This window comes from Eubalaena glacialis, chromosome 3 (genome assembly GCF_028564815.1).
Source record: "Eubalaena glacialis isolate mEubGla1 chromosome 3, mEubGla1.1.hap2.+ XY, whole genome shotgun sequence".
Taxonomy (NCBI): domain Eukaryota; kingdom Metazoa; phylum Chordata; class Mammalia; order Artiodactyla; family Balaenidae; genus Eubalaena; species Eubalaena glacialis.
The window spans coordinates 84,076,067-84,220,245 of NC_083718.1; the positions used below are offsets into that span (position 1 = coordinate 84,076,067).

Genomic DNA, 144,179 nt, shown 5'->3' on the forward strand with positions numbered 1-144,179 from the left:
AGTAAGAGGGCAGTGAGAGAAAAATAGCACAGGAGAAACCCCAAGCTGGAGAATCAATGGGTGGTATGACTTTAAAAATTATTGACAGTGGATATGTGTGTGTGATGGATGTATGATTTTTACATAGACTGTCTCCTACTAACACATTTAGTTAGCTTGAAGAATATCTCGTCCTTACTTTTACCAATGGGAGAGTTTTTCAGGCCCGGTCCTCAATTCATTTTGACCCACACGCCCTTGGAGTATTCTCTGAATTTCCATTTATTTGCCTCTACTCTACTCTTTAGCTCCTGGCTGGGTTTCCCTTACTCTTTCTGTGCCTCCGTTATCGAGATGGGCATCATCTCCCCTGTGTCCAAAGGCTGTTCTCATTTTCCAGGGATGTGGGGATGTGTCTCCATGCGGCTGAAGTGCCCATCTCTCCTCCTCACCCTGGCAGGACCATGGAAAATGTCCTTCAGCTCAGAGGTGCATCTCCCCATGCCTTCTCCTCTACCTGCACCCACGTGCCCAGCCTTCCTAGGGCTCTTGTTTAGGCAGCAGGTTACAAAATCTGCAGGAATTAACAACTGTAAGATGGCAAAATAATCAAACCGACAAATTCATACCAGTGGAATTGTGTTTAATTGTTTGAAAAACTGGACAGAGACGAAGTTTGCTAGGAAAGGGTGGTCGGGCACGCTGCTTAAGTTTCCAAGCAGCCAACAGGGCAAAGTATACAAGTCAGCAAAGAAGATGAGACGGTTTAGAACCAGATCCTTTTCTAAGTGGAAATTGCAGCTGCTAATTAATAAGAAATGTTGATCCAGGAAGCTCCCATCCTGCTGCTGCCTTTTCCACAAGTGTGGCTGCTTCCAGAAGCCGGGAGTGAGTGGTGCTGACAGCTGGCTGGCTGAGAGAGGGGAGTGGGCTTCATGTTCTCTGTTCTGCAGGGAGCTTGGCCTCTGGCCCATGCCTGGGGTTTACTTCTGCTTGGACTTCTGGCACTGCTGCGGGGATGGGCACTTTGGGACAGAGGGCTCCTTGCCCTTGGGTGGAGGCTGGCAAGGCTGCTTGGTGTGCTGAGGTGGAGTTTAGAACTGCTTTGGTGAGGGGCAGCAGTACCTTGCTGGGGGGCAGCATTGCTGCAGAGGGGGACAGTACTGCTGAGGTGGGGGGCAGCAATACTTTGGTAGTGGGCAGCATAGCTGGGGTGCGGGGCAGCAATACTTTGGTGGGGGGCAGCAATACTTTGGTGGGGGGCAGCATTGCTGGGATGGAGGGCAGCAATACTTTGGTAGCGGGCAGCACAGCTTCTGCTTTTGTTGATACATTCTGGTCTGGATGTGCACTGCAATGGGAAAGACATATAAGTGAGGAGGTCTGAAGCCTTAGAGACACTCGACCCAGGAGAACCTCCTGCCTCGTTCAAAACTGTCCCATTTCAACCTTGGCCTGTTGGCTTCACTGATTAAAGGTGTGTGTGTGGGCAATGAGGTACGTCAGTATAAATTGTAGCTACAGTTTGTAAGCCATTGCAAGGTTTTAATTGAGACAAATAAAGAAATATGGTAGGAAGGAAAGAATGAAGAGAGGAAAAAAGGGAGAAAGGAGAAGAGAAATGGAGAGGGGTAGAAAAAAACAAAGATGTAAAAAGGGAGAGAGAGACAGAGAGACAGAGGGAGAGGAGAGAGAAGGAAAGAGTAAGAAGGAAGGACAGGAGTAATGAGAACAAAAAGTAATATCCTGCCACAGCAGATACTGTGGAATTTAGAACATGATTTTCTTGGATCTGAGTCCTGTCTCAAAAATTAACCAGCTGTGTGACTTTGAGCAAGTTACTTAACTTCTCTGTACTCTTCTTAAAGTTGTTGTAAGGATCAAATGAGCATATAAAACTCCACACAAACACATGTAAATACACAGGTAAGTATGAGTGTAAAGATATATGTATGTGTGTGCTCACGTGGTCACACACACACACACACATGAGAACCAAAACATGTTGAGTACTCCTGTAAAGATTTCGACTTTTTAAATAAATTTCTAACAATTTTAACAGATCATCTTAACCACTCTCTAAGAGAATTCATGGAAAAGAGGCATCTAGAGACAAAAGGACCATTTAGATCGATTCTAAATTCTAGGTGAGAAAGCAAATCTTAGAGAGGGAAGTCATGGTTCCCCAGGCACTGAGCACACGGGGGTGGAACAATGGTCCCCGACTCCCAGAGCAGGACCTGGCCACTGTACCACCTCCTCTTGTCCTTGCTGCTCTCAGCTCCCCGGACCTCTGCCCCCTGCTCCGTGAGGAGCTCTCCTGCCTCCCTGCATGGGCCTTGCCCTTCAGGGCAGCCCTGCCCCAGAGTTGCTGCCACCCTCTCCTAACCAGCCCCGCTCAGCTCCTGGCCACGCACAACAGCGCCACCACACACGCCAGCAGGAGCCTCACCACCGGACTCTGGGCACACCCTGGACCCCCATCTCAGCCCCCGCCCCACACACTTCAGTTGTTGACTTCCAGCCCAAGAGAAGTGGTTCCCAAATGGTACGGAGGAGAGAGATGCCCACACGAAGCCTTTCTTTGAGACCAGCCACCCAGTGCTCCAGCCCCAGCTGCCCGCACAGTTTGGGTCCAGGTAGAGCCAGGCTTCCAGGAGAGGCGTTCCTTTGCCCAACATACCTTAGTTCACCAGGGGCTGGAACGTGGAGATGCTGAGGCTTTGGGGTTGCTCTGAGACTGCACACCTTTTATACATCTCAAATCCCCTTGGAAGCCATGAGGTGGCCTACGATTGGGGCGTGCTAGGCCCTAGTCACAATAGGATGCATCTGCCCTTCCTCAAACTTCAGGTTTTACTCATCTCCTGGGCTGGCAAACTCCTTCTCGGTTTGATGGTGCTTGGGGATGACAGTGCCTTCACTCGGGTCCTGGCCCCATTTCCCCATCACTTTACGAGCCCTGGCTTCCTCGGGTTTCCAAACCCACTCGTGACGTTTGCCCTAGAACCTTGACATCTGGGATGGTGCTAAGCAAGCATTCAGGACACTGCTGGGTGTGGGGCGGGGGATGAGGGCAGTGTTCCATGATATTCCCATTGGTGGGGGAAGTGGTGGGCTGCCCCGGGTACCCAGAGAGCCTTGTTTTAAGGAAAACGACTACTGAGGGATGAGTGGCTCTCTGGGAGACCCATTAAACTCAGTAAAGTGCTGACCTTGACTTAACATTGACTCAGAGCCACATTCAGCCTGAACTGGATAGAAAACAGGTCAAGCCACTATGATGTTTCACCTGTTGTAGTATAAGCAAAAAATGGGTGCTGCAGCCCTCTCTCCTGCCTCTTAGTGAGCAAACCATTAGGCTTCATTCAACGAAACTGGGTGTTTACAGTAGACAGTACATATCTCTCTACATGTGTATAAGTCACCCAGACTCCAGGTTTCCCAGCGAAATGATTATCATAAGGTGGAGAGGCTGGGGAGCTAAGAGACTTTGACCTGGCATGAGCTGCTGGACGAGTCACCTGGGCTGGCTCCTGGATTCTGAGATCCCAGGGCTTGAGACCTGATTTTCCTTCCTCTTCTGGTTCAAGATTCCAGAAAGAAGAGGGATGACACAGGGTATGTACTTGGATGAAAATGATGAAACAGCATCCGAGAAAGGATGAAGCATATCTTTAAAATATCCCCAAGTAATATTCAGACTGGGGCTCTGACCTTTACCAGTTGGGTGACCTTGGTCACTATCATCTTTGAGTCCCACTTTCCTCATCTGCTAAAGAGGATAACACCGTTCTTTTTTTTTATGGGAATTCCTTTCATTTTAAATATAGCAGTGTATACATGTCAATCCCAAACTCCCAATTTATCCCTCCCCCCTACCCTTCCCATCTGATAACCATAAGTTCACTCTCTAAGTTTGTGAGTCTGTTTATGTTTTGTAACTAAGTTCATTTGTATCTTACTTTTTAGATTCCACATGTAAGCAATATCATATGACATTTGTCTTTCTCTGTCTGACTTACTTCACTTAACATGATATTATCCAGGTCCATCCTTTTTACTGCAAATTGCATTATTTCTTTCTTTTTTATGGCTGAGTAATATTCCATTGTATATATGTACCACATCTTCTTTATCAATTCATCTGTTCTTGGACTTTTAGGTTGCTTCCCTGTCTTGGCTATTGTAAATAGTGCTGCAGTGAACATTGGGGTGCATGTTTCCTTTCGAACCATGGTTTTCTCTGGATATATGCCCAAGTATTGGATTGCTGGATCGTATGGTAGCTCTATTTTTACTTTTTTAGGAACCTCCATACAGTTCTCAGTAGTGGCTGTGCTTATTTACATTGCCCCTAGCAGTGTAAGAGGGTTCCCTTTTCTCCACAGCCTCTCCAGCATTTATTATTTGCAGATTTTTGATGATGGCCATTCTGGCTGGTGTGAGGTGATACCTCATTGCAGTTTTGATTTGCATTTCTCTAATAGTTAGTGATTTTAAGCATCTTTTTGTGTGCCCCTTTGGCCATTTGTATGCCTTCTTTGGAGAAATGTCTCTTTGGGTTTTCTGCCCATTTTTTGATTGAGTTGTTGGTTTCCTTTTTTTGATATTGAGCTGCATGAGTTGTTTGCACAATATATTTTGGAGACTAATCTCCTGTTGGTTGCCTCATTTGCAAATATTTTCTCCCATTCTGTAGGTTGTCCTTTCATTTGTTTATGGTTTCCTTTGCTGTGCAAACCTTTTGAGTTTAATTAGGTCCAGTTTGTTTATTTTTGTTTTTATTTCCATTACTCTAGGAGGTGGATCAAAAAAGATCTTGCTGCAATTTATATCAGAGTGTGTTCAGCCTATATTTTCCTCTAAGAATTTTATAGTATCCAGTCTTACATTTAGGTCTTTAATCCAGCTTGATTACATTTTATTTTTGTGTATGGTGTTAAAGAATGTTCTAATTTCATTTTTTTACATGTAGCTATCCAGTTTTCCCATTACTATTTATTTAAGAGACTGTTTTTCCTCCATTTTATAGTCTTTCCTCCTTTGTCATAGATTAATTGACATAGGTGTGTGGCTTTACTTCTGGGGTTTCTATCCTGCTCCATTGATCTATATTTCTGTTTTGTGCCAGTACCATACTGTTTTTATGACTGTAGCTTTGTAGTATAGTCTGAAGTCAGGGAATCTGCACATCTGTAGTAAAGATTGTAATGGGCAACATACATAAAGTATGTGCCTAGTGTTTGGTGCAAAATAAGTGCTCAACAAATTTTGGGTGCTCCATGGAGTCAGGCTCTGAAGACTAGGGCAAAGCACTCTCAGAAGTAGGGAGTAGGTCATTTCTATATTTGAAGACAAGTAGTGGCACTTGTTATCAGTGTCCTCAGACCTTGACTGACAGAAATGGAAATAGGCAAGGTAGTCCTGAGGATGGACAGGATGACATTTTTCTCTCAGACCTGGAATTTAGCCATAGCTCTGCTGAAAGCCTTACAATATCTGTAGATCTTGTGAATTCACACTGCAGCATGAGAAGACAGGCTTGGAAATCAATGGTCTCTCCCCTGGGACTCACCAGATGGGCAGGCTGTGCATGGGCTCAACACTGAGGGAGACCCAGAGGAACCCAGGCCTTCCTGGGAGAAGAATCCCTTTCACGTGGTGTCACTCTGACAGAAACAACCCTGATAGCCTTGGAGAGGGATTTCAGCTCAGGTCCCTAGTAGCAGAGAAGAAAGGCCATGTGGGGTAGCTGTCCTGGGACATTAATTCATCAAGAAGTAGTGAGCTCACACAATGTGCCGGACACTGGGGACGGTGGTCAGCAAGAAGGACCAGACCTTAGTTGTTGCCTAAACTGCTTGACATCCTCTTCTCCACCTACTCCTTCCAAAGCTGTAGATACTTTTCAATGGTCTGGCTTGGATTAGCAGTAGAACTCAAACCCAGCTGTTGCATTAGCAATACCTGCATAACTAGAGAAAATATGAGCATCAGCAGATCCATGAGTTTTGGGTGTTACATCCTGTCAATCTTCTGGCCTAAGCCCTCACTACCCAGAACAGATTTTTTGGGGGTGGAATCTGCTATCTCAAGCATGCATTACGTAGTATTGCTTCTACCACCAGAGGACAGAAGAAACAGGTACTCTAGAAGCCACAGGCACAACTAAACCCTTATCCTGGGCATTGGGAATGGTATTGTTCCCTGACTTTCATTAGCATCGCTCTTTCTCTTTCTCCAAGCCTCTGTCTCTCATGTACACACACACACACACACACACACACACACACACACACACACACTCTCACATACACACACATGAGTCTCTCCCATACTGTAGCAGTAAGTGTTTGTGGGACCATAATGCCAATTCTCGGTAAAGGTGATTGGATGGGAGGTGGCATTTTCTACCAATTTCCAAAACACATGTACATACTCCCTACCTACCATTGATCCATGTCTAGCAGGCATATGACCCTGCTTCCTTTGTATGGCTCCCATACCCTACAACTCCATATGGTTCTTGAGAACATTTTTCCCTTTCAGGTTTCCCTTGGTGTTCGTATCATCTTCATTTTAGTTGCATGAACATGAACATTTTGGTGAGGTATTGGGGATGAGAGGAAGGAGGTGGATGCTGGACCTTACTCCCCCAGATGTCTCTGTCTTGCAAATAGACAACTGCTAGCTTGATTTATAGTTCTAGGCACTTGGTAGCACATTCTACCTGAGAAAGACCAGGACCTAGCTGGGTAGAAGGTGAAGGGGCTGAGCTTTGTAGGGATCTAGTCAGTCATCAAATGCACAGGAAGCAGACACCATGCCTAGTATTCTGGAGTCTGGGGAACTGAGTGACACACAGGCCCAGCCTTCAAGGAGCAGATGATCTTCCTGAGGAGATAAAGCCAGCCCAATGTGACACAGGCACTGGATCTGGGTGGCAAACACCATGAATCAGGACCTAAGGGATGATATGGACCAAGGGAGGCACAGGACTCAGAGGAGTGGTCACCCCTCTGGGCTGGGTCAGTGTTGACAGCGAAGCATCAGGGCAGACAGGAAAAGCTCCTTGACAGGGGGCTCCTTCAGGGCAGAAACACTGACTTCATCTCTGTATCCTGGTACCTAACAAAGGTTCTGGCTCAGATTCAGAGCTAAATACATTTCTGTGAAACGAATGAGGACATTCCAGGAAAGGGAATATAGACTGAGAAAACATGTGAAGGTGGGGAGATGCTATGTGTGTTGGGGGGAAAAAAAGAGACCAACCTGGCTGGAATGGATGGTCAGTTCTAGTGAGCAGTGGGCAGTGGAGGTGGGACCAGACCCCAAGGAAAGCAGAGCAGCCAGGAGAGCTAAAGAGCTGAAGCCAGGAGAGCTGAAATTGCAGGGCAGAAGGCACAATCAGGAGGCCTAGGCTTTGATTCTAAATACTGCAGAGGTGCCCCTTTATCACACTCCATACATTAAAAAAAATTCTATTGGTTAGCTTAAAGAGGCAGATAGGCATTGGCTTATAGTCCGAAGGCCTGAGTATATTTCTGGCTCTCACAATAATTAACTGTGTGCTTTTGGACAACTGGCTTTCCCTCTCTGGGGCTTAAATTTTCTACTCTGTAGAACATGATAATTCCTAAGGCCCTTTCCAGGTGTAAGCACAGTGTGATTTTCCCATAGCGAATGGGAGCCAAAGGAGAGACATGACTAAAAATGTGTTTTTGGAGGCCAGTGTGGCCGTAGTGCACACAGTGAGGTGGAAGTAGGGGTGAAGTGGGAGAGATGGAGGTGGGGGACCCGACCTAATGTGGCAGTGATAGGAGTGGAAAGGGGGAGACAGGTTTAAGAATGTTTTTGAATTAAGAACACACAGGACTGGAGGACTAAGAGGATGGAGGGAGAGGAAGGGAGGAGTCAGGGGAACCCTTCTGATTCTATGTGACAAAAATGGGGAGTGCAGAGATTAGCGCTGGGAGGAGGGAAAAGGAAGACAAGATGCCTGTTCATACACGCTGTGTCTGGTACAGCAGGACCACCAGGGAGTTGCGATTACCATACACTGTATACATACTGCTGCATATCATATGCGTGCTGTATATAAACAGTGTGTATACAGTATTATATATTGTATATACATTGTATAAAGTGTGCATATGTTGCTGCGTATTGTATATACACTGTATATAAACTGTGTATACACTGTTGTATATTGTATATACTCTGTATATAAACAGTGTGTATATATTGCTGTATATTGTATGTACACTGTGTATAAATGGTATGCATACACTGCTGTGTATGGTATACTGTATCTAAACATCGAGTACACACTGCTGTGAATTGTATGTGCACTGTATAGAAACAGCATGTATACACTGTTGTATATGTACTGTATATAAACACAAAGTACACACTGCTGGGCAGCAGTAGAGAGGGAGTGGTGAGGGAATGGAAGGAGAGAGATTTCACCTATTGAGTGCCAGGTTTGTGCTGAGCACTTAGAAAGAAACACGAAAAGCAAAACAAGGAAGTTCTAGGTCCCAGAAGTCCCATCCTCCTTCCTGGTAGCAGGGCTTGGTCAGGAAACAGGAAAGCATTCTAGACTAGCAGGTTCCAGGGCTGGAAGGAGCCCAAGAATCAGACAAAACGCTCCCAATTTGTGGTTCAAGGACTGCATCAACACTTGATGACACTCTCAACAAGCCACTGAGAAATGAGAAATGTTACTATATTTTGTAGAGGTTAGTATACGGTTGTTGACTTTTATTTCTTTGGAAGGTCTTCTTTTTTGTTTGCTTTTTGAGACTATATTCTTTCCAGAGTTGTTGGTTTTAATATTACCTTTATATATTGAAGTGAAGGCAATCATAAAAGGCCTTTGCCCTTACTTGGAAAATAAAATGTTGACCCTCTTTACTGAATGCATTTTTAAAAAAATATAATTTTAGTTTTAAGTGAAATCCAAAAGCTTTGGTATCATTAATGTGGGTCCATCCAGTCTTTTTTTTGTTGGCTTGTTTTTTTTTCTTTCTTCTTTTTCATTTTATTGAAGTGTAGTTGATTTACAATGTCATGTTAGTTTCAGGTATACAGCACAGTGATTCAGAAATATATATATATACTTTTTCAGATTCTTTACCCTTATAGGTTCTTACAAAATATTGAGTACAGTTCCTTGTGTTATACAGTAGTTCTTTGATTGTTATCTAGTTTATATATAGTAGTGTGCATGCGTTAATCCCAAACTCCTAAGTAATCGCTCCTCCCCCCTTTCCCCTTTGGTAACCGCAAGTTTGGTTTTCTATGTCTGTGGGTCTATTTCTGTTTTGTATCTTTTTTTTTAAGATTCCACATATAAGGGATATCATATGATATTTGTCTTTTTCTGGTTTACTTCACTAATCTCTAGGTCCATCCATGTTGCTGTAAATGGCATTTTTCATTCTTTTTTATGGAGGAGTAATATTCCATTGTATAAATATACCACATCTTCTTTATCCATTCATCTGTTGATGGACATTTAGGTTACTTCATGTCTTGGCTATTATAAATAGTGCTGCAATGAAACTTGGGGTGCATGTATCTTTTCAACTTATGATTTTCTCCAGATATATGCCCAGGAGTGGGACTGCAAGATCATATGGTAACTCTATTTTTAGTTTTTTAAGGAACGTCCAGACTGTTCTCCATAGTGGCTGTACCAATTTACATTCCTACCAACAGTGCAAGAGGATTCCTTTTTCTCCACACTCTCTTCAGCATTTATTATTTATAAATTTTTTGATGATGGCCATTTGGACCTGTGTGAGGTGATACCTCATTGTAATTTTGATTTTCATTTCTCTAATAATTAGTGATGTTGAGCATCTTTTCATGTGCCTGTTGGCCACCTGTATGTCTTCTTTGGCGAAATGTCTATTTAAGTCTTCTGCCCATTTTTTGATTGGGTTGTTTGTTTTTTTGATATTGAGCTGTATGAGCTGTTTATATATTTTGGAAATTAATCCCTTGTTGGTTGCTTCTTTTGCAAATATTTTCTCCAATTCTGTAGGTTGCCTTTTCCTTTTCTTTATGGTTCCCTTTGCTGTTCAAAAGCTTTTGAGTTTAATTAGGTCCGATTTGTTTATTTCTGTTTTTATTTCCATTACTCTAGGAAATGGATCAAAAAAGATATTCCTGCAGTTTATGTCAGAGAGTGTTCTACTTATGTTTTACTCTAGGAGTTTTATAGTACAGTTTTATAGTTACACCATCCAGTCTTATCATGAACAAATATGGAAAAAGTGAAGTAGACAAGGGAAGTGACTTATGTGGTATCACAGCTTATAAAACGACAGAAACAGGACTTGAACTCTGGGTACCTGACCAAAACCCAGCCAAACTGAATGAAAAACAACCAACCAAACAAAGAAAACAGGACTTTGGCTGATGTCAGAATCTTAGGAAATTCTCCTCCTGTCCTGTCTGCCCCGCCCTCCCCCACCCTGCATCATCTTAAAGCCAGGCCTTTGCAGTGATTGCAGGACCAGGCTTGTGCAGCACCCACACCCCACGCTTCTCCCAGACTCTCCCGGTCATGGTGCGAGGCTCTGGCTTGCCCTTCTTGGCCTGCCCCTCTCCTTGGGAGACACGCTGTGGCCTGCACTGTGACCTCATTAGAATGGAACCTCTTCTCTCTTGCCTTTCACCAGCCTTTCATGTCAAAGGGATTAACCCCTTCAAGTCACCTCTCCCCTTCCTGACTCTTAGGAAGCCCCCAATTGTGAGAAGTGAGTAATTCACCTCCAAGCCCCCCACAGCTGGCTCCTCAGCCACCTGGCTTCTCCATGCCCAGAACCAGTGGCTTCACTGTCAATGATAGGGACGTCCTGGGATACTTTGCTGCCCCAGGGAACTAAAGCTTAACTTTGTTCTGCAGTGGCCCCAAGATATGGAATGAAGTCCCTAAAAAGTTGAGTTTCCACAAGGATCTGCCTCCAGACTCCTCATCTCCTTTGGTGATCTCACTCACTCCTGTACTTCTAATCATCACCTTTCTACTAATGACTTGCAAATCTGTATTTCCAACCCAGTCCTCTACCTCGTGCTTCAGATCCATGGCACATCATTGCTTCTTCAGTATCTCCATCTGGATGTCTCAAAGGCACACTGGTCCCAACAGGCCCAGAACAGAACTTGTCATCCCTCCACTGGTCACTCCCCATTTCAGTGCACAACACACCACCTACTATCTACCCAGCAGATGTGGCCACAAATATGGCACCACCTCTAACCACACCCCACCATTGACCAGTCCCATTGATTTACCACCTGGATATGTAATGATCTAGATCTATCACCACACACAATGTATGTGATTTTAAGAAGCCCCTACCCTGGTCTGGCCTTCATCAGTTCTTGCCTTGACTGCCAAAGAGATTTCTTAACCCATTTCCCTATCTGTGTCTCTCTAGAGGCAAACCATTTTCTACACAGAAGCCAAAATAATAATTTTGAAAGGTAAGTGTATGAGAATTTCTTGTTTTTAGGAAATATAAACTGTAGTATTTAGGGGCAAAGCGACATCACATCTGCAATTTACTCTCAAAATGTTCAGGAAAATGAAAACAAAACATAGATAAATAGATACAAATATACAGATATATATGTATATACATGTATATATCTATATGTATATAGATATGCCACAGCTTTATATCTATTTATAGATATACATATATACATATCTATATATATATATGAATCTCTCTGTATGTATATATATATATATATGCCTTGTTTTATTTTTCCTGCCAAAAATATATATCTGTATCTATATATGTAAGTAAAAAGAGAGAGAGAGAGAGAAACATTTGAAATCCGGGTGAATCTGCATAAGCATATCCAGGAATTCTATGTACTGTTCTTGACACTTTTCTATAAGTCTGAAACTATGTTAAAATAAACAATTTTACAAAGCTACAGTAATCAAGACAGTTTGGTACTGGCACAAAAACAGAAATATAGATCAATGGAACAAGATAGAAAGCCCAGAGATAAACCCACGCACATATGGTCACCTTATCTTTGATAAAGGAGGCAAGCATATACAGTGGAGAAAAGACAGCCTCTTCAATAAGTGGTGCTGGGAAAATTGGACAGGCACATGTAAAAGTATGAAATTAGAACACTCCCTGACACCATACATAAAAATAAACTCAAAATGGATTAAAGACCTAAGTGTAAGGCCAGACACTATCAAACTCTTAGAGGAAAACATAGGCAGAACACTCTATGACATAAATCACAGCAAGATCCTTTTTGACCCAGCTCCTAGAGAAATGGAAATAAAAACACAAATAAACAAATGGGACCTAATGAAACTTAAAAGCTTTTGCACAGCAAAGGAAACCATAAACAAGACCAAAAGACAACCCTCAGAATGGGAGAAAATATTTGCAAATGAAGCAACTGACAAAGGATTAATCTCCAAGATTTACAAGCAGCTTATGCAGCTCAATAACAAAAAAACAAACAACCCAATCCAAAAATGGGCAGAAGACCTAAATAAAATAAACACATTTTAAATGTAAGTGAGCCAATGTCATTCTCCTACAAAGAATCCCTCAAGTGGCCCTCATTCCCTTACCTACAGGCTAAAGCCTAAGGTCTACCTCTCCAGCTCTATCTCACCCCTCCCCGGTTCAGGCTTCTGCCCCATCAATAAGGATCTGCTTGTAGTTCCTGGCAGACAACCTGTTATTTCTCATTGCAAACTCTTTGCTCACGTAGTCTTTCTGACGGGAATCCCTGACAGTCACCTGGCACTAAGTAAGTGGATAAGTCAGAGGAACTATTCACACTCAGATCATGGTGGATGGAGCTAAGTGAGCTTCCTGTCTCCCCATAACCTTTTCCCTCCAGATGGTTATGGTTGTTTCCTCTCTCCCTGCAGTACAGACACAGGGTTTCTGAGGAGCACCCTATGGTTCTAAGTGTGTTCGAGACAGGTAAAGAGAACTTGAGAAGTGTCTTTGGTGAGACCACAGTCTCCCAGTGGGGCTCCTGGATCTTTGGTTTTATGTTTTGTCCATCGGGGAGAGGACAGTTGTCATTTAGTCTGGCCCTGCTCAATCCCTGATTCCCCTAAAAGAGACAACCAAACCTCCAGGGAGTCCCCTCTAAAGTGCATCAAGTAAGTTTAAGCTGGAGGCCAGGGGCATTTGGGTGTTCACACCTGTTGTGTGTACATGGGTGGGGGAGAGGGGTAAGAGGCAGACAAGGTCACATTTCCTCTTCCTGGAAGTATCCCACCCTTCACCCTAGCTTCAGGGCTGCCAACCAGTTAGTACATCTCATCTTAAAAAGCATTAATGAGACATCCTTTCCCCATGCTAAGCTCCCATGACTGGGGAGGAAAGACATCAGCTAGCCTGAAAAGTCCAGATCTATAGGATACTGCATTTGCTTGTAACTTCTCTGACCTGGGAGGGATGAATTGAGCCAGAGATCTCTGTTCCCTCCGTAGCATTTGTAGAACCAACTATCTTCTTGCTAGATTTAGATTTGATGAAGATTAAAAGGAAGCTATGATAAGTGGCTTCAAACCATCTTGTTCCTCCAAATGGAGGGCTCTTACTTGTCTTTCTATATTGTTCAGAATCAGGGAAATGGGCAATTGAGAAAAACGAAAACTAAGCTGAAAGAAACAGAAAGGGTAAATTGATCTCCGTATTAAAGAACTGAGCCTTAAAAGAGAGGGAAGGAGAAATGAGAGTGAATACACAACATTGAGTGCCTGGCGTCGGTATAGTTTCTATGAAATTTTAGAAAGGAAGGAGGGAGATTTTTTTGGAAGAGGGTGATCTCTGTTGATGATATCTACATCTACTTAGCTAGCTGTCTATATCTAGATAGGGTAGTAAGATATATAATTTTAAGAAATTTTGCTCTGAGTGTTAATGGAAACTTTCCTTGGCATTCTTCTAGCGACCTAATTAAAACATTTAATTTTTTTTGAGTACTTCTTTGGATGTGATAGCTCTCTTAAACCAGGCCACAAAACTGTCCAATTATATGCAGGTTTCCAAAAATTACATTTCAAATGCACTGTGGAGTGTCCTAAAGTTGGCCTAACATATTTAACTATGGATACATGGAAATCTATAAACACATTACTATTTATCTATGTAAAATGCATTCTTACAATATTAAAATGTAGGCTGGCTCCTTGGTTCTTAATAGACCTAAAGAGAAATGCATTAAATAATCAGTTTAAAATATAGCTCCATTTTAGGCAATAAAGAATCAGGCAAAAGGGCTGGGGACTGGTCTCTCAACACTTATGGGCCTGAGACAAGGGAGTTCCAAAAAGCATGGAAGAGAAGATCCTGAGTGGGGTCCCAGGAGCCTCAGGTCCCAACACCCCAGCTTCTGTTCTCTGGCTTACTTCCTTCTGCTTTCAGCAGTGAGGCTGGGTCTGCACAGACAAAGGCAGTGAAAGGCCCTCTCCCTGCATCCTTCTCCTTTTCCATGCATACCCTTCAGCTGGAATGACACTGACAAGTGGGTGTGTGGAACCTAGACAAGCAGTTCTCATGTTGGATCTAGGTAGAGATATCAGACTTTGTGTCTGAAATTCTGAGTCATACCAAGGTTCTGTGAGGTTGGGTCTCTCTATAACCTGTGTTACACACACACACACGCACACACACACAAACACACACACACACACACCCTCAGCTGGTCCATTACTATGCAGGGTACTCTCTCTGTGTGCAATGTACTTTGTTAGGCACTGAAGGAAGTACATACAAATAAGATGCATCCCCAGGTGTTTGCTGAGCATTTATCCTTTAGCTAAGCACAGGGTTGGGTACCAAAAAGAATGGAAGCAGTGTAAAATTTAGGTCTTCAAGATGTTTAGGTCTTCAAGATGTTTAGAGTCTAGCTGGAGAAAATAAAATTGAACAAAAGGGGAGCTCAATTTTTATATAAATATAGAATCCTATGTTTCCACTGAAAATCAGGCTATGGACAGAAAGATAAGATTCTCAGAGGAGATGAGAGAAGAGTAGAATGGTGCTGAGTTGGGGAGAATGGAGTCGGGTAGAGGGCTGCACCTGTGCATTCCCCATCATCACTGTGGGTCCAGAAGGAAAAGCAGCAGGATTACAGTGTAAGGCTGACCTAGGGCTGAGGAACTCATGGGGGCCAAAAAGAAGGCGTTACTAGCAATGGAAACCTTGTGGGTGGGGTAGTTCAGACTGTGGTCCAAGGCTGGGGAAGGACAAAAGTGGTGGAAATTTAGAGGTTACAACAGGGATGTGATTGATGATTCTCAGAGACAGTGGAGCCCAGAGCTGTAGTAGCAAAGAGAGAATGGAAGTACTGTCTGGTATGGAGGTCAAAGCTAACTTGAGAAGCAATTTAGTGCTCTTGGAAATGAAGCTTAGACAAACCCAGAGGGAGTGGAGAAGATGTAGTGAGAAGTCAACTATCTCCATGTTAAATGAGTAGCTTCTGATATTTTGAGTTTCCCATATAGAGTACAAAAAATACACTTGAAGTATAAAATTGAAATGGTATCTTCTTCATGAAGCCTTTTTCATCCCCAAGAAATATGACCTCTCTGTCTAGAGAAACAACTCTCTCACTTTCATAGCCTTTCCTACATCTACTAGGAAGTGTAGAATGTTCTTCTTGGTTCTTGAGTATTTGGGTATTAACCCCAGTGTCAAACCTGTAAGACAAAGCCAGAGATGTCCTCCCCAAAGACCAACACAGAGCGAGGCACAAGATCCCAGTAAATATTCCAGGAATTGAAGTCATGCTGTGTCATGGAGGAGACCCGTGGTAGAGGTAGTTTTTGCTTTGGGGAATATTAAATAGCAGCCTTAAGGAATAAAGTCATCCAAGATCGCCTACTAGCAAGCCCAAATGAATGTGGAGCTAAACAATAAATATTTGTTGAATGACTGGTCCAAACAGAAAGTTATGGGAGGCTGAGCTGAGGGATACAGTCATGCAGACGACAGCTTCTTCACCCTCTATCCCGAAAGAGATGCCTGAGCACACATGTGCCTGCGCACGTGTACCCCAACCCCCCACAAGCATACTTGCAGACTTAGGTGTGTGGAGATCTTTCATGTTTACAAATATGTCTTTTTCTTTTCGAGGAAGGGTATAAGTAGAATGGTATCTTCGTGATGCAAGTCCCAGATTTGCCTCTAGGCTCCTCCTTTTGTTGTGAGGCTGTTTGGGAACTTGTCCTCACAGCCCATGGGTCTATGCTGGGGTGTGGTCTTGGATGGGCAACAATGAGTGGCTGCTTGCATGGAAAGTCCACCTCAAGAGTGGTACAGAAATAGAGAACTCATTCCGGCACACCCCAAAATATATTCACCCCACAGTTAGTGAGCACCTACAGTGTTCTAAGCACTGAGGATTCAGAGGTAAATGAGACATAGTTTCTGCTCTATAAGTCCTCAGAACCTAGAGCAGGTAGTAGGCTATATAAATGACTTCAGTAGTATATGGTGAGTGCTTTGGTGGAGTTATTTGGAGGTTGTTGTAGCAGGTAGAAGAGGACATAAACCAGCTGGGAGGCACAGCTGAAGGCTTCCTAGGAGGCAGACCATGCTCTGTGTTGTCTCCTCAATGCTCTCATGGCAAGCTGAGGTCAAGGACTTCCTCCCTTTTCTCCTAGAGCTTTCCTGGTTTGGGAGATAACTTTACCCATCCTTCTGGCTCAGAGAAATCTTCCTTCTTCACCTATTCCCCTCTACTCCTACCCAACTGTCTGCCAAACCATTCCACCATACCATTATTATTCTAAGGATAGTCCAAAAGAGCCTGAGGATTGGGCATCTGGAGGGTGAGTCCAGGAGCTGGCTCAAGGCACTGACCAATTTCTAGGTTCATGGGCTGTGGGATAGGGTCTTGTTCTTATTACACCTCAGGGTCTTTGTGAGGCCTGATCCAGTGGAGAAGGGTGGGAATCACTAACAACACCCCACATGTGGAAAACTTGGTCTACAGAGAGCCACTGTGCCCATAGCAACACATGATCATTGAGTGCCTACCATGCCCTGGCCACCTTCTAGGCAGAGAGAACACAGAGCACAGTGAGGCCCACACAAGCTCTTCTTCCTAGGAGCTTACATCCTCATAGGGAACGAGAGGTGATAAGTACATATACAACCAAGGAACAAGTATTGGGGTTGGCCAAAAAGTTCGTTCGGGCTTTTCCGTGACATCTTATGAAAAAACCTGAACAAACTTTTTGGCCAACCCAATAAAGAGTGTGATTTCAGGTAAGTCATGGGGGCTATGGAGAAACTACAACATGGTCATGTTTAAGTAGGGTGGGTAGGAAAGGCTTCTCTGAGGCAGAGACATTGGAGCTGGGTCTGGAGGATGGCAAGATGGTCATACAAAGGTCTGTGGATAGAGGCTGAGCAAGAGCAAGTGCAAAGGCCCTGAGATGGGGATGGTCTTGATGTGTCCAGTGAGCATCATATGACTAGAGCCTGGGGGACCAGGAGCGGGTGAGTTCCGGGAGTCAAGCAGGGACTGATTTCCATGGGGTGTGGGGTTATGGAAGGGTCTGGGCTGGTAGTGACTTGATCTAAGGTTTGCTTGAGAAACCTCACCCTGACTGCTCTTAGAAGGTGGGCTGAGCCAAGGCACGAGTCGAGGCTCCTGTCTTCTCCCTTATCTTGGATCCTAATCAGAACCCAGAGAGCATACTTCTATTCTAAATTTTTATTTTAAATTTTGTCAGGAGGAAACCAACCTTTAGTAAGGTAACGATGATACAATTACTAATGCCAAGTGTAGTCCCTTTGCATTGTATTGTATGTCATGGTTTTTCTGGAAAAGTGTCCTGTTTTAAAAGTGTGTTCTTTGTCCACCCGACTACTTTGACCTTGGTAGACCGCACACTGTCATTTGAGGTCCAGAGGAGAGTGTCACTGTACCAAGTGGCCTCTTGCAGAAGGAATCCTCTCCTACTCTCCTTCTCCCAGGCGGAACTGCCATCTCAGACTAACCCTACTGGACTTGTTAACTTGGCCTTTACCTGGTCCTCCCACTTCTGCCCCTCAGAGTGCCTGGCTGCTCTGGGGCATCCCTGCTGATCAGTAAGAGTGACACACGGCTGGTGGGTTCTGTCTTTCCACATGGGTTGGAAACAACACCTCTTATTTCAATTTCAGCTGCCTTGTGCCTATTGCAGCGGACTTAAGAACACAGTGGGAAGAACACAGAACATAGTAACAAAGGCAGCCAGCATTTCCATTTTTTTCCCTCTGCTTCCTACCCTGCAGCCAACCTGAACCACTCATTCCATTCACACACAGTGTTTTCTCAGGCTATGCCTTCATTCAGGTCGTTTCCTCTGGACCCTGTTCCATCCCCTTTTGGGATCCCTTCCTTGGTGTTCATTCTTCAAAGCCCAGATCGTATGTCATCTCCTTCAGGAAGTCCATCTCCTTTAGACAGTCCACTAACCCTCACGAGATTTCCCATCGCTTATTCTCCAAAGCATTACCTGCTCTCTGGGTTCAGACATACACGAGTTTGAGTTTCAGTGACTAGCTGAGTGACCTTGGGTGCATGACTTCTCCTCTCTGAACCTCAGTCTCCTTGACTCTGAGGTAAGGAGGCTAATCACACCTACATCATGGTGTTGTTGTGTCAGGAAGATGAGATCATGCATGTAAAGCTTTTGATGCTGTGACTGATGTACGGCCAGTGCTAAATAAATGGTGGAGGTTATTGTTAGTAGAGTCATCAGTGCATTTGTCTTATGCACCTGCTCACTCTGAATCCTTCAGAGCACAAACAGTCCTGTTCATCACCATTTCTTTGGAGGTGTCCTACATGGGCACCCAAGCTTTGCTTTTTGGACCTTCCTTGGGTGCAGCCCTTCTCTTCTAGTCTTGTACTTCTGCATCATGACACTAGAGGGTGGTGAGAGACCACAGACACTTTGGAAGACAGTCCAGCTTGGATGTCCTTCCTCTTAGCTAGCCTGTACCATGATGGGCCACCCACGGTAGTTTCTTCTTGCTTGGACTGTACTCTCATTCCTTTGTGCTAGGAAAATTCTAAAATCACGTAAGCCAAGAGCCAATCATTGTAGTCCTTTTGGGAAGGCTTCCTCACTCCCCAAGTTTGCTTAAGCAGATTGGTTAATCAAAATCAGCCAGGAATTCCTGGTACTTATGTCTCCTTTACTATGTTTCATGTTTTAAGGATTAAATGGCTTCAAGAATGCAAAATGCTTTGAACATTGCCTGGCACATAAGAAAGAAATCAAGCTTATTTTAATGGGCCAGTTAGGGAAGTGAATAAAAGGCAACAAGGAAAACAGAAGAAGCTTCTGAAATCCCAAATGCACAGTGTTTCATTTGCTGAGCTCTGGCTGTGTGCTAGATGACTAGTGCCAAATACTTTCCAAATATTCTTTCATAACCAAACCAATGCTGAAAAGTCAGTGCATTTTAACCATTGGCATAGACTGAATGTTTGTTTCCCCCCCAAACTCAGGCCCTGGCCCCTAATGTGATGGAATTAGGAGGTGGGGAGGGGGGATCTGACTCTAGCATGTATTTTTTGAACCTCCACAATGGTGCCTCATCTGGTCAGGTTGTTTATTTGTTACTTTAATAATAATAGTTATTATTATTATTATTATTATTATTATTATTATTATTATTATTACCTAGTAGATTGGTCCAAATGTTTATCTCTGAGGGGTAAGAGCCAAGGTTGGCTTTCCTGTATGAGACATTGTGGCATTACAATAACATCTACTACTGGACATGACATTCAGGAGGAAATTAGAAAATGCTTAACACTAAACAGTAACATATACAATGCATACAAAAACTCATGGGAGGAGATTGGTTCAAGATGGCAGAGTAGAAGAACATGCTCTAACTCCCTCTTGCGAGAGCACTGGAATCACAACTAACTGCTGAACAATCATCGACAGGAACACACTGAAACTCACCAAAAAAGATACCCCACATCCAAAGACAAAGGAGAAGCCACAATGAGATGGTAGGAGGGGCACAATCACAATAAAATCTAATCCCATAACTGCTGGGTGGGTGACTCACAAACTGGAGAACACTTATACCACAGAAGTCCACCCACTGGAGTGAAGGTTCTGAGCCTCACGTCAGGCTTCCAACCTAGGGGTCCGGCAATGGGAGGAGGAATTCCTAGAGAATCAGACTTTGAAGGCTAGCGGGCTTTGATTGCAGGTGTTCGACAGGAATGGGGGAAACAGAGACTCAACTCTTGGAGGGCACACACAAAGTAGTGTGCGCATCGGAACTCAGGGGAAGGAGCAGTGACCCCATAGGAGACTGAACCAGACGTACCTGCTAGTGTTGGAGGGTCTCCTGCAGAGGTGGGGGGGTGGCTGTGTCTCACCGTGAAGACAAGGACACTGGCAACAGAAGTTCTGGGAAGTACTCCTTGGAGTGAGCCCTCCCAGAGTCCGCCATTAGCCCCACCAAAGAGCCCGGGTAGGCTGCAGTGTTGGGTCGCCTCAGGCCAAACACCCAACAGGGAGGGAACGCAGCCCCACCCATCAGCAGACAAGAGGATTAAAGTTTTACTGAGCTCTGCCCACCAGAGCAACAGCCAGCTCTACCCACCACCAGTCCCTCCTATCAGGAAACTTGCACAAAGCTCTTAGATAGCCTCATCCACCAGAGGGCAGACAGGAGAAGCAAGAAGAACTACAATCCTGCAACCTGTGGGGAAAAAAACACATTCACAGAAAGATAGACAAGATGAAAAGGCAGAGGGCTATGTACCAGATGAAGGAACAAGATAAAACCCCAGAAAAACAACTAAATGAAGTGGAGATAGGCAACCTTCCAGAAAAAGAATTCAGAATAATGATAGTGAAGATGATCCAGGACCTCGGAAAAAGAATGGAGGCAAAGATCGAGAAGATGCAAGAAATGTTTAACAAAGACCAAGAAGAATTATAGAACAAACAGAGATGAACAACACAATAACTGAAATGAAAACTGTACTAGAAGGAATCAATAGCAAAATGACTGAGGCAGAAGAACGGATAAGTGACCTGGAAAACAGAATGGTGGAATTCACTGCTGTGGAACAGAATAAAGAAAATAAAATGAAAAGAAATGAAGACAGCCTAAGAGACCTCTGGGACAACATTAAATGCAACAAACATTGGTATTATAGGGGTCCCAAAAGGAGAAGAGAGAGAAAGGACCCAAGAAAATATTTGAAGAGATTATAGTCAAAAACTTCCCTAACATGGGAAAGGAAATAGCCACCCAAATCCAGGAAGTGCAGAGAGTCCCATATAGTATAAAACCAGGGAGAAACACACCAAAACACATAGTAATCAAATTGGCAAAAGTTAAAGACAAAGAAAAATTATTGAAAGCAACAAGGGAAAAACAACAAATAACATACAAGGGAACTCCCATAAGGTAAACAGCTGATTTCTCAGCAGAAATTCTACAAGCCTGAAGGGAGTGGCATGACATATTTAAACTGATGAAAGGGAAGAATCTACAGCCAAGATTACTCTACCAAGCAAGGACCTCATTCAGATTCGATGGAGAAATCAAAAGCTTTACAGACAAACAAACACTAAGAGAATTCAGCACCACCAAACTAGCTCTACAACAAATGCTAAAGGAACTTCTCTAACTGGGAAACACAACAGAAGAAAAAGACCTACAAAAACAAAGAAAACACTTAAGAAAATGGTAATAGGAGCATACATATCAATAATTACCTTAAACGTGAATGGATTAAATGCTCCAACCAAAAGATGCAGGCTCGCTGAATGGATACAAAAACAAGACCCATATATATACTGTCTAAAAGAGACCAACTTCAGACCTAGGGACACACACAGACTGAAAGTGAGAGGATGGAAAAAGATATTCCATGCAAATGGAAATCAAAGAAAGCTTGCGTAGCAATTCTCATATCAGATAACATACACTTTAAAATAAAGAATGTTACAAGAGACAAAGAAGGACACTATATAATGATCAAGGGATCAATCCAAGAAGAAGATATAACAATTATAAATATATATGCACCCAACATAGGAGCACCTCCATACATAAGGTAACTGCCAACAGCCTTAAAAGAGGAAATCGACAGTAACACAATAATAGTGGGGGACTTTAACACCTCACTTACACCAATGGATGGATCATCCACACAGAAAATTAATAAGTAAACACAAGCTTTAAATGACACAGTAGACCAGGTAGATTTAATTGATATTTATAGGACATTCCATCCAAAAACAGCAGATTACACTTTCTTCTCAAGTGCACATGGAACATTCTCCAGGATAGATCACATCTTGGGTCACAAATCAAGCCTCAGTAAATTTAAGAAACTTGAAATCATATCAAGCATCTTTTCTGACCACAACGCTATGAGATTAGAAGTGAATTACAAGGAAAAAACCGTAAATAACACAAAGACATGGAGGCTAAACAATACTTTACTAAATAACCAAGAGATCACTGAAGAAATCAAAGGGGAAATCAAAAAATACCTAGAGAAAAATGACAATGAAAACATGACAATCCAAAACCTATGGGATGCAGCAAAAGCAGTTCTAAGAGGGAAGTTTATAGCAATACAAGCCAACCTCAAGAAACCAGAAGAATCTCAAATAAACAATCTAACCTTCCACCTAAATGAACTAGAGAAAGAAGAACAAACAAAACCCAAAGTTAGCAGAAGGAAAAAAATCATAAAGATCAGAGCAGAAATAAAAGAAATCAAAACAAAGAAAACAATAGCAAAGGTCAATAAAACTAAAAGCTGGTTCTTTGAGAAGATAAACAGAGTTGATAAACTTTTAGCCAGACTAATCAAGAAAAAGAGGGAGAGGACGCAAATCAATAAAATTAGAAATGAAAAAGCAGAAGTTACAATGGACACCGCAAAAACACAGAGCATCATAAGAGACTACTACAAGCAACTCTATGCTGATAAAATGGACAACCTGGAAGAAATGGACAAATTCTTAGAAAGGTATAACCTTCCAAGACTGAACCAGGAAAAAATAGAAACTATGAACATACAAGTCACAAGTAATGAAATTGAAACTGTGGTTAAAAATCTTCCAACAAACAGAAGTCCGGGACCATATGGTTTCACAGGTGAATTCTATCAAACATTTAGAGAAGAGCTAATACCCATCCTTCTCAAACTCTTCCAAAAAATTGTAGAGGAAGGAACACTCCCAAACTCATTCTAGAAGGCCACAAGCACCCTGATACCAAAACCAGACAGAGATACTACAAAAAAAAAGAAAATTACAGACCAATATCACTGATGAACATAGACGCAAAAATCCTCAACAAAATACTAGCAAACAGAATACAACAGCACATTAGAATGATCATCCACCATGATCAAGTGGGGTTTATCCCAGGGATGCAAGGATTCTTCAATGTATGCAAATCAATCACTGTGATACACCATATTGACAAACTGAAGAATGAAAACCATATGATCATCTCAATAGATGCAGAAAAAGCTTTTGACAAAATTCAACACCCATTTATGATAAAAACTCTTCAGAAAGTGGCACAGAGGGAACTTACCTCAACATAATAAAAGCCATATACAACAAAACCACAGCAAACATTGTTCTCAATGGTGAAAAACTGAAAGCATTTCCTCTAAAATCAGGAACAAGACAAGAATGTCCACTCTCACCACTATTATTCAACATAGTTTTTGAAGTCCTAGCCATGGCAATCAGAGAAGAAAAAGAAATAAAAGAATACAAATTGGAAAAGAAGAAGTAAAACTGTCGACTGTTTGCAGATGATATGATACTATATGTAGATAATCCTAAAGATGTCACCAGAAAACTACTAGATCTAATCAATGAATCTGGTAAAGTTGCAGGATACAAAATTAATGCACAGAAATCTCTTGCATTCCTATACACTAACAATGAATGATCAGAGAGAGAAATTAAGGAAAAAATCCCATTCACCACTGCAACAAAAAGAATAAAATACCTAGGAATAAACCCACCTAAGGAGGTAAAAGACCTGGACTCAGAAAACTAGAAGACACTGATGAAAGAAATCAAAGATGACACAAACAGATGGAGAGATATACCAAGTTCTTGGATTGGAAGAATCAATATTGTGAAAATGGCTACACTACCCATAGCACTCTATAGATTCAATGCAATCCCTATTAAAACACAAATGGCCTTTTTTACAGAACTTGAACAAAAAAATCTTAAAATTTGTATGGAGACACAAAAGACCCCGAATAGCCAAAGCAATCTTGAGGGATAAAAAACGAGCTGGAGGAATCAGACTCCCTGACTTCAGACAATACTACAAAGCTACAGTAATCAAGACAATATGGTACTAGCACAAAAACAGAAATATAGATCAATGGAACAGGATAGAAAGCCCAGAGGTAAACCCACGCACCTATGGTCAACTAATCTATGACAAAGGAGGCAAGGATATACAATGGAGAAAAGACAGTCTCTTCAATAAGTGGTGCTGGGAAACCTGGACAGCTACATGCAAAAGAATGAAATTAGTACACTCCCTAACACCATACATAAATATAAACTCCAAATGGATTATAGACCTAAATGTAACACCAGATACTATAAAACTCTTAGAGGATAGGTAGAACACTCTTTGACATAAATCACAGAAAGATCTTTTGTGATCCATCTCCTAGAGTAGTGAAAATAAAAACAAAAATAAACAAATGGGACCTAATGAAACTTAAAAGCTTTGGCAAAGCAAAGGAAACTACAAACAAGACGAAAAGACAACCCTCAGAATGGGAGAAAATATTTGCAAATGAATCAATGGACAAAGGATTAATCTCCAAAATATATAAACAGCTCATGCAGCTCAATATTAAAAAAACAAACAACCCAATCCAAAAATGGGCAGAAGACCTAAATAGACATTTCTCCAAAGAAGACATACAGATGGCCAAGAGGCACATGAAAAGCTGCTCAACATCACTAATTATTAGAGAAATGAAAATCAAAACTATAATGAGGTATCACTTCACACTGGTTAGAGTGGGCATCATCAAAAAATCTACAAACAACGAATGCTGGAGAGGGTGTGGGCAAAAGGGAACCCTCTTGCACTGTTGGTGGGAACGTAAATTAATACAGCCATTATGGAGAACAGTATGGAGGTTCCTTAAAAAACTAAAAATAGAATTACCATACGATTCTGCAGTCCCACTCCTATCTGGAGAAAATCATAAGTCAAAAAGATACATGCACCCCAATGTTCATTGCAGCACTATTTACAATATCCAGGCCATGGAAGCAACCTAACTGCCCATCAACAGAGAAATGGATAAAGAAGCTGTGGTACATAAATACAATGGAATATTACTCAGCCATAAAAGGAACGAAATTGGGTCATTCGTAGAGACGTGGCTGAATCTAGAGACGGTCATACACAGTGAAGTAAGTCAGAAAGAGAAAAACAAATATCGTATATTAACGCATATATGTGGAATCTAGAAAAATGGTACAGATGAACTGGTTTGCAAGGCAGAAATAGAGGCACAGATGTAGAGAACAAACATATGGACACCAAGGGGTGAAAGTGTGGGGAGGGTGTGGGTGGCAGTGGTGGGATGAATCGGGAGATTGTGATTGACATATATACACTAATATGTATAAAATGGATAACTAATAAGAACCTGCTGTATAAAAAAACAAAATAAAATTGAAAAATTCAAAAAAAAGAACCTGCTTTATAAAATATATATATATATATAATTAAATTTAAAAAAGAAAATACAACAGAAGGGAATCAACAGAGGCAAATGGCTTACTTGAACAGATGAAAAAAATTAGTTAAGACTGACAATATTTACCAGGGTGAAAAAGACAAAAAATAATACTGGAAATTAAAAAAGGGGGATCATGACTATAGTTAGAGCAGAAACTGCAAAGAAAAACAAATTTATAACAAATTTAACTTCAAATGAAAAAGGGAAATTTCTAGGAAAATAATTCAGTTGCTGTCAAACTTTATTATATGTATTTTCTTTTAGTAAGGGGAGACTTTATATGAAGCGATAATTTTAGTGGGGTTGGGGAGAGATGCGGTTGCAGTAGGGAGACTGCTCTGACCATAAGGTCTCCAAGTGTCTCCCGTCAGACTTTTTAGATTCTTACTGTCTGACATCTTCTATGTGCCATTTCCCATTTTCCTGACCCCCTTTTTTGCCTAGGAGTGTGTAGCTGTGTCAACTGCATATGCTCAGGGGTAGTATGACAACATTTCACTTCATCCACACCAGGGATCTCTTCCTTCTCTCCCAGGGCATAGTGACAGGAACACTCAGGAGCCTGCCCCATCATGTGGGTGCAAGAACAGTGCGGAAGCCTGAGGGAGTTAGCACCCCCTACAGCAACCGCTCACTAGAAGACAGGAGTCCAAGGAGAGATAACATCCTTTCCTATCTTAGGTGGACCATTCTGACCCACGTTCTACACAGTCCTTAGAAGCTCCCTAGTGGGTACCCACAGTAACACCCAGCTCAACGACACACCCTTGGACTGACTTTCTTTCCTGTCTTGTTTTACTCTTTCTAGTGCCCCTGACTTCTGCTTCTTGGGGTCACTTATCAGAAAAACTACTTATCTCATACTGTGTTTCTTTGGGAGAACCAAGTGAAGACATCTCTATAAAATATTTCAAAAGTTCTGCTCTGCTCTTTACATTTCAAGTTAAAAATCTAATTTTTTTACTCTATGTTTAGTTACAAAGGATACAATTTCTATATTGTATATATTAGCATTTTTAAATGTATTTTTTACTATTTTATGGGAAATTTTAAACATATACAAAAGTGGACAGAATAGTAAAAAGAATGTCATGTATATCACCCAGCTTTAATAATTATCGAATTATGGCCAATTTCATTTCATTTATATGCCCACTCACTGGCCCCCTTCAGTATTTTTTTAAAGCAAATTCCAGACTCATGTCATTTTATCTATAGATATCTCCAAATTAAGACTCTTTTTTTTTTTCCCTCCGAAGTTATAGTAAATATTATCACACCTTAAAAATACCAAAAATATTTTTTATTATGCAATGTCCACTCAGTGTTCGCATTTCCAATGATCTCATAAAAGTCATTATTTTTCTAACAATTTATTTGAATTGAGATCAAAACAAGGTAGGTACATTGTTATTGCTTAATCTATCTCTTATTTCCATGTATAGATTCCCTGTCCATTTTTCTTTTTTTGCCTCCTTTGAATTTTTTAACTGAAGAAAGTGTATTATTATCTGTCATACAGAGTGTTTCACATGTGGATTTTGCTGACCGCATCCTCATGGAGTTATTCAGCACCACGTGGGCTTTGGTATGGTTCTCTCTCCATTTGGTCACATGGCGGTGCTTCTTCAGATGACTGCCCTTGAGCAACCTAATCTGCTCCGTCCTCACAGGCAGAAAGCCTGAGGTACCTGGCATCGTATGTCTCCCCGGAGTGGCCCTCAACCGGTGATTTATAGGCACAAAAGCACAACAGCCCAGCTCTCTTGCCTCCTGCCAACACAGCTCTGAGGCTTGTTCTACATTCTAGAGTTCTCCTGTGGGGGCAGGTTGATGCTCCCCTCCCCCATCCATCTTTGCCTGAAACCACACCCACATGGCTCCTTCTCCTTCACAGTCCTGCTTCTCCTACTCCCTGACTAGTTTCCCCTGGAAGCACAACCCTAATAAATTACTTGCAAATAAATCGTCATCTCAGGGCGGGAGATGATACCAGCTGTGGTTCCAGGAAGCTGATTCTGGTGGTGGAATTTTGGAGTTGGCTTGCTTGCTGGCTGCAAGGAAACAAAACTCCCTTCACTGGTTTTGGGAGCTCTTGGCATGTTGCACTATCTTTTATGGTGCATTGAGGCAAGATCCAATGGAAGGTGATGCACTGGCTTGTGCAATATCTTTGACATTTGAGGTGTATGAAGGAAACGGTAACCATAAGGATAGTGGGCTTGGGCAGTTGTTGCTGGATGCTATTGGTGCTTTAAAGAGAAAAAAAATGACAAACTCAGGTCATCCACTCATTATCTTAAGACGTGATGTGAAAGTCAGAAGGCATCCATAGTAGTGTTTAAAGACACCCTCATCAACTGCAAAGGGCAGATGGTGCTAAACGCCAGGCCTAGGACCTAATAGTAACCTTTATAGAAAGCTGAATTTATAGCATCCACGTGTTTCTTATACCAAGGGAAGGCCCCTAACAGGGAAAGAATGGAACCTCAAAACTTGGGATGGGAACATATTCACGTCTGTGCTTGGTAACACTGAACTCCAGGGTCCTCTGAATTTTCTCAGCTTGCAAAAGCAGGCCACTCTCCTTGGATAGAAGACATCAGTCTCCACATCCCCATTGGCTGAAGATATGAAGAGGATTCACCTGAAGCAGATGCTTTGTAAGGCATTATCATCTAACTTAAGATCTCCCCCACCTCCTCTCCTGGCCATTGGTTCAAGTCTTAGCAAAGCCAACTGAGTTAGTGCTGGTCCTGCTAAGGGAGGGAATAATTATTCACTGATCAATCTGCAGGAAATGCGTACCAGCACATGGGAGCATTTACCAGATGTCATGATTGTCTATACAGAAAATCCCAAAGAATCGACTACAATAAACCTTTTGGAACTAACAGCAATTATAGCAAGATCACAGGATACAAGGTTAATATACAGAAGTCAATTGTTTTCCTATATCCCAGCAGTAAACACATGGAATTTGATATTAAAAGCATAATGCCACTTACCAAAAAAAATTAAAAAATAAAAGAAACTTAGGTAAAAATCTAATAAAATATGTATAGGATCTATATGTGAAAACTACGATTATCTGAAGAAAGAGATCAAAGATCTAAACAAATGGAAGGATATTCCATGTTCATGGATGCAAAGACTCAATATTGTTAAGATGTGAATTCTTCCCAAACTGATCTATAGATTCAATGTAATCCGAAACAGAATCCTAGCAAGCTGTTTTGTGAATATCAACAGACTGATTCTAAAGTTTATATGAAAAGGTGAAAGACTCAAAATACCCAACACAAGACTAAAGAAGAACAAAGTTAGAGGACTGACATTACCTAATTTTAAGGCTTACTATAAAGCACAGTAATCAAAACAGCATGATATTGGTGAAAGAGTAGATCTACAGTTTAATGTAACTGAATAGAGAAGCAAAAATAGACCTACACAAGCATAGTCAACTGATCTTTGACAAAGGAGCAAAGGCATTTCAGTGGAGAAGGATAACCTTTTCAACAAGTCATGTTGGAACAATTGGACATTCATATACAAAAATAATGAATTGAGACCCAGATCTTACACCTTTCATAAAAATTAACTTAAAATTGATCATGGACCTAAATGTAAAATGTAAAATTATAAAATTTCTATAGGGTAACCTAGGAGAAAATCCAAGTGACCTTGAGATTGTTGATCAGTTTTTATTTTTTAATTTTTATTTTTTTAATTAAAAATTTTATGCATTTTAAAGAAATTAACATTTTCTAATCACAACAGGTATCCACTACCACATTTCGTTAACCAAAGCAGCTCTCATCTATCACCACTCTAGACCCTATTTTCACTGGTGCCTGCCTCTGTAATTAATTCTCTTCAGAGCTGTGGTCTCTTAAAAAATGTAAATCATGTTGCCCCCCTGCTCAAATCCTCTAATGGCTTCTGTGATCCTCCAAAATAAAATCCAAATGTATTGTCTTGGCATGCAAAGTCACATGTGATCTTTTCTTACCTCTCTGATTTTATCCCATATCATGTTGGTGAGTTTTTAGATACAACACCAAACCATGATTGCCCAAAGAAAATATTAATAAGTTGAACTTTATTAAAATTTAAATCTTGTGCTCTGTGAAAGACACTATTAAGCCGCAGACTGGGAAAAAATATTTGCAAGACACATGTCTGAGCAACCCAGTATATACAAAGAATTTTTAAAAATCAACAATAAGAAAATGAGCAACTTAATTTAAAAATGAGCAAAAGATCAGGACACCTCACAAAAGAAGACAGATAACAAATAAGTATAATGAAAATATGCTCAACATCATTCTTCATTAGGGAATTGCAAATTAAAACAATAAGATACCTCTACACACCTATTAGAATGGTTAAAATCCATAAAGTTGTCAATATCAAATGCTGATGAAGATGCCAGGCAACAGAAACTCTCATTCATTGCTAGTGGCAATACAAAATACTGCAGACACTTTGGAAGAGAGAATACCTGTTTCTGACAAAGCTAAACATAGTCTTACCATACACTCCAGCAACTGTGCTCATAGGGGTTTACCTAACTGATTTAAAAACCTAAGTCCACAAAAAAACCTACGCACAAAGACTTATAGAAGCTTTTTTCATAATTGCCCCAAAATGGAAGCAACCAAGATATCTTTTGATAGGTGAATGGATAAACAAACTGTGGTACTTCCATAAAATAGAATATTAGTGACAAAGAGAAATAAGCCATCAAACCACAAAAAGACATGGTTGAACCTTAAATGCCTATATCTAAGTCAAAGAAGCCAGTCTGAAAGGCTATATGCTGTACATTTCAATTATGTGACATTCTAGAAAGGCAAAACTATAGAGACAGAATAAAGATCAGTGGTTCTCAGGGGTTCAGCAAGAGAAAGGAAAGGGTTGAATAGGTGAAGCATAGGAGATTCTTTTTTAGGGCGGTGAAAATACTCTGTATGATAATGTAATAGTGGATACATATCATTATGTATTTGTCAAAACCCGTAGAATTTTATAGTACAAAAAGTGAAACAATGTATGCAAAATTTTAAAAATTAGGAAATTGGGGGATCTTAGGAAGGAATACAGACTGTGACAATAGAATCTGTGTTACAAATATATGAAACTACCTCACCGAGGGGGTGAGAGAAAATGATGCTAACTTAAATAACTTTGGAAATGAGAGAAATCTGTAGGACTTTTAAAGGCAAAGGAACTGCTCTTAAGCACTGTGGTATAGTTGATAAGCATACTTACACTGGAAGTATGGGGTTTCAGGTTAACAATTCTGATTCTGCTATAAATGTAAACTAGAAATGAGCAACTAAGAAAATGGATGGTGGGCGTGAGGTTTCTCACTGCTGGAGTCAGAATTTACAGATGAGAAAGGGGAAGAGGCTAGTGTGATAATGGATTACAGTTGGAGGCCTTAATATGAACTATGTTTAGCTTAATATTCTATAAATACAGATGGTTACATATAAAAATGCACACACACATGTACATACACATGGGTTAGTATACACACATATATTTCCTTTGTCAGCTGAGAGGGCCCAAAAGAAATAATAAACTAGTAGCAATGAGCACACCAAGTACCTATATCTTAGTTTCTAATACCATTATCCAGTAAAATCAACAAGGGCTCCTTGAAGAAATTATTGACTCTAGGACTGGGGCAGGAATATACAAGATGCGCCTGGAGCACCTTGTAGCACCAGAAAGGATGGAAATGCTCAAAAGACAAAACAAAGGAACAAAGGAAAAAACAGAAAATAAAACAAAATTTTAAAACTCCACATTGATGTTTAATGAAGGACATAGGAGCCAACTGAAAGAGCTCCTGATGGCCAAAGCTGGAACAATCTGAGCAACAAAATAAAGAAAATACTATTCAGTCCTTTGCCCATTTTAAAATCAGATTATTTGTTGTTTGTTTTGTTTTATTTTTGTTTTTTGCTATTGAGTTATAAGAGTTCCTTACAAAGCTAAACATAGTCTAATCATGAAGAAAACATCAGACAAACCCAAATTGAGGGATATTCTATAAAATACCTGACCAGGACCCCTCAAAACTGTCAAGGTCATCAAAAAACAAGGAAAGTGAGAAACTGTCACAGTCAAGAGGAGCCTAAGGAGACAAGACAACTAAATGTAATGTGATATTCTAGATGGGATCCTGAAACAGAAAAAGGCATTAGGTAAAAACTAAAATAATAGGAATAAACGATGAACTTCAGTTAATAATCATGTACCAATACAGTTTTGTTAATTATAATAATAAATGTGCTGTACTAATGTGAGATGTTAATAATAAGGGAAACTGGGTGTGAAGTGTATGGTAACTCTTTTTTACTGTCTTCTTGACTTTTTCATAAATTGAAAACTGTTCTAAAAAAAGGTCTATTACACCTACTACTATATGTAAAATAGATATACAACAAGGATTTGCTGCATAGCATATGGAACTATATTCAATATCTTGTAATAACCTATAATGGAAAAGAATCTGAAGCTGTACAGCTGAAAGTAACACAATATTGTAAATCAACTATAGTTAAATAAACAAATTTTAAAAAGAAAATAACAGAAAAATACAGTCTACTAAAAAATCAAAACCTAAGACTTCAAAAAAATTTGCACATATTCTGGGTGTTTCTGATTACTTCTCACTGTGCCCCCAATCTTCCCAACCAGTTCTACTCAGACTTCCTTTCAACTCTTGTCCTGTTAGAAGGACTTGAGCCTTCATTCTCATCCTCTGAATAATGAGAGCCGCCGCCAAGCATTAACTCAAGGAGTGAAGTAGTTAGATCAGAATTTTAAGTAGAACACCCTGTCTTCTGTGTGATGGGTGGATTGCAGGGTGTGTGGAGACAGGGAGCAAAGGAGAACAGCTTAAGGGCCATTGCAATAGTTCAGGTGAGAAATGACCTCAGTCAAAGCTTGGGAGGTATGGGTAAGGATAGCAAGGACTTGGTCTCTGGTGGGCAGTAGGGAAGCAAAGGAAAGGAGTGGAGAATGATGTGTTGTCTCTGGCTTCGGTGAATGCAGAGAAGGTATCATTACCTGAGAGAGAGAATACCGAAGGAGGAATGACAGTGGGTGTCCCTGGAGTTGGGTGGGCAGTAAGAGACGCTAAGTGTCCTTCAACCTATTGAGTTTGGGTGCCTATGGCAGTCTCAAAAGGGATGTCCCTGACATATGCTCATGGCTGTGATGAAATAGCTTTGGGTAACTTGAGACAACCTGCCTGAGATGATGTGGTTAAATAGTTAGAGCCAGGTGATTCCCAGGAAGGAGAGAGCCCCCATGTCCTGATGTGATTGATAGCAGGAAAGGCTACAGAAATGTCAGGGAGGGTAACCACTGCAGTGACCTTGGATCTGTATTTCTCCAGGCTATTCAGCACTTTGGCTTCCATGATTCCAGCTGGCCCAGTCTTTACTTCCTTTAGTGACACTGTCACTTTCTCCTTCAGAGACCAGTCCCAGGAGTCTCTCCTCTCCCCATCTTGCCCAGTTCTGCTTCTTTGCTTTCCTGAAGTCTTCCTTAACCATGGAGGCAGTTAGTAAGACTCTTGGAAACCATGAGGACATTCTATGGAGAGAAAACCTGGGCAGGGACCAGAACCCAGGTGGAGCCTCCACTCCCTCCCTGTGCCTTTGGCCATGGGCTAGGATTGGGCTCGGTGGGTATAATGTAAAGCAGTGCTGAACTGAGATGAATAGATCCTCTTCCCCCAACCAGAATAACCTATCTCCTCTTCATGACTGCCAAGTGCTACTTTCAGGTGCATGAATGAAGTTGTTTCATGACTGCTAAGTGCTCCTTTCAGGTGCATGAATGAAGTTGTTTTGTTTTCTTTTGGTGTTGTTATGATTTCATTTTTAGAAGCTGTTGAATGTATTGAGTGGTTTGGGGAGCAGAATTAGAAAGGGGTCAAAATGTCTGTCCTCCTTTGGAAATTGGCCAAGAGTCATTTGCAACCATTAACCCCCACACAGGTTTTTATATGGTGAGCCAACAGAGGGTAAAAAGCCAAAGAGAATACAGGATCCCAGGCCTTCCAACATTTATTCTGTATTATTGTATGCACTCACAGATTCAACAATAGTAGTGGGGATGCAGTCAGAGTTGCTGTAGTCTCTGTCTCTTCAAGCAGAGGCTCTGGCCACCTGAGGTTGGGATTGGGCTCATCAGGGGTGGGTGCTTGGCAATAGCTCCCCTCCCTTCCCAAGCCCTATCCAAGAGACATGCAGAAGGACAGGGTCAGGCAGGTTCACAGATAAGGTGGGCCACCCAGGCTGGGGACTGGAGGTAAGCCAGGCCACTGGTTCTCTCTTCACTTGTGTGGGATTTCCAGGGGCCTCTGGGACCCTGGGGGTGGTTACATATGTTTGGGGGACACTACACCTCCTGCTTCTTTAGGGGGCAAGACTCCTCCCTTCAGTGGCTGGACTGGGTCGGTCTCTTGGACCTGGCCAGGAGCTGGGACAAGCAGAGGCTGCTTCAGCGGCCCCTCCTGCTGCTCCAGCAGCTGTTCCCCTTTCTTTTCCAGTTGCTCATCTTTCTTTGCTGGCTCTTGATCCAGCCGCTGGCCCAAGACCTTCTTCTCCTGCTCCAGCTGTTGCACATGCTGGTCCTGCTTCTGTGATTCTTGCTGTTGCTGCTGCTGCTGTTCCACATGCTGTTCCTGCTCCTGTGATTCTTGCTGCTTCTGCTGCTGTTCTACATGCTTTTCCTGCTTCTGTGACTCTTGCTGCTGCTGCTGCTGTTCTACATGCTTTTCCTGCTCCTGTGACTCTTGCTGCTGCTGCTGCTGTTCTACATGCTTTTCTTGCTTCTGTGACTCTTGCTGCTGCTGCTGCTGTTCCACATGCTTTTCCTGCTCCTGTGATTCTTGCTGCTTCTGCTGCTGTTCTACATGCTTTTCTTGCTTCTGTGACTCTTGCTGCTGCTGCTGCTGCTGCTGCTGCTGTTCTACATGCTTTTCTTGCTCCTGTGACTCTTGCTGCTGCTGCTGCTGTTCTACATGCTTTTCTTGCTCCTGTGACTCTTGCTGCTGCTGCTGCTGTTCTACATGCTTTTCTTGCTCCTGTGACTCTTGCTGCTGCTGCTGCTGTTCCACATGCTTTTCCTGCTCCTGTGATTCTTGCTGCTTCTGCTGCTGTTCTACATGCTTTTCTTGCTTCTGTGACTCTTGCTGCTGCTGCTGCTGCTGTTCTACATGCTTTTCTTGCTTCTGTGACTCTTGCTGCTTCTGCTGTTCCACATGCTTTTCCTGCTTCTGTGACTCTTGCTGCTGCTGCTGCTGTTCCACATGCTTTTCCTGCTTCTGTGATTCTTGCTGCTTCTGCTGCTGTTCTACATGCTTTTCTTGCTTCTGTGACTCTTGCTGCTTCTGCTGTTCCACATGCTTTTCCTGCTTCTGTGACTCTTGCTGCTGCTGCTGCTGTTCCACATGCTTTTCCTGCTTCTGTGATTCTTGCTGCTTCTGCTGCTGTTCTACATGCTTTTCTTGCTTCTGTAACTCTTGCTGCTGCTGCTGCTGCTGCTGTTCTACATGCTTTTCTTGCTTCTGTGACTCTTGCTGCTGCTGCTGTTCCGGATGCTGTTCCGGATGCTGTTCCGGATGCTGTGGCTCCTGTTGCTGTGGCTTACACTCTTGCTCGGGCACCTCCTTCACAGGAGTTGTGTGTTTCTCCCCGAGCTCCAAGGGATCCTTCCCTGGGATGACCTTCTGGCATGGGGCAGGCGGTGGAGTTGGCTGCTTCACTTGCTCCTGCTGGATATTGGTGGGAGGAGAAACAGGCTTGAAGGGCTCCTTACAGAGGGCAGGGGGCAGGGTCACTGGCAGAGTACCTTGCTGGGACATCTTGGAAGCTGCTTTAGGTCAACCTGAAAAACAGGAGGGGTCAGAGGGTTAACTGAAGGCTAGGAAGTAGATGAACCCCTGGAAATATGCAGCAGCGCCTGGTTTCTCAGCATCCCCTCTTCCCTTGGGTGGGGGTACTCTCCCACCCACGCTGGGCTATCATTCCCCAGAAGCAGCAGAGTGAAGGGTAGGAATGGAGAGGGGCAGGGAAAGGCCCTCCTGGGAACCTCTTGTTCCCAAGAGCCAACAAAGAGGACTCTCTCCAGAGGTGCTCTGCAAAGGTGGGCTGGGTACCCCTTCACCTCCTGCCCTTGCCTATCCTTGTCTCTCCCTTGTTTCTGACCTTCACATACAAAGAAGAGAGATGAGCTCTGGGATTATGACAGGAAGAGGGAAGGTGCTAGAAAAAGAAAGATCTCCTGCAGGACTCCCGAGTCCTGGAAAATCAGTAGCCCATCCCGAGAGGATCTGAGAGGTGAGGGTGCACGCCCTGGACTGGAGTCACATGATGTGATCTCGGCTTAAATCTCCCAGTGAAATGCTGTGTGGTTCTGGACAAGTCATTTAGCCCCTCTGGACCTCAGATTTCTCCTCTGTAAAATGAACAGATTGGCCTATTCAGCTCCAGAGCTGCTTTCTCTCCTGACCATCTGAGCTTTAGCTGGTGGTGGTGGGAGGGGACTGGAAGGTTGCTGAGAGTTGGAGCTGTTTCTTTCAAGTCTCCTACTTCTAAGCTGGGTTTCCCTGCCCCTGCTCAGCCTGGGTTCTCCAAATAGAAAGTGTTCCCCATGCTGCATTTCTCCCTTTGGTAGCACAGCCAAGAGTTACAAGCATGTCCCCGGACACCCTGCCTCCATAAAGAAGGCAAAATCACAGTCAGCCCAAATCAATCAGTTTTAGGAGAGAAATTGGCCATATTTCCCCTTCATCCCCATCTTACTCCTCTCTCTGTCTCTTTCTGTCTCTCTGCCTCTCTGCCTCTCTCTCTCTCTCTCTCTAAAATACGGTCCCAAAAAAGTATGGGGTAGGAGGAGCTTGCTGTCTGTTCTGTGTTTCCATACCATGGCACCTAGCCCTCAGCACAGTGACCTGAGCCCTCCTAGAAGAACAGTAGTCTTGTTGAATCCAGCACACAAGTGATACCTGCACCCACCTGGCTGGCCACCCCCAGCCATGTTCTGGCCTGTGGGAGGCCCCCGGTCCCAACCTTGGTTCTGCCAGCTAGCACTTACCTGACTCACGGTGAGGACGGCTGGAGAAGCTTCTAGTGGAGCACTGAGCCGAGCAGGGGCCGGGATGCCCTTTATACTGTTCCCCAGCCTGGGCTCTTTCCCAAGGTGAAGGAGATGGACTGGTTTCACCGCTCCAGTTGGTCGACTTCCTCTAGCCCCTTCCTGACTCATCATAGGAACCTTAAGCAAAAAACCCCTCAGGGCCCCTTTTCGCAGGGACACACAGCTCCTGCCTGGTCAGCGGGCTCTGGGGGCTCATTCACTCCTGTGATACTCGTGACCTGGGCACAGGGAGGTGAGGGAGGCCTCTCAGGAACCTGGTCCCCTTTTCCTCTTGTTTTGTGACCTCAGCCAAGCTTTTCTTCTGAATCTCAGTTTCTCCACCTGTAAAATGGGTTTTCCCTCACTATTAGGCTGTGGGATTCATTTCCAAGGACACAGAATAGAAAGTTATATGTCTTTCTGGGATGTCCAGTCTGGAGATGTTGTGTAAAGGTGGGAGGAATCACTTTTCATGAAGGGGTGGGGCTGTTGGGGGGTGCTCTTGGCCACTAGCCCACAACCCATCTGCTCTCAAAACACATCTATAACTCCATTCTGTGTGGAAATAAACTCTGTCCTGGGATGGGGTAGGGTTGAGTCTGACAACTTTAGGCCCAAAAAGTCAAGCAGAAGGCTTTGCAGGGGCTACCATGTGCTAGGGGCTATCCAGGCCCTATGCTGAAGGCCGTAGTTACAGAAGTTCCCAAGAATGCCATGCTCACCAAAACTCCAAGGCATGGACCATTCTAAGTCTGTAATATATAAATCTATATATATATTTAAAATAAATACATAATATATAAAAATTAAATAATAAGGATTGCTTCTTACGGTGATAAAACAAACATTTCATACAATGTTTTGTGGAAATGCATGAAGGTATAAAATCAAAACTAGATCATCCATTACTTTCTCTAAACTACTCTCTAAAAATAGCTTAAGCCAGCTTTCAGAGTGGGGATTAGAGCTTGCTTGTCCCTCCCCGGTGCTGATGATGACCTAACACTCCTGGAATACAATCCAAACCACTGCCTCGGGTTCAAAGACCCTTGCTGAGGGTCCTCAGTTACTAGGACAAGCCCAGTGCTCCCCACCTCTAGGGGCTCTCTGTGTTTTTCAGCTTCACTGTAAATGTGGGGACCTGCCAGAGAGCCTCCCTGAGACCCCATCTAGAGAGTTATTCCCTGGTTCACTTCATTTCACTAAGAACAATTGAGGGCCCTTTTATATGCTTTTGTTCACTTGTTTATTTTCCATATCTCCCATTGGAAAGTAAGCTCTAAAAGGCAGGAGTTTTGCCTGGTGTGTTTTCCACTATGTCCCCAAAACCTGTCATAACCGTCGAATATAATCAGTGCTCTATAAACATTTGTCGAAGGAATGAAAGAACAGTGCATCTCACCACCTGGAGACAATTACCATTGAGCATTTTAGTGTTGTGTGTGTGTGTGTGTGTGTGTGTGTGTGTGTGTGTGTTTGTGTGTGTGTATAAACAAAACTGAACTGTGACTTGCCTTTCTTTTTAATGATTGGTTAATAGCTTATTTTATGAACATCATTTGAACTCTCTTCTTCACAACCTAATCAAAAAAGAAATATTAGAATAATATCAAGGAAAATACTCATTTCTGGAGCTAACTTCGAGATGCATTCTGATTTCCCCATAGTTTTCCTCACAGGCACCTACCTCCCTCCCAGCCCCCAATAGATCTATTTATAGTGCTAATTTTGCCATGCTCCTGGGGCTTAGTCTGGAAAGACAGATGGAGGGACTCCTGCCTCCAGATTACTACCCTCTGCTCATGCCCTCTCTGGTCCCTGAGCCCAGCTGGGGCCTCACATGTTCTCCCCCTTAGCACAGGGATGGCCATCTTCTGGGGCTGGGAAAGCCCTCTCCACCCTGCCCCCTGCCATCCCCCTCCCCCAAGCAGAACCGACCCAGTATCCTCACACATGGGCACCCATGCCTTGTGCTCTGCTGCTGACATCACACAGGAGGAATCTGCCCCTCCCCAGCTCATGACAGTCAGTCCCAGGGCAGCAGACCCCGCTCCAGGTAGTCACACTGGTCTTATGGGTTTCCAAGGGCTAGTATCTGCCAGATCTACCTCCCGCCCTCTGATTCATAGCATAATGAGAGCTTTGCAGGGAAGACAGTGTGTGTGAGCCTTTGGCTGCTGGGTAAAGCTAGGGTGTGGTGAGGAGGGTGAAGCATGGAGCTGAGGTGTGTGTGTGCAGGGGAGGGGTTGGAGGAGCCCCAGCCTTTTAGGGGCTCAGAGGCCCCATGCCCTGCCCTCAGGTTGCCCCATCTGGGGCACAGACAGGCATGTGTACAGGGGAGATTCTCTCGGTGCCTGTGCGAGTGACCCCACAGGCCCACATGAAGAGGCCGGGTAGCTGTGCATCCCCCGCCCAGGATAATGAGGATGAGCTCATATCCCGTGACACATGCGGAGGCCCTGACGTCAGCTCATCCCCAGCTCGGAGAGGCCCTGGCTCTTTCTCTTGCAGAGCTAGAAACTCTCCGAATGAAACAACTTTCTCGAACTGTTGCTTAGCTGTGGGGGCAGGAGGAATGGGTCACGAATTTCACTGCCCGGGGAGAGGGAAGATGAGGACAGCCCTTCATAAGGGGCGGGATGAGGGCAGATGGTCCTGAGAGGCAGACTTGGACCAGGAGGACTCACGTTGCCACCTTGGGTCACCATGACTAGGCTATTTCCCGAAGAGGCAATACCTCCATCCTCTGAGGCCACTAACTTCCTCTCCATCCCCTGAGGCCTCCTCCTCTTCTCAGCGCACTGTTGCCTACATCATCTCACAATCTGCAGCCCGCACTGGTCACCTTCCCACAGGCCCAGAATCCTCACTCTCCTCCTCCATGGCCTCCTGAACCTGACCTCCGTGCCTCATTTGTCTTTTATGCCCATCTGCTGCTCCAAGAAGGGGGAGAAGACCAAGAAAGGGCCAAGAGGCTGATTCTTCCTCTCCAGGCTCCTGGGTTGGCCTGTCTGATGTGCCCTGGTTGCCTTCCTTATGTCTTCCTCTGGCTTCCCCTCCTTGGCCTATGGGGTTGCTGGTTCCCAATTTCAGTCCCCATCGCTGGCTCTTGTTTGTGAATCTGATCCCTGTGGAGAGACAGTCACAGTTCTGCCCCTGGTGCAAAAAGTGGGGCAAAGCCATGAACGTTTATCAGTAGCAGAGAAAAGGAGCTGTTCAGTGTCCTCTCCTCCAGCTGGCAGGATGCCCTCCCCTGGGGCTCCCTGGGAAATCACATTCTGGGCAACATAAGAGTACTATACAGAGGATTGGCATCACCTGATCCTGGAGAAGAGGCTTTCACCAAGAGGAGTTAATTGCCTTACTGGGGTCCTGCTCAGCCCCACTGTGAGCAGCCCCAATGTGGCCCTTTTCTAACCTCACCTGTTCTTTGTATTTGTGCACTGTTTGACTGTCATTAAGCTGTCTAACTGCTCCAGGCATCCAGATGGGTCTGTCTGGTGCAGAGTATCAAAGAGTGCCTCTTCCTTCTTCCCTAAAACGTGCCTCCCGGCTTACTATCTGCATCAAACCAGACAACAATGCAGAGTCAAGGCGAGTCTTGGTCTCTGGGGCCCCAGTTGGGCCAGTGTACTGGGGAGGGCCTTGACTACCACCCCAACCTCCCAGGGAGATACAACCCCTGACCTCAGAAAGCCCCAGATTTAGGGGGACACAGCTCCTGCTCCCAGGAAACTCCCATCTGATGGGAAGACAGGTACAGGAACAGAGCGATGGGTACGATTCAATGCCATGCCACATGAGCACACAACTAACTGGCCTAGGCATGGATGCAGGGGTGAACAGACCAGGGCTGTGAGTCTCCCTGGGGAGAAGGCAAAGGAGGCAAACCTTCAAAACCTACTGTTTACCAGACATGATGCTAAACAAGCCTCATCCACTATCTCATTTAACCCTCTGCACTTCACAGATGAGCAGCTGCGGCTCAGAGCAGAGGTCTCCCAGCCAGCAAGTGGAGCAAGCGTGGGTGTGTCTGCTCCCAGGCCAGCCTCTCCACCAGGAAAGGCAGGGATGTCCATCAAGTGCAATAGATACCGGAGATACCGGAGAAGCAGCGTCCAGGGTTGCCACAGAGGAAGATTGGAGAGCTGCAAACCAGAAGACGCCTGAGCTGGAAACTGCAGGAGTGGCCGAAAAGTTATTTTCCTGCCACTCAGGTTTTACTAGAAAACCTGCTTGGAGTGGGGTGTGGGGGGCAGGGCAGGAAGGAGAGAGAGAAGTCAGAAGGCTTTGGGGGAGAAAGGCGAGCCCAGGTCTTCCTCTTACAGGCAAGTCCTTGCATGCTCAGCTATAGCCTCGCCTTTTCTCTCCCCTGTGGTCCAGCCTCCAGTACTTCTTCTAGGAGCCTCAGGCTCCAGGCACCCCCAAACTAGCTCCTTCCCCAGCTTAGGATCCACATCTGAGAAAGCTGGTGCTGGAGGAGCCTTCACGGTCATCAAGTTCAACCCTGGCTTCACGAAGGATGACACAGTCTAGAGAGAGGAAGAAAGGGCAGGGATCACACAGGGGGTCAGTGGCAGGTCCCGGCCAGGTCCAGATCTCCTCATCTCCTGAGTTCACCTTTACTCACCTCTGTGCTTCTGTGCTAGAAATCCCTTTATCACCTTCTGCCTTATTGATCTTTTGTCCATTGAGAGCAGATTGAGAGCTTCCCATGTGCCTGTGTTCCAGACACTTAGGGGTACAGCCTTGAACAAAACAGGTGAAAGTCCCCACCCTCCTAAAATTTTCATTCCAGTGTGGGAGGCAGGTGGCAAGTGAAATAAACACATACCTGGAATATAAAGCGTGTTAGAAATACTGTGTAGAAAAATAGGGCAAAGAAGAGGTTTATGGAGCCCTCAGGGAGGGGATGTTGTGTATTTTAAATGGAGTAGTCAAGAAAGGCCTACAGCAAGAACCTGAAGGAATGACGTCAAGGTGAGGATAAGTGGGGGGAGAGGGAACAGCAGGGGCCATGTCCCTAAGGCATGTTCTGAAACCAACAAGGAGGCCAGTATAGCTGGGCATGTGTGAATGAGGGAAAGAGCTGTCAGAGGTGAGTGTGGAGGAGTGGGTGATGCCGGGCAGTGGGAGAAATCATGCAGCAACTTGGGCTTTTACAGTGAATGAGATGAGAAGCCACTGCAGAGTACTGCACAGAGGATTGGCATCATCTGACTTACTTTAAAAGGATCTCTCTGGCAAGGGTGGAAGCAGGTAGAACTGTAAGAGGCAACCACAGCCACATAGCAGCTGCTTAGGACTCGGGTGACAGTAGCAGAGGCAGGGAGAAGTGGTCAGATTATAGATATGTTTTGACAATAGAATCAGTAATACTCACTAACAGATTAGATGTGAGGTATAGGTGAGAGCAAACAATGACTCAAAAATTCTTGGCCTGAATGACTGACTAAGGATGGAGCTGCCATTTAACAGATATAGAGAAGACCACAGGAGGGGTTGGCTTTGTGGGAAAAATCAACAGTGAGCTTTGGGACATGTTAAGTTTGAGATACCCATTAGACACACCCAAGTAGAATTGTCAAGTAGGCAGTTAGATATACTAGTGGAGTTTGGAAGAAGGTTCATGCGGTAGACATAAATTTGGAAATCATCAGTGTATAAATGGCATGTGAAGTCATGAGCCAGGATGAGGTTATCAAGGGAATGAATACAGATAGTAAAGAGAAGAGGTTCAAGGACCATCCCCTGAATTACTCCAGTGTCAAGGGGTCAGATGAGAAGGAACAAGTCAAGAAAACTGGGACAAACTGAGAAGGAGCAGGTAAGAAACCCATCAGGAGAATGGGGTATCCCGGAAGACAAGTGGAGACGTTGAGGAGAAGGGATGAACAACTGGAGGAAATGCTGTAAAGATGAGGACCAAGAACACCCATTGGGCTGGGCAACATGGAGTCCATTGGAGACCTTGACAAAGGCAGTCAAGGGCAGAGGTGAGGATGAAAGCCAGATTGCAGTGACTTCAAGAGAGAATGAGAAGAGAGGGCTTGGGACAGTGAGAATAGACAGCATTTTCAAAAAGTCTTATAGGGAAGAGAAGCAGATAAATGGGAGAATAGCCAGTGCTGATTCCCTTCCTCCAACATCTTCTAAACTCTACTCATGACTCTACCCTTCCTCTGCTGAGAAGTCGTCACTGACAAACCAAAGTCCACGAGCCCCTGACAGCTCTACAGCCCATGCTCATTTCAACCCCATCTCCCCACTCCTCTGCTCCTGCCTGTGGAGGTCTGGATCCAGGCTGGGACTTTCCCACTTCTTCTCTGTTCCTGGAGACCTCTTCTGCAAATATCTCCATGACTTACTTCTGCACCTCATTCAGACCTCTACTCGAAATGTCACTTCCCTGAGATGGCTCCTCCAGCCACCCTATCTAAAATAGACCGCTCACTCCACCATGCTATTTATCTCATTAGAGTGCTCGTCACCATTTGAACTTATGGTTTTTATTTGTGTGCTTGCTCCGCTAGAATGTAAGTTCACGAGAGGAGAGCTCTTTACTGTACTAATTTCTCGACTTTCCCAATACTTAGGACCATACTTGGCACATGGTCTCCTCAACATGTCCAATATATCTGTCACCTATGTAAATACTTCTGGAAGGAATGTCTACTCATGTTAAAAAGATGTAACTGTGTTTTCCCATAAATAAATTTAACCTCTAATATCTAGTCACTGTTCTTGATGAGAGAAAACTTAATGCATTCAAGTCCGGATAAACTCAATCAACTCTGGCTTAACCTCAGGCAATGTAAGATCCCCTCTTCCATTCCTTCTCCTCTTACCCCTCAGATTATTTTAAGACTGTTTTCTGGAAAGTATAAGATTTTAGATCTCTGCCATGAATCCCAAAAGCCTGTCTAGAAACTTAATTTTTGTTTTGAAGATCCAGCCATAGACCCTCCTCTGGGGTCTGTGCTGCTGACAAGATGGAAGACGGCTCCTCAGGGAGTCTTGTGTGAGAGGAAGGATGGGATTAAAATATTCCAAAATTTCACCCCCTATGTAGTCTCTCCTTCTTTGTAGCAGTAGTGATCATGTGACTTTGTAAACATTCCTTCCTTGCCATTAATATTCTCAAGCTTTAGAGAGCAAAACCAGGACCCCATTTTTCCTCCTGCGTCTGCCCTGGCTCTTTTTGGTGGTATTTCTGTGCTTAGAGTTTCACTTCTCCACTCCCTGCCTCCAGCCCTAGCAATACAGGAATTCCAGCCATCCTCTGCCCCTGCCTCTAAGTAGTTCCAAGCAGCAGGTGGAGCTAACTGGCCATGAGGCCAAACAGAAGTGTGAAATCTGCATTCAGGGATGAGACTAGGAGAGACAGTCCTGGCATCCCTGCAGGCACTGGGGGCTAATAGAGCCAAGCCAGCCCCAGCCCTTCTGGAGGGTCTGTGCTATGCCCACCTCCAGGAGGCAAGAAAGGGGAGGGGGGCTGGAGCCAGGGTAAGTATAGTATTATTTTAACTGGGGAAGGAGGAGCATTCAGTCTGGCTGAGGTTCAAGGAGCCCCATCTTCCATGCTTAACTTGCCATTGCAGCTTCCTGGGTCTCACATGGTACAAGCATCTCTGGTGTGTGCAGCAGGATATCAGAGTTTAAAAATTCAGTTTGTAATTTTTGTCCATGACTCCTAAATGTAACCCAACCACTTCATCCAATGCTTAACCAAGCAAACAACAATTGATCTAGTGTTGAGTGGAGGGGAGAGGAGACATTTAAGTCTCCCCAGTTTGTACCTTCCTAACCTGAGTTTTCTGCCATTGAAATGGTTCCTCTTTTTTCCAGCTTTATTGAGATATAATTGATAAAAATCATGCAAGTTTAAGGTATACAATGTGATGCTTTGATACACATATATATTACGAAGTAATTACCACGATAAGTTTAGTTAACATATTTATCGCATAATTACCATTTGTTTGTGTGTATGGTAAGAACATTTAAGATCTACTCTCTTAGCAGCTTTCAAATAAATAAGACAATATTGTTGCTTACAGTCACCATTTTGTACATTAAATTCCCAGAGCTTATTTACCTTGTAACTGGTGGTTTCTACCCCTATTCCCTCCCCCATCTGCCCCCACCCAGTCCCTGGCAACAACCACTTCACTCTGTCTCAATGAGGCTTTTTTTTCTTTTTTAAGATTCCACACATAAGTGAGAAAATACAGTATTTGTCTTTCTGTCTGACTTATCTCACTTAGAAATTATCCAAAATGAAATACAGAAAGACAATTTTAAAAGAAAAGGAACAATGCTTCAGTGAGCTGTGGGAAAATATCAAGCAGCCTAATACAAGCATAGCTGAAGTCCCTGAAAGATGGAGTAGAAGGGCAATTACTGAAATGTTTAAAAACTGAGGTGGGGGGCTCTATACAGATACAAAAATATTAATGAACTCAAGCACAAGAAATGTGAAGCAAATTATATCGTCACATCAAAATAAAATTGCTTCTAGCAAGTGATAAAGAAAATAATCACAAAAACCAGCACAGAAAAATAGACACATTGCACAAGGAAGGTCATATTACAGAGGGAAAAAGAGTAAGAACAAATTGCTCACTCTTCACAATGCAAGCCAGAAAATAGCAGAGCAAGTGTACTGAAAGAGAAATTATATATACATTGGAATTCTATATTCAGTAAAATATCTTTATAAAATGAAGATAAAATGAAGACTTTTTCAGACATTTCAAAGCTGAAATAATTTAACACCAGAAGACTCTGAACTCTAAGAAATGTTAAAGGTAATCCTTCAGGATGAATAGGAGTGATATAAAATGGAATTATAGATCCACACAAAGGAAGAAAGACCACTCTACCCAGATAAAAACAAAAGACTTTTGCTTACTATTTAAAACTACTTGGAGAATAAATAATTATTTAAAGCAAAATTGATAGCAATGTATTATGAGGTTTTTAACATATGTAAAAGAAAAGTGTATCACACCAAAGCACAAAGGTCAGAAGGAAAGAAATGGAAGAATATTGTTTATAGGTTCTTAGGCTGCAAGTGAAGTGGTGTAATATGAAGGTAAACTACCCTAAGTGAAGGATCTGTACAACACAATTTAACCACCAAAATCACACAAAGAGTTATAGAGTAAGTCAACAAAGGAGATGAGATGGGATTATATAAAAGACTCAGCGGAAAGGAAAAACAAAGGCAAAAGAAAACAGAACATAGGTGAGACAGAAAAAAAACAGTAAGATGGTAGATTTAAACTCAACCATATCAATAATCACATTAAAAGTATTGATCTCAATACTCTGATTAAAAAGCAGAGATTATCAGTTTGAATAAAAAAGACCCAAATATATATGATCTAGAAGGAACCCATTTTAAATATAAAGATGCTAATAGGGTGAAAATAAAGTGATGGAAAAAAAAATGTCTTGCTTATACCAATCAAAAGAATACTGAAGTGACTAAATTGAGTTGAAAGTAGATTTTAGAGCAAAGAATATCACCAGTGACAAAGAAAGTCATTCTGTGATGATTATGAGGCAATTTATGGAGAGGATATAATAAACCCTAAATGTTTATGCATCTAATAAAAGATTTTCAAAATATATGAATCAAAACTGTTAGAGTTACAAGAAATAATAGAAGAGTTTATGGTTATTTTCAGAGATATCAACACTACTCATTTAATAATTGATAAGTGGCCATAACATCAGTAGAAATATAGAAGACTGAAATCACACTGTCACAAAAATTAACCTAATTGACACTATAGAACATTCTGTGCAAAACAGATTCCACTTTCTTTTTGAGTGTACCTGGAGCATTCACCAAGATAGAGCATATTCTGGCCCATAAAACAAGTCTCAATAAGTTTAAAAGGATTCAAGTAATACAAAGTGTGTTATTTGACCACAGAGGAATAAAATTAGAATTAACATAAAGATCTTTTAAAAATCTCCCAACCTGGGGTTTCCCTGGTGGTGCAGTGGTTAAGAATCTGCCTGCCAATGCAGGGGACACGGGTTTGAGCCCTGGTCTGGGAAGATCCCACATGCCGCGGAGCAACTAAGCCCCTGAGCCACAACTACTGAGCCTGCGCGTCTGGAGCCTGTGCTCCACAACAGGAGAGGCCGCGACAGTGAGAGGCCTGCGCACCGCGATGAAGAGTGACCCCCGCTCGCCACAACTGGAGAAAGCCCTTGAATAGAAGCGAAGACCCAACACAGCCATAAATAAATAAATAAATAAATTTATTAAAAAAAAAAAAAAATCTCCCAACATTTAGCAAAAAAAAAAAAAAAAAGTAACACATAGATCAAAGGACAACTCAAAAAGTTAGGAAGTCTTTTGATCTAGAAAAGTTAAAACACAACATATAAAAAAATTTTGAAACTAGCTAAAACAGTACTGAGAGGAAAATTAATAGCATTAAAAGTGCATACTAGAAGAGGAAAGACTTCAAGTTAATGGCCTTGGCTTTCATGTTAAGAAACTAGAAAAGAGAAGAACAAAGTAAGCCCAAAGTAAGCAGAAGAAAGGAAATAACAAAAATCAGCTCAGACATCAGTGAAACAGAAAAGTGAAAACAACATAGAAAACCAATGAAACAAAAAGCTGATTCTTTAAGACTGATAAAATTGATGAAAACACTAGCCAGACTAAGCAGGAAAAAAAGGGAGAAGACATAAATCACCAATATCAGAAATGAAAGGACTTCCCTGGTGACGCAGTGGTTAAGAATCCATCTGCCAATGCAGGGGACACGGGTTCGAGCCCTGGTCTGGGAAATCCCACATGCCACGGAGCAACTAAGCCCGTGCGCCACAGCTACTGAGCCTGTGCTCTAGAGCCCTTGAGCCACAACTACTGAGCCCACATGCCACAACTACTGAAGCCCATGCACCTAGAGCCCATGCTCCGCAACAAGAGAAGCCACCACAATGAGAAGCCCACACACCGCAACGAAGAGTAGCCCCTGCTCACCACAACTAGAGAAAGCCCGTGTGCAGCAACAAAAACCCAACACAGCCAAAGATAAATAAATAAAAATAAATAAATTTTTTAAAAAAAGAGCAATGAAAGAGGTCACCTTACTACAAATTCTATAGGTATTAAAAAATATTAAGGACATATTATAAAACACTTTATGCCAACAAATTCAAAAACAGATAATATGGATAAATTTCTTAAAAGAAAAAAATTAGCAAAGTTCTTTCAAGAGGAAATAGATAATCTGAAAAACTCTAAATCAGTTAGAGAAATTATATTTTAAATTAAAAACTTTCCCACAAAGAAACACTGGTGAATTCTACCAAACATCTAAGGAAGAAATTATACCAAATTCTCCACAAGATACTCCAGAAAACTGAAGAGAAGGGACTACTTCTCACTTCATAAGGACATTATTTTGACACCAAAACCAGAAAAAGACATTACAAGAAAAGTAAACTATAGACCAATATCCCTCCTTAACATAGAGGGAAAAAGGTAACAAGAATTTGGCAAATCAAACTTAAACACATGTAAAAAGGACTAAACAACACAATCAAATAGGGTTTGTCTCAGGAATGCAAGGCTCTTTTAATATTCAAAAATCAATCAATGCAATTCACCATATTAATAGACGAAAAAAGAAAAACTGTATGATCATTTCAATAGATGCAGAAGAAAACATTTTTCAAAATTCAACATCCATTTTTTGTTAAAAACTCTCAACAAAGTAGAAAGAGAAGGACCATCCTGAAATGGCAGCAAAAAAAGAGATAAAAAGCATCCAGATTGGAAAGGAAAAAGTAAAACTCTCTTTATGCTCAGATGACCTGATCACATATATTGAAAATCTTATGGAATTTACATGAAGCTATTGAAACTAATAAGCAGTATACAAGATTATTATACAAAAATTGCATTTTCATATACTAACGATGAATAATCAGAAACTGAAATTTAAAAAACCCATTTAAATTATGATCAAAATAGATGAAATACCTAGGGAAAATGTGACAAAATATGTGCAAAACCTTTTCACTGAAAACTACAAAACTTAAAAAGAAATTAAAATGACCTATATAAATGGTTAGATATTCCATGTTTATGAATTGAAAGACTCAATATTGTTAAGATGTCCATTCCTCTCCAATTTATTCTACAGATTTAATTCAATCCCAGTCAAAATCTCAGCAGGCTTTCTTTTTTTTTTTTTTTTTGTACAAATGGACAAGTTTATTGTAAAATTCATATGGCAGTGCAAAGGACCTAGAATCGCTAAAGCAACTTGGAAAAAGAACAAAATTAGAGGACTTACATTATCTGACTTCAAGACATTTTAAAGCTATAGTAAATAAGATGAGAGTGTCAGGAAGGACAAATAGATCAATGTAACAAAATAAGAATTTGGAGGTAAATACAAACAAATATGGTCAGTTGATTTTTGACAAAGATGCAAAGACAATTCAGTAGAGAAAGGAACAATTGAATATCCATATATTCCCCTCCACACTGCCCCCCCCAAAATAAATCCTTTGTCCAAAACTTTCACCATATACAAAAAATAACTTATAGAAGAACACATAGGAGAAAATCTTTGTGTCTTAGGATTAGGCAAAGATTTCTTAGATATGACACTCAACGCAAGATCCATAAAAGAAAAAAAATTAATTGGATTTTGTCAAAATTAAGAACTCCTCCTCTTTGAAAGAAACTCTTTAAGAGCATGAAAAGATAAGCCACAGACTGGGGAAAATATGTGCAGATAGCTTATCTGATAAAGGACTTATATCAAAATGTGTATATATCTTTAAAAAACTTACAGACTTCAGTAATACGAAACCAAACATCTCAGCAAAGTAATGGAGGAAATATTCAAACAGATAATTCACCAAGGAAGATACCTGGAGACAAATGAGCACATGGAAAGACGCTTATATCAGTAGCCATTAAGGAAATGCAAATTAAACTCAATTAACACCTATCAATTAGAATGTCTAAAAATAAAAAACTGAGCGTACAAAATGTCGGCAAAGATGTGCAGCAACCAGAATTCTCATGTACTTCCAGTGGGAATGTAGAATGGCACAACCATTTTGGAAAACAGTTGGGCAGTTTCTTAAAAAGTAAAACATATACCTAACATATAACACAGTTATTCTACTCTTAGGTCTCTATCCGAGAGAAATGAAAGCATATACCCATCCAAAAACTTGTCATGAATGTTCAGGGCAGCTTTGTTTGTAATAGTCAAAACCTGGAAACAATCCAAATGTCCATCAATAGATTAATGGATAGACAAAATGTGGTATTATCCATACAATGAGGGCATTTACTACCCAGCAATAAAAAAGAATGAACAATTGATACATGCAACAACTTGTTTGAATCATCTCAAAGTAGTTTTGCTGAGTGAAAGAAGCCAGGCATAAGAGAATACATACTGGATGATACCACTTGTATAAAATTCTTGAAAGTTCAAACTAACTTATAGGGACCAAAAGTAGATCAGTTGTTTTCTGGAGATTGGTGGGCAGAGAGAATCATGAGGGAGGAAACACAAAAGGTCATTAGAAAAATTCTGAAGGTGATGAATATGTCAGCTGTATACCAAGAAAGCAGGAAAAAATGAAGTTTACAAGTATAGTGAATGAGGCTGATTTCTCCATTTCTACCTGTCCACCTAGATTAACGGAGGTGTGTTTTGGGGACAAATTGCTGGAGCATGGTGGCTTCTTTGGGGAGAAATAGAGACCTGGTGACAGAGAGAGAAGTTTGAGGAGAACCATGCCTTGCGTATCCATGATGTGTCAGATCCTATGTTAAGCACTTTAAATGAATGATCCCATTTAATTCTCACAAAAACCCTTTGAAGTAAGTACCATTATCCTCATTTTACAGATGAGGAAATGGAGCCTGAGAGGGTCCAACAACTTGCTCCACCATCGTAGGGCTGGTATTGATGCCGTAAGACTCTGCTGCCTGGGCCAGCTGCAGTGCTGTGCTGAGTCCTGGGAGCTCTATCTCTACGAAAATCTCTGGGATAAGGGAGGGGAATCACTCCTCGGCATGTGCTCTTGCTGGTTTGACCTCAAAGGTGGTGTGCAGGGGCCCAGGGGCACTGGAATTCCTGCTCTTAGGTTACTGACCGCCCCCTTTTCCTGGGACTGGAGGGATTCCTGGAACGCGGGACTTTCATTTTAAAACAAGGATGAGTCAGTCACACTAATTCTGGCTCAGCAGAAGTCTTGTACTTCTGGACTCTGGTTTTCTGGGTCCTGGGCCCTTGATGACATGCCTAGAATATTTTCTTGGACTTAGGCCGGACAGGTGAGATGGTTTCACAGGTAAAGGAGGAAACAGAGGCAATTTTGTATTGCTCTTTTATTTTTGTGCTATCTAATATCAGGATCGCTAGGCAAGATGTTTCTAGCCTCTTCAACCTTCCATTTCCAGTTGGGGTCTCCCTAGGTTGGGAGGCTATGAAGGGAAATAGGGGCTTCTGGTTGGGAGGAATTGGTGGTCAATGAGAATCAGCTTTTCTAAAAGTAGGTCTAGCCTGACCCTACCAGGTGGTGGGCATGGCACCGTCCACTTGTTTGCGACAGTCTACTTGTCTGGCTGCTTCTGCCCCCGGGGGACCTGATTTGGGCGCCAGTTTTGGACTTTGGGACTGCTGTTGGCTTAGGGAGTTATTGTTCTGAGTTTGTGGTGCAGTGGGATCAGTCTCCTTATTAAGGCACGTGCACTCAGGCTTGGGCTCCAAACAGCAGCACGTGGGCTGAATGTAACACGGGGGCTTCGGCGGGCAGCATGGGTTGCATTTTGGTGGGCAGCTTGGGTTGCGCTTTGGTTGGTCACACATCTTCTCAAGTTTTGGAGGTCCTAGAACAAAAAGAACATTTTCAGAGGGAAAGCTGGCTGCCTGCATTCACTCCCCCCTTCTTTGACCCCCAGATACATCCATCTTCAGAGTGATGACACAGACCAGCACTGGGAAAGCAGGGCCGGATGCTCAGAGGGAACCCAGTCCCACAGTTCTGTACCTTCATATGGGTCAGTGTGCTGGTTCCTCACTAGGGAGCCATTTTCCAGATAGAAAAAGGAAAGACCGGAATATGTAAGAATTTTGCCAAAGGTCTCTTAGCTAATGAGGAAGAGTATGACCCTTGGCAGCCGAGTCTGAGTCCAGCGGCAGGCACTTCAAAAACTTCATCTCATGAATGGTTACAGCCAGCCTGAGAGGTCGGTGTTTTCACCCCATTTTACCTATGAGTATGATTGAAGTTCAGAGATCTACCTCAGTTGCTAGTAAGTGGATTCAAGTCAGGTTCCATCCCAACTCAGAGCATGTGCTTGATCTGGTGTCCAACATGGTACCCAGGGACCCAGGTGCAACGGGACTCTTTCTAGGGTGACCGACTGTCTTGAGACAGATGGATGTATTTGTCTCACCCTTCCTGAAAGCATCATCCCCCCCACGCCCCTCAGCACGTAGGAAGTGTCTGCCTTGGGGGCCTTTCCAGCAAAGGAGACGGAAAGGTCATTGCTCTTGGCATGGAGGGCTGAGTTCCAGGCCTGGCTCTATGACTCCTGAGCCAGGGGGCGGGGCAGCTCTCTTCACCTCTCTGACCTTTATCTCTTCCTTTGTGTGGGGGCAGCGTTAGGGGTGAAGAGGATATAACTGGACCTTGTAGATGTCCTCAAATTCAACCATTCAGGGCTTCTGTAATCTCCCGATTCTTCTAGGGGTAGGAAAAACCCAAACAACTCTTTCTTTGCTCCTTATCAACCCACCTACCTCCCACCCAGGAAATCCAGGAAAGTTCTCCTTAAGTCCATACACCTAGGACTCAATATATGGCCCCTAGGGCAGCACCGCTATGGTTTCTGCCCAGTCCCTCTTATGGCACGTGGACAAAAGCCACTCGGAGGTCCCAGAGCAGGACAGAGTGTCTAGAAGTGGCCCAGAGTCAACAGGCAGAGGGACCTGGAGTGTCTTCTAGCCCAGGGGGAGACATGGAGGAGAAGAAATGAGCAAGCACCCCGGCTGGGGGCTCATCCCACAAGGCCACACACCCACGTCAGGGAGGTGCCAGGTCTGTCAGAGCCTGTCACCTGGGTGGAGGAGGATGGGTGTGGGAGTTCAAGTGACAACTGCTGAGATCAAGTTGCCACCACCCTCCAGCCTCCAGAACCCACAGATAAGCCACTGGCCCAAAATGGTTTTTCTTTTTTTTTTGATTTTAAAAAATTTTTTCAACTGCGTAGCTTGTGGGATCTTAGTTCCCCGACAAGGGATCAAACCCGGGCCCCCTGCAGTGGAAGCGCAGAGTCCTAACCACTGGACCACCAGGGAAGTCCTTCCAAAATGGTTTTTTAAACTGAACTAGTTACTGCCGTGGGCTTTCCACTAGGCACACACACTTGTGTATCTGTGTGTGTGCATGTGTGCACCCACCTGTGTGTGTGTGTGTGTGTCCACGCAGAAGCACAAGCACAAGGAAGGAAGAACTTGAAGTTTATGACCATGGCTGCGTGGCTGGACCAAACTGAGATTTCATTGTATTTGTTCATCAGGCTTTAAAATTGGAGCCTGTGTGAATAACTCCTAAGGAGATCACTTCTGTTCTGGCCTCGGCCCCTCCTGCAGGTGGATTCTTCCCCGTCCTCTATCCCACCCCTGCCCTGCCATCCACCACCCCCTCCCAGCCCTACTCCAAATACTCCATCCGGTGCTGAGAAAGCCATGGCTCTCATCTTTTTGTTCTTTTCTCTGTGTCCTGAGGATGGGGGGACTCCTGGGGACAGGAGTTACAAATCCCCCTCACACCAAAGGTTTCCTGAGGGTTCCCTGAGTGGGACGGAAAGTCTTACCATCCCCTTTTTGCCACTGAAGGCAGATCTGGTTCCCGGAAGGTGTGTGGGATTCTCACATTAGGTGGTTCCTGGAGGAAACCTGTCCGATGACCCACTTTGCTGTAGACCCAGGGCCTCGGCTGTCTCAGATGATGGATATCAGGCCCATAGCTCAGCCCTTTCTTCTGGGGATCCACCTCACTCAGCTTGGGTGCACAAGCTGGGCCCCACTGAGCCGGGCGTGGCTGACGCCTCTGCCCTGCCCAGCCTCTCTCCACCTCAACTTTCAGAACCACCAGACCCTCATCGTGTGGTTTCTCTGGGAGAAGGAGCCACCGCCATGAGCCTGAGAAGGCTGTCACTGTGCTGCTTGCTGTTGGCTGAGGACAGACTGGGATGACTACCCTTTGGGGCCCACTAGGCTGTGCATCTCCTGAGCTAGAGCATCAGGAGGGAAAGAAATCTGAGAAGGGTCACCTCACGGGGTCCCTACCGCTGGGTCTGCACCCTCCACACTCCCAAGTCCCTGGCAGTCTGGCTGCAGCCTCAGCTGGGTCAGGGGCAGGTTCTCACCTGAGAGGCAAAAGTGACTTGTGGGGTAGGGTGTTGGCCTCAATTCAGTTGTGACTCTATGCCTGCCGGTTATTCAGGGATTAATTCTGTCATCCAGGAAGAGGTCTCTGCTCAGTTTTAGGCACACGACGCTGGACCAGGACTCCTAAGGGGTGGGAGTAGGGGACAAGTGATACAGTCCCTCCCTCCAGGTCAAGAGACGCTGCAGAGAGGCTGAGGTGGCAGAGTTCTGCCCTGTCGATGCCCTGACTTGCCTGGGATGGAAGAGGAAGGAGAGGCAGGGCAAAGGGAGACACACAGACATGAAAATAGAACCCAGACCTCAGCAGGAAAATGGGGAAAAAGAGGGGAGAGTTAAGGGCCATAGGAGCCTTGCTCAGTGCCTCCTTCATGGTCTTTGAAGCTGTTTGAGAGAAAGTCTGTGTGCACTTGGGCGCCCTGGAGCCCTGGAGCCCTGGGGGGTGAGCTTGGGCATGTGCATGTGTATGCGCGCACATGCGCACGTGAACGTGTGCAAGGAGCCTAGTATCTGGCGCAGTCTCCTGTTGTCTGAATCTGTCCCGTGGGGGAGTCAGACCTGAGACCAGGGGAGAGAAGAAGGTGGGGGTGGGAGGGGGGTGGGGAGCAGGAGAGTGGATAGTGAGCCCTTTAAAATTTGTTGTTGCTTTTCTGTGTGCCTGTTTTGCTTCCTTTACAATTTCTTCTCCCTGCCTCTCTGTCTCTCTCTGTCACTGTTCTCCATTCTCTCTTTCTCTCCTCCTCTGTGCCTGTGGTTTACCTTTCTCTCTCTGTAGCCAGTGCCCCTGGACTGACAGTTGGGAGCCTCCTGTCCACCAGGAAGTCCAGCATGTCAGGCTCCATCCTTCCAAGTCCAGGCTGGGCTGTTTCTACAGGAGCAGTTCTCATCCCAGTGGCCAGAGGGTACCCAGAGCTCCCATCCAGGGGTTCACCTGGCTGCTTCCAGACATCCCCTCCCAGCACGTTCCCTTTGGGCAGGTCCCGGGAACAGGTCCCGATTGGGGGTGGGGTGCCGCATCAAAGATGGAGAGCATCTTAGGCATCAGTCCTGCGCACTAAAGCACAGAGAGGGAAAGGACAATGCCCTCAGGTCCCATGCCTTCCGAGCCAGTGCTGTCTCCTTTGTCTCACTGCCCTCTCTTTGACTTCTGCCCACCAGCCCAGCCTCATCTCTAGCCACTGTTCCTTCCACGTCATCAGACTGGCCCAGAGCAGATCCCTGCTAAATTCTGCTGGCCTCTGTCTGGATCTTTGTACTGCTCTTCCCGTGGCCTAGAACACCTATCCCCGCACCCTCACTAAATATTACTCAAACTTGAAGTCTCAGCTTACACATCACTTGAGGAAAACGACACTAACCCATAGGGTTTGTGGCCCTGATGTAAGTTCTTGGTGCTCCCTATACTTCTCGCTACATTTTTATCATGATTTCCCTAATGGTCTGGCTTCTCCTCTAGTCTGTTAGTTTCACGGGCACAGGCATCCTCGCTGTCCTGCTCACCACCATTCTCAGCATCTAACACAGTGTATGACATTATGTGGACTTCAGTACTAAGGAATGAATGAATGGATGAATGGACAGCCATGAAGGCAGGACCCATTGACGAGTTTTCTCCGGGTTACCTGCTCTGGACACTTCTTTTTTGTCTCTTTTCAATTCGTGGTTCTCACGCTTGGCTTCCGAAAACTGTCTTCCCTGGACTGGCAGCAGATATGCCCCTCCCTCAGCAGCCTAGTGAATCCGTGACTATCAGAAGCCAAATGGTTTCTGTTCCCTCCGGATGCCAAGCTTCCGAGGTTCTAAGCCTCTGTGACCTTGTCATTCTCTCTCCCCAAGATTTTGTGACTGTGACTGACTCACCGGCGCCCCCTGCTGGCTGGATAGCAGTGTTCCTCTTGGTTTCTTCTCTCCTGAAGGGCACAGGCAGCTCTTGAGTAAACCCATAATGGTTCAATTACCTAAGGCATAAGCTTAACGCACACATAGGTACTGAGTGTCTACTGTCTACCAGGCTCCGTCCTGAACATGAAGTGTACAAGCTCAATAGCTGACATTCTCAAAACTCTTTTAATTTGGTATAGAGACAGTAGACGGCGTCAGTACTGTGTGATGAGAATGATGGCAAGGGAAGCACAGGTTGCCAAGGGAGCACATGGGGTCAGGTTTGGGGTCTGGCATGCTTTCCAGAAGGAGTGATGTTTAAGCAGGGATTGGGTGGCAACAGGAGATAGGGAGTGGGACATGGAGGTGTCCTGTGTAGGGGAGAAGCTCGGTGTGGCTGGAGCACAGCGGGGAGAAAGGAGAAGAGGTGGACGCTGTACCGATGAGGGCCTTATACGCCATAGGAAAGGGTTTGGATTTAACCTGAGGACAATGGGAGCCACTGAGGGGTTCTAAACAGAGGAGAAACAAGGATCCCTTGGGGGGCAAGGGCTCTATTTTATTCATTTCTAGCTCAGCATAAACACCACCCCCCTCCACCTAGGGCCCTTTGCTGGTACTGGCTGGAATAGTCTCCCCAAGAGACCTTCATCACTAACTCCCTCGCTTCCTTCAAGTCTTTGCTTAAATGTGGCTTTATAAGTGAGATATTACACCCTCATCTTCCTATCTAAAATTACAATCTGCCAATAGAGACACGGATGTAGAGAACAAACATATGGACACCAAGGGTGGAAAGCAGGGTTGGGGGTGGTGGTGGGATGAACTGGGAGATTGGGATTGACATATATACACTAATATATATAAAATAGATGACTAATAAGAACCTGCTGTATACACAGGGAATTCCACTTCACTGTACAGTAGAAACTAACACGGCATTGTAAAAGAACTATACCCCAATAAATTAATTAATTAATTAAAATTACAATCTGCTACCCTTTCCCTCACTCCAATCACCTTTATACAGTTCTACTTTGTTTTCCTAGGTAACACTTTTTATATACATACAATATACTCTACGTATAATTTCTTTGTTCTGTTTTTGTCTATTGTCTTTCTTCTCTCACCAAAATGTCACCTCCAAATGGGCAAAACTAATTTTTTTTTTTCTCACAGACTCACCTCAAGCTTCTAGAATAGTTTCTGACATATAGGGAATAAACAATGTTGGTTGAATGCATGAATGCGGATTGTTAGTTACTTTTTTTTGTGGGCTGTGGTCTCTGCTGTAACTCCGAACTTCATTTGCCCAAGGTGAGAAACCTGTTTTTAAAGTCTGTTCTCCAAACATCATCCAAACTAACAGAATGTGTCCCTTCACAGCCCCACTCCTACCTCCTATTTTTTTTTTTTTTTTTTTTTTTTGCCTCTGTCATCAAAATTAGGGATGATTATGACCATCTTCTTTAGCTATAGGAGCTAAATTTATTGGTGATGAGAAAATTGAGGTCAGTTTGCTCTGTAATGGAGCAAATCCTTGTGGTCTCTCACTTCTGGGTTCAGGTCCCTGAGGCCCAGCTTCCTGCACTTCTCCTTTGATATTATCCATTATTATCATATATTTATTTGGTTCGAAACCCAAAAGGTAAAAAGAATACACAGTGCAATTTCCCCCTGCTACTCCAATCCCTTCATCCAATAGCAATCAGTTTCTCACATATCTTTCCAGGGATATTTTATATGCAAAAAGCCACACACAAACATGTATACCTTTCCTTCTTTTAACAAAATAAGAGAAACTCCATATTGCTTTGCTCACTGCTTTTTCTCATGTTGGGGATCATTCCATTTCGGTACATAAAGAGTATCTTCATTCAGTTTGCTGCCTGAATAATAATCTAGAGACACATGGGAATTCCCAATTTGGGCTCTTGCAAACAATGCTGTGGTGAAACACTGTACATACATCGTGCCTCGGGGAGAATAGATATAGCATACATTTCCCTAAGTGCAGTTGCTTCCTCAAAAGATAAAACTGAGAGACATTGTCAATTTTTCTTCCATGGATGTTTCACCAATTTACATCATTCCTCACAATGTGTAAAACTGCATATTTCCCCACAAACTCACACAATGAATTCATTATTAAATTAATTGTGCTCTATCAACTTCATAAAACTGATATTTCAGAGTAGGTTTGAGTTTTTCTTAGTAAGTCAGCTCAATTTTCTTTCATTATGCTTGGGAGCCATAGTATTTCTTTTTCTGGAAACTGCCCAGTTATGCAATTTACCTGATATTTAATTAGATTGTTGATCATTTTATTATCGATTTGTGGTGTTCATACTATATTGGGAAAATTAGCCCATTTTTGTGCTATGAGATGCACAATTTCTTCTGGTATGTTTTTAGACTTTTGACTTTGTGTGTTAGATTTCAGCCATATAGAAACTATTCATTTTTACGGAAACACTTTAAAAAATATTTTCCTTTATAGTTTTTGATTGTGTGTGTTATAATGGTAAAACTGATGTCCATTTTGAAATTATAGAAGAATACTCCTAAAGTTTCTTAAGGAATAATTTGTAATGTTTTGAACCTTTAGGAACTCATCTTAGTATAAAATGAGAGGCTTTTTTCTTAATGGCTACCCAGCTGTAGCAACATAATTCATTGATCTTTCTTCATAGATTTGAGGGTGTGTTTATCATGTATTAATTTCCCCTATATATTTGGTCCCAGCTCTGAGCTTCCCACTGAGTCCTATTGATCTGTCTGTATATTCATGGTCTAGTACCACACTATCTATATAACAGCTTCGTAATATATTATAAATATATAATATCTGGTAGAGCTAGTCCCTGCAAATTACTCCTGTTTTTTAGAATTGTCTTGGCCATTTTAATATTATGCTTTTGTGCTCAACATCACTAATTATTAGAGAAATGCAAATCAAAACTACAGTGAGATATCACCTCACACCAGTCAGAATGGCCATCATCAAAAAATCTACAAACAGTAAATGCTGGAGAGGGTGTGGAGGAACTGGAATCCTCTTACACTGTTGGAAGGAATGTAAATTGGCACAGCCACTATGGAGAACAGTATGGAGGTTCCTCAAAAAAACTAAAAACAGAGCTACCATGTGATCCAGCAATCGCACTCCTGGCATATATCTGGAGAAAAACATGGTTCGAAAGGACACATGCACCCCAATGTCCATTGAAACACTGTTTACAATAGCCAAGACATGGAAGCAACCTAAATGTCCATCGACAGATGAATGGATAAAGAGGATGTGGTAACTATATACAATGGAATATTACTCAGCCATAAAAAAGAGTGAAATAATGCCATTTGCAGCAATATGAGTGGACCTGGAGATTATCATACTAAGTAAAGTAAGTCAGACAGAGGAAGACAAATATCATATGATATTGCTTATATGCGGAATCTTAAAAAATGATACAAATGAACTTATTTACAACACATAAACAGACTCACAGACTTAGAGAACGAATTTATGGTTACCGGGGCAGGGGGAGGAGGGGGGAGGGATAGATTGGGAATTTGGGATTGACATGTACACACCGCTATATTTAAAATAGATAACCAACAAGGACCTACTGTAGAGCACAGGGAACTCTGCTTAATATTCTGTAATGACCTAAATAGGAAAAGAATTTGAAAAAGAAGAGATACATGTATATGTATAACTGAATCACTTTGCTGTACACCTGAAACTAATACAACATTGTTAATTGACTATGCTCCAATATAAAATAAAAATTTTAAAGAAGAACCATAGTCCTGAAGGATGGGCAGAGCATTGCTGTTGCCTGTGGCCCACTGTTGGGTTGGAAAAAGTACCTTGAGAACTTGCCCCCCAACCCATGATATTTGTCCCATTAAATAGAAGAGGAAAAGAAACCACATAGGGTGTATAGCAACACCAAGGCCCAAATGTCTCTTGGGGGTATTATGCTCACTGGACCATGGAGTATATTCCCACCAGATTCTGGCGCCTGTGTGAAGAGAAGGCGTGAGGGACTCAGTCAGGAGGATTCACTCAAGGAGAGTGTTTCTCATGGCTTTTTGAACTGAGATCTGAAAACTACAAGTACCCCTGTGGCATTTCCTTCTTAAGCATGTGATTCCCCCAAATAAAAAGGATCTGGAGGCTAAATTCTGGGACTGGGAAGTATCGTGTCCTTTATGAGTAGGAAGAAATTTCAGTGATGGTGGCAAATGTGGCAATAGCAGTGGAACAGGGTCACTGATACTTTGGGAACATCCCCTTCTTATTCCCCTCTGGATATTTTTTTCACAGCCCTGTCAGACTGCTCAGACCCAGGGTCTACCTAGAGGGAATTTCCCATCTGGTGGCTATTTGTGGGAATCTGCTTAAGGAATCCAGGTTCCTGGAAGCTCCTCAAAGCTGAGGATGGGGGAAATCAACAAACTCTAAGAAGTTTTGGGTGCCAGGAAAGATAAGCTTTATTTGTGCACACTGATAAGGCTTTGGGAAGTAGCGTTTTCTCCAGCGTTCAGGTCTTCTTGACCTAGGACCAGAGCTAAGGCCAGGAAGTGTGAGATTTTCAGGAAAAAGAGGAATCCATCATGTACACATCTAGGCAGCTTAATTCAGGAGGAGAGGGACAAATAAAACCGAGAGTGAGAAGTGACATCAACTCCAGACTGGTCCTTGGCTGTGGCTCTTTGGCTCCTCAAAGGTTGCAGGTCAGCTGTAGCCCCCAAAACCATGGCAGCAACTGGAACATCCAGAAAGCTCCACCTCACAGCAGTTGGAAGGCTGAGGCTGGCATAGGTAGACACTTAGAAACCAGTGGGACACCAGAGAGCAGCAGCTTCCAAATCCAGAAATACAGCAGCTGGGGACACAGCAGGAGGTGGCAGGAGGGGGGCAGGGATCCAGGGCCTGAGGAGCCTTTGGGGGGTGCTTGGGTGGATATTTGGGGAGGCACTTGGAAGGGAGCTGGCACTTCTGCTGGTTTTGTTGGCAGGACACCTTGGAGAATGTTCAGTTGCTCTATAAAGCAATGCAGATATTTCAAAAGTTCAGTGATTATAAATCTCATTTGTATCAGTATTTTTCCTACAGAGTCTGAAGTTCTGTAATTGATTTTATGGTTCCAGGGCCCATATCTTTACAGCAGAGTAGCCTTACTTTTCTGGCATAGGAGAAATCAGGCAGTTGGTAAGTTAGACTTTGGTAACACCTTCTCCTACCTGTCCTGGTTCTCCTACGACTCCCGACTTTAAAGGCAGTAACATAGGGCACTAGGCAGTTTCAAAAATCTTAAGTTGTTTTTATGACATTATCTGGTTTATGCATTCTAGAAACCACACGTTTAGCCTGAGCCCATGGTCACTCCACCTGTTTTCATCATCTCCCTTTTTTTCATTCTTGCATCATGGGCTCTGCCTTCAGCCCTGTGTGGCTGTCTCTTGTCCTACAAAGTAGCCTCCCCCACCACTGGCCCAATCTCTGGTTACCATTTATCCCCCCTAGGATTGCTACTTCTGAGCCATCCCAATGATCTCCATGACCTTATCTTCCTGCAGTTACCAGGTAGTTCCCATTCTCTCCAACCTGTCCCATTCAGCTGATGTGTGGCAGTCCCGGCCACCCCCAAATTGCCATCAGATCAATGAGGACACTCACCTTGTTCTTCTAACCTTGGGCAAGTGATGATATGTTAAATGCAGTGAGGAGATAGTGTGATCTGACGTCTTTTTTACATATCCTGCACTGAACTCAAGGGAATAAACCACAATCATGTGAAAGCTGTTCTCAACCAGGTGGTTATGATGACAATTTCCCACATTCAAGTGGCTCTGTCAATCTGTCACTTTGTCACACTGGGTCACTATTGGATGTTCATGAGTATCTTTCCAGAGCATCCCTCCCCTCCATAAGCCTTGGAATTATTTCCATAAAGATGAGAATATCGTGATTTATAAGGGAGTTTATAATGGCACAGCTTCGGGATTGAATTTAGGGTTTCTGGAGGAATCCAACGCATGCTTGAGATAAAAATCTAAAGCCACAAATGTTGGGTCACCCGAACATATGAAGGAGTTTCTGAAAACTCTATCAACAGGTTTGGGACCAATAATCCAAGCACCCTTGGGCCACAACCAAAGGCTCAGTGTATCTGATTCAGATCCCAAAGTGCCTAAAACATTAACCAACAATGTAGCCTCATAGAAAGGCCCAGCTAGAAAGGATTTCAGGCCACTATTTACCCTCCACACATGGATGATGAAACTGAAAGCCAGAGCAGATGAAGGAGATGCTCCGAGTCCTGCAGAGTCTGAACTAGAAGCCAGGTCTCCTAACTCTCTGAGACCATGAACCCAGCCACCTCTTTCTTTGATCACAGTTCCTTGTTTCCAACTTGCTTCATTATATCCACTGGAATCTACTAGCGCCTTGCCCACCAGCAACCTTTCCTAGTTTGCTTTTCTTAGTTCATCATTTCAACCACTCTTTGGCCAATATAATAAACTTTCTTGCCCCTTTGACTTGTTAATGCACTTGACGGACAAAACCCAAACCCTGGCTGAATCTGCCCTGCTATGCCTAGCTGCTATAAAAATTAAAAACAAAACAAGAACAGAGCCTTTGGAAAGTTGGCATTATCTTAAGATCATAATCATCCACCTGGTTGAGCCCAAAATACTGCTTGGCAATCCTGTGTACTTCTCTGTATTTACTGTGCACACACATCATGCCTTTTCTCCTCTCTTGAACCTCTGAAACATTTGCTGTTGCCTCTAGATAGATGATACTGCCCCTACTTCATGGGGTAAACAGCACCCGTCAAGTGTAAAGTACTCCGCTTCCTACCACCAAGTCTACTCATGCCTGCAACCATCCTTTGTGACTTCCTGTGTTGGAGAAGGATCAGCTCCTTTTCTTTTCTAATGCCTGTCCCTACTCCTTTGCTCTGAATCCTTGTATCTCCTATGAAATGCTGCCACAGTTTCCTGTATTTCTCATAACACCATGCTTGTATTTATTTTTTGATATCTGTCATCCTGGATAGAGTGAAATCTCGGTGTTTGCTGGTTCACTCTTTATCCTCAGCACCTGCACAGTGCCTGACATCTTGTAAGTGCTCAAAAAGTATTTGCTCAGTGAATTAATGAGTTGTGGTTGAGACAAAAGTCTCTCTCCTTTCACTCCTGGAGAGAGAGTACCTGGATGGCCAGGTTAGCAACAAGCAAATGGGTCAGGTGTGGGAGGCTGCTCCCAGGATAAAGTCATCAATGCCAATGAGCCACAAGAACTTGACAATGGAAGTCAGGAATCTAGTCCTGGCTCTGTTACTCCCCCTGGGTTTCAGAGGAGACTGGACGGGATGGTCTCAGTACATCTTCAAGGGTGTATTTGCATTTATGAACATCAGACCTCCGAGGATTAACATCCAATTGCTACCTTTCCTGGCTTGCTGTTTTCCCTGAACTTATTTTATCTGAGGCTGGGAGCAGTGGTGAGCTTGATGAAGAGGGGAGAGATGATGGCTGGTGTGTATGTGAGGATGTGAAACATTGCAAGATAAGCCACATGATGAAGAAGCAACTCCTTATAGTCTATTTATTTCATCCCACTTATTAGAGGAAATTACTTAACTTGTCTGGTTGTGACAAAGGAGAGTATTGTGTATATATGTGACTCTTGCTTAATTGTGGCCCCCCTATCTACGAGTGTGAGCTATTGAAGCCCAGATCTGTGGGATGGGCAAAATTATGCTCCTTCTTTGCATGGCCCCCACTAAAATATTACAAATAATTTTCAAACGTTGGAAAACATTGTTCTATTGTATTGATCCAAAATCATCAATTAATTACTGGTTCAATAATGAAAAATTATTTATCCCAACAGAAACTCCTTTCTTGAAGTAACTTTGAAATGACCATTTTAATGACATTAATTTTTCACTGAGTACCTGTTAGGTGCAGGGTTTTGTGAATTCAAAGATTAAGATACTTCTTTGCCCTTAAGGAAGGAATGATACAAGTGGGATGATATGAGAGAAAGGAAGGGAATTAAGATTTATTCTCAACCTCTCATCCATCAAACATGTTATTTTCATTATTCCAACACATTATTTCTTTGAGTTTCTTGCTGTTAATTCCATGTTACAGATAAAACAAGACTGAGGCTCAAAAACAGAGTGAGAGTTAGTCAGGGGGTGAGAGGGAAACAGGCATTCTAGGTAGAGGGAAGCAGAACACATGCATAGGCACGGAGATGTGAAAGGGCTTGATCTTTTCTGGAAACAGAGTGGCCATACTATTGGATAAAAGCAAGAAGTGGGACACTAACTGGACAGAAAGGAAAGGAGGGTCCAGAGAATTAAGAGCTTTACTTGCTGGGTTGTGTACTTTAGCCTATAGATTAATGGCTCAGAATTATATCCCTTGGAACGCTGTTGCCCAGGTTGTGCAAACATCACCTCTTCGGAGAGCCACACCTGCAGACAGTATGAGTTGCTCTGTCTGGGGGCGCTTCCAGCCCTCCCTCCCTGCCTCCACCCTTGTTTATGTGTCAGTTTCATGTCTTTGCACGCACAGAAGCTGGAAGAAGATGGGGCTTGGAATTGGGGCACTGGCCTTTGAACCATGGGTATGTTATTAATATTTTTGAGGCTCGTCTCTTTTTTTTTTTTAACCTGTAAAATAGAGTTAACCATAAGAATCTCATAGAGCTATTTACTGTAATAATGCAAACAATGTTTGACAGGTAGTACATTGAAAATACATTTTAGTTTCCTTCCTTTCCCTCACCATTCTACTGATATGGGGGTTCCTAAAAACTTTGAGTCAGATTTTAAATGATCATTTATCCTAAATTCTTGACTACTTGGGCTACCTGAGAGGGGGAACCTAAGCAGCCAGCAATATGGACCTTCCACTTATCCCCTGTTGCAATAAGAGTCATTGCACCTTTACCCGCTTTATGTTTTAGAGGCAAACAATCAATTTCATCTGAAAACTAGATCATGCTGCCTAAAAACTTTTGACTAGAGACAACTGGGTCATCCTTGACCATTTAAGCAAAGGAGGGACATGATAAGATTTATATTTTAGAAAGATTACTTGGGTTAGGTGGCCTTAGGTGCCTTGATTTGGTTACTTAAGCTGAAGTCTATGGTGACAACCAGGCTACAAATCTGATGTGAGGATCAGAGCTGGACTTGGGGGAGCTCTTTGTTAATGAGCTTGTAGACAGAGGGACTGGTTAGAAGGTGATTGGAGGGTCTTCTCTTCACCGAGGGCTGCCTGGACCTCGTATATTCCTCTACTCTATCCTCATCTGCCCAAGCACTTCCTCACCATCCTGCCTGCCTGAGGATTCAAGCATGCTCTGGATTCCTGCTGTCTCGGGTGTGCCCTTAATAGAAAGGTGAGGTACCAATCAGGCCAGCATTGGTATGCATGAGATTCTTATCAAGCTAATTCCTAAGTGATGAAATAAAGGAAAATAAGGATCTTCTTTCTGACTGAGCGGTCAGATCTTTGAACAGTCCTCCTATGGGACAGAATCCCAATGGGCAGGCAGACATGTGGGTCTGACTCTGGCAAACTGCACTGGGAGAGGATTCATGGTCCTCTCAAGGGCAGTGGGATTCACACCCGCATTGCTGAAGGACCCATGCTGCTTGTGCTTTCTTTGGGGTGGAAGGAACAGTCATGACCCATGTTCAATGACCTGGCCCCGGGGGTCTGAGACCATCCCAATTAGTGGATAGAAGAAAGGGACAAGATCTGCTCAGCATAACACATCCCCATGACTTCTGTGACATGGCCACAAAAGTCAACCCCCCGCCCCTGTCTGTATAGTGTCGACTAGAGACATAGGCCCACCATATATAGGATGGTGGTTTGAACGAAGAAACCAACACCAGCATTGAGTGGGGTTCTGTAAGCTGTAGGTACAGTATGAACATCATTGTTTATTGCAGTCCCAAGTACTCCCCGACTGCTGAGTCCTATTCCTGTGGTATTGGGGAACACACACCAATGTCATCTGGTGCCAGTATTATGGCCCCTCCTTTCTCTAAAGTCTCCAACTGTAGAAAACTCCCTTAGAATGAAGTAGCAGGTCATCCCTGGGGCACAGGCCCAGTCCTGACACTGACCAGCTGTGGGTCATTTGCCTCTTCCAGGCCTCAGTGTCTTCACTTGTAAAATGAGTGTTATTGGTGTTGTTTTTATCTTGATCTCTGAGGTAATGATGAGACCTCTGTGCTTAGGGGCTGCTTGATCATATTAGGACCTGAGTGACTTTCTGACTGGTCATCTTTGATGGTTGTTGTGGTAACAAATGTAAGCATCCCTCTTTGAATCCTGGGCTCTACCCTGGCCCCTCAGTTGACCTCAGTGAGTGGAGCAATAACTCAGACCTCCTATTGCAGCTTGTATTTACAAATGTCACCATCAAATGATGCCTTTTAGCCCTAAGATTAGAAAGGATGCAGAGAGATCACCTTGCCTACGCTTCTCCTCCAGACAATGATCCCAAGAAGATATTTATAAATCTTCCAAGAAATGAGACACCACAACCTATAGTAACAGAGCTTTCCTGCTCTTGTATAATTTCATCCCCTCTCTTCTGATATTCGCCAAGGTGAACAGAACAGATCTTTGGCTCCACCATCCTCCCATACTTAGTGACTGCTGTACTCATAATATCTCTGGCTCATCACAACCCCATGCTAAAGACTTCACCATCATTCTCTCCACTGTGTCAAAAAGAGATAACCCAGTAGATTGTGTCTTTCAGCTTGCAATTAACACATCTTAAGGAAAAGGCAGGGATGGTGATACCACCCCTCACTGAAAAGCCAGCTTCCAGTTGGATCAGGAGTGTTATCTTTACCTAGGAAGGACAGTTCTATAAAATAGAAGAGGATAGGGGGCAGGCATTAAGAAGCCTCAGGCAAGTTGCTTAGTTTGTGGCATCAGGACTTTCTGCTCTGTCGGTCTGTGGACCTGTAGTTCTAAGCCATTCATACTTTAGAGATAGTAGTCCCACAAGGGGAGTCCCTCACATTCCCCCACATTTGTCTTACATTTCACAGGTTTTACTTTCTCCTCTGAACAACACTGTGAGTTAGGTGTTACTGCCTATGGAAAAACTGAATATTGGAAAGTTTATGAGCAAGTGAAGACCACACAGTTCTAGGCTGAAGAATAATAGGGTTAACCCAGCAAGGAACTGCATGAAGCAAGGAAAGAGTTCTTTCAGTCTTGATCTTGGTGCTGTTATAGATCAGGGACTCTAAACCTTCTGTGCATCTGAGCTATCTGGGAAGCACTGTTAAAATGCAGATTCCTAGTTCCCAACTAAGACCTATTGAGTTATAATCTCTGAGGAGTGGGTCCTAAGTATTTACATTGTTTAAATATTCTCTGGGTGATTCTGCTAGTTTGGGAAATACTGTCCTAAAGTGTAGTATGTATGTATGGTAGTACCATAGAATGAAAGTCAGCCCTAGAACCTTCGGGCAGCACTGTTTCCTCAGCCTGCTAAACCCTTCCTCCAAGCTCCTCCAGGGATCTTCACAGGCAATTAAAAGATGTAAGGAGCACTGGCAACTCACAAACTCATTCCGCCTTGGAGGGGTCTTAGCAAACATCGAGTCAGGTGCTGATATCCCCTCTCCCATATGCCTAATGCTGAGCTTTCTGGCCTGAAATGAAATGCTTTAATTTGGAGAACTCATTACCTCACAAAGTAGGCCATTTCCTTTCTGTTATTTTTGTTAGAAAATTTTATCTAATAAATGCATGAGATCAGATAATAAAGAAATAATGGCAATACCTCGAAAACTGTTCTTGACATATAGTCAGTACTTATTTATTTGTTGAATGAGTGAATTAACTGCAAATAAAATATGATGTTTGGCTTGGTTATATGGTTTCATTTCACACAAGAGAGTTGAAGGATCAGATTGTGATGTGTGTTGTGATGATTACATAAATAATATGCATACAGTCGTTAGAAGTAAGGTTGTACATAGTAGGTGCTCTATAAATACAGATTGTTGCTGTTGCTTTTTGTGTTGTTGTTGGTATTATTATATTACTATTTGGCTAGTTCAGTGTCACTCAGTGATGAGGATCTATATTTTTATTTCTCTAAAGATTTATAAATAACAACGAATATCATGAGAACATGTCAGTGACTGGGAAAACTGGTTTCACAACACTCTTCCCACCTCCCGCCCCCAACAGGACCACCACCATCTCCTCCAAATATCCCCATGAGTCATGCATGGGTTGAGGCTGTAAGCTGTGACAATGGACATTGGGATGGATCAGGCAAGGATTCAGGGTTGATTGGAGTCATATATTTGAAAAATGGCTCTCATATATCAGAGCTATTATATAAAGCTATAATGAGGAAAGTTCCCTAAAAATCATTTGCCTGTAGGGTCTGAAAGCAAACTTATTAACTAGGCACTAGAGAAATTAGTAGAGTTAGTGCTCAATCCAGGCAGGGACTGAGTTTGTATGGGGTTCAGAGTATGTCAATCCCTCTACTCCACTGGCAATCAAAGCAGGACAGAGAGAACCTGTCAGAGATAAGGGTAGAACTTCTGGGACTTCAATCAGAAGGAGAAGAATGGAGACATCAAAGGTCCATGTCGAGAGGGCATACTGAAGCTCAAGGGAGGAGGAGGGATCCGTGAGAATTCAGGGACTTGAGAGAACTGACAGAGCTGCTGTAGAGAGAGAGAGCAGTCTGGGACTTAGGTTCTGTACTTGTTAGGTGTTAGAAGATGCCAGAGCAGGTGGATAACAGAGCAGTAAGAACAGTTTATTTAGACCCCTTTATCTTATTTGAGCATCATTTCACACCAGAATGAAGAATGGAGGTACTTTTATTATCCATGTTTCACAGATGGGTGAGTTACATCCTTTGTGAACAAAGCTATGACTAGACCTGTGAGACCTTCTGTTTTCAGGCTTCCTTATACTCTTGGTTGACCCTCTCTGCCGTGTTAATAAGCAGCAATTTGTTTTAATGTGACTTGCTTTTCTCAGTGGGAGGTAAAACAATAGTGGTTGTCATCCATCTGTAATTTTGTTCTAGTAATGTTTTTCAGTGTATCACTGATCATTGCAAACAATTTCTTTTAGAATCCATTGTTAGGAAGGGCAAGCCTTCTCTTGAAGACTATATATATCAGATAATTTGTCTCTTTAGATTTTATCTACCAGAAAGTTCAGAACTAATCATTAGTCTGAGGTATAGTAACTATTTAGGTCACAAATTTAATACTTGTGTTCTTTTATCTACCTATAGGCTGTCGCCTACTGTTTTCTGATCTCCTACATGTAGTTTTGTGACAGAGATGCTATGCCCTCTCCTGCCCTGATTCATAGGGAGAATCCAAACTGGTCCTAACCCTTGCCTGGGTATGGAATGAGGCTTTCTCATGCCTATAGTCCCACACAAGCTGTCTGTGATCTCATGCTTTACGCCCAAGCCATGTGATGAGTTTGCTCATGGGAAGTGAGTCTGCTAAAGTGGGATGGCGGGAGGAGGAAGCTGAGCAGAGTCTATGTTTAGCAGATGATTTCTGGGGAGTGGAAGTCCTCATGGAGCGACAGTCCATTTCAGTTTATTCTCTTGGTCTTCAGGATGCCTGGTCTCTATCCTGACCCGTCTTTACCCAGCTTCAAGGACCCTGGCTCACCATTCTTTCCTCTTTAATCAATAGTCTATATAGCCTCCAGAGGCAAGAAAAAAAGTTGTTTGCACAGCATGAAATTACTTCTGGGCTTTCATAACTTTGTTTTCAAAACAGACTATACCATTCCTGCATACTGGGAATGAACAAATAAGTGAATGTGTGGCAAATGGTGGGAGCTAATTTCTCATTGTTGGAGTGGAAGATTACAGACAAACAAAGAAAGAGGCTAGGATAAACCATGTGATACTGAATTAGAGTTGAAGACATCAGTATGAATTCATTTTCAGCTGAATATAGATACCGACGGATAACTACTGAAAGAATTACAGACCCGTGCCTATACACTGGTTAGTATGCACATGTATATTTCAAAGCTCCATCCACTGCGAAGGCCAAGAAGCAATGACACCCCAGTAGCAGTGAACACAACCAACACCCAGATCTTGGTTTATAATATAATTTCCCAATTAAACAAACCAGGGCTCACAAGACAAATAGCTGAATCTAGGTCTGGGGCAGAGAATATGCAAAATGAACCTGGATCATCTTATAATGCCATAAAACAAGGAAGTGCTTAAAAAAGAATCCAAATGGGGTTAAGCCAAAGGGACACTGGAGCTCACTGAAAGAGCTCCCAAAGCTGGAATAATATGAACAACAAAATAAATAAATTGGCATTGGATTAGAAACCAAAGTATAAAATAAATAGATACCCAATATCTGTGAGTTCCTACTGATATAAATAAATGATTGAATAAATTTAAATAAAGAGGTAGAGAGAGAGAGAGAGAAACAGAGAGAAACATAAATCTTCCTACAGAAAAATTGCAAATAATTTGTGTAGCTACTGCCCGCTCAAGGAGGTAGAGCATAACTTCCTACCCCTTTGAATGGGCTTGCATATAGTGACTTCCTTCCAGAGAGGAGTACAGAAATGAAAGGAAAAAGAGTAAACTCACAGTGCAGAAACCTGACAAACACTACCTCACCCAGGTGATCAAGGTCAGTATCAACAGCGATGTCATGCTGATAGTATGTACCATTGATATGATGATATGATATGATGAGAATGGCATTTTACCCCTGTGATCCTCCTCCCTCAAATCCATAATCTCATTCTAATCATGAGAAAAACACCACACAAATCCCAACTGAGAGACGTTCTACAAAATGCCGGACCAGTACTCGTCAAAACTGTCAAAGTCATCCAAAATAAGGAGAGTTTAAGAAACTGTCACAGTCAAGGGGAGCCTAAGGAGACAAGACAACTGAATGTAATATGGTGTCCTGGATGGAATCCAGGAACACAAAAGAGACACTAGTTAAAAATTAAAAGAAATCTGAGTAAAGTATGGGTATGGACTTTAGTTAATAATAATGTATCAATATTTATTCTTTAATTGTAATAAATGTACCATACTAGTGTAAGATCTCAACAACAGGGGAAACTGTTACAGGGGATGTGGGAAATTCTCTGTACTATCTTTGCAACTTTCCTGTAAATCTAAAACTATGTTAAATAAAAAAGCCTATTAAAACATAGAGTACACCCCAAATGTAAATTACAACTAACATTTGTGTCAAAACATGTTACCTACAATATCATATATAATCCCCTCCACAGTCTCATGAAGCAGATACTCTTATTTTACTTTATTTCTAAATGAGGAAACTGAGCCATAGAAAAGCATAGAAACTTGAGTAAGATCACAGAATTATCAGAGATTTGAAATGGGTTCCATCTGACAGGGGTCCGAACTTAACACTCACTCTGTTAAGGAAGGTTTGGCCTAGGACTCATACAGGGATGTAAAAATGGGATGTGGTTTGATTGATTTTTAGAAAAAGTAATATATATAAATGAAAATTAAAAAATCAAGTGACTCAATAGGTTGTAATATGAAAAAATGTGTCACTCTAAATAACCTGCTTATACCTTTATTTCTTTGCCTCCTTTCAGACCTATTTACTTCCCCCAAAGAAACACAGTGAATGAAGCTCATGTTCATTGTCCCTTCCCTCCCTCCTCCTTATTTAGACATGGTTTTAGTTTTCATACTACTCTTGGCTACCTCTATAACTTTAAATACTATAACTAAAATTCTATTTCTTCACCTGCCAAGTTAAGGCAGTATTTCTTGCCTTCCACTAAATAAGAGTGGAAATTAGCACCACATACTTTCTTTCACCTCAGGATGATTTTGTTTTAATATTTTATTTGTGACAGCTTTACAGAGATCAATAAAAACAATGACTTTTTATTACTATTTGTGCTGTGTCATGAACTGTATAGGATCTAGTAATATAAAATATGGTCTGCAGACATTGTAAACTAAGAGCTGCTGAAAGCGCATTAGACCTAGGGAGTGGGCTAGGCCAGCCTCACTAGAGGTTGACCACAGAGCCAGGCAAACGAGAGGCACATCTGTCCTGACTGGAGACCCAGGGAGAGCTGGGCACTCTGAGGCAGGGGCTGGCCTGGCGTTAGATCACTGGGCTCAACCTCAGTTCCCCTGCGAGAACTCCCTTGCTGTAAGGCTGGAATCCAGACTGGTGAAGAGGGTACACAGTGCCATGAAACCTTCACTCAGGGACTTTTCAAAGTCCTTGGGGAGCTCCTTAAAATATCTAGCAACTTGCTTTCTTTGATTCTTTTTTTTTTTTTAATTTACATGTTCTTTATTTAGTCCATACAATACTGCATTTAACATTTTTTTAAAAATTAGATAAAAGGGCATATTAAATGTCAATGCTCTGTCAACATAAAATTTTTCTAAGTAGAAAATATTTAAAATGTGTAAATATTTAATATTCATTAAAAGTGTAAAGTTAGATACATTCTAAAGAAAAATGATGGTACCACTTACCTATTTTTGCTGGCCCAAGATTTCGTATATAGCACATTTTGCACAAAATGTGAAGTCTTTGTTTTTCATTATTTGTTACTATAAAACAAAGGTATACTGTGTGTACGATATTAAAATAAAGCCATACTAATGCAACACAAAAAAGGCATTTATAATATTGACATTTCTGATGTACAGACATATTTAGAAAATGTGAAGATGCCAAATGAAGACCTTTATGAAGAAAAACAATGATCAGACTACTAGTTTATTTTCAATGTAATTTTGAAGTCAATTTGATACAGAATAAGCAGTGCGTCAATGCAATACTATGTAAGTTGAACATTAGTGCAGGGAATTGAAGTACTGACTAGGGAAATCTGAATAGGCCAAAATATTAAGTAGTACTCTTGTCAAAGAAAATTTGTTTCTGTCAAAACTTAAATTTTTTTTTTGATTTGGTGAATGTCTGTTTTCAGTAAAGAGCAGAAATTAAAAATAGAAAAAAAAAATTCTTTTACATTAAGCTTTGCACAATCAAGTATTGATATTTTGCTTTTTTCTTAGGGAAAAATGAGATTTCATTTCCAGAAATCTCTCACACAGACATAACTGAATATCTAAAATCAAAAATAATTAAAAATCTATCAACTAAATATGGAAGCTTAAGCAATGGTATATCAAAATTCCTAAGACATTGCTTTATACAATATAAAGCACCCTTTTTCCTTCAAAAGGAGAAAGCATCTAATCTTTTTTTTAAAGTATGAATTTCATGACAGTAAAATAGATAGATACTTGTCAAGTTTCTCAGAAAGTATTTCTTCTCACAAGAGGGATTCTTTTTCTGTAGCTAGGGTAATTTTTTTTAACATAGTACTCACTCTTGCTCTCGAAAAAAGGCATCCTTTTCCCAAAAATGATTTTCTTAAATGGAGGCATTGTAATTGCTACCAAGATGCAATTTTCCTGGAGGGTCTGAAAAAAAAAAAAAAACAACTTTATAATCTTTGGCAATTCTAGAATTCCAGCAATTTCATTCCTGAGCATATATGCAGAGAAAACTCTAATTTGAACAGATACATGTGCCCCAATGTTCGTAACAGCACTATTTACAATAGCTAAAACATGGAAGCAACCTAAATGTCCACTGACAGATGAGTTGATAAAGAAGATGTAGTATATATATGCAATGAAATATTGCTCAGCCATAAAAAAGAATGAAATAATGTCATTTGCAGCACATGGATGGAGCTGGAGATCATTATACTAAGTGAAGTAAGTCAGAAGGAGAAAGACAAATACCATATGATATCACTTATATGTGGAATCTAAAATATGATACAAATGAGCTTACTTACAAAACAGAAACAGACTCACAGACATAGGAAACAAACTTATGTTTACCAAAGGGGAAAGGGGGTGGGGAAGGGATAAATTAGGAGTTTAGGATTAGCAGATACAAACTACTATATGTAAAATAAACAACAAGGTCTTACTGTATAGCAAAGAGAACTATATTCAATATCCTGTAATAAGCCATAATTGAAAAGAATATGAAAAAGAATATATATGTATATAACTGAATCACTCTGCTGTAGACCTGAAACTAACACATTGTAAACCAACTATACTTCAATAAAAAATTTTTAAAAATAGAATTCCAACTCTAAATTATTTTATATATATATTTTTTTACTGTTGTTTAAACAGCAAAAAAATGGAAACAATATTAATGCTAGATATCAGAGAATTAGTTACATAAATTTATGGTGTATTCATCCAATAGAGTATAATAGTGTTGATCAATACTGTTTTACATGGAAGAGCATTGACAATTACATTGTTAAGTAAAAAGCAGGTTATAAAATATTCTGAAATGATCTTATTTTGTGATTTTTTTAAAGTTTGGAAATAGATCCATGAAATTATTAGCAGTAGTTATTTTTAGGTGATAAGATTTTTGGTTGGTCTTAATCATCTTCCTTATGCTTATCTACATTAACATATCTTGCATACACGCAAGTATGTATCATTTGTTTAATGAGAAAAAATTATATGTTTAAAATTATAATTATATATAATTATACTATATCTATATGACTAGGTATAAATATTTCACAACAGAGGCAAAATCAGGTCCTAGCAATCAGGGGGATGGCTAAGCTATGGAAATAAGCATCCTGTATACTGGAAATGATAGACAGGCTGATATTCTGCTCTGAGCCTGGGCAATATAGTCCACTGGGTTGGGTACTTGGTTAAAAAAATACTTCAGTGTCCCCCAGAAAATAAGAATCAGCTAAAATTTTCACATGAAACTTATACTGATATGCAACATAGTTGAACCTCAAGCCTCTCCAGGCCTCTATACTTTACCTCAGGTCCCCTCAATCCCAGACTGATAGACTCTGAGCTTGGGTACAATCTTTTGGTAGCTGGAGTTTTAAACCTTAAGTTCAGCAAATTCAGTTGGTTTGAGTTTTCATAAGGAATTGGAGTTATGAACTGTCCCACATTATCATCCTACACCTGGCAATCCAGCCAAATTGAAATCCATGTCATTGGCAAGTACCCCATTTGCCTTGCATTCCATTGTGCTGTATCTTCCACCTGGAAGATTCTTCCTCCTCATCCCACCCCCAGTACCAAAGTCTGCTTATCTTTAAAGGCCCTGTTTAAATGCTTCTTACCCTACCCCAGGGAGCCTATTCTTCTCTCCCGCAAGTGGTATGCTCTCTCTGTTTTGAATTTCTCCTTCCAAGGCCCAGGAAGCCACCTTTGACCTACACCATCAGGATGAGTCTCTCCCTGCTGTCCTTGACCTTTCTTACTTTTTTTTTTCCCCTTTAAGTTCTTTTAGATGCAAAGTAAGAAAAAAATAAGTATGTCAATCAGCTTAAAATTATATTTATTAGTCTACATATTTCAGTCTGGAGTGTACATTGCTTCTCCCACTAGACTGTAAGCTTTTCTAGAGCAGAGACAAATCTCCAACTTACGTCTCTGAACACAGAGCCTGGTACACAGTAGGTTTTCAGCATATGTTTATTACATTGATGCCTTCAGTGCTAGGATCAGGGGATGACACAGGTCAATGGATGTGAGGATGCTGAGAACTCAGACATAAGTCTCAAACCACCTGTCTCTTTAAAACATCCTCAACTCTCTTAGGAGGAAAGAAGGAGGGGCAGCCTCCACCTGCAGAAGTCTCAGCACGTCTGAGCAGAAACCTCAAGTGTTCACAGCAGCCGCAGCTCCAAAGCAGCTGTGTTGGTGCTGAGCTGAAGGGGTGGGTGGAGGACAGATGCGGAAGTACAGCTTAGCAGAGTTCTGGCCTCCTAAGTGCAGGGGCGCCAGGAGGTGTTTCCCAGCCCAAATGAGAGGGAGGGGCCTGAGCTTCCAGTGAATGAGTGCCGGAGACCCGGGTGGGGCCAGAGCAGCTGTCCTCGTGCCCCCTCTTCTGGGCCAGTCACCTTAATACTCCTTAACACTCCTCCTCTTTGATGTGGTAGGTTGTGCCACCCCTGAGGCAATGGGGCTTCCGGCGAGCCCTCCAGGAGCCAGCCGGGCTCTGATCCCAGGGCCTTTGGGAAACAGAACTACAGCCTCCCGTACAGGGAGGTCAAGGAGCGGAGCAGGAAGCCAGAGAAGGATTTGGGCCTTGGGGAGGGGGGCATCTGAGAGCACTTGGAGTCTCCTGAGATTGCTGCTTCTGCTGTGACATCGCCTGGCTAGCCCGTGGAAGCTGGAAGGAAAAAGAACATTCGGTTACATCAGGGACCCAGGTGCCTTGAGTGTTTGTTTCTCTTCTCCATGAGCTGGAGCTGTCATGGGAGCCTAGCATTTACAACCTGCTAAAATCCACCCCAGGAGGGGAAAATGGATTTGAAAGGGGAGCAAATCGTGGTGGGAACTCCCAGGGGTCCCACTCACCAATAACCATAATAACTTACTTTTTTTCTTAAATAAGAAAAACAAAAACTGCAACCTAGTTCAGCTGATAGTTCACTTTTCCCAGGCCAATGTCCACCATGGTCAAGTGTAAAGGAGGTCCGAGTCTCTACCCTTTCTTCACTTGGTCTTATTTTGCCCTGAAGTTCCTAAGCCTGCATATAATTTCTCTGCTTCTCTGGCCCTCTAGCTTCTGTGGCTTTCTCCCGTGTTACATCATTTGGGGTCTTTCAAAGGGATCCATTTCGCTTCCCTTCTCCCTGCCCCAGATCTCTCCTACCTGGAGTATCTACTCCCTGGGAAAAAAGCAAGAGGAGGAAATGGGACTGCCTTAGCAGCCTCTGAGTCAGAGATATCCATGCGTATACCCACCCAGATGTAGCCTCACCCTAGAGGAAGAAGTGTGGACAACTTATCCCGAAGGAGTCTGGAGGCCTGTGGGGCTGGGAAAGAAGAGGCCTTTTACACCTATGCAATTAAAGCCTCCAGGCTACATGTTACTGGAGGGCAACCATGGAGCAGATTATCCAGATGTTTTACAATTCCCAGGGCTGGATTCCTCAGCTACACGCAGCTGGATGTGGGTCAAAGGGATCCCCATGTGAGTGAGTGACCAAAAAAAGGCTGGGGCCTTCAGATTGGCCTGAGTGGAGGTGGGTACACTGACCAAGTCTAGATGACATCCCTGGGGGGCTAAATGGGGATATGACAGTTCTATCCAGGACTGGAGGGGGAGGATCAAGGTCAATACCATGCAAGTCTGAGGAGGACCCTTCTTGTCCACCCTCCACCCATCACCCATGACTTTCATCATCCAGCTCAATGCCATCGCCTTCATGGAGACTTTCCTGGTCTCCCAGCCACATCCAAGTCCTCCATCCTCTGGAGGATGAACTTTGTAGATGCCTTGTTGCAATAAAAATGGAAGTGAGGTTTTTTTTTTTTCCCCCCTCTCCTGAGAACAAGGAAAATAAAGGGAACAGTGAACAGGCTAGAGAAGAAACATAACCTGGCCTGAAAAAGTTAATCACTCCTTGTTTTATTTTCACTGTTACTAATCTGTAGTGTCTGTAACTAGATTTGTACTTCACAAAGCTCACCTACCACTCCCTGACACTATGTAAATTACATCCTGTGCCTATCACTCCCTAACTTTATGTAAATTACATCCTGGTCCTGGTGTTTACATTCCCTGGTCTCTTTTGCAACAATCACCCACTGTAGCTTTCGCATTTCACAAAGAAGGTCACAGGCCGATAAACCAGAGACAAACGGACCCAATTACCAGGCTGCCTGACACCAGCTATGACTGTTTTGAAATAATGTAAGGAGAAAAAGAATGCAAGACCTTCACTACTTTGATCCTTATCATATACCCCGGACTGCAAGCCCCGCATATAAAATCTTCTCTAATTCCCTGAATGGGGGGTGGGCACAGTTCTTGAGGCACTAGTCTGCTGTGTCTTCCCTTCTGCCTGGCAGAGGAATAAAGCCATCTCTCTTATCCTCCAAAATCTCTGTCGCTTTATTTCTGTTCGGCATCAGTGCACAGAGAGCCAAGGTTTTTTTGGCAACAGCCTCTCACAGCCTTTAAAGCTGCTCATGGTCAAGGTGACCTAAATTCCTGTCCTATCTCCTCTATTAAACAGTTCCTTGATGACAGGGACCTTATCTTTATCAATTCTGCCTTCCTAGAGCCTGATACTGTCCCTGACATAAAGAAGATGCACATTAATATTTGCCGAATGAAACAATCTAAGTGCCATTAGAATAGACTTTGTGTTTGGGGAGAACAGAAAGCAGGAGGAAAACAAAATCCCACTCATTTTTGTTTTGTGGATCAGATCTCGACTTCTTGTGTTCACATCCTCACATAATACCATTTCATAAACAGTGCAGAGAATCCTGTGGATGGACGTCATCTTACAGAACAGGCTGAAAATAGTATGGAGAGTAAAACACTCATAACACTATCTCTTAAATGCAAAAAGGGAACTGTTTATGTCATCATCAAGGGACCTCATGGAAAAGTTTTCCACAGAGTGAAAAGTTTTTCTTCATCTTTCATGAAAATGTTTATCAGAACATGTTGTCTGTGCTTAGAGTGGGGACACTCTCATCTAAATATAGCCCCTCACTTATGCATGTTTCCATCTCAGAATTGCTGCCGATGTGCACAGCTAAGTAGGGAGGGTGGGAGGGAGGGAGATGCAAGAGGGAAGAGATATGGGAACATATGTATGTGTATAACTGATTCACTTTGTTATAAAGCAGAAACTAACACACCATTGTAAAGCAATTATACTCCAATAAAGATGTTAAAAAAAAAAAAAAAGGTACTGAAGAAACTCCTTGATCTTAGGGACAATGTCTTGCCTGCATCCGTGCTCCTGATGTCTGACACCCAGTAGGGACTCAGGAAACAGTTAAGTAAATGAAAAGGTGAGCAATTACAAGGGATATTCTGATTAAAGGGGCAGTCCTCAAAGGCTTCAAATCATATATAGGACAAAAGTAGGCAAGATTGGGATGTGGGGTGAGGGATAAGTACCTAGCCAGGGTGGAAAACAGGTCAAGACCAGAAGAGGAGCAGATGTTGGAGCCCCAAACCCAACAGGACAGGATTATCAGGGCTCACCTGCTTCATCTGGGAAGGCTCCCAGGAGAAGACAGCCTTGATGTGTAGTTTGGATGAAGGGAGAGAAAGGTCCTTGTGAGTGGAACAGAGAGGATGGTATGAAGCCCATCTGAACCCATTAGAACAGGACCCTAGAGAAGGAGCACCTGATTTATGGGGTCTTGGAGATCAGACCCATCTTTTCACACTTCCTCCTCCCTCCTCCCTCTCTTCTTCCTCCTTCACGTACTCTTCTTGCCCTCAGGCATCAGAAACAACCCGAACTACTCCTCAGAAAGACTGCACACACACTAAGCCTTAGTGAGAGGGCAAAGGAACTCTCGTCTCAGTTTACCAGGTGTTCTTTAACCCCACCCAGACCTGTACCTCATAAACCCACGCCCCCTAGACCTCACACATCACAAATGCATTTCCTTGAGGTCAACTAATAGCTACCCAACCCCTGCTGCCCCTATGTAAGGGCCGGAGAGTCTTTCTGGGGCTCTGCCCCGGGGAAACCAGGCTTCCCTGCTTCCTCTCCAGTTCCTGAGACCACTCCTCATAATAATTGCCCACAGGAGTTTCTAGGTCCAGTCATTTTCAGCACAATGAAATATCGTCACATGTAGGATGGTGCTGGGGATCGACTCCACCAGGATTGGCGTTTTCAATGGAGGAGATCAGCGTCTAGCTTTGCCCATTCCCTAAAGTGAGCCTGCTTGAGGCCCCGGAGCTGTCCTGTCCTTCAACTAGACTTGCAAGTCCAGCCAGCTCCAGGTCAGGAGCCCAGAAAGTTAATATTCTCCTTCTCTCTTCCTGGTTCAGGTTGTGTCTATGAGTTTGATTCTATGATTTCTATAAGCACTGAAGCCAAATCTGGCCTCTGTACCCTGATACTGAATTAAATCTCAGAGAGAGAGTTTTGGGTGAAGTAGAAAAGAATAGCTTTATCACTTTGCCAGGCAAAGGGGGCCACAGCAGGCTAATGCCCTCAAAACTGTGTGTCCCCACTTGGAGAGAGTAGTGAGGAGTGTTATAGTAATGGTTCAAAGACGGCATGATCAGCTCTTGGACATTCTTCTGATTGGTTGGTGGTGAGGTAAGTGGGAGTCAGCATCATCAACCTTCTCGTTCCAACTGGTCTGGGGTCTACATGCTTGTGGGCAGCATACCATAGTTAACTGTTAACTTTTTCCACCTGGAGGGGGTTTTAGTATCTGCAAAACAGCTCAAAGGTATCTTTGTGTGTATCCCTTGATGGGGAGCCAAGACCTTGTCCCAAGTCTGCACTATGGTTTCTCTTGACTGTTTGTTTCTTCCTGGTCTCACATCCCCTCCCTTCCCTAATTAACAACTGCTTGAATCTGTGCATTGGAACTCAAGGAAGGTCATGGAGGCTGAATGAAGCCTATTTCCTGTAATCAAAGAAATAGGGGACAAAGAAAGGCTTTTGTGTCCAGGAGCCCCACAGGGCCCTGCTTGGTATCAGCACCTACTATATTCTGGATGCAAGAAGAATATGAGCCCCATCTTATTTTTCAAAGTTTTCACACTAGAGATAATGTAGACACGTTGGTATCTAACACAAGGCAGTAAGTGAAAGATAGGCAAACAGAGAGGCAGGTGAATTCTGGTTATGGGCTGAGACTGGAAATAGTCAGCTTAAATGTACCACATTACAGCGATAGTGTTGCCAAAATCTTGTCTCTCTGTGCACCGATGCTGAACAGAAATACGGAGACAGAGTTATGGAAGAGAAAGAAAGAGTGGCTTTATTTCTTTGCCAGGCAAAGGGGGAACACAGCAGGCTAGTGCTTCAAGAACTGTGCTCCCCTCACTGGGGAATAGGGAGAGGTTATATAGTCAGGGGTGGTGGTCAGAGGTATGTGATAAGGATCAAGGCAGTAACAGTCTTGCATTCTTCTTTCTTCTGCAAAGTGTCAAAAGGGTGGAGTTGCTGACAAGATTAGGGTATGTGCAGGGTCTCAGGTGGTCTGTTCTCCTAATCTTGATGAGGTTTTCTGGTCCCTTTAATCTTGCCTCATGTGGTTTCGTGGCTGCTCCTCCCCTGATTAGCAACTGTTTGAATCTGCCCTTTGGAACTCAGGGAAGGCCATGGAGACTGGAGTCTTGCCTACAAGATATGGGAGACAAAAAGGCCTCTGTGCCCGTGACCCCCACAGAGACCTGCTTGGCATCAATCCCCCCTTTTCTTTGATACTCCTCAATCTTGAGGCGAACAGAAGTTGGATGAGAAAAGCGAAAAATTGTTTTGGACAAAGATGTTAATCATAAACTCGGCAGAGGAACTCGGTTTTAGGGGAACTTGGTTTTCAATATTATTTTGAATACTGTGGCTCCCACTATCATTAGCATCCAGCCTGGTCTGGGAACAGGAGCCCATCGCTGAGAATCACCCATTCCCTTCTCACTCCTAGTTCCTATTTGTGACCCAATTTCTCTGAGCAATAGACATCTCCCTCCTTCCCTCCCTTCCTCCCTCCCTCCCTCTTCCCCCTTTTTCTTTCTTCCTTTCCTTTCCTTTCCTTTCCCTTCCCTTCCCTTCCTTTCCTTTCTTTTCTTCCTTGCTTCCTTCCTCTTTCTTTTCTTTCTTTTTTTCTTTTCTTTCTTTCTTTCTTTCTTTCTTTCTTTCTTTCTTTCTTTCTTCTTTCTTTCTCTCTCTCTCTCTCCCTTCCTCCCTCCCTTCCTTCCTCCCTTCCTTCCTCCCTTCCTTCCTTTCCTCCCTCCCTTTCTTCCTTCCTTACTGTCTTTCTTTTTCTTTTTTTGTTCTGGTTCCTTTTCTGAGAACACCTCCCCCTCTTCTCTTTGCCTTTGAAAAATCTATCTTCCAAAGACCAGTCTAAATCCCATTCCTCTGTAATGGGCTCCCTGACAATGCCTGACCAAGAAAATCTTCAGAGTATTTATTGCTTGTCATACATACAATTCATTATCACAGACAATTTCTTTTATGTGAGATTGTAAACACTTTAAGCATGGGGCTATGTCTCATACATCTTCTATCCCCTCTCAGGGTGTACAATGGTTCACTGCCATACCAGTTTAATAACTAGTTTTGTTACTGAGTCCAAGCTCGCTCTGTTCGCTGCACCACAGGCCAGGAAATCGGGAGACAAGGTGTTGAGGCAAGGAATAGTGACTTAACTTGGAAAGCTGGCAGACCGAGAAGTAGGTGGACTAGGGTCCCTAAAAAACCATCTTATCGGGGTCTGGGTGCCAGTTTTTTTATAGAACAAAGAGAGGGAGGAGGTGAGGAAGTAAAGTAAAAATGCCATTAGTTTTGCTTGGCTTGGCCGGCATCTGGGAGGGGATGTGGTAATTTCTTCTTTTCTGCAGCCATTCATAGGTGAGCAGAGTCAGATTGTCTCCCTGTAAGCTGGCCATTCAGGCAGAGGGGCAGGGTTCCCCGAGGCAGGCCTTTATGCATGATTATAATAACAAAAGCAACAAAAAGCAAAGGTTAAAGTCATAGAAACAGATCCAACATGGGGGTCAGATTTTGCTCTTCCCTGTTACAGTTTCAAAAAATCCCTCTCACCAACATTTGCCAAACAACAATTTACAGAATGCTTTCCAAACGTTATGTCCTGAGTTGATTAATTTCAGGTGAATACGAGCTCAGCCATGACAAGTTCAGACACTTACAGTGAGGTGGGGTTGTCTGCATCACACTGTGAACACCTCAACTACATTTCTTAAATACTATGATATTTTGCTTAGAATGTGTCAAAGAATTTAGTTTAGAGGAAGTGTTCAGGACATTTATCCTATGACTCTCACAGGTACTCCTTATTTCAGAACTTATCCCTCTTCTTTTTTTCCTAGGGAAAAGGGCTAAGAGATTTTCTGGTCTTAGATTTTTCTTCCAGGTAGGACTGTAGCCAAACCACCAATTATTCTGACTTGTACACAAGGCTATAACGTTATGAGGATTGGCTTGTTAACAGAGACTATAGAGTCTAAATACTTGGTTTCAATTTTAATAGAAGAAATTGTCAACAAAGGATGGGCTTAGAGTAAACTTTCCTTCATCAATGGGATCAGTCTCTTTTCTTCTTCTCTCACTATCTAAAGAAGGAAAAGAAAAAGCTCCTGAGATTTAGGGAAAAAGAATTAAAACTGTGTTCAGAAGTTAGGTTGTCCACACTCCTCATAAAATAACTTTTAAAGAATAAATTATAAAAGAAATCTATAAATACATAAAATCTTGAGATGTAGTCTTTTTAAACCTCAAAGAAAACCTAAACCAAATTAAACAAAAGACCTTAAAGGAAGACTTCCATAGTGACAGCATGAAGACCTGCTTGGACACTCTACCTCCGCAAAACAGCTATAAATGTTGAAAATTACTTTAAAAAAATGTTAAATTCTCTTTAAATTGTCCTGGGGGCATACAAGAAATGCAGAAACTTCTGTTCAAGAAAATCTACTAAATCTCATAACAACAAAAAGAATCTATGACCCTAGAGTGCACCTTGTCTCAACTGGAACTTTAAACTTCTCAGGCATATAGGATCCTTTTGTTTGAGAATCCCAGTCTAAATAACATGGTGGTCATGTGTCCCTTTGGCCACCAATCAACTCCATACTTAGTATGCTAGTTGACTTTATTGGAGGGGATCCACCAATATGTATAGCGTTGGATGTCTCTTGTTACTGAATCCAAAGGGGATGCATCCCTCTTCTAGTTTCCTGGAATAGCCAAGGAGCAGGTGCATGCTGAGGATCAGTGTTCTGGAAGATCCCTTACTGGACTTTGAAACTTGAGTGACTGACTTAAGACATAGGGGTATCTAGAGGTCATATTAATTGCAGCAGTTGTGGGGTGTGAACCACATTATTCCTGTGATGTATTCCTGCTGTCTACTCTACCAGACACCTGTGTCTTTTAATGAATTAAAATACAAATTCAAGGTATTGGGTATTTATCCAGTTCATAATAAGACTACCGAGGCATAATAAACTAAAAGTTAACAATGATTAAATCTCATGTGAAATTTGTAATTGAAAAAAGAAGATTGATGAAAATTCAAGACTTCTTTACAAAATATAGAGATGAAATATTTGACCTGAAAACTTGGGCTTGGGACTCAGGGAGAAAAAAGGGAGAAATGATTGTTTTTTAAAAAGTCCCTGATTCCTTTTATAGGCATTTTTAATTTTTATGACCTTTGCAGCAGGCTGTATGGATGTTTCTAGTTAGAATTAACTAAGATTCCTGGTTTATTTGCAGAAAGTTCATGTTTAATTTTCTAAACAAATTTTTTGGCTAAAGGAGAAAAGAAATTTGGGGGTGAGTTGAGGTAGTATCACAAAGGGAAGGAGGAGGAGATCAATGGAGGGATGGAATACATATCTGTCAAGTCTGTCTTGTTCCAGGAGCCATTGGACCCAGAAGAAAACCCAAAGTCCAAGGCACTGTCTTCATGAGAGACACCAGGAGGCTGTGCTCAAGCAGAGCTGCATGGTATTCATCTGGGAAATGGTATCAGAGTAAATAATAGGTAGAGCCATTTTTCTCACCCCTCCTCCTAGTCCCAACCATATATCTAGCACATATTTGATTTCCAAGGTCTCGGGCAGCAAGAGAATGGATAGCAGTGAGAAGAATATTGGGGCACAAGCAAGCAAGGAAGTGTCTAGAACAAGATGTTGAGCAGATTTCTTGCTTTACTGTTTTATTTGAGGTTGCAGACTGCAAGGAGATTAGCTGGGGAGTGAGTTAGAGTCTGTGGTTTGGGGATCCCAGGGCAGAAAACGCAGTTGGTGTCAGAGTTCAGCAGATAGATTCTCGGGAGTAGATTCAGGCTTCTGAATCCCAGGGCAGAGGGACACTCCAGCCCAGAGCTCAGAAACTTCTCTGGGACCTCTCAGGTAAGCCCAGGAGGAGCAGGAGGAGGAGGAGGACGTGTTGGCCATTTGCTGGCCCCAGGTCAGCTCTTCTTGGCTCAGGGTCCCCGTCAGCAGCAGCCTCCAGAGGACTGACCGCTCCCCCCTCCACAGCACCCGGAGCCCCCCGAGGCCTGGCTGCAGCAGTCAGGGCTGTGGTGTCTGCAGTGGTGGGACCTGCGGGACCTGTGGCGGCTCAGACAGCAGCCCCCAGCCCCGGAGCTGCAGCAGTGCCCACAGCTGGGGCCACAGCAGGAAGAGGCTGGAGGGCACTTTGGGGGACACTTTGGGGGGCATTGCGGGGAGGGGCACTTGGGGGGGCACTGGCACTGCTGCTGGTTCTGCTGTCAGGACATCTTGGTAGGCGGGGTTCAGGAGCTGAGGGAGAGTCAAACAGCAAGTCAGACCCAGCACACCTCCTTTATTGACTTTCACCATCTTGTCTTTTCCCTACATTCTAAAAGCCTGTTCAAGTAAGTCATGGAAAAATTATCTCTAAAATATAGTTTCTCAAATGCTTTCACACTATCTCATTGAACCTTGGGAGCTTTTCATAAAACGGACATGGGTTGTCTTCTTTCAACAGAGCAAGACACAGAGGACAACTATATTGACAAACTTGCCCAAAGTCAGGGTCCTATAATTGGAGAAGGCAAAATTGGCCTTCATAAAGTCTGACTCAAGTTCACTCTACACCACTCAAAATTCTGAAAATGTCCAGTCCAGGAGCCAGTTTAGAGCAGCAGTGCTCTTTGCTAAGGAAGAAATAAGAATTCCCTTCTGGAGGAACTTCCCAGATAGCTTTCCAGAAACACATATTATTATCAGATCATATATCATATATAATTTCATAATTTTATTTATATATATATGGGTTAACCAGCGCATATGTTGACCTTTTGCAATCCTGTTTATATATTATCTATCCAGATCTGTATTTATCTACGTATATGCTTGTATATATCTATAAATACCTATATGTATAAGTATATATGTATATCTATATGTATGTATATATAAAATGGAGCTACCAAATCATTTTAGAAATAGAGAATTGAGCCCCAAACCTAATCAAGGCAACCTGGGTTGTGAACCTAGGTTTTCTGGTCTTGCAAACCTAAGCTTAGTTATGCACTCTTTACAAAATATAACCTCTTCTATTTTTTACATCTTAGCAGGTGAGTTTCAGCTTCTGATACAGATGACCAGGCACCACTCCTGACCAACTAAATGACACTTGGTGAGGGTGAGGCCCATGGATCTCTGTATTTATCAAACCCCAAATATGCTGGCTCTGGTCTCCACTGTTTGAAAATCGCTATGACCCTAGTAGAGGCTTTGGGGAAGAAACAGCTGATTTCTCCAAGGTAAGATCTTCCTTCTGAAAGTTTTGACTTACCTAAAATCTGAGAAACTCAAAAAGATACAGACCTAATAGCACAGACACACAAATGATTTCTCCTGCTTCACAGCTCATCCTTCATCAGACTTCTAGATTTTCTCTCCCTCTCTAGCTCCCCCTATCCTTACCACCCCCAAGGCCCTGCCCCCCTGCCCTCGCCTCTGGTCTGAGCATCCTCTGTGGAAGGCCCTGATCCCTTTCCCAGTGGACACTCACCAGTGCACACGCAGCACAGTGTCCGTCAGCAGCTCAGGAGGGGATTGGATGGAGGTGCTCGGGCCCCGAGGCCCTTTTATCCTGGCCTTGGGCTCTGTCCTCAGGTGTGACACAGGGCCTGGGCAGGAGAGGACTGCCTCCTGCCACCCACTTGGCTCCTGTGACAGGAGATGACTGGCAGCTCCTCCCTGCATCCCTCTACAGAGCTTAGGGAAGTTGCTCCCAGCTAGGAATATGGTCACATAGAAATGGGGGTGGGTGTGAATTCCTCCTATCATCTGCCACCTTATTATCCTCAGTGGTACCTGCCTTTCAGTTCTCTTTCTTGGCGCTTGGTCCCCCAAACCTTACTCTTCTTCCTCCTGCAATGTTAATTCATGAGCTCCAGACCCTTTGGTTTGCACAAAGAAACACTGATGCGTCCAAGGTTTTTCACTTTGCTGTTGGAAATGAGTGTATCTGTGTATGCCTGTTTGTCTATGTCTGCATTTGTTTTCTAAGTCTGGTGTATGTATTAGATGTGTGTTGTTTGTAGCTCACATTCCAAAATATATTTACCTCTTAAAATCAACTCGAGCTTGGAAAAATTACCTAGAAATTAGGATTGTGGCTCTGGAGCCAGACAACCTGAGCATGAATTCTAGCTCTGACACTTATTGTTTAAGTAACTTAGGGCAAATTGTTTAACTTCTCTGCCTTAGTTTCCTTATCTATGAAATAGTGATTTTAATAACTTCTACTTCATGAGTTTGTTAGGAATATTAAATAAGATGACATATGTAAAACTCATAGAACTTTGCCTTGCACATTTCACACACACCAAAAGCTATCATCATTATCGTCATCATAGTTGTCATCATTTTCCTTAATCACCTTCTTAGATGCATGCTGTGGCAATCAATAGATGTTTTTGTCAAGCATGAAGCCAACATTTGCATAGGACTTTAGAGTGTACCAATAATTTTCTCATATGTCTTTGTCCATCAGTATAAGGCCTGGAGCATGCAGACATATGTGGTTAGGAGACATCACCCTGTAGAAGTCTGGCCCTATGCTGCCTGAGTGTGACTCTTGTCTTCCTGCTCAGGTTGTTACTTATAAGGGAGTGGTCATAGTATCAGTTTGGTTCACATAGGTAAGTCTTACTCAGGAGCAGAGCACTGATACTTAAAGTAATTGGCCTGAGGATTCATATGGTCCATGCCTCTAAAGATGTGGTACCCAAACCATCAATCAATCTGACTTAGATCTGAGTGATAAGCAGGTTTGAAACCTCATAAGGATTGGTCTGCTTGCCTTGATTGTGCGATGTCAATGGAGTTCAATTCAAAAGAGCGTTTTTATTAAGCAAATGATTACTTTCTAGGTCTTCTGTTATCAAGGGATTGGGAGCAAACATGACTGAGTTCTAGATGAAACTATAAGGCAAATCAAAAGTAATGCAATATGCTGCACATTGGAAAATTATAGAAATAACTGTAATAATTTATTTTCCAATTTATTTTGACTATGTACAACTATAATCTAGCAACTAATTAACAAATTTTTGAAAGTGTTTAATTTTTCTAGAATCACCCTGAACTTCATACTGAGTGCTATTTTACCTTTATGCACCAGAACCAGTGTCAAGTATGTTTATGGATTATTTTTTCTTCCATCAGTCTTTTCTTGTAACATACGTTGTTAAGTCATAGTCAAAGTAGTAAAGAAAGCATAGTTGTTTTTTTTTATGGCTGGTGGTCCCCAAAACCATGATATAAAAGGAAAATCTGATAAGTTTATCCACTTCTAAATAAAACTATTTATGTGGAAAAGAGCAATATTTAAGCAAATTTGAAAAGGAGATGACCAATTGAGAGGAAAATTATAACACATATTCCAGGAATAAGTTAAAACAGTTGATATGCAACTATATTTTACAAATTAATAAGGAAAAAATCCCAATGAAAATAATAGACAAAAGAGGTGAACAGGCAATACAAAATGTTAGATTTATATATGACCAATAAATGTACAAAAAGCTAGAAAAAAAGGCATCTTTTATTTTCTCCTAACAAATACATTTACTCATATTAAATAGGCAAAGATTTAAGTTTTATAAACCGAGAGTAAATGTGGAGGGAAAAAGCCACTGTAAATGGAACATAAGTAGGTGTTACTTATATTCTGAAAGGCAAATTGGTGGTCCATTCATTCAGATAATATTTATTGATGAATAAAATAATTAAAATTTAGAATGTACATACATTTTGAATAAGCAATTCCAATTCTAAGGCTTTTATTCTATGGATATTATCACAAAATATGAAAATCTGAATACTCAATGATATAAACTGATATTTATAATAAGAGAAATTGGGAACATATTAATACCTATAATAAATTGTGACATGTATAATACATATATAGTGATTAAAATTATTTGTGGTTCTATATTTAGGCATGAACAGATATTTCTTGACTGAAGCTGTCATATTATTTATTGAATGGTGCTGTTATATTATAAAGCACAAATATTATACAAGAATCAGAAAATGTAATTTTAATTTTTTAATTTTCTTTCACATCTTTATTGGAGTATAATGCTTTACAGAAAATGTAATTTTAAAATAGAACTATACCTAATAGCAAGAAAAATATGAGATATCTAAGAATAGATATCTCAAAAGTTGTACAAATGGAGAAAATTAGATTCTGCTATCTAGTTGCATCCAATATTGGAAGAAAATTGCACCCACATGTGAGACTGTGTTCCTTTCCCCTAATCTTCATTCAGGGGTCAGTAAATGCATTTAGAGAACTGGGAGAAAAGGACAAATATCAGGTGTGAAACAGGGGTAGAAGGACCAGGCTCCCTTTTCCTTCTGTGATCAGCCAGCACACAGGAGCAGGGAAATGGACAAATGCGCCATTAAATCAAGTTTGGTATTTTGACTGTTTCTCAGACTGGATATTCTAATTTCCAAACTGAAACCAGGTTTGCGATTTAAAAATGACATTGCTTGGGAAGAGCTGTAAAGTCACTAAACCTTCCCAAGGCATCACCTATGAATCAGAAGACCATCTCATTGGGTAAAATTTTAAGAACAGTCATATATAATAAAAATTATATTTTTATTACATCCTACAAGCTAAGCTTGCTCAATATGAGGGTAGAGACAGATTGTTTAATATCCACCTGCTTGAGGAAACTCTTAGATGACTAGATAAGTCTTCCTAGAAGGATGGTATTTTGGGTGGGCCTTCAAGGAGGGACAGAACTCCAAAATATCCAGATGGTGGAGAAGAAATTGAAGAGTAATTCAGATAGAGGAAAGAGCAGGTAATGCTGCTAGTAATAGCAGCACTAGTAGTAGTAACAGTAGTAGCAGTAGAAGCACTTATAAAATAACAGTAGAAGCTACTGTTTATTGAGAACACAAATATTCTGGACACTGACTACAGATAGTAACCTCTGAACTACAGACAGTAATCTGCTTCCCAGATTAAAAGGCATCAAGATAGATGTACAAGTTTAAGTTATACCTAGTTAAGGGTGAGTTGTTCAGTGTGGCAGGAGCATGAGGTTTCATGAGGCAGTATGAATGGTGAACCTTAGAAATTAGGTTGGAAATATTTTCTGTTGAGCCTTAAGCATAGTAATGCATAAGAATGTGCATTATTCTGTAGAAACCACTGTTTTTCAGAAGTGAAGTGACAAGCTCATAAATGTGGCATAGGGAACGTGTTCGGGAAAAAAAGTGTAGAGGATTTAATGAAGCTGGAAGAGGAAGAAAGAAGCAGAGTTTGCTGGGAGGTTAGTACAAAAGCAATTTTCACACCCAAATGTGCCTGAAACCAAACTGATTACAGAAATGGTGGATAGGAAACATGGATTTTCAAAACATGTTTACTTTTTCTTTTATTTATTAATTCATTTTTTCTTTTCTTTTTCTATCGTGTGTGTGTGTGTGTGTGTGTGGCAGGAAGAATGCTTTGGTGATGTGGGTCAAGAGTAGCAGAATGAGTACAGAGAAGGGGAGGAACATGGAAGGACCAGGTTAGGGCCTTGAAGGTGGCCAGGAAAACAAGAATTTATGTTTACAAAGAGGCATTTGAGACTTGGTCCATCAATGCTGCTTCAGGGTCCAGATGACATAGGACAAAACAGAGTTAGGAGCATTTGTGTCTTTCACGCTCTCACCATCACTCACCCCATTTTAGGCCAGAGTGCCCCTCTGGCCACTGAGGTTCAAGGCCACCGGCAGCAGAGGACAGGGTAGAGGAGAACAATGGCAACTCAAGACAAAGATGCTGCTCAAACTCCAGTCTTATTGTTTTACATCAGAGAACACACTGTAAGAAAATACCACAACGAGTGACTTAAGGGCTATCTACTGAGGATGTGAGGGTAGACACAGAGATGGATTCTAAGGCCATGGATAGGATAGGATAGTCAAGATAGGATTTGAGTTTCTGGACCCCAGGGAGGATGCACTGTCTTCGCAGGTTCAGAGTATTCTGCTGGACATCTCAGACCCGGAAGCAAGTGAAGGAGGAGAAAGACAAGGTCCTCGGCAGTGTACTGCACAAAAATCTGCACTTCTTAGCTCAGGGTCCACTTCAGCAGCAGCCTTCAGAGGACTGACCGCTCCCCCCTCCGCAGCACCTGGAGCCCCCCGAGGCCTGGCTGCAGCAGTCAGGGCTGTGGTGTCTGCGGCGGTGGGACCTGCGGGGCCTGTGGCGGCTCAGGCAGCAGCCCCCAGCCCTGGAGCTTCAGCAATGCCCACAGATGGGGCCACAGCAGGAAGAGGCTGGAGGTGGGCAGGGGTCTGGGCACTTGGGGGAACACTTGGGGGGACCTTCAGGGGTGGGACACTTTGGGAGGCACTTGGGAGGGGGTTGGCACTGCTGCTGGTTGTGCTGACAGGACGTCTTGGTGGGATTTCAGTAAATCTGAATGACAAAATAGAAACAGATCCAGAAACTCAAGATCCAGAGACATTCCATTTTTCCTTAGTTTGAAATCCTTCCCCAAAGTTGGGGAGGGATATCTAGAATATGCGCAGTGACAGAAACCTCTTTGAGACAATGAGTATGACTTCTCCACTTTTGTACCTGTAAGGTCATCCGCGGTTCTTTTTTTTTTTTTTTTTTTTTTATAAAGTCAGATTTATTCGCCTGTTGCAACATAAACATTTTTTTTCAATTATTAATTTATTTTTATTTATGGCTGTGTTGGGTCTGCGTTTCTGTGCGAGGGCTTTCTCTAGTTGTGGCAAGCGGGGTCCACTCTTCATCGCGGTGCGCGGGCCTCTCACTATCGTGGCCTCTCTTGTTGCGGAGCACAGGCTCCAGACGCGCAGGCTCAGTAATTGTGGCTCACGGGCCCAGTTGCTCCGCGGCATGTGGGACCTTCCCAGACCAGGGCTCAAACCCGTGTCCCCTGCATTGGCAGGCAGACTCTCAACCACTGCACCACCAGGGAAGCCCCATCCACGGTTCTTGATTCTTATGTGGTTAATAAATGACTGTTGAACTAAGAAATCAAGCACTGTTTGAAATACTAGAATGGATATCTCATGTCATTTCAAAGACATGTTAAGTCCTTTGCAATTCTAACTACTTGAATCTCTCTAGAAATGTTTTGCAGGAATTGGTACAAGAGCTGTCATATCCTGATATATATATATATATATATATATAGAGAGAGAGAGAGAGAGAGAGAGAGTACGTATATATGTATATATACATCTGTATAATAAATTTGTGATCTGCAGAGTCAGGGAAAGCTTCCCTTAGAGCAATGGGCTCAGCACCAGCAGCGCACTCATTGCAGTACTGTAGCTGTCCTAGGTCACTTATCACCCCCATATCTGACCACAGGGACAACACTTCCCAGGTGGTTCCTGCTTGGTTTAGAGCAAACATTAGTCCTGACCCTCTCTCCTTGTCCACAACTTTGTCCCCCTCCTCCACAGTCCACTCTATCTCTGTTCAGAGGCACTCTCCAGCCTCACCTCCATCCTGTTCATCACCCCACCCCCTGGGTTCTAGAAAAGCACTCGCCCTGGTCTGAGGCAGCCATAGACATGTCCCTGAGGAGGCCGAGCAGATGAGGGACACAGGGATGTGTCCCGACTGCAGGGACACAATTTACATGGGCCCCAGGGCTGGACTCAGGTGAGCCATGCTTCTGGAAGGAGCAGGATGTGGCTGTTGAACAAGTGAAGCACGTGCAGGTTCTTCCTGACATTCCCCCTCAGCTTTGTTCTTTCCACACTGAGCTGGGGGTCCCACTCCCAGCTTAGAGTAAGGGCTTTGGGGGAGCAGTTCTATATGTGGCATTCTGTAAATCGTACCCTTTCCCTTGGCTATGGCCCAAGGTTTGGGGAACCCATGGCCTCTAGATAGAGGATTCTAGTGCTGTGGCCCCCAAAATTCTTTTTCTTGAGAAGTCTTGAGTGCCCTTCTTTCCACCCTCTGTCTTGAACTTGCTCTTGTCCCTCCCTGAGAAAGAGTCTTTTGGCCACATGGCGTCTAGACCTACCTTTGCTTTGGGCTCCAGCAGCTTTTAGCAAGGTCTATTAGGTGCCGTGAAGTTCTTCTTCCCAATGAGTCCAGTCATGTTTGGTCTGGTAACCCAAGTCCAGTGGTGAACTGGACAGCCAATTAGTGTGCATCTCTTCTTAACTCTGCATTCGATGTCATCATTTTAGTAGCTTGAAATCTGACATGATGGGACTATTTACATCATTGAAATTGGCAACAATTTACCTCTCTTTTTTCCCAGATATCCCATTGTTAAACTTTACCAACATACCATGTTCCAGGCTTCAGTCCACTCCCGATGGGGTAAACATTGCCCTTACTTTTAATTAGGTCAAGTCCATGAACCTGTGTGTGGGACTAGATTCCCTCAAACAGTGCACCAAAATCTTTTACAGAGCAGCTAGTCTGAGAATCCCTCATGTTGGATCTCAAAGGCTAGCAGGTTTGTAATTGTACTTGGGTTAGTCTGTGGAGTTGGGGCTATAAAATGGTCTTACATATGGAGTGTTGACTTTGGTTTATGTTGTGCTTTAATTCTGCCCTATCTCATGGAATGCACAGTGAGAGGCTTGGTAGCCCTGTCTATACTTCTACTGACTTGTAATATTTCTGAGAAGTCTCTCTCCCTCCCATCCTTTCCTCCCACACCATCTCTCTCTCTCCCTCCCTTTTTCTCCTTCAATATGTTTCTCTCTTTCTATGCGCACATGTGCACACACGCATACACACACTCAACATGTTCACACATAGAGACATGCGCACACCTACACTGTGGTAACTAATAAGAAAACAAGTGAGTTTTCTTAACATGCAAGAAAATTAGTGTATATAAGGAATTCTTTCCATAATTAAAAAACAAAACCAAAAAAAAAAAAATCAAAGCAAGAAACTGCACAGAAACAAAACCTTTCCTTCTACCCTAGATCATAGACACCTAGGATGAGAAAATTTAGTGTTGGATGTTCCCACTTATGGAAAGTTCCCTGTGGTATCCAACTCTTTTCATAAGATATACTTATTTATGTACCTCCTCACAAGGCACTTCTAGAAACATCTACTATAGAAAATAGATGCCTAATGATGACAAAGCTGCTGTTGGTGTTGATGATGAATTTGATAACAAGGATGAGGAAAATGACTAAATTTCAAGCTTGCATTCCCTCCCTTCAAGAACCAGGAACTAAATGCCTTTGTGGTAAGTTTGGCTACCAACTCAGAATGCGTGGGTTGGGATAGGGATGGGCAAAGAGTTTCCTGGCAAGTATCTCTCTAGGAATGTCCTCCTGTTGCCCCATCTCTCTCCACTAATACAATGTCCCAATCTCAAGGCATCCAAAACTCACACGAGCGTCTCATGGAAACAGGGATGAAGTCATGGGCTACAGGAAACAGTTATCATAACAATCTCACCCACATCTGGGCCTTTAATCTGTGACCAACTCTGCCCCAGTCCTGTGAAAAATACTGACAAACAAATCTTAGCCCCTGCACTCAAAGAGTTCACAGTCAAATTGGAGAGAGAAGCAGAAACACCTGAGAAGTTAGATAGTAATGCTGACCATCAGCACAAAAGAAACAGTAGACGGGGCATGGCTGAAGCCAAATTCAAGAGTCTGCACCAGCGTTTCTCAGTAGGCGGCCTTTAAAAATGATGCCAGGACACCACTGATTCTGAATATCTGAGAATAAGGTTCCACATCAATATTTTTAAAAAGATACTCAGCTGATTATAATGTACAGCCAGAGATAAAAGCTGTTGATCACTCTAGACATAGAGGAAGAGATCCTTGTTAGATGAAGAAATTCGTTAAGGCTCATGGGAGAGGCAAGGCAGCCACTGGATAGTGGAGGGTGTACAAGAATGAAAGCAATGGTTGTCACACTCTGTTCCTGTAGGAGATCAGCATGAGAGGTGTACAAAGAAGTGTTCTGGTTTTTAAGAAAAGGAACAGGTAGCAGTCTTTTTTTTTCAATTCACAAAAACATTAATGCTCAACACGCTCTCAATTATATGTTAGATATAGTTTTATTTAAACCTTTGCCATTCAAATAAAGCCTTCACAATTAAGCTTCATAAACAAAATAATTAATGGGAAGGAAAAAATAATAAGAACACCCACTGTGACAACTTGCATACATGCTTGTTCCAAACGTTGCACAATACTGTCCAGTTAAAGAACCTGGGAAAGATGTAGAATCAGGAGGCAGAGTCTTCCAACAGGATGAACTCAGGGGCAACAATGAGATCTCTGATGTGACCTCTGTTGAGGTTTTCGATGGGCCCGATGAGGAAGGGAAACTGAGAAGGTAAAATGTGGGCATAGACCATAACTAACTCATAACTCAAGAATTTTTAGTAAGTTTGCCTCCTTCTATATGCAGTTGGGAGCCGTATCTCTGAGTGGAGGGGTTGAGTTCTTGTCCCAACCTTACCGCTACCTTCACTTGTGACTTTGAGTCAGTGACATCACCTCTCCACACCTCAGGTCCTTTAGTTGTGCTCTTTCCAAGCTCAAAGAATCTATCGTTTAAAGGCCTCAACTGTCAGTCAGAAAAATATACACATAACTGTCCCAATAAATTCTGAAAAAGAATTTAATAACATTCAATCTTAGATCTCAATAAAAAGATCTCAGAAAATTTAGAGTAAAAGGAGTATCAATGGGATGATGAAAACAATTTGTTGCAAATGAACAAAAATTGTAATGCACCAATCATCATTCTAAATTAGTTTTGTCCTAAAATTCTTACAAATTAAATAACACAAAATATATGTCAGATACATATGTACATAAGTGTGTGTGTGTATATATATATATATATATATATATATATATATATATATATATATATAAAGATGTCAAAAACTATCATCATTTGCAAACAAGATGATTATAGAGTTAGAAAATAAAAAAATTGATTTGCAAGTGATTAGAACTAGTAAGAAAATTCTCTGAATTGACCACATGCTATATATTAACAAACTCTGAGTTGAATTTATGAGCAGAAATGTCCCTGTATGTAAGAGCCACTAAACATGAAATATTTAGAAATCACCTTAATAAAAATTATTCAGAACCCAGATGAACAAAACTACAAAGTGACCTACAGAAGAGTTGAATTATGAAGAATCATACCATTCTCTTCAAAAGAAACAATAATCTACATAATTAATAAAACCCCAATCACAATTTGTAGCTTTTCTTGGGAACATAAATGACAAAATTATTTGAGTTAGTAACTTTCAAAATCTAATGTGATCAATAAGAAAACACTAAGAGCTTAAAGATAAATCGGCATTATTTTTAAAAAAAGAAAATTCACAAAACAGAAGTCAAAGGAACAATAAATATTTAGGAAAATGGGGCATCCTGTTCTTTCTACATCTTTCCTGACATCCAGACTAACTTAGGTCCCCCAGTTTGTTCACCCATAACATGAGTTACTGTAACTGCTTGTTTAATTGTCTGTCTTTCCTAGTAAACTATTGTAATAATCATATTTTTTGTTTCCTATATTTGCAATGTTTTGACATCTTTAGGGACCACTGATGGCTGAGGAGAGACTATCCCTCCCAGAGATAGCTAATTCTACCTTTCCTATCAAACCAACCAATCCCAAGTCTATACCCCACCTCCTTTCTAACTCTCATACACCAAGCCAGTATTTCCCTTCCCCTAAACCATCCCAGGGCCAGGCACCAGGCAACTAGAGACAGCCCCTATTCCCCAAAGCCCTCTGGAATTATTCAAACTAGCCAGTCCTAAACTGTTTCTCCTGCCCTGTCTTTCCTTTCCCATGGAAAACACAGTAAAGGCTGTGACCTCTGTTTTCCCATCACTCCTGCTGCTGCCCCCAAAACCCGGCGCACCCCCATGTGGCCCTGTGAGACATGATGTACCTCCTTCTCTTCGGAAATATAAGTGATAAACATTTCCAATTGCATCGACCCCTCCATGTCGTCACCTTTGTCAACTAAGACTCAGGCACAGGTCAACTAAAAGCTCCGTGTTCACAACCAGGATCTGTCTCATGTTAGGTTCTTAGTAAACAAATATTTGTTGTTATTATTTGTGGCCTTTCTTCATAACTTCAATTGTTCCATGAAAATTGTAATATTCATGTTCAGATGAGAGGTTATTCTTTTCATCTTCTTTGCTGCATCATTTGTCTCCTGTGTGTTTTTGCAAGAATGAATTTCAATGCACTTTTCCACACCATTTAATGATGTCTTATGGTTTCTGTGTTTATGTCTTTTTGTTACACGTCTGCAAAGTTGGATTTTCCCAGACCAACTTTTAGCAGGAGGTTCCTGTGGAGGCAGTAGAGGTGGGGAAGGACCTGGCGGGTCGTTTTCCAGGTTCCTCTGCTCAAGGGTTCCCCCTTCTGTTGCTACAGTGAAAGAAGGGTAGCCATTTCACCTGGACTCTCAGGACACGATGTGGTTCAGGGGAGGTCTCAAGCCAGCCCTGCGACCCCCACCAACTCCTCAGCTCCGTATCTCCACTGGCCTCTGCCACCAGGGGACCTACCTCTGCATTCCAAGGGGCTCCACTCCCTTCGCTAAGATGCTGCTTCCTGAGATCTGCCACTCCAATCTGCCATGAGTAATTCAGTGTCCCGCAGACACCCCCAGTTTTATCTTAGTCCTGTTCATAAGTGTTCCCACTCAGGGTAGAGCTCTCTCCTGGCAGTGAGTATTGGCAGGTTATTCCTGAGACTTGCCATTGCTAAGTGCCTGTGCCCTTGCTATTCTCCATGGCCCCATCCACAGCTGCCCATGCAGGATGTGTGAGACCCTCACCTTGGCCATACCCACACATCATTCAGAGGCTGCAGGATTTCTCTGTATCCCAGATTCGCTGAAGATGTAGTGTGTATGTCTCTGTGTGTATGTATCTATGCATATGTGTCCTGTGCTCCTTTTTGCTTTGTATGACTTCCTGGAGGAAAATTGGTTAAGATTTGAAACTAAGCTTCTCTCATGTTTTACAGGAATAAAAACTGCTGCTTATATAAAATCAGTGAACAGAGCAAGACAAAATATTGCATTCATCTTATAAGCAAAGATATATAAAAGTGCAAATAGAGAAAGAACAATAATCCCTAGAGTTAACGGTGGCCATGATTGCTGATTATTTGTATTTTCCAGTCTACATATTTTCCAGGTTTCCACAAAAACACATTTTCTTTTCATAATAAAACAAAATGAACATTTACATTTAAACACACGCACAGACACACACGCAGACACACACAGACACACACACACACACACACACACGAAGCTTCTCTGACAGGGAAGAGGATGATTTGGACGGAAATTCCTGCAGGAGCAAGGCCAGTCCGTTGGCCATTTCCCTCATCCAGGTGACCCTCATCCAGGTGACCCTCATCCAGGCAACAGAAGTGAGAGGGCTCCTGGGCTGATAGCCATGTGCTTCCTCTGTCCTTAAAGTTCTTTCTAATCTTCCTGACTCTAAATCCCAATCCTCTACATAAAAATCTCTGTTTTGTGTAGCTTTTCATTGACCCTGCCTTCATCTGGAATGCACTATCCTCCCCCTGATTTCAGCACGGTCCTCCCCATTCCCTCGGCTCCTCTGTGTCCCTCTGATGGTCCCTTTCCAGTCGTCATGTGGGGTCTTTCCTCTCCCACCTCACCTGGGTCACAGTTCCTGAGACTTCCTCCTGCCTGCCCAGGCCAGTGCTTTGGTCTCACTCTCTGACCATGTGTTTTCTTCCCCATCACGAGCTCCTGCTTCCTTTTTCATTTCATATTTTTGGAACAGTTATCTGCTGAATATTTTATAGCAATGATGGAGAGAAAAGTTTTGAATTTCAATTAGTTCACAAATATATATCTAACCCTAAAAATGATCATAGAAGGCATTAATATAGATGGAAGCAAGCTCATTTTTCAACTAACAATTCACAAAAAACACACAAATATATCTTGTGGGCAACTCACCTAGAGCTAATTTGTAAGCAAAAATTTGGCTTTTAGAAAATTGGCATTCAGAAAAAAAGGGAAAAAAAAAGAAATTAGCATTGGGTGACTATATTTCTTTTAAAAAATGTGAAGGTCCATAGTGAGCTTGAGGGATTTATGACGTTTTGATTTCTCATTACAAAAGCTTTTATTTAGGTCTCTGAAATTTCCTCAGGAGCAGATAGTTTCAGCTCAAAGCTAATGAAAGGGACCATAAAGTATGACAGAGGCTCCCTGCTTCTTCAGGAGGTGGCCTTCTTTCTTAGGTTCCCCATCCCTAATTACCCAGAGAACTGGTTAAAAATGGGATGAAGGAGGAGAAATTACCTACAAGTTCTTCACTGTCCAGCTGAGACATGAAGAAGCTCCCCTGTGAGTGGCAGGACAGGCACAGAGCAGCTGTGGTCCTCTAGGCAGAGGCAGGTGGTGGGGAGGCACAAAGCAGTGTGACACTGGGTCCATGGGGAGCCTGACCACAGAGCATGATCCTCGGAAGTTGTGCACTGAGCTCCCACTGACAGCAACTCCACCTGAGGCAGGGGACTCTCATCTGCCAGGAGAACATTGCTACTGAGATTCAGTCAGCCTACTGGGACCAAGTTCAAGCTCGCTCTGTTCGCCACACAACAGGCCAATGATTCGGAGACCAGGTGTTGAGGCAAGGAATATGACTTTATTTGGAAATCCGGCAGACTGAGAAGATGGCGGACTAGTGTCTAGATGCCAGTTTCTTTTATAGAGAGGGCGAGGTGGTGAGGAAGTGAAGTAAAAGGGCCATCACTCTTGCAAAACATCTCCTGGAATGGCCAGCCTCCATGAGGAGATGTGTCAGTTTCGTTTTCTTGCAGCCACTCACAGGTGGGCAGGGTTCCCTGAAGCAGGCCATTATGTATGATTATAATAACAAAAGCAATGAAAAGCAAAGGTTAGAGTCAAAGAAACAGATCCAATGTGGAGTCCGACTTAGCTCTTCCCTGTTACCTACCACAGAGTCCAAAACTTTTCCAGATACATCCAGCCTATGGTATTGTCTCTATACATTTTTTTTTTTTTTGTAAATGGATGACCACAACAAAAGCAACAACGATTGCAATTACCAAACACGAAACACACTCATACTATGTCATAATATTGACATTCAGTCCAGTAATCCTCCACTGTAACAGGTCCTTTACTTTGCAGTGAAAATTGATTTGTATATTTTTTGCCTCTGAGTTCTTGTGGGATTTTTTTTTTTTATTCAAACAGAAAGTCACAAAAATTATAATCATCCTCATCAGTTCACTCAGTCCCATGTAATTGATTTTTTTTTCATCTTGATCTTTTCTTAGCACTTTTATGAATTCATCAGTTTTCCATTAGAGTTCTATACATTTTTTAATTAGCTCTCATTCTTTCCTTTATCTGCCAAGCTTCTCCTTCCAGGCCCCCAGCCTCTTTCTCTGCTGGTGCCTCCCCAGCCCCCCCTCCTCTGGCTCACAGCCCCCCTGCGAGCTCCCACATCACCTTCACCCTGGCTCACTCCTGACTGTCGACTCGTCTGTGAGGAGTTGACACAAATGACAAGACCGTTCTGGGCATGCCCTCAGGGGATGCGGGGATTCCAGGATGAGCCACTAGGCTCTGATAGGAGCAGGAGGGGCCCCTTGCACAACCTATTCGTGCCAGGTCCCTGTCGGCACTCCCTTGGCTCCTCGCTGTCTCCACTAAGGAGGCCATGGGGACGGCCGGAGCTCCTCTTGGACCAGCATTGTAGTTGAGCTTCAGAAAGTCACCTGCTTCCTCAGGCCAGGGTCCCACATTGTATTCAGGAGAGGAGATTCCCAGATCCTGGCATCAGGAGCTTTTTGCTCAGGTCCATGTTATGCTAAGAAATCAAAGGTGCCCTGGTCCCTTACTTCGCTCCCGGGGAAATGTCTATCTGTCCAGAGGCCCAGCCGCGTCTCTGCTTGCGGTCCCCACAGCTCCCAGGCTGTCCTACCCTCAGCTCCTCCCCAGTCCCTGCTCTGCTCAACCCTGCACCTGGGGCTCTAAGACTCTGCATCCCTCTTCGGCAGCCCGTGGGAGGCTGCCAGGGCCAGGCGCCCCGTACCCAGCAGCAGTGATGGGGGAGGAAGGGGACGAGGAAACGCCGAGCTCTCCACTTTTGTAGCCGTCCTCCTCCCCACACCGGGCTCGTGGCTGTTTTGGATAATATGGATGTTCTAAAGTTAAGGAAGAGGAGGGAATGACTACTGGGGGCAACTAGCAGTTTCGATCACAGTATGACTTTGTAGGAAAAAGTGGCTGGACCTCTGGGTATCTAGAAGCAGCGTGTCCTGGGTGTGCGGCATTATATAGGACAGAATAACACCTGTGATCTTCACCACAGAAAGCGAGGAAACTCATACCTACGACGCCACCTCCATGGGTCCAGACATGAGGAGGTGCCAATTTCCGGGGGTGAGGTGGAAAAATGGATTTGGCCATCACCTTGGGAGTTTCCAAAGGTGTGACTCTGAATGGGGTGTGCACTGCATTTGGGGGATGCTGTGAGCACTCCCTGGGTGGGGGAGGGAAACTACTGACTTGGCTTTCTCTGTAATTGAGGGAAACTATGAAAATGTCTAATGGTGGAGCTTTAAGAAAGCTCAGTGAAGGGGCTCACCGACCTGGTGGTAGCCTTTTATTACATCTCTTTTCTTCTTTCTGCCTGAGACCCAGACATCATGGTTGGAGCCCAGCACCCTGTGCACTGGCAGTGTTGTGGATGGAAGCCAGAGCTAAGGATGGAGAAGGAGCAAAGGAAAAGGGGCCCAGGTCCTTGAGGACATCATGGAACTACCAAGTCGCCCTGGGCTAATCCCTGCAGATGTTCAGGATGTGAAATAAATTCAGTCCTCCAGTTTATTTAAGCACTGTTATTTCAGCCAAACTCAATTCAAGTCAAACTGAATTTCTAACACAGACACACAAACAAAAACAAGGTATGATACAAATACAGACATGCCAGAGCTCATACTGTATACAGAAGAGGCAGATAAATAAAGGAGCTTCTCATCACAAAAGGAGCCCAAGAAGCCCCAAGTAACACTGTGGCAGAAAATTCAGCTGCTCTCACTTAAAGAAGGAAGTTTCTGTAAATGGACCTGGGTATCCAACTCCTTTTAGACCTTCCCTGACCTCAGACTAACTTAGATACCCTAAGAAGAGCTTTTATACACCATCCTGATATATAAGTGATATAATTAATATCACTTCTTTCACTGGTCTAAAAACTTCATATTCAATATACAATGCCTACCTCATATGAGGTCTCCAGGGCATATCTGATTAATAGATAAACAATAAAAGAAGGAAAGAGCTTTCTATTGTGATTACAGGAAGAGCATATTTAGAAAGCAAGTTATGCCAGTTAGATGTTAACTTATAATAAGTTTGTCTGTGCCACAGCTATTGATGGTGCTGCTGATGGTGACGGTGATGTTGGTGCCAGAAGTGACCTAATGTGAGTCAAGCTCTTGACTAATGGCCTCTTAGCCAAGCCCACTCTTGCCTCAATAGGTGCTGCCATCACCTGGTGGTGGTAAAGGGCATGTTCACGGAAGGTCAGAGCCTTGGCAGTTGTACCCTCTCCTCCTTTCCTTTCCTCATATACCTTAAATAAGATGTCAGTGTTTGTGCGTCTATTCTCTTAATGTTGGATATTTAGACAATAATTGATTTTTCCCTAACAATAAATATTGCTGTCGACCTACTTAATGAGTGTCCTTGTGTGCACATGCAAGTGTTTGACTAGTTAAGATACAAAATTTTAAAATCGTTGAGACAGAGAGTATGTCATTTTTTTTGTTGTAATATTTATGGAAATTTTACCTCCAGTGACCAGATGACAACTGACACTCCCACCATAGTCTATAGTAATATCTCTTTCTCAAACTCAGTTAGTATTTAATAATATAAAACTGTTGTTTTTCATATTTGCCGAATTGAAGGGCAAAAATGATATCAAACTGTTTATTTAACTTGTAGTTCTCCAAATACCTATGAGGTTTGGCATCTCATTTTACACTCATTTACTGCATGAATTTCTTCTGTTGTAAAGGGCCTGCCCATCCACCTGTTCAGTCTTCTTCTTTTTTTTTTTAACATCTTTTTTGGAGTATAATTGCTTTACAGTGTTGTGTCAGTTTCTGCTGTATAACAAAGTGAATTAGCTACCTGCATACGTATATCCCCATATCCCCTCCCTCTTACATCTCCCTCCCACCCTCCTTATCCCACCCATCTAGGTGGTTGCAAAGCGAGGAGCTGATCTCTCTGTGTTATGCAGCTGCTTCCCACTAGCTATCTATTTTACATTTGGTAGTGTATATATGTTAGTATTACTCTTTCACTTCATCCCAGCTTACCCTTCCCCCTCCCTGTGTCCTCAAGTCCATTCTCTACGTCTGTGTCTTTATTCCTGTCCTGCCCCTAAGTTCATCAGAACCATTTTTTTCTTTAGATTCCACATATATGTGTTAAAATACGGTATTTTTTTCTCTTTCTGACTTACTTCACACCGTATGACAGACTCTAGGTCCATCCACCTCACTACAAATATCTCAATTTCGTTTCTTTTTATGGCTGAGTAATATTCCATTGTATATATGTGCCACATCCCATCATATGTGCGTACCACATTTACTTTATCCTTTTATTGGTCAATGGACATTTAGGTTGTTTTTTGTATCTTGGCTGTTGGGAATAATGCTGCAGTGAACATGGGAGTGCAGATATCTCTTCAAGATCCTCATTTCAATTTTTTTGGATATATACCCAGAAGTGAGATTGCTGGATCATATGGTAGTTCTTATCTCCATCAAAACCTCAATGGCACTTTTACAGAAATAGAAAAATGTATGTTAGGATGGTTACTACAAAAAAAATTTAAGATAAGTTTTGGGGAGGGTGTAAAAAAACTGGAACCCGTACACACTGTCAGTGGGAGTGTAAAATGGTGTACTCACTAGGAAAAGCAGTATGGAGGATCCTGAACAGGTAAAAATAGAACTGCTATGAACATTTTTGTACAGGTTTTTATGTGCACATGTGTTCTCATTTTCTTGGAGATAAATCCAGGGGTGGAGCTGCAGGATAACATGGTAACCGCATGGTTCACATTTGGAGGAACTACAAAATTGTCTTTCGGAATGGTTGCATGCACCATTTCATGTCCATGCCAGCAGTGTATGAGGGTTCCAATTTCTTCACAACCTTGTGAACCCTTGTTATTTTTTGTATTTTTTTATTATAGCCATCCAAGTAGGTGTGAAGTGGAATCTCATTCTGGTTTTGATTTGCATTACTTGATAACTAATTATGTTGAGCATGTTTTCATGTGCCATTTATATATCTTTTGGGAGAAATGTCTGTTCAGAGCCTTTGTCCGTTTTTCATTGGGTTATACATCCTTTTTATTATTGAGTTGCTGAGTTCTTTATATATTCTGTATATAATCTCTTGTCAGATTTATGATTTACAAGTACTTCCTCCCATTCCGTGAGCTGTCTGTTCACTTTCTTGAGAGTGTCCTTTGAAGCGTAAAAGCATTACATTTTGATGGTCCAATTTGCCTGAACCTCAGCAGTGAGCCAGGGGACAGAAACGAGAGTGGGACAGAGGCCCCGACCCCAGTTTCACACCCAGTGACCCTCAGGCCACTCTCTGTCTCTCTTAGCCGTGGACTGAGCCAGGGGACTGGGCAGGCTCAGACTGCCGGGCCCCTTCAGCCTAGATCATTTAAACATTTATGTAACATTTGTTTAAAGGAGCGGCAGGGGCATGAATGAAGACAAGAATGAGGCAGACACCCTCCCCAAAGGCGGTTGAGTGGCAAGGAGTTATCACTGAGGCTTGTCCATCCGGGTTCCAATTCTCATGCCAAGCATTTTAAATCAAATGGAAGGAGTTCTGTTAAATATACCTTTCTCCATCTACTTGAATTCCAAATAATTTTCAAATGCTGTCGTCATGGCATGCGGAAAAACTACAATAATTTATGTGCAGCATGGTAGATTAAACTGACTAGGCTGCTCGTGGTTCAAAGTACTCAGCCCCGGGGGCCCCCAGGCCCTTCTGCTGAACTCATGGGAGAACCCAGGACTCACAGTCCAAGATTGCTCAGGGCAATCCCATCGAGAAGCTCTATTATGCAATTGCTCTTCTATGATTACCCTTCTGGAAAATTCTTCTGGCTTAACTCTTTCTCAGACTCCACTCTTAACCAGAGCGTCCTATGTGTGTGTGTTGCAGGGACGCTGAGCTATAAGAGATTTAAGGAGAATGAAAGAATGGACAATGTCCAGGACACTTCATAAGTAGGCAACAGAGATTTATTGTTGTGAGAGGGGAAGGAGGAAGGAAAGATCGGGATCCAGTATAAACCTTGGGTGATCAGAACAGGACACCTCCTATGCCCTATCAATCCCATGAAGAGAGATAGGAGTGGGAGAAGCTTCATTCTAGAGCTCCACTCTTGAGATTTCTCCTACAGATTTCTCTGTGATACCCAAGGTCTGGGTCAGCAGCTGTCCCCAGAGCTTTCACAGCACCTGGTGCCCCCCGAGGGCTCACACTCACAGAAGTCAGGGCTCTGGTGCCGGCGCTGGTGGAAGAGACGGGGCCTGTGGTGGCTCAGACAGCAGTCCCCACTCTCAGAGCAGGAAGAGACTAGAGGGCACTTTGGGGGGCATTTAGGGACAGGGCACTTGGGGATGCACTTGGGAGGGGGCTGGCACCTCTGCTGGTTCTGCTGGCAGGACATCTCGGCAGGAGGTCAATCAACCTGCAAGAGGACAATTACATGGTTTTGAAAGGTTAAATCAAGAGCCCTGCTTTCCACCTCCTTTAGCGTCAATCCATGATAAGTACATTCTAGAACACATGGCAAAGCATCTGAAGGAAATAACATACGTCTTTCCTCTAGTTAAAAATGCATAGATTTAAATCCAGATGTAGTAAACATTTTACTCTCCTTGGCAGCAGGGATTTCTCCGTCCTCACAGTCCTGCATGCAGTATTCAAATCTCTGAAGTGCCATTGTCTTAACATAAAATAAGCCCCTAATCTTGATAAGGTAGATACACACCTTTTATAGCCCAGGGCAGCTTCCAGAGTAGCAAAGTGCTAATGACTTCTTCAGCCAAAATCTTTCCCTCTGCTTTTGAATTTTCTTCCTGCTCAATGTGGCAGGAATCAAAGACATCATCCTCTTTCCTCAGCCTCCCTCCTTCCTCCCCACCCTCTGCCCTGCTCTTCACCTCTCAGCTGTCAACTCCTCCCCTGTCCTGCTCAGAGCCCCTCTGGCTCCACTTCCCACTCACCCTGGTCACAGGCAGGAGCAGAGAATCGTCCCTGGGGAGTCAGAGCTGATGAGATGCTGGAGCCGGGATGTCTTGTATAGGCCCCAGGCTTGGCTCCAGGAAGGGCAGGAGGTCGCTCTTGCACAACCAGGCACATGCTGGGTCATTCCTGACACTCCCCTGCCTCCTTGTCCCTGTGTCCCAGGAGGCCTTGGGTGCTTCCAGGACCCCCCTCTGGGGCAGGGTCTAAGGGGCTTACGAGCCACAGCCTTCCTCAGCCTGAGTCCCCGAGGAGCTGACTGCGGAGCCCCACAGAGCCAGTGCCTGGGCAAAGACTCAGCAGTTTACTTCTGAGGAAACCAGAGGTCCATAGCACAGCTTCCTTGTGGAAGAGTTTTATCCCACCTTATCCAATCCCTGAGTAAGGGTTTTGAGCCCTGCTTCCACAGCCTGGCTCCTTTCTCTGGGGGATTGATTCGGGGACCACTTCCTTCCTTCCTAGAATACAGTCCTCCACACACCCCTCCCTTCCTGGTCAGCCCCTCATTCCTGACGGTCGTGTCCCTTGGTAACCCACAGGTCTCTGCCCACAGCATCACTAGAGGACCAAGGTAATTTCCTCAGTTTCCTTTGATGGTGATGATGATTGTGACTACACCCCTTCCCTTAGAAAACAAAACTCTTTTACACAGCAGTTCTATTATCCATAAATCGTCTCTCAAATTGAAATCGGGATATCAGGGATCAAAGTACAGCTCTGCTGTTTGTGAGCTGGGTGAACTCAAAGATTTCGTTTAAACAATAAAAATCCTCAGCTGTAAAATGAGCAGATTTGTACCTTCCTCACTGAATTTTTGGGGTTTATTACATGAGAAAGCACAAGGAAGATACTTAAACAATGTCCATTGTAAAAATACTGTATGCCAGATCCAGGCACTTTGCCTAGGTGATATGTGAGAGGGAGAGATGAAAAATATTCAGTTCCTACCCTCAGAAATTCTATGTCAAAATATAGGTACGTTAATAAAAAATCTCCTGGGAGTGTATGTTACACCTTCAGGGTTCTAAGAGCAGAATTATTTCTAATCCAGAGGGTAATGGGAACCAAATGTTTCATGTAATGGTCTTACTGAATGGCAGGAGAGTAAGGAATAGAATATGATTTGGGATTAAATGCATTGGTCCATTAATTACTTAATTCATCACACATGTACTGAGGCCTTACTCTATGGCATAAACTTGGAATATAGCTTTGAAAAAGGGAGACAGTCCTTTCCTTAATATGCATGTTGTCTAGAGGCTGAGAATATGATCTTCAAATTTCTATCACCTAAGAGATGCCCATCTTCAATTTATTCATCTTCTAGTCTCAGATATTGTCCCCTACCCCTGATTAAGAGTGAAAAAATGGATATATAAACATAGCAATTAATCAAAAAGATACTGTTTGATCACCTACAAGGTGTTGAGTGCACATTCTGTGCAAACACTCAAGTGAATAAAGGCAAATAATGCAGCGTCGTGGCCTCTAGGCACTGACAACCCAGTGAATACTCTGAAGCCCACTGTGAAACGCCATGTGCACGCAAGGAGATGAGAATTGGGGCTGGGACTCTCCTGAGTCACAATATCACAATGAGATGGTTGGGATTCCAGATCACCTGACAACGATGCCATTCCAGGTTTCCACATTCTCACTGACAAAGATGATAGTAACCATGGAGGAACGAAAGAGAAAGGCTGTGCCTTTGTGAATGTGTGTGTGTGTGTGTGTGTGCAGCATGTGTGTGGATGTATTGAAAGGTGAGGCACAAGCACGGAAGTGTGGATGACTGTTGGATAGAAGACTGCAAAGCTGAAGGGGCCTCATAACACCAGGAAGCTAGTCTCAGGGGATAAAATGTCCTTCTGTGTTTCCTTTTGTGATCCAATATGACCAGCCACTGTTGGAGATCAGTCCCATGGCCTTGGATACCAGCACATAGAATTCTAGGTATTCTTGGGTCCAAAGTCATTGTATCATCAGAGTGTGAAGACTGAATGAGGTCTTACTACTTGTTTCTTTCCCTGGATGGTCTAGCAATTGCCCATGGAATATTGATTAGATAAATGGATAAATGAATTAAAGTTATTAAAGGAATGACCTGGGAGTTATTTAGGATACTCCCCTTTAACCACCTCCCCTTTCCCAAGAAAGTCACTGATCTTCAGGTATCCCATCAAATGTCACCTAAAGATGCAGATGTTTTGCTGAGTCCTCAAACCTATTCTACCACAAAACCTACTCACCTCCAACACTCATTCTTTGTGGCACCACATGTCCTATTCACCAGATATGAGACAATCAGACAACACCTTTCATTCATTCCTCTCCTCTATCTTCCACAAGATAATAGGTTAATTACTTTAGCATTTCTTCCTGTAAAATGCATCTCAGCCCATTTCAACTTCTCCTACCCACTGAAAACAGATAACTCCAGTCCCAAGCCACCAGTTCACAGAGCAAACCTGGAGTTGAGGGTGTGACCTACACTCTCCTAAGAAGGGAAGTGACCTGAGCCTCTGGAGCCATTGCCCAGTGGCTAGAAACTTACTGAAATCACTTCTAACTTCTGGGTACCAGAATCTGGTGGGGCAGCTTGCAGTCTCTTGTGACTTTCCAAGGAGGGGAGACAGGAGACAAGGATGTCAGGAATAACCATGCATGCACCTTTAATGCATAAGTGTTACCCCCTGTCCCTCCTAGAACCAGAATGAACCCTGAAGTGGGTCCCCTATTTAAGGCATCCCTGGCCCTGGTTCTGTGCCCTCGTCTGTTTTGTCTTCTTAGGAACTTGTTCTTTTCTTCATCTGTCATTAATGTGAATTTTCCACAGGACCCCCGGGAGGGGCTGTGAGTAGGAGGGGTAGGCAAATAGAGAGCCCCACTGAGAGAGTGGATTTAAGAAAGACAAAAGAACAAGGAAGAAAGAAGGTCATGAGAAATGGAGACTTTGTGCAGGATGAGAACCAGCCCGGAAGAAAGTATTACATGGAGCCAGAGGATCTGGGAACAGCTGGTCTGAGTCTAGCTTTTGGAGAACAATTTACCCTAAGTTGTTTGAATTTCACATGCCATGTATATATATATATGTATATATATATAAATATATATATATATATATGCATATATATATGTATAATATGGGATTTCTGAGTTAAACTCTAGAGTACCGGTTGGAAACACAGGCTCTGGAGTCTAATTTTTTGGGTTTGAACACTGAGAAGCAGGTACTTGTTTTGAAAACTTAGGCAAGTTTGGCGCCACCTCAGTTTTCTCACCAGTGAAGTGTGGATAATAACTGTAGGTCCTTAATAGCAGTGTTGTGTAAATTGTGTGAATTCACAGTGTAAATCACTTGTTACTTGTGTAAATTAATTGTTACTTGTGTAAATTGAGCTACACAGTTAGAAGAAGGCATGCCTATAATAAGTACAAATATTGAGAATAGTATAATTACATAGTTCTGAATTGGGTGTGAAGACAGAAACGTGGCTGGGATGTTGGTAGACTAGGGTTGAAACCTGATGTAGCACATTTTCAATGTCAAGGGCATGGAACAACCATGAAATGGTAATGTGTGTAATGTCTTTATGAATAGTCATGGTTTTGCCTATTATTTACAAGTTCAAGAAGGCTTATTTTAAAAAAGCAAAAGTGTTCTTATTCTAAGCTTTACATGTGTTCCACTGTTTAGTTCACTTTCATTTTGACTTAACTCTTGTGGAGATATCCTGCCAGCCAATCCAGCAGCAGTAGGAGTCCCTCCCAGGGCCTGCCAACATGCCCATCCCCGAGCCCACCTCCAGTCTCCTCTTAGCACTTGGGTGGCTGTTGATCCAGCTCTGGCCACCACTACTCCCTGAGCTACCACAGGTACCACAAAACCCACTAACATTAGCTTCAGAGCCATGGTAGCAGCAATGACAGTCTGAGGACTCTGCCTGTTGCCACAGCTCTGGGGCACAGCTGTTGACCTCAGAAGGTCAAGGCTGAGAGACCCAAACCACCAAGAACTCATCCTGGTCCATTGCTTCTTTTCTACCTTCCTAGGATGACCATCTTGGGATTCAGGAGGTTTACCAGATAGAATTCTCTACTCAATCTGTTCTTGGAAGTGCTCTCTAGTGATTCTGGCATAAGTGAAAATCATTCTACCCTTTCCTTTTCACACTATTGACCCCTCCTTACTTGAGTCACATTTCCAATAGTCTCATATCACAAGAATCCTTAATCATCCTTTTACCCTCCCACCCACTTGGGTTTCTCCCAAACATAGATTCCCATAACCATGGAATCCTGCCCCTCTTCCCACTACAACACCTGAACAGGCTTATTCAGAGGTCCAAGGCTGTATGGAGCTGAATCCTGGAGAAATGGAGATCTTCAGACCTCCTGAGGTTCAGATCTGCCTCTTACCAGAGGCTTGATGGGGGACCCAGAGCAACATTCACCTAAGGGCTCCCCATGCCCATTGCTCCAGGCAAAGTCCCTTCATCAGCTCTGGTGCCCACATTCTCTAGGATTCTGCTGTGAATCCAGGTGTCTGGTGATGACTTCCAGGGTAATCTCCCTCTACGTCTCCCACCTGCCCTGTCCTACAGCCATGGCACTCAATATTTCTTTCTTTCCATTTTCATCAGCCTACAGGGACAACCCCAAACTCAACCTTACTGGAATCCTGTGAGGGCAGCTAATGGACATTGTTGACTCGGTGCTGGTATTTGGGGAATTTCTTTTCCATCCCTTTAGCATCTGACTTCATCCCAAGGAAGCCTTCAATATTATCTAAAACCTTGGTGACCTCACAGTGTTCTCCTTCTTGCTGGCCCCAGAAAACAATAATATTGGAAACAAAGAGAAAAAAATAATAACTGCTAACACTAATATATCTGTTGGTGGAACCAAGGTGACTGTATTTTGTAAATGCTCTCCCAGGTAATCATAAAGTACAGGAAAAGTTGAAAACTTCCAAACTTCTAGACAGAGAGGAAGTTTTGCTAAGAGCGGAACTGATCTGGGAAGTCTCCTTAGAGAAAGGCAAGTTGCAGATGGACCTTGAATGATATACAGGGGTTCCAAAAGTCTGTTCTTGTGGGAAACTGGTATCCTAATTACACAAGTATTTCATTTGTAAGAACAGAAAAATATCAGTGTTTACCTCATTCCCAGAAAAAAATAAGTTAACATCCGAAACCTTCCCAATTTTAAGTTGTTAATTGCCTCGAATATTTTTGGCCACTTATTTTGACTAATATATTCACCAGTAATCAAAGATGATCTAGCAAATGAAGTAGCAAATAAATATTAAAGAAAATTTCAGAAATGGGATTACATGAATTATTTCTGTGCATTGGTCCAACGGCTGCACCATATTAATTCATTGGAAGTAGCCAGGGGAATGGAGAGGAGAAAGGCAGGGCTTCCAGGGAGAGTCCGCTGAGCTCAGGAGGAAACTAGCTGAGCAGTGTGCTAATTTCTGCGAATGATTTTGATGGGCCAATTGTGCTGTTGGGAAGTTAAACTGTGAATAGAGTATAAATGGCCTTAACTATTAAACATACAGTTTTGAATTCTTGCTATGAGCAGTGGCAAAGCATGGAAGTTTCCTAGTAGGTAAAATATGAGGTTTGGGGAATCATCGCTAGCCAGGAAACCAGGAGAACTATGTTCAAGTCCCAAACTTGCCAGTACTTTCTGTGCCTTTATGTAAGTCACTTTACTGCTCTGTGCCTGTTTCTTCACCTGAACTTTCTCTTGACTCTAAGAGTCTCGATTGTAGAGAAAATTACTATTTAACAAGCCCATTGAGTCATTCATCAATCCATTCATTCAAAAAATACTCATTGAGTACCTACTATAGGACAGACTCTCTTCTCAGTACTGGGGATCCACAGAAAACCCATAAAATTCCCATCCATATGGTGCCCACAGAGTAGCAGACATGGTTACCCCAGCCTCTCTGAAAAACAATTTGAAAAAATTCAACACTAAGTGCTAGTTTGAAAAGCATTTAAAATTTGGGGGAGGAAGCTATTTCTATTACATGATGAAGAAAGTCTATCACAGATAAATGCCCATCATGATCTTAATTTATCATTAACCTGAATTGTCTAGCATATACAGTCAAAAAATAAAAAAGAAATACAAATAGAAGTAAAAATAATTTAAAATAAAAAATAAAACAATTATTTGCATCTAGTATGATTATAAATCTAGAGTTTACACAAGAATAAACAAGAATATCCTTAGAATTAGTGAAAAAAATCATCGCCTCTCCAACCAACTAAGTACGATATAACGTAAAAATCTAGTTGAAGCTCTGAGAGGAAATTATATTTTTTATCAAAAAATGCTCAGGAATCACCTCATTAAAAATGATCTTAATAAACACTTGAAAGCTTATATCAATGAAGCTGCAAAACTTAGCTGTCAGATACAGAAGTTGAATAGAGAGGCATGTCTTTTCTCTGGAAAGGAAGAATAGACATAAAGAGGTCAATTCTTCCCAAACCAAATTGTACCTTTTTTGCAATTCTAATCAAAATTGTATTGAGCATTTTTGTATTTGAAAAATGATTTGACTTAATATGGAAATCTAAGTATATGAATCTAGTTTTAATATTTTTAAAAAGAATAATTAAAGGATAATAATAGTAACCCCCTACTAGATATTTTTGAAGGGATGGAGCTTTTATAAAAACCAAATTTGCATTGTGTTTGCACAGCTCTTCCCAGAATCTGATGCTCTGAGGTTCTGCTTCACCCTCTCCCTGCCTGAGACACCAGTCAAGACCCTGGTCCTCGGTCCATCTCTGGGTGGCTGCTGGACGAGAGGTGAGGAGACAGAAGTAACCCTGAGTCTCCCTCACTCACAGATGAGCCAGGTTTTCTGCTTGTCTCCACACAGCGCCCCAGATTCCCTGCTGCAGTTCTGGAAACTCCCAACCTTCCTGCCTGATCAGTTTTCCACCTGGACTTGCTCCAGCATATACCTCAGAGCCCAAGCAGGTGCCAGGGTGGGTATGATGTTCCTAAATTTTTATGCTAAAGGCTGCCTGGGTGACTCTCCCAGATACAATGAAGCACACCCAGGAGAGTCTGTGTCGCTACTTCCAGATACCCAGTACCTGGTCTTCTTTCCTAGAAAGTCAAAATATGCCCTGATGTACTGGGCATACACAATGGTTGTGTGCCCATTGCACACTCTCCCCTTCATCCGTAACTTACAGAATCTTTACATTGTGGTCCATGGTGTCCAGATACAAAAACTGACACTTCTCCACCTCTCCTGTTCCTACAGGCAGTCAATGGGATTCAAGGGCTTGTTGGGCTTTAGAAAAGCTCAGTGAAGTGGTAATGATCTGAAGAGAATTGTACCCACACTTTTCCCCTTCTTCCCACTTAAAAGGCAGTATTGCTGCTCAGAATGCCATCAGCAACCTGAAATCAGAGTGCCTTGCAGGAAGCAGAATCACTAACAATAAAATAAGATAGAAGTGCATCATCTCTGATGAATCCATGGAGCCACATGGCAGCCATGGGACTCCTACCACAGAGCACTGAGTTGAGCTCCCTGTGCTATACAGCAGGTTCCTGCTAGCTATCTGTTTTACACATGTCAGTGCACATACGTCATCCCAGTTTCCCAATTCATCCCACCATCTTCCCCATCTCAATGTCCACATGTCTGTTCCCTATGTCTGAGTCTCTATTCCTGCCCTGCAAATAGGTTCATCTGTACCATTTCTCAAGATTCCACATACATGTGTTAATATACAATACTTGTTTTTCTCTTTCTGACTCACTTCACTCTGTATGGCAGAGTCTAGGTCCATCCACGTCTCTACAAATGACCCAATTTCATTCCTTTTTATGGCTGAGTAATATTCCATTGTATATATTTACCACATCTTCTTTATCCATTCCTCTGTTGATGGACATTTAGGTTGCTTCCATGTTCTGGTTATTGTAAATAGTGCTGCAATGAACACTGGGGTGCATAAAACTCTTAGAGGAAAACATAGGAAAAACACTCTCTGACATATATTGCAGAAAGATCTTTTTGACCCACCACCTAGAGTAATGAAAATAAAAACAAAAATAAACAGTTGAGACCTAATTAAACTTAAAAGCTTTTGCACAGAAAAGACAACCACAATGAGACGAAAAGACAACCCTCAGAATGGGAGAAAATATTTGCAAACAAAGCAACTGACAAGGGATTAATCTCCAGAATACACAAACAGCTCATGAGGCTCAATATCAAAACAACAAACAACCCAATCAAAAAATGGATGGAAGACTTAAATAGACATTTCTCCAAAGAAGACATACAGATGGCCAAGAGGCACATGAAAAGATGTTCGACATCACTAATTATCAGAGAAATGCAAATCAAAACTGACTGGTATCACCTCACACCGGTGAGAATGGCCATTGCCAAAAATCTACAAACAATAAATGCTGGAGAGGATGTAGAGAAAAGGGAACCCTCTTGCACTGTTGGTGGGAACGTAAATTGATACAGCCACTATGGAGAACAGTATGGAGGGTCCTTAAAAAACTAAAAATAGAACTACCATAGGACCGAGCAATTCCACTACTGGGCATATACCCAGAGAAAACCATAATTCAAAAAGACACATGCACCCTAATGTTCATTGTAGGTACTGTTCTTCTTTTTTTTTATATATAAATTTATTTATTTATTTTTGGCTGTGTTGGGTCTTCGTTGCTGCGTGAGGGCTTTCTCTAGTTGTGGCGACCGGGGGCTACTCTTCAATGCGGTGCGCGGGCTTCTCATTGTGGTGGTTTCTCTTGTTGTGGAGCACAGGCTCTAGGCTCTCAGGCTTCAGTAGTTGTGGCATGCGGACTCAATAGTTGTGGCTCGAGGGCACTAGAGTGCAGGTTTAGTAGTTGTGGTGCAGGGGCTTAGTTGCTCTGTGGCACACGGGATCTTCCTGGACCAGGGCTCGAACCCTTGTCCCCTGCATTGGCAGGTAGATTCTTAACCACTGTGCCACCAAGGAAGTCCCCTGTAGGTACTGTTCTTTACAGAGGAAGAGACGTTAGAGGGTCGTTTCTTTTGTTTGCTGACATGCAAACCCTAAGGACAAGGGAAAACCTCTTGCCAACTCAAGAAACCCTGAAGCTGGAAAAGCAAAGAAAGACATAATTTATTATATGAAAATTTAAAAGTTTTTCTATAGCAAAAGATGTTATAAATAAAGTCAATAAAATCTGATTGATTAAATATTTTCATAAAGATAGATCAAGGTTAATACAGCAAGAAGAAATTTTTTTAAAGTTTTTTTAAAATAATATAATAAATTTGGTACAATGGCCAAGATACACAATTTTAAAATCTCAAAATCACTACTGGTCAGGGAGTTGAAAATTAATAATGAGACTGGGAAAAACAGTGAAGAGCATAAACAAAAGAAAATGACTCAGGGCAGAGGGTGATTTAGAACAGGGGCGAGGACAGCAGCTTAGTCGTGTCAGACAAAGGCTCTTGTTTCTGGTCAGCAGCTGTGAGGCGAAGAGGGGACCAGGCTTCTTAATTAGAGCCCCACCTTGGTCAGAACCTCTCTGCCAAGTCTACCATCCTCACATAGACACCCTACCTGACTCTGAAGAGCCTTAGTCTTTCCCCCGTGATGCCCTTCACCCCTCACCTTCCCCTGGGACCCCCTGGACCCCTGACCATCCTGGAGCAAGTGTTTCTCAGCCCTGATGTCCCTGGAGACTGAGCTGAGAAGACATATATTGAAGGACGGGAGCCCCATTCCTCCCTAGAGTCTGCCCACCCTTTTATCTTATTTTCTCAGTTTCATATTAGTGTTTTTTTCTGATAAGTATCCCCACACTCATCACTCCTCCAGGTGACAGGACCGGGTCCTGAGGCAGCAGATCAAACGCTGGGAAGAGGGACCGTGTATCGGATGCAGTGAGTGGAAAGGCTGAAGCTGAACCAGACTCCCCTCCCTGGAAGGGAGCTCAGTGACCACGACTGTGTCTGGTGGGGGAGGGGAGGGTCTCCATACCCACTTCAAGCATTTTATCCACCTGTGTGTTCTAACAGGAGGGAAATTCTGGAGATCTGTCCCTCTTCCTAGACATGCAACACGTCACAAAGCAGTGCTTCCTAGCCCTTCTCAGCCTCCGGAACACACAGAATACAGGGACCTGTGTACAGCCTACTGTGGAAAGACAAAGCTGCTGGGGCCAGAGGGGACCCTCCTGGGAGGGAATCAGTCCTCAGAGCAGCTTTTCCTTCTAATCACTCAGGTCCTGTCCCTGCATCATGAACAGCAGGCTTCTGAGGCCCTGAACTTTGGGGGACATTGGAGATGACAAAGAAGAGGAGAAGGACCAAGAGGTCTTGTGGGGGGGAATCAGAGCTTTATTCCAACACGGAGAAGAGAGGGAAGGAGACTAATGTCCAGGCTGAGCCTCTGGGCTGCCCGATCAAACACAAGGTTCTCCCCAGGAAGCCCTGTGAGTCTCTGGGGTCCCTGTCAGCCCATGTCCTGGGAGATGAGAGGGAGGAGGGGGGCATCTGGCCATAGCAGGTTCTCAGTCATTCCGTTCCCCAGCAGCCCCTCTAGGGTCAGGTCAGCAGCCAGAGCCCCCGAGGGCTCAGCTCACAGCAGTCGGGGCTCTGGTGCCGGCGCCGGTGGTGGAGAAGGGCCTGCGGTGGTCCAGGCAGCAGCCCCCGCCCCAGAGCTGGGGTCACAGCAGGAAGAGACTGGAGGGGGACATGGGGCTGGGCACTGGGGTGGGCACTTTGGGGGACACTTAGGTGGCCATTTTGGGGGTGGGGCACTTGGGGGACACTTGGGAGGGGGCTGGCACTGCTGCTGGTTTTGCTGGCAGGACATCTTGGCAGGAGTTCAGTCAACCTAAAAGATGAGGAAACTCTTTAAATATTCATAATTGTATCTCTTTTTAAATCAATATCAGATAACTAATAAGAACCTTCTGTATAAAAAAATAAAATAAAATTCAAAATTTCAAAAGAAACCCCAAAATAAATCAATATCTATATGGAAGAGGAATGATGTTTAGATCATAGTTACATCAGTGACCTGAAACAACTGCATCTTTCCTCCAGATGAAAATACATGGATTAAAAAAATCAGTAGGCTGAGCTTATTCTCCTTCCAGAAGGGAGCTGGGATTGCTCCGTCCTCACATGCCAACACCAAGATTCACAACCTCCTGGTGTGCACATTCCCTCAGTACAAGCCTGCACTCCCAGCAATCCGTCCAGGACAACTAGGAGTGCTCTGGGATGGGTTTAACCACCAGCGCAGCAGAAAAAAAAGGGCCTGGTTTGAAGCATTATCCATTTCTATGGCGTAAATATTCCCAACTTGGCTATTGTTCAGCTGTGAGTGACTCTCCTGAGAATCCCTCCCACCTACCCTCTCAGGAAAAAAGTCAGGACTTCTGTCCTATTGGCCCTGTAGAAAGAATCCCGACCTCAGCCTCAGAGGTAAGCTGTCAGGTCAGTAATTGACACTTGCTGTAAATGCTGATGAAGCTTCAAGGTGTGAATCCTCCCTGGGGACTTTTGGCATTTTTTTTCTCCATCCACTTGACATTTCAATCCAATCCCAGGGAGAACAATGTCATCCAGCACCTTGGTGACCTTCCAGCACCCCTCCCATGGTGAGCCTCAGAAAGGCTACTGAACACAGAATAGGTACACATAGATATATAGATGTAGATACACATACATATCACATATACATACACATAGATTATAATAGAAAATAATATAATAACTAATGATTGTTGACCTGTTATTTTGTTTCAGGTATTGTTTTAAGTGCTTTACACATATCATCCTGTTTAATCCCTCATAATAATCTGTGATATAGGAACTACTTATATTTCTACTACACTAAAGAGAAAACTGGAGTTCCTAGGGTCAAACAAATTGTCCAAGTTCACATAACTGGGAATAAATTTTAGACAATTTGACCCCAAAAATAAAATCATAACTCATTCTCAATCATTTCAATATAACATCAACAGATTTCTCAATCTGAAATGATAATAAATTTACACACAGATTAGATACACTAGCATATACATACGCCATGTGTAATGATATTATAAAGGAAGCTAAAGTCCACCAAGTTCTTTTCGGATGTGACCATCATAGCTAGTCCCAGAATATCAGTTTTCCTGTATGACCCTAGATATCAATTGTTTTGTTTGGTGGGGTTTCCAGATCATTGATAACTATGCATTTTAAATTACTTCCTCATATTAGGTCCCTGACAACCTTATTGTCTGCTTAACCTCTTTTTTATGTAATGCCTGTGCACTTGCTTTCATCAAGTCAAAGATGGAACTGACTATTTTTCATGACCCAAAAGGTACTAATTGTAGGCTATCATGGAATAAAACTATCTTAATCAGATACCATCACTATACACACACGATAGCTTATGACCACTATATTCAGTTTTGGTATCTTTTTAATCACTGGAATCAGAAGATGTTTTAGATGAATACGTAAGCATTAAGGAAATACTTACCAACCGCTGCATATCTGAGCCTTGGAATACCTGTGACCAAGGCACTATTCTCAAAGCTTCTGGGCTGAGCAAATCAGATAAAGATCAAGCAGATCTCATGAGAGTACACGAGAGAAGGATATGCTAGGATGAATTAAAAGAGCAAAGCATCTCCAAAGGGAAAAATTCAAGGATTTTTGTGGACTGCCCCCACTAGTAAGGTCAAGAGTCAGAGTTCGTTATCTCACTCCCACACACACTCAACAAGTATTTACTGGCCACGAGGCCAACTCTGGACACCAACATGCCTTAAAGAAATACAGTTTCTACCCACCTTGACTGTATTCCAGTGGAGAGACAGAAGTTTGACAAGTGAAAGGAAACACAGAATTAGTAATTATAGGCCTTCAGGTGGGTGGGGTCATTCCACTGGAGGTTTTCCAATGGTGCTGGAGACCCTCACTGAGACCAAACCCCATTCCCAGGCCTTCCCCGAATGACAATGCCAGCGGTCCAGTGAGGATGGGTACAAGGTTGCTTTCTAGCTCATTGCACTTCATCCATCAGAGGGCTGTATAAGCTAGTGGAGCAGGGTCACACAACCCTGAGGTTGTGGAGAGGGCAGGACAATGAAGATCCATACAGGCATCCTCTCCTGATCCGTGCACACCTGACAAGAGGCTTCTGTTCTAATGTGTGAATGTCAAAGAGCTTAATTCACTTAGCCTTCCCCGTGATAGGAAAGATCTAAGAATCTGAATGGGTGGCTCTATGTTTCCTTCATCTGAACTCAACGAAGCCAGAGCTTTCCTTCACAAAAATCCTCTTTCAATTCACAGCTAACACAGCAGCAAAGACTGAGCACAAACTTGTAGCTTAATATCATATTTTATTGAAAATGCATTTAAAATAACATCCAGATTCATGTCTTTTTTACATAAAAGGACATTTTCTGTCAGTGTCATGTAAAAGATGATTAAAGGGACATTATTAACATATTTTATAAGATTCTCCCTGATACACCACTATACCGCAATTTATTTTTTTCAGTAATATTTCCACATTTTACATTTATTAAAGCATACATGTACTTTAAAAATTAATTTATTTGGGACTTCCGTGGTTGCTCAGTGGTTAAGAATAGGCCTGCCAATGCAGGGGACACAGGTTCGAGCCCTGGTCCGGGAAGATCCCACATGCCGCGGAGCAACTAAGCCCGTGTGTCACAACCACTGAGCCTGCGCTCTAGAACCCGCGAGCCACAACTGCTGACCCAGTGAGCCACAACTACTGAAGCTCGTGTGCCTAGAGCCCATGTTCTGCAAAAAGAGAAGCCACCACAATGAGAAGCCCGGGTGCTGCAACGAAGACCCAACACAGCCAAAAATAAATAAATTTTTAAAAAATTAATTTATTTGACAGATTGATTTTTTCTCCCTATTCAGTCAAAGTTAAGAACCTGGCCTTCTATTCAGAGAGAAGGAGTAGGACTTGGTAAGCAGAGTGAAAACATGAATCAAAAATCACAGAACCAGGGGGTTTAAAAACGTTTATTGTAGCAAAGTGGTTCATTCATAGCAATCACATCCAAACCTCAGGAGAGCGAGTTTGAGCCCAGCCTGGAGTCTCTGTGCTAAGGTCTGCTTCCACAGCGCAGCCCCAGTGTGGTCTTGTCCCCCATGTGAGACTCCTCGAGGGGTGGACGAGACTGAGGGTTGAGAAGCACAGGACTGGAGCCGGTCCTCGGCCTGCTGGTTACTTGGGTGATGCTCAGAGCCCAGCTGGGAAGCAGCCCCAAGGCTGTGGAAACAGCTGGATCTCTGATGTCCCAGTCAGCTGACGCCACAACAGCCCTGGGTCCAGGACCACAGCAGGAAGAGACTGGAGTGGGACATCTTGGGAGGGCCCTTCGGGGGACACTTTGGGGGGCACTTGGTCGTGGGCACTTTTAGAGGAGGCTGGACAGGCCGCTGGGTTTGCTGGCAGGACATCTAGGTGGGAATTCAGTCAACCTAAAACCCAATCCAGATGCTTTATGGATTTGTGAAACCTTAGGTCATTGTTTCCTCCTTTGGAATCTATCCCCAGGCTGCTGATATCTGGAGGTAACCATAAGTACACACACATACACACACATTCATTAAAAATGAATGTATCTCTAAGATATGGCACAGTCCTTGTCGCATAGAAGATATCCAATAAATGTAGATGGAACTCTAAAATGGAAGCTCTATTAGAACAGGGATTTTCAGCCCCCCACTCAGTTCTGCACACTTTATATTCAAGTGTCTAGAACAGCACCAGGTAATTTGTAGGAGCCCAAAAAATAACTGAATACATGAATAATATATGGATGAATAAGTGAAGGAGAAAAGAGAGAAAGGCAGGAAGGCAGTTATACTCAAGTAGAGAAAAGGACACCAGTTGGCATTTCATGGTAATATTGGGTGTCACCATTTTCTCCATGTGCACCCGCCCCCTCTCTAAGCATCCATGAATGCATCTGTGAGAGGTAAATGGCCTAGGATACGCCCTCCCCAGCCCTCTGTCTCAGTTGCCAGAGGCCAGACATTGGCAAGAATTTAGGCCGGCTAATCACTCACCATCCAGTTTTAGGGGGTGTAATTCCCAGGGGGATCCACCAGCCCCAAGGCAAAATCTCTCCTCCTCCCTCCGCCCTCTTCTTTCCCCGTGGTCTCCAACAGGCCCCTCTCTTTCAGCTGTGCCCTCTCTAGGTTCAGAAAGACCGCTCACCTGGTCAGACCCAGATGTGGACCGGCCAGTCCCAGAGGTTGAGGGTGGATGAGGAGCAGGTGCCTGAGATGTGTTTTACAGGCTCCCGCCTGATTAATCTCCAGGGATTCCTGGCTCTGGGAGGAGCAGGAAGGGGCTCCTCCTACCCTGGGCACCTGCAGGGTAATTCTTGATATTCAGCTCCCTGAGTATTCATTCCATCCCTCCCAGGGAGAGCCTGAGTTATGCTTCTGAAGCTGGAGACCTAATCCTCACCAAACCATATTCTTTTCCAGGCTTAGACTCCATGAAGCATCATGAAGAACCCCGGCCCCTGGGCCTAGAGTCTGGTTTCTCAAGACTCCTTGGCCCAGTTTTTTCTTGGAAACAAACAAACTTTCCTCCCTTCCCAATTCAGCTCGTGATCCAACTTCCCTGGTCCTTGAGGAAATGCCCCTCTAAACCCAAGGGTCAGCTTTGTGCCAGGACAGCTTCCAGGAAGGATCCTTTGCATGTTCTCTTTTCTTCATCTCCCTGTCTCTCTCACACACACATAATTACAAACATATACACACACACACACACACACACACACACACACACACACACTACAACTTTTTAAATAACACTCCTTTCTTTTTTCTCAAAATAAGGCATCTACACAACTACTGAGCCTGCACTCTAGAACCCATGAGCCACAACTACTGAGCCTTCGTGCCACAACTACTGAAGCCCTCATGCCTAGAGCCCGTGCTCCACAACAACAGAAGCCACCGCAATGAGAAGCCCGTGCACCGCAATAGAGTAGCCCCCGCTCGCCGCAACTAGAGAAAGCCCTCACGCAGCAATGAAGACCCAACGCAGCCAAAAATAAATAAATAAATTTATTTTTTTTAAAGTTACAGAAATTACTCCAGCCTCAATTTTTATAACACATTGTCTTAAATTTAGAGACTTTTTTTAAGAATGATTAGCTTCTGTATCACAGAAGTATTTTTATTAAAGTATATTAATTCCTTTCAGTTTTTCTTTGTTAGTTAAGTCCAAGTAAAATTAAATGTAAAACGTATTAAAAAAAAAATAAGGCATCTATTGCAGTCATTGAATACTTGTGTCTCTATCAAAAGTGTCCTATAAAAACTGGATACCTATATTTTTTTCCCTTTACACAATTTCCCAAATTTTAAGGAGTTATAAATTTTCCTCCTATATCTTACTTAAACATTTGCTATTTCCGTACCTCTCTACTGGCAAATATAATTAATTAATAATATAATAAATTAAGTAAAAAGGAAAATTCAGAAATGGGGTTTCTTAAAATATATAGGTACAATTGTTTTTGAAGTACATAGATCTATTCTCATTTAATGAGAGTTATATTGTCTGCCAGTAAAAGTGTTAGTAGTTTATAATATAGAAAAAGAATATCACTAAATCAGGATTTTTCTTTTCTAGTAGTTCTACCACATTAACCTATTAGAGATTGTATAGGAAAACAGAAAACATTACTTATTTTGACAGAAATAATAAGGAATGGTTTAAACAGGTATTGGAGGACTGAAAAGGCAAACGGGGAATTCTATGATAACACAAAGATGCTGCTACCACACTCAAAGCTAAAGGAACAAATCAAAGAGGGTGGGGTTCTTGTAACCTAGAAATTTAGTGAAGGGACCTGCAGAGCTGAACCCAGACCTCTGAGGAGAGGTCACTAGCTAATGGTTCTTGTGTTTCTGAGGCAAAGAGTAGAGGATAATTCTATATATAAAATAGAGTATGGAATATATATGTTGTATATGTTATATATATAATATATGATAGATACTCTATACTGTAGACTGTACATATATCATATATGTATATATTTATGAGACGAAGGTTAGGTTCCAGGAATATATCAGTTAACTATGGCCTCCACTATAGTGTATGACAAACAACAACATCATAAACAAAATGTATACAGCAATTATTTATTTAGCTCATGAGACAGCAGGTCTTCAGAGTGGTGGGGCTGGTTTGACCTAAACTGGGCTTAGCTATGGTCCTCATGTTGCCAAAACTTGACCCCTTTCACTGGTGCCGAATAGAAAGGTGGAGACAGAGTTTTGGATGAAGTAGAAAAGAGTAGCTTTATTGTCTTGCGACGCAAAGGGAACCACAACATGCTAATGCCCTTAGAACTGTGTGACCCACATGGAGGGGGTAGTGAGGAGTCTTATAGTGTTCAAGGGGCAGGGCGTGATCAGCTCGTGGACATTCTTCTGATTGGTCAGAGATGAGGTAATCGGGAGTCAGCATCATCAACCTTCGGGTCCAACTGGTCTGGGGGTCTATGTGCTTGTAGGCAGCATACTCTTAACTTCTTCCACCTGGTAGGGGTTTCAGTATCTGCAAAACAGCTCAAAGGTCATGGCTCAGAATATTATCTATAGTCCTTGAGGAAGAAATAAAGGTCCTTGCCTTTGTTTGATGGCTAAAGTATTATTATTTTGTCTTGCTTGGTTATTTTCCTTTCTTTCTGCATTTTCTCACTTATCTGATTAAATTTATTCTTTGACTAAAGTTTTTCTACAGACAAAAGGCAGGCAGAGGACATGGGTGGGTGTCTATTCTGGGAAGGCCTCATAAGGTCCTGCTCAGTTACGCTCATGTCTCTCTTTCCTCCCTTTGAGGAGCCAGCAGGCTATCCTGGGAATGCTTTCCTCATGGGGGTGGGAGAGGCATAAATGGGCAAGTGGAAACACACAAACCTCCTTAAAAACTAGGCTCTGAACTGGCACGCCATCATTGCCACCTTGTTCCATTGATTAAAGCAAGTCACAAAGCCAAACCCAAGGTCACAGGGTAAAGAAATATATTCTGCCCTGTTAGTGGGAAACACTGCAAAGTCACAAAGCATAAGGTCCTGAATACACGGGCGAGTGAAGAAGGGATGTCAATAATGCAATCTACCACAGTGCACCAGAGGCTGGGACATCACTGAATACTTCAAATAAATTCCAGGTATATCAAAGACTTAAAAGGGAAAAAAAGCATGTATCTGCATTTATAAAAAGAAGGGCGTGTATGTTATATGTCATCTGAATGGGAAAATAATTTAAAAACTTGAAACAAATGATAACAAGAATGTGTATACCCTGAAAACAATGAAAATAAGTGGTATTTTTCCAAATATGGAAAAAGACTTACCGTAAATAAAGCAAAAATGTACATGAGTGAAAATTAATGGTAAACAAATGAACTTTGATGAGTGTATATATTTAGTCTAAGAGGAGACTGGGAATAAGTGATATAAGTGCTCAGTTAAGATTCTCAAAATATAGAGGGCATACTGCAAGGGAAATTGCGGCAGTCAACACAAGTGTACTACCCAGATTCCCTCTAATCCCTTTCCACTGCTCTGCTGCACACTGCCCACCCCATTCCCCACCTTTTGGTGCTTTTTCATCTCCAACACCAGCACCTATGCCCCTTCATCAGGAGCTGGGCCGTTCTTGGGTTCCAGGAGCCACCTGACCCACACATGCAGAGAGCTGGACTTGTCAGGGCCTGGGCGACATGTGCTAGCTCTAAATTTCCTTAGTTTTCCCTCATGGGAGAGTGTTTTTATTTCACCTTCATGTTTGAAAGAGAATATTTTGCTAGATATATATATCTGATTGACAGTTTTGTTTTTCTGTCTCTCATTTATTTTTCAATTCTAAAATTTTTAATAACTTTGATATGGATGATGGTGTAAAAGTTGGTAACCAATTATCAGAAATCTCATATTTACTTTTTTTGTATTCTTCCCTTTTTCTTAGCTTTTATGTTTGTCTTTTTTTTTTTAATTTTTATTTTACATTGGAGTGTAGTTGATTTACAATGTTGTGTTATTTTCAGGTGTACAACAAAGTGATTTAGTTATACATATACATTTTTTTTTTCAGATTCTTTGCCCATATGGGTTATTACTGAGTACTGAGTAGAGTTCCCTGTGCTATACAGTATGTCCTTGTTGATTATCTATTTTATATATAGTAGTGTGTATATGTTAATCCCAACCTCCTAATTTATCCCTCCCCCACCACTTTTCCCCTTTGGTAACCATAAGTGTGTTTTCTAAGTCTGTTAGTCTGTTTCTGTTTTGTAAATAAGTTCATTTGTATCATTTTTTAGATTTCCCATATAACTGGTATCGTATGATATTTGTCTTTGTCTGGTTTACTTCACTTAGTACAATCATCTCTAGGTCCATCTGTGTTGTTACAAATGGCATTATTTCATTCTTTTTGTGGCTGAGTAATATTCCATTATATAAATGTACCACATCTTTTTTATCCATTCATCTGTCAATGGACATTTAGTTTGCTTCCATGTCTTGGCTCTTGTAAATAGTGCTGCAATGAACATTGGTGTCCATGTATATTTTTGAATTATAGTTTTCTCTGGATACATGGCCGGGAGTGGAATTGCTGGATCATCTGGTAGCTCTATTTTTATTTTCTTTAGGAACCTCCATACTGTTCTCCATAGTGGCTGTACCAATTTGCATTCCCACAAACAGTGTAGGAAGGTTCCCTTTTCTCCACACCCTCTCCAGCATTTATTGTTTGTAGACTTTTTTTTTATTAGTCATCAATTTTATACACATCAGTGTATACATGTCAATCCCAATTGCCCAATTCAGCACACCACCACCACCACCCCTCCCGCGGCTTTCCCCCTTTGGTGTCCATACGTTTGTTCTCTACATCTGTGTCTCAATTTCTGCCCTGCAAACCAGTTCATCTGTACCATTTTTCTACATTCCACATATATGCGTTAATATACGACATTTGTTTTTCTCTTTCTGACTTACTTCTCTCTGTATGACAGTCTCTAGATCCATCCACATCTCAACAAATGACCCAATTTCATTCTTTTTATGGCTGAGTAATATTCTATTGTATATATGTACCACAACTTCTTTATCCATTCGTTTGTCGAAGGGCATTTAGGTTGCTTCCATGTCCTGGCTATTGTAAATAGAGCTGCAATGAACATTGTGGTACATGACTCTTTTTGAATTATGGTTTTGTCAGGGCATATGCCCAGTAGTGGGATTGCTGGGTCGTATGGTAGTTCTATTTTTAGTTTTTTAAGGAACCTCCATACTGTTCTCCATAGTGGCTGTATCAATTTACATTCCCACCAACAGTGCAAGAGGGTTCCCTTTTCTCCACACCCTCTCCAACATTTGTTGTTTGTAGATTTTCTGATGATGCCCATTCTAACTGGTGTGAGGTGATACCTCATTGTAGTTTTAATTTGCATTTCCCTAATAATTAGTGATGTTGAGCAGTTTTCATGTGCTTCTTGGCCATCTGTATGTCTTCTTTGGAGAAATGTCCATTTAGGTCTTCTGCCCATTTTTGGATTGGGTTGTTTGTTTTTTTAATATTGAGCTTCATGAGCTGTTTATATATTTTGAAGATTAATCCTTTGTCCGTTGAGTCATTTGCAAATATTTTCTCCCAATCTGAGGGTTGTCTTTTCGTCTTCTTTATGATTTCCTTTGCTGTGCAAAAGCTTTGAAGTTTCATTAGGTCACATTTGTTTATTTTTGTTTTTATTTCCATTACTCTAGGAGGTGAATCAAACAAGATCTTGCTGTGATTTGTGTCAAAGAGTGTTCTTCCTATGTTTTCCTCTAAGAGTTTTATAGTGTCCAGTCTTACATTTAGGTCTCAAATCCATTTTGAGTTTATTTTTGTGTATGGTGTTAGGGAGTGTTCTAATTTCATTCTTTTACATGTAGCGGTCCAGTTTTCCCAGCACCACTTATTGAAGAGACTGTCTTTTCTCCATTGTATATCCTTGTCTCCTTTGTCATAGATTAGTTGACCATAGGTGCGTGGGTTTATCTCTGGGCTTTCTATCTTGTTCCATTGATCTATGTTTCTGTTTTTGTGCCAGTACCGTATTGTCTTGATTACTGTAGCTTTGTAGTATAGTCTGAAGTCAGGGCGTCTGATTCCTCCAGCTCTGTTTTTTCCCTCAAGGCTGCTTTGGCTATTCGGGGTCTTTTGTGTCTCCATACAAATTTTAAGATTTTTTATTCTAGTTCCATAAAAAATGCCATTGGGAATTTGATAGGGATTGCATTGAGTCTGTAGATTGCTTTGGGTAGTATAGTCATTTTCACAATATTGATTCTTCCAATCCAAGAACATGGTATATCTCTCCATCTGTTGGTATCATCTTTAATTTCTTTCATCAGTGTCTTATAGTTTTCTGCATACTGGTCTTTTGTCTCCCTAGGTAGGTTTATTCCTAGGTATTTTATTCTTTTTGTTGCAATAGTAAATGGGAGTGTTTTCTTAATTTCTCTTTCAGATTTTTCATCATTAGTGTATAGAAACGCAAGAGATTTCTGTGCATTAATTTTGTATCCTGCAACTTTACCAAATTCATTGATTAGCTCTAGTAGTTTTCTGGTAGCATCTTTAGGATTCTCTATGTATAGCATCATGTCATCTGCAAACAGTGACAGCTTTACTTCTTCTTTTCCAATTTGTATTCCTTTTATTTCTTTTTCTTCTCTGATTGCCGTGACTAGGACTTCCAAACCTATGTTGAATAATAGTGGTGAGGGTGGATATCCTTGTCTTGTTCCTGATCTTAGAGGAAATGCTTTCAGTTTTTCTCCATTGAAAATGATGTTTGCTGTGGGTTTGTCATATATGGCCTTTATTATGTTGAGGTAGGTTCCCTCTATGCCCACTTTCTGGAGAGTTTTTATCATAAATGGGTGTTGGATTTTGTCAAAAGCTTTTTCAGCATCTATTGAGATGATCATATGGTTTTTCTTCTTCAATTTATTAATATGGTGTATCACATTGATTGATTTGCGTATATTGAAGAATCCTTGCATCCCTGGGATAAATCCCACTTCATCGTCGTTTATGATCCTTTTAATGTGTTGTTGGATTCTGTTTGCTAGTATTTTCTTGAGGATTTTTGCATCTATATTCATCAATGATATTAGTCTGTAATTTTCTTTTTTTGTTGTATCCTTGTCTGGTTTTGGTATCAGGGTGATGGTGGCCTCATAGAATGATTTTTGGAGTGTTCCTTCTTCTGCAATTTTTTGGAAGAGTTTGAGAAGGATGGGTGTTAGCTCTTCTCTAAATGTTTGATAGAATTCACCTGTGAAGCCATCTTTGATTTTTAATCACAGTTTCAATTTCATTACTTGTGATTGGTCTGTTCATGTTTTCTATTTTTTCCTGGTTCAGTCTTGGAAGGTTATACCTTTCTAAGAATTTGTCCATTTCTTCCAGGTTGTCCATTTTATTGGCATAGATTTGCTTGTAGTAGTCTCTTAGGATGCTTTGTATTTCTGCGGTGTCTGCTGTAACTTCTCCTTTTTCATTTCTAATTTTATTGATTTGAGTCCTCTCCCTCTTTTTCTTGATGAGTCTGGCTAATAGTTTATCAATTTTGTTTATCTTCTCAAAGAACCAGTTTTTAGTTTTACTGATCTTTGCTATTGTTTTCTTTGTTTCTATTTCATTTATTTCTGCTCTGATCCTTATGATTTTTTTCCTTCTGCTAACTTTGGGTGTTGTTTGTTCTTCTTTCTCTAGTTCCTTTAGGTGTAAGGTTAGATTGTTTATTTGAGATTTTTCTTGTTTCTTGAGGTAGGCTTGTATAGCTATAAACTTCCCTCTTAGAACTGCTTTTGCTGCATCCCATAGGTTTTGGATTGTCGTGTTTTCATTGTCATTTGTCTCTAGGTATTTTTTGATTTCCTCTTTGATTTCTTCAGTGACCTCTTGGTTATTTAGTAACATATTGTTTAGCCTCCATGTGTTTGTGTTTTTTTCCCTGTAATTCATTTCTAATCTCATAGCATTGTGGTCAGAAAAGATGCTTAATATGATTTCAATTTTCTTAAATTTACTGAGGCTTGATTTGTGACCCAAGATGTGATCTATCTTGGAGAATGTTCCATGCGCACTTGAGAAGAAAGTGTAGTCTGCTGTTTTTGGATGGAATGTCCTATAAATATCAATTAAATCTATCTGGTCTATTGTGTCATTTAAAGCTTCTGTTTCCTTATTTATTTTCATTTTGGATGATCTGTCCGTTGGTGTAATTGAGGTGTTAAAGTCCCCCACTATTACTGTGTTACTGTCGATTTCCTCTTTTATAGCTGTTAGCAGTTACCTTATGTATTGTGGTGCTCCTATGTTGGGTACATATATATTTATAATTGTCATATCTTCTTCTTGGATTGATCCCTTGATCATTATGTAGTGTCCTTCCTTGTCTCTTGTAACATTCTTTATTTTAAAGTCTATTTTATCTGATATGAGTATTGCTACTCCAGCTTTCTTTTGATTTCCATTTGCATGGACTATCTTTTTCTATCCCCTCACTTTCAGTCTGTATGTGTCCCTAGGTCTAAAGTGGGTCTCTTGTAGACAGCATATATATGGGTCTTGTTTTTGTATCCATTCAGCAAGCCTGTGTCTTTTGGTTGGAGCATTTAATCCATTCACGTTTAAGGTAATTATCGATATGTATGTTCCTATGACCATTTTCTTAATTGTTTTGGGTTTGTTTTTGTAGGTCCTTTTCTTCTGTTGTGTTTCCCAGTTACAGAAGTTCCTTTAGCATTTGTTGTAGAGCTGGTTTGGTGGTGCTGAATTCTCTTAGCTTTTGCTTGTCTGTAAAGCTTTTGATTTCTCCATCAAATCTGAATGAGATCCTTGCCGGGTAGAGTAATCTTGGTTGTGGGTTCTTCCCTTTCATCACTTTAAGTATATCATGCCACCCCCTTCTGGCTTGTAGAGTTTCTGCTGAGAAATCAGCTGTTAACCCTATGGGAGTTCCCTTGTATGTTATTTGTCATTTTTCCCTTGCTGCTTTCAATAATTTTTCTTTGTCTTTAATTTTTGCCTATTTGATTACTATGTGTCTCGGCGTGTTTCTCCTTGGCTTTATCCTGTATGGGACTCTCTGCGCTTCCTGGACTTGGGTGGCTATTTCCTTTCCCATGTTAGGGAAATTTTCGACTATAATCCCTTCAAATATTTTCTCGGGTCCTTTCTCTCTCTCTTCTCCTTCTGGGACCCCTATAATGTGAATGTTGCTGTGTTTAATGTTGTCCCAGAGGTCTCTTAGGCTGTCTTCATTTCTTTTCATTCTATTTTCTTTATTCTGTTCCTCAGCAGTGAATTCCACCATTCTGTCTTCCAGGTCACTTACCCATTCTTCTGCCTCAGTTATTCTGCTATTGATTCCTTCTAGTGTAGTTTTCATTTCAGTTATTGTATTGTTCTTCTCTGTTTGTTTGTTCTTTAATTCTTCTAGGTCTTTGTTAAACATTTCTTGCATCTTCTCAATCTTTGCCTCGATTCTTTTTCCAAGGTCCTGCATCATCTTCACTATCATTATTCTGAATTCTTTTTCTGGAAGGTTGCCTATCTCCACTTCATTTAGTTGTTTTTCTGGGGGTTTTTCTTTTTCCTTCATCTGGTACATAGCCCTCTGCCTTTTCATCTTGTCTGTCTTTCTGTGAATGTGGTTTTTGTTCCACAGGCTTCAGGATTGTAGTTCTTCTTGCTTCTGCTCTCTGCCCTATGTTGGGTGAGGCTATCTAAGAGGATTGTGCAAGTTTCCTGATGGGAGGGATTGGTTGCTTGTAGACTTTTTGATGATGGACATTCTTACCATTGTGAGGTGATACCTCATTGTGGGCATTTCATTTTTAAATATCTTTATGGTCTTGCTGCTGGAAGTTGAGGCTCCAGCTACCCTGATCTGCCACACACTTATAAATCATATAAAGCCCATATCCAGGCCCAAGAGGTGAGAGAACAGAAAGAGGAAATAACGGAAAACAACAACAACCAAAAACAAGTGGCAGTTGGCCACAACCTTGTGAGTTCACAGCTCCACCAAAGGGAGAGGAAGGTTCTCACAGTTTTGACCCCACCGGCCCCCTTACCAGCTACTGCCAAGGTCACTATGGAATTGCCCGAGGTATGGGGTGTAAGAACAAAGAGGTAAGAAAAAATGGGGGTCTCCACACTCTCTCTGAACAGCAGAATTTACTTCCGCTCTTTACCCCAGAACTTCTAAGCTCTCTATCTGCCCCACAGTGCTCATTTTCAGGTTTCCAGTGGCATTAACTTCAGGCCAGGAGATACCAAGGGAAAAAATGTGGACTCATCACCATTTCAGTTCTACATTGAATTCTGGTTCTCTTCCCCTGTCTGCCTGCTGCTACTGCAGATTTCTCCAATACCTCACTCTGTGCAGCCTGTCCAGGTCTCATGGTTGTATTTAGTGGGAGAAAGAGAGACTTACTCTTACCTGGAATAAGAATCCCTGAATTACAGTTTTAGGTACTAGTTCCAATCCATTGTTTTCCTTTCCTTCTTCAGGTATGAAATTATATGTATGTTAAATCTCCATTGTCTCTCTTATGTATCTATCACTTTCTCTCTGATCCGTTTTGTTTTATTTTCTTTTTCTTTTTACTTTGTCTTTTCTATCCTTTAACTGTACTTTTAATTTTATTTTTTTAACATCTTTATTGGAGTATAATTACTTTACAATGGTGTGTTAGTTTCCGCTTTATAACAAAGTGAATCAGTTATACATATACATATGTCCCCATATCTCTTTAACTGTACTTTTAGTCATATTTATTTTTCTTTGGGTATCTCATAGATGATTTTACTTTTTTCTTCAATTTCTTCCCATGCACAGTATGCTTATAATACTTTTAAGAAAAAGTATTGGTCAGTCATTTCTCAATGAAATCTTTTAAAATGTGTGTGATCATTACATATTTTAACAGTCTGGCCTGTGAGTTCATATTCTCCTGCTGAATATTAGAGATTGTGGATAGAAATAATTATGAGGGAAATGCTCCAGACCCCAGTCTGTGTCAAGCCCCAAACGAGTTCAAGGGCCAGATGGTGCACAATGAACCCTATTTTATAAAGTCCGAGCACCAGAAAATGAACTTGTCAGGTCAGGTCTTTACCCCTAGCCTGCCTCTCCTGCCCCAGGCAGAAAATATTACCTACTTTTTATATTGACTATTTTTATATTCAGTAGGGGAGCTGGAGAAAGAGGGCTAGGGATGTAAAAACTCAAAATGAGCTAATCCTCATCTTTTGTTCGGAGCTCCTCAGGGGAGTAGGGTTTCTCTGTGTTGCCCTGAATTTACTCTTCAGGGAACTTGAACTACCTTGGTAGCTACCTGGCTACCATATTCGGAGGGCTGAAAATGGTTAAAGTTGAAATTTGGCAAGTTTTCTCATCCTCAGAATAAGGGGAAACCCAATTCTATGATAGACAAAAACCCTGGGAAGATTGATCTAGATAAAAAGAGGAAAATATCATTAAATAATATTATAAATTTAAATGTTTTATATCTTCATAACTATAATAAAGCAAGAATAAAAAGATAAAAATAAAATGCTATCAATAACTATATTAACAAGGTTGAACACTTTGGGAAATATACATAGAAAATTATAATCTATCAAAATAAACTCAAGAAGAAACAAAAATATGAATATTCTTATAAGTGATGAGAAAACTAAAGTACCATTTAAAAACATTCCCACAAAAAAGACCACAATAGATGGCTTTAAAGGCAAGTAGTATAAAACTTTAAAGGACTAGGTCATTTCAAATTTATTCAAGGATAGTGGTCATAAAAATTTGCATAGTTGTTTTTAAAAATAGATTAGCACTCCCTTGTAAATTTACTTCTTTGTCATTTATTAATCCTTATTATTATTTTTCTATTAAATACACCAAGATTCAGGAATTCTACTTCTAGAAGTCATGTACAAGGATGCAAAGAGCAGAGCAAAAACCTGGAAACCACAAAAACTGCTAATTTATAGGCGAGAGGATGTACAAACTGTGGTGTACACACACAGTATGATTCAGCTCTCAGAATGAACTATGGTGAAACACAATTTGGACAAATCTTTGAAATATAATATTCAGTATTAAAAGATTATGTATAGCATATATTTATAAAATTTAAAACAATATACTTTCATGAATCATGTGAATGTGTTAAAACAATTCAGCAGGGAAGGAAAAGAACAATAATTATTTTTATTATTAACTAAAATATATGATAGATGGATAAATAGATTTAGATGAATAGATACATGAGAACATGAAGAGGGACATATGGATCAAAGATGAGAGTGTGCCATGGAACAAGGATTATGAATAATTCAATTGCATGCACTAGGGGTCTATTAAAACACAATGGAAGAAGAAGGAAATCAGGATCATATACAGAGAATGCTTTAGCAATATTTAAATACAAAGGATAGAAGACACTCTTCTCCTTGGTTATAAAATCTGTAATGCCAATAAAGGTGAGGTCCTTTGGGTTCCTATCCTTTTAACATCCCCTGTGACTTTTACCATTCATCTCTGGATCCACAGAGCAGAGTAAGGAGGGACTCCAGAACCTGTGAACAAGTCCGTGAGTATGGGGAGACTTTGGTGAGAAGGGCTCAGGACAGAGAATAAGGAGGCATCAGAAGAAGGCCACCTCCCCACAAGGCCTGGGAGGGGTCCTTTCCTGTGGAGCTCATTGCTCTTGGGTCTCAGGGTCATGCAGATTGGAGGCAGGGGGTAGAAACTAGTGCCTCCTATGAAAGCCCAGGAAGGGCTGGAATTTTGGAGGATCCTCAGAGTAACGAGGAAGCTGGAAGGTTAAGTGCAAATTGTGCCAAGTTGGGATTCGGGAGGGATGGGTCACTGATAATTGACCCCAAATAAAGAAGGAATGATAAACACCAAGGTACAATAGGAACAGAAAATAGGAGGTTTATTGTCGCTTCAGGAACAAAAATCAGGGAAAATAGTCAGAATGTCTAGGGAACAACTGGAATAGTGGCTCAAATAGAAATATCTACCACTACAATATTCCAAGTTTTTGTGGATCCTTTCAGCCTCCAAGTTACAGAAAGGAGAGGCAAGACGTGAAAGCATCAGGCTGAGCAGGCCCACAATTATTAGGTTCCTCCTTTGTTGTTCCCCAGTGATTCTCAGGGGCGAGGTCAGCAGCAGCCCCCAGGGCCATCACAGCACATGGAGCCCCCCGAGGGCTCACACTCACAGCAGTCAGGGCTCTCATGCCGGTGCCGGTGGAGGAGAAGGGCCTGTGGTGACTCAGGCAGCAGCCCCCGCCCCCAGATCTGGGGCTACAGCAGCCCCCAGAGGTGGGGCCACAGCAGGAAGAGACTGGAGGGCACTTTGGGGACATTTAGGGGCAGGGCACTTGGGAGGGCACTTGGGGATGCACTTGGGAGGGGGCTGGCACTGCTGCTGGTTCTGTTGGCAGGACATCTCAACTGGAGTTAAAGCAACCTGAAAGTAAAATTAAAATGAAATCAAATGCATCAAGCAGAGAATAAAAATATTTCCTATTCTCAAACCATTATCCCTCAGCTAGTAACATGTTTGTAAAGCCTACTCTCATTCCACAGCCAAAGTCCCATAAATGTGTACAGTTGGCATTTAAGTCCTGTGCATAGAATATATGCTACGCACAAAGATCACTATGTCACTATTTTAACCACACATTTTATTCTACGAAATGAACTCACAACTAGGTAGAGGCCTATCCTCTGTAGATGCATCAAGTGTGGGTGTGAACTCTGATGCCTGGGGACAATCCACAGAGCCCTGGAGGAGCTGCTCCCTCTCCCTGTGGCCACAGGGACTCTGCTCCCCAAGGTGGATCCCTGCTCTCCCCAGAACTCCCGCTGTGCTTCAACCCCCCCCCCCCGACCCATCCTCTTCACTCTGTCTTGCTCTTTCATTCACCACATTTGGGATATGCTCCAGGCCCTTCTTCTCCATAAAACCCAGAGCTCTCCCCTGGGTTTGCACAGGCTCGCTTACCAGGACCAGCCTCAGAGTTAGTTCTGGCTCCTGAGGTGTCAGAGAGGATGAGGAAGAAGGGCCAGGGATGCCTTTTATAGGGAGTCCCCAGGCTGGGCTCAGAGGTGGGCCTTGTCTCTGGAAGTTGAAGGAACAGCTCTTGCACAACCAAGGAAGGAGTGGGACCATTCCTGACATTCTCCTCCTCACAGTCTTCCCCTTCCTCGAAATCCATAGTCACACCAAGTCTTCTTACCTGTGCCCAAGATCTGAATGGGCCTTCAGCAAATCACACCCTTTCCAGAAGATGAGCCTTGGATGGCCTGAGATTCCCAGGAACTTGGTCACAGGGCTGAGGCTCCAAGGCCCTGGATCACTGCACGCCAGGCCCTGTTGACATGGTTGGTCACACTTGTCACTCCAGGCTTTGTGAGGTGGGACATGATGGAGAGAGTAGGAATGAGAGGGTAGAAAGGGTTAAGAGAATTTTTTAAGGAAGAATCTGTAAGAATTGATGTCTCTTTGTATGTGTACAATGGAGAAAATAAATCAACCGAGGACTGTACCAAGATATCAATTTCCATGACCAGGGAAAAGATCATGGGATGGACAGAGAACAAGTGTTGGGAGGGGTATAGATTTGAGGTCCTAGCAACACATTCAGGGGAAGAGATCCAGGAGACATTTAGAGATACCTTCCAGAGGTTATTCATTCCCAGGCTCAATGGACTGGAGGCAAGCTTCACCTTGGCATTTACCATTATTTATATATACATGCAATATGGTTATTTATTCAAACAACCAAGTGTGCCAGGTATTCTGCTGGACCCCAGAAGAACAAGAACAGAGTTTCTTTACTCACTGGGTCTCACATTCTAATAGGATTCAAACTGCGGAGATAAACAAAAACACCTAAAACATTAAAAAATACCGAAGATGAAGCCCGTGCAACAGGGTCCACTCGTGAAATAGCATGCTGTCTCAAACTCCTTTGAGGTTATGGTTCGGAGATGTGGCACACAAAAAGGACATCGGACACCAGAGGGTATAATGAAGGTGCTTCTCTATCCCCCTGGCTACTGACAACTGGGAGAGTTGACTCGTGATTTTTTTATTCAACCTCCAATCTAAGTATACCTGTGTGTGTGCCTCGTGGTGCCTCACATAAACACACACACATGCCTATCCTACTCTCACCCCAGCACAGTTACAAACACCTCTCAGAGATTGAGGAAACTCAGGGTGACAGCAGCTAAGACAGAATGGACCAATCAAGTACCCCACAAATCTCATTGCAAAATAGTGATTCAGGAGATGAGATTCAGTACCATCTTCTTTGGGTCTCCTGGTCTTTTCTCAGGCAAAGAAGCATTCCAAAAAGCCTAGTGGACTGAGAGCTTCTCAGGGCCAAGGCTGAGTCTGATTCACTTTTGAAAACCAAATTCCTGACCCACGTGCCCAGACCCCATCCAAATCACTAAATGAGTGTCCCTTTAACTAAACACTTTGTTCATGTGTTGATTCATCTCAACCTTGACCTGAAAGCTCTTGGAGGGCAGGCAGGCTCTATATCTGAAAACAGATGATAAGTAGATTGGAGATAGGGCACCTCTAGTTTAAAAGGGACTTAGAGGTCATCTATTCTTCTCCTTATATTGGGATCTCAGCTCTGTCCCTGTCCCTAGCACGATGAATAGCACATAGTGTGCTCTCAAAGGGAATAAATTCATCTATCTAATCCACACTCTTCCTGACCACTCACTGACAAAGCAAACTCAATCTTTTACTCAACATCACACCCTGCTCATACTCCAATAAGGGAGCGATAAGGGAGCTATCAGTTCAGAAGCTCCCCACATGATGCACCATTCCCAGGGCTCTTATTATAGTTTAGGGATAAACTCCTTCAGAGTCGGGACCATAAGTGCCCATCTCTAGTCTGCATATAAGGCCTAGATGCCAGTCATTTATTTTAATGTACATTATTAAGCACCCTCTAGGTACCAAACATACGACAAGACACATCTTTTTGTTTTTCAGTTAACGTTCAAACCAATGAATAAAACCATCATTTGAAAAGGGAATCCTGATCCTTAGGACACTGAGTGATATTTCAAAGGTCATGTACTAGAACTAAAGTGTACCCCAGCCTCCACGACTGAGGCAGGAGATAGGTCGGCTCCAGATTAGGCATTTACAATCAGCCTCCTGTTTGCTCTCTAAAATAGAAATAACAACTGAAACAGGGTAAATAGCTGAGATTTGTCTCCTGTGGACAGCTTAAGATAACAGTCATGGCAGGAACGGAGGGGGCTAAACCCTGTTTGAGTGAAGGATCACGAGATTTCTGCTTACCCCCCTCCTTGGGGCAAGGGAGACACTACACATGCGCAGAAAGCTTCCTCGGGGGTCAAAAGGCAGGGGACGCCAGGCCATAATAAGTCTTGCTATTTTCCCTCCCAGTCGCCCTTGCGCTGAAATCCATCTTGGCTGAGGGGGTGTAGGTGCACCTAGGGGAGGGTCCTGAGACAAATTAGCCAGGGGGGCAAAACAAGACTATTGGCCAAACGGAAGACAAAGACCCAGAAGAACTGCTCCCTTATAAATGATTTAAACTTCCCAAAGGCTGGACGCTCGCCACTCACTTGCAGAGTTTTCTCGTGCGTCTTTCCACATGTACTCTGCTTTTCCAATAAACGTTTTACTTTTCTCTTTACCTTCCGCCTCCTTGTCAGAATTTTCTTGTCAAGGCAGGCAAGGACTGGGAATTTAGGCTCTAGCCGCTGACCTTTGTGGTCTAGAGGTTAGGAGTCCTGGTTTAAACCCAGGCGACCAGGGTTCGATTCCTGGTCAGTGAACTAAGGTGTCACTTCCAGCTAATGCTCAGTGCTGCTGCTTACTGCAGGCTACTGCTCACTGCTGCGTGCGTCCGGAATCATGACAATAGTCACAGAGATCTGACCTCCTTAGCCTGCCTACTTCTCACCAGGTCAAGTGTTCATTGTCTTGACTAAATAAGTTCAGTCATCACTGTCCTTACAACAAAAAGAAATCAAGACCACATGACCGCCTCTTAGGAGACATCAGAAGGAGAAGCAGAGACTCAGAATCCCCCTGAAGGTCAGACCCAGGCAGGATGAGTGAAAGGAGATGATTCTTCCCAATTCAGCGCTCTTGAGCAAACAGCCTGGGAACAGCAAGTACCTAAAGCAGACCTAAAAGACCAACCTGGATTGTGGGAGGGAATTGGAATAGAATATTTCCCCAATGACAAAAAAATTTTAAATGAACAAACTGTGGCTTTGACCTGAGGTTTCAAGGGGACACGTAGAGTTTCCTTTGGGGTCTCAATTCCACCCTCCAGGGTTCCAGCCTGTGGGACACTGTGACTGGTAAAGCCCCTTAGACCCTGCCCCAGAGGGGGGTCCTGGAAGCTCCCAAGGCCTCCTGGGACACAGGGACAAGGAGGCAGGGGAGTGTCAGGAATGACCCAGCACGTGCCTGGTTGTGCAAGAGCGACCTCCTGCCCTTCCTGGAGCCAAGCCTGGAGCCTATACAAGACATCCCGGCTCCAGCATCTCATCAGCTCTGACTCCCCAGGGACGATTCTCTGCTCCCGCCTGTGACCAGGGTGAGTGGGAAGTGGAGCCAGAGGGGCTCTGAGCAGGACAGGGGAGGAGTTGACAGCTGAGAGGTGAAGAGCAGGGCAGAGGGTGGGGAGGAAGGAGGGAGGCTGAGGAAAGAGGATGATGTCTTTGATTCCTGCCACACTGAGCAGGAAGAAAATTCAAAAGCAGAGGGAAAGACTGTGGCTTAAGAAGTCATTAGCACTTTGCTACTCTGGAAGCTGCCCTGGGCTATAAAAGGTGTGTATCTACCTTATCAAGATTAGGGGCTTATTTTATGTTAAGACAATGGCACTTCAGAGACTTGAATACTGCATGCAGGACTGTGAGGACGGAGAAATCCCTGCTGCCAAGGAGAGTAAAATGTTTACTACATCTGGATTTAAATCTATGCATTTTTAACTAGAGGAAAGACGTATGTTATTTCCTTCAGATGCTTTGCCATGTGTTCTAGAATGTACTTATCATGGATTGACGCTAAAGGAGGTGGAAAGCAGGGCTCTTGATTTAACCTTTCAAAACCATGTAATTGTCCTCTTGCAGGTTGATTGACCTCCTGCCGAGATGTCCTGCCAGCAGAACCAGCAGAGGGGCCAGCCCCCTCCCAAGTGCATCCCCAAGTGCCCTGTCCTTAAATGCCCCCCAAAGTGTCCCCCAAAGTGCCTTCCAGTCTCTTCCTGTTGTGGTCCCAGCTCTGGGGTGGGGACTGCTGCCTGAGCCACCACAGGCCCCATCTCTTCCACCAGCACCAGCCCCAGAGCCCCGACTGCTGTGAGTGTGAGCCCTCGGGAGGCTCCATGTGCTGTGAAGGCTCTGGGGACAGCTGCTGACCTGGGCCCTGAGGACTTCCAAAGAACAAATGAACAAAGCACCAACTTTTTTGCTTCCGCTCATCCCACTCCCCCTCTTGGACATCCTGACATTCTGGGACTGACAGGTCCTAAACTAACTCAGGCATTTCTGCACGTAGAACTTTCTGCTTCTCCTCCATTATCTTTGCAAAAAATAAAATTTCTGTTTCCTACTCAGAAGGTGTCCTGGTCACTCCTTCAGCCCTCCCTCAGCCAGCTATCTCTCCTCTGGGGGGCCTGGGACAAGGGAAGGGCATGGCTAAGGGGTGGGTAACTAGACAGTTTCCCAGGGCTTTGTTTTATAAGATATGGGAAAACATCACCAGACGTGCAATTAAACTGACGAAAGTGTACCTATCAGAGCTTGTCCGGAGGAAAGAAATTATGTTGTTGAAAGAAATGGGGAAGCCGGTAAAAGTGAGAATGTGCTATTTGATCACAATATTTGGTCATAAATGACATTCTAAAGAGAGTACATGGAGCTAACTGCAGAACTTAATTTTTCTGAATTGTGATTCACCCTTTTTCTTGAACCTTCCCCTAACACAGAACTCATTCTCTTTTCTAAATATGTGTTGAACAAATAATTACATGATACCAGATTGACATGGACCAAGTAATGAGTTAGTCCAGGTGCCTCCATGTCTTTGCCCAGTCTGGCACAACACCTGGTTGGTTAGTAGCATGGACTCTGGATCAAACATCCTGGGTTTAAACCTCAGCCTGCCACTTGCTGGGTGTGTGGAAGTTACCGAGTCCAAGCTCCTACTGTTTGCTGCAGGACAGGCCAATAAACTGACAGACAAGATGCGGGGGCAAAGAATAGCAACTTTATCTGGAAAGCCAGCAGATGGAGAAGATGGTCGACCAGTGGCCCAAAGAAACATCTTACCCAAGTTAAGATTCAGGCTTTGTTTTTTATACTGAAAGTGGAGGAGGTGTGGCTGCTTGCTGCAGACTTCTTGGTGCCGCCATCCACGTAGGTCTAGTCACAATTTTCCGGCAAACCTCCAACAAGACAAATGTTATTCTCTGTTCTGCAGCTATTTACCTCTATATGAATGACCTTTCAAGGTCAAGCCTGGGAGGCAGAGCCTGGAGAAGGAACTATCATGTATATTTCAGGGCCGAGGCAGCATGAGACGACAGAGAACAAGGGTTACAGCTAAAGGAATAGATCCTACACGGAGTCACTTTTGTTCTTTTCTGTTCCGTGAACTTCTGTGAGCCTCAGTTTCCTCATCTGTAAAATGGGGTAATAATAGTATCTTCCTTTAAGAGTTATCATGAGTTTAAAGGGTTAATAGATGTAATGTGCTTAGAGCAGTGCTTGTCCCAAAATGAAGCCTGTATCAGTGTCAGCTATTGTTGCTGGTGTTAGCTGTTGCTGCTGCTGCTGTTTTGTTGTTAAAAGTGCCTCTGGGTTGCCAAATGGACTGGACCAGGGGGCTGGGTCAATGTCCTGCTTGCATGTGGACTCACTTGGCAACCGGGCCTCCCATAGCTGATGGTCACCATCCTCGCTGTCTTCCCTGCTTGCTGGGAATAGGTGAGAGGTGAAGAGAAATCGTTAGAACAGCAGCAACCCCCATGACCTAGCTAGAGTCTCTCCATCTCTCCTTTCATTCCTTTGCTTCCCTAGCCTAACCCTCCAGGTAGCAAAGGGCTCAGGACTCAGGAGAATGTGGGAAAAGGAGTTCCAGGTACCAGGAGGGAAACAAAGACAATTCTCCTTAGTGCCGGGCTGAGAAGAATCTATGTGGAGAAAATTCTAGACTCAAACTGGACAGAGATCCAGAAACAGGGTGGCTTTGCCTATGATGCAGCTCTTTGCTCCCCCCTGTCCCCACAACCACCAGCCACATCCCCCATTTATCTTCTGAGCTAGTGGGGTGGCCCCCTGCCTGAGGGCTTACCTCAACAAATAGATCTTCCATGTCTCAAGGGTAACCATTTAGGTTTCTTTTCCGATCAACTTTAAAATTGTAAAAAACAAATTTTGGTCAAAATAAAACAGCTGTAACTTATGGAAAAACAGAATAGATAAATCATCTCCATATATCCCATGACTCAGATAGTAACATTGATATCCCCACTCCGATCCCAGAGTGCATCTTGTATTTGCCTGCTGGCACATGTTCATACTACCCATGGGCTTTGAATAGTCTTCTTCCTCCTTACTTTCCATTATTATCAGAATTACCCTTCTTCCTTCTGATGCTGGAAGCTCAGCCTCTCTGTACACAAGTGCCGAACCAAATCTCAATCTCAGAGGCAGAGTTTTGGATGAAGTAGAAAAGGATAGCTTTATTACTTTGCCAGGCAAAGGGGGACACTGCAGGCTCCTGCCTCAAAAAACTATGTGTCCCAACCTGGGAGGATTTGGTGAGGGCTTTTAGAACAATGGTTCAAGGGTGGGGTCTTTGACAAGATCAGGGTGTGAAGGGGGAGGGCTGCACTCCCTTAATCTCCTCTCAGGTGGTCGGTCTCCTAATCTTTATTTTTTTATTTTTTTATTTTTTTTATTTTTTTTTATTTTTGGCTGTGTTGGGTCTTCGTTTCTGTGCGAGGGCTTTCTCCAGTTGCGGCGAGCGGGGGCCACTCTTCATCGCGGTGCGCGGGCCTCTCACTGTCGCGGCCTCTCTTGTTGCGGAGCACAGGCTCCAGACGCGCAGGCTCAGTAGCTGTGGCTCACAGGCTTAATTGCTCCGCAGCATGTGGGGTCCTCCCAGACCAGGGCTCGAACCCGTGTCCCCTGCTTTGGCAGGCAGATTCTCAACCACTGAGCCACCAGGGAAGCCCCTGGTCTCCTAATCTTGATGAGCTTCTCTGGTCCCTTTAATCTTGCTTCAGGTGGTTTTTAGGCGGCTCCTCCCTTGATTAGCAACTACTTGAATCTGCCCTTTGGAACTCAGGGAAGGTCATGGAGCTGGAGTCTTGTCTACAAGAAATGGGTTGATACCAAGCAGGGCCCTGTGGGGCTCCTGGGCACAAAGCCTTTATGTGTCCCCCATTTCTTTGATTACAGGAAATAGGCTTCATTCAGCCTCCATGACCTTCCCTGAGTTCCAATAGGCAGATTCAAGCAGTTGCTAATCAGGGAAGGGAGGGGATGCCAGACCAGGGAGAAACAAACAGTCAAGAGAAACCATAGTGCAGCCTTGGGACAAGGTCCTGGCTCCCCATCAACGGATACACACAAAGATATCGTTGAGCTGTTTTGCAGATGCTGAAATCCCCTCCAGGTGGGAGAAGTTAAGATTAATGATGGTAGGCTGCCCACAAGCTCATAGACCCCAGACCGGTTGGAACCAGAAGGTTGATGATGCTGACTCCCAGTTACCTCACCACCAACCGATCAGAAGAATGTCCATGAGCTGATCACGCCCTCTTTGAACCATTACTATAACACTCCTCACTACCCTCTCCAAGTGAGGATGCACAATTTTGAGGGCATTAGTCCGCTGTGGCCCCCTTTTCCTGGCAAAGGAATAAAGCTATTCTTTTCTACTTCGCCCAAAACTCTGCCTCTGAGATCTAATTTGGTGTCGGGGTACAGAGACCGGATTCAGCTTCAGGGGGACAAAAAAAAGGCCTCTGCGTCCAGAGCCCCACAGGGCCCT

At 42.7% G+C, this 144,179-nt stretch overlaps 5 protein-coding genes and 1 pseudogene across 5 annotated transcripts; 1 reads left to right on the forward strand and 5 right to left on the reverse strand.

Moving 5' to 3' along the window:
- Positions 1 to 34,190: 34,190 nt before the first annotated feature.
- Positions 34,191 to 35,707, reverse strand: IVL (involucrin). The gene is made up of 2 exons (XM_061185997.1): positions 35,467 to 35,707; positions 34,191 to 35,214 (listed from the first exon to the last, which is right to left on the reverse strand). Exons 1-2 carry the CDS (start codon positions 35,705 to 35,707, stop codon positions 34,220 to 34,222), a joined length of 1,236 nt encoding a protein of 411 aa, XP_061041980.1. The 3' UTR covers positions 34,191 to 34,219.
- A 25,270-nt stretch (positions 35,708 to 60,977) lies between these two features.
- Positions 60,978 to 63,087, reverse strand: LCE7A (late cornified envelope 7A). Its single transcript, XM_061183830.1, is given in 3 exon segments — positions 60,978 to 61,088; positions 61,090 to 61,362; positions 63,022 to 63,087. Coding segments are annotated over 3 exon segments (450 nt in total).
- Positions 63,088 to 76,402: 13,315 nt separating this feature from the next.
- Positions 76,403 to 76,642, reverse strand: LCE6A (late cornified envelope 6A). Its single transcript, XM_061185998.1, is given in 1 exon segment — positions 76,403 to 76,642. A coding segment is annotated over 1 exon segment (240 nt).
- Positions 76,643 to 85,467: 8,825 nt separating this feature from the next.
- On the reverse strand, positions 85,468 to 85,752 carry LOC133088182 (late cornified envelope protein 1E-like). Its single transcript, XM_061185999.1, is given in 1 exon segment — positions 85,468 to 85,752. A coding segment is annotated over 1 exon segment (285 nt).
- Positions 85,753 to 106,081: 20,329 nt separating this feature from the next.
- On the reverse strand, positions 106,082 to 106,324 carry LOC133088183 (late cornified envelope protein 2A-like). Its single transcript, XM_061186000.1, has one exon. The coding sequence runs from the start codon at positions 106,322 to 106,324 to the stop codon at positions 106,082 to 106,084; it is 243 nt and encodes an 80-aa protein (XP_061041983.1).
- A 33,945-nt stretch (positions 106,325 to 140,269) lies between these two features.
- On the forward strand, positions 140,270 to 140,535 carry LOC133087067 (late cornified envelope protein 2A-like; annotated as a pseudogene).
- The last annotated feature ends 3,644 nt before the right edge of the window (positions 140,536 to 144,179 follow it).

Excerpts from the sequence above, each read along its gene's own strand:
- IVL (XM_061185997.1), bottom strand. The coding sequence starts at position 35,707 with ATGTCCCAGCAAGGTACTCTGCCAGTGACCCTGCCCCCTGCCCTCTGT. Across the intron at positions 35,215-35,466 it reads ACAGCAACAGGAGCCACAGC|AGCAAGAAAAGCATGTAGAA; the intron begins ATCCGGAACAGC and ends AAGAGTCACAGA.
- LOC133088183 (XM_061186000.1), bottom strand. The coding sequence starts at position 106,324 with ATGTCCTGCCAGCAGAACCAGCAGAGGTGCCAGCCCCCTCCCAAGTGC.